The sequence below is a fragment of the Rana temporaria genome, chromosome 4 (assembly GCF_905171775.1).
Source record: "Rana temporaria chromosome 4, aRanTem1.1, whole genome shotgun sequence".
NCBI classification, from domain to species: Eukaryota; Metazoa; Chordata; class Amphibia; order Anura; family Ranidae; genus Rana; species Rana temporaria.
This window is the reverse complement of record NC_053492.1, coordinates 21,602,124-21,727,080: the sequence shown is the minus strand read 5'-3', so window position 1 is coordinate 21,727,080 and position 124,957 is coordinate 21,602,124. Positions and strand designations below refer to the sequence as shown.

The 124,957-nt window shown below is 46.8% G+C and overlaps 1 protein-coding gene and 1 long non-coding RNA gene across 2 annotated transcripts; both read right to left on the bottom strand.

Moving 5' to 3' along the window:
• Nucleotides 1–6,356: 6,356 nt before the first annotated feature.
• LOC120935272 lies at nucleotides 6,357–9,148 on the bottom strand. Its single transcript, XR_005748390.1, has 2 exons — nucleotides 9,105–9,148; nucleotides 6,357–6,637 (listed from the first exon to the last, which is right to left on the bottom strand). It is a non-coding gene; the product is annotated as an uncharacterized LOC120935272 (long non-coding RNA).
• Nucleotides 9,149–16,015: 6,867 nt separating this feature from the next.
• Nucleotides 16,016–88,985, bottom strand: DNAJC27 (DnaJ heat shock protein family (Hsp40) member C27). The gene is made up of 8 exons (XM_040348112.1): nucleotides 88,860–88,985; nucleotides 83,321–83,480; nucleotides 51,210–51,292; nucleotides 47,405–47,474; nucleotides 31,808–31,972; nucleotides 25,793–25,915; nucleotides 23,187–23,347; nucleotides 16,016–16,427 (listed from the first exon to the last, which is right to left on the bottom strand). The coding sequence occupies exons 2-8, from the start codon at nucleotides 83,405–83,407 to the stop codon at nucleotides 16,295–16,297; spliced, it is 822 nt and encodes a 273-aa protein (XP_040204046.1). The 5' UTR covers nucleotides 83,408–83,480; nucleotides 88,860–88,985; the 3' UTR covers nucleotides 16,016–16,294.
• Between the last annotated feature and the right edge of the window lie 35,972 nt (nucleotides 88,986–124,957).

The window sequence follows — 124,957 nt, the reverse complement described above, 5'->3', positions numbered from 1 at the left end:
CTTCAAATGTCATATTCCTCTTGTCAAGCCTCCTGAACAACAAACAACGTCAGAAGCGTCTTACCTGGGCTAAAGAAAAACACACCTGGTCTGCTGCTCAGTGGCCCAAAGTCCTCTTTTCTGATGAGAGCAAATTTTGCATCTCATTTGGAAACCAAGGAGCCGGAGTATGGAGGAAGAATGGAGAGGCACACACTGCAAGATGCTTGAAGTCCAGTGTGAAGATTCCACAGTCTGTGATGATTTGGGGAGCCGTGTCATCTGCTGGTGATGGTCCACTGTGCTTCATTAACCACTTGCCGACCTCCTCATGTAGATATACGTCAGCAGAATGGCACGGACAGGCACATGTACGTACCCGTACGTCCTCTGCTTGACGTGGGTCGGGGGTCCGATCGGGACCCCCCTACCCGGTACCATGCGGAGGTCGGTAAGCCTCGGGGAGCGATCCGGGACTACGGCGTGGCTATTCATTTATAGTCGCTCCGTTGCGATCGCTCCCCGGAGCTGAAGAACGGGGAGAGCCGTATGTAAACACGGCTTCCCCGTGCTTCACTGTGGCGGCGCATCGATCGAGTGATCCCTTTTATAGGGAGACTCGATCGATGATGTCAGTCCTACAGCCACACCCCACTACAGTTGTAAACACACACCAAGTGAACACTAAATGTTACAGCGCCCCCTGTGGTTAACTCCCAAACTGCAACTGTCATTTTCACAATAAAGAATGCAATTTAAATGCATTTTTTGCTGTGAAAATGCCAATGGTCCCAAAAATGTGTCAAAATTGTCCGAAGTGTCCGCCATAATGTCGCAGTCACGAAAAAAATCGATGATCGCCGCCATTAGTAGTAAAAAAAATAAAAATGCAATAAAACTATCCCCTATTTTGTAAACGCTATAAATTTTGCGCAAACCAACCGATAAACGATTATTGCGATTTTTTTTACCAAAAATAGGTAGAAGAATACGTATCGGCCTAAACTGAGGAAAAAAAAAATGTATATATGTTTTTGGGGGATATTTATTATAGCAAAAAGTAAAAAATATTGCATTTTTTTTCAAAATTGTCGCTCTATTTTTGTTTATAGCGCAAAAAATAAAAACCGCAGATGTGATCAAATACCACCAAAAGAAAGCTCTATTTGTGGGGAAAAAAGGACGCCAATTTTGTTTGGGAGCTACGTCGCACGACCGCGCAATTGTCTGTTAAAGCGACGCAGTCCCGAACTGTAAAAATACCTTGGGTCTTTAGGCAGCATATTGGTCCAGGGCTTAAGTGGTTAAAGCGGAGGTTCACCCTAAATATACACCTTAGCTCATCCAGATCAGTGCAGTATATACATAAATATGTGGCTATTAATTTTTTTTATTGTGTTTAATTACCGTGAATCTGGAGTATTTGGAGACACTTCCTGGTATCCCTCCCGCGGGAGTGGGCGTGTCTTTTCTCTTCCCCAGCGCCCCAATGTCTCCAGGGAGCACAGTGTCATGCATCCCAGAAGACAATTCACAACGCCGACCATCGTAATCTCGCGGGATTTCACACGTCACGTGACTCGCCAAGCAGGTCACGTGACGAGCATTCACCGCTTCCCGGAAGTATTTGCTTGTGGACTTCACAATGCCCACAAGCAAAATGGCAAATTCCGGCAGCGATTTTTATACGTTTACGTTTTAATGGCCAATTCAGACTGCGGATGCTTAGAAACCTCAAACAGGTGAGTACCAAATTGCTAAACAATAAAACAATCAATGCACTATTAAAAAAAAAAAAAAAAACACGATATACCGTGGAACCTCCGGGGTGACCGCAGCCGTCTAGGAGATTTTGGAGCACTTCATGCTTCCTTCTGCAGACGATTTCTATAGGGATGCTGACCTTCCAGCAGGACTTGGCACCTGCCCACACTGCCAAAAGCACCAAAACCTGGTTCAATGACCGTGGGATTACTGCGCTTGATTGGCCTGAAAACTTGCCTGACCTGAACCCAACTGAATCTGTGGGGCAGGGGTTGACAAATTTGCTTGGAATCTAGGAGCCAGCTAAAAAAGTTAGGAGCCCAAAAACGCACCCCGTCCCAACAAGCTTGCGCGCAGAAGCGAACACATATACGTGAGCAGCGCCCGCATATGTAAACGGTGTTCAAACGCAATTTTGAAGCGTGACATGTTGGGTATGAATTTACTCTGCGTAACATTATCTTTCATAACATTAAAAAAAAATGGGGATAACTTTACTGTTGACTTATTTTTTAATTAAAAAAAGTGTAATTTTTTCCCAAAAAAGTGCGCTTGTAAGACCGCTGCGCAAATACGGCGTGACAGAAAGTATTGCAACGATCGCCATTTTATTCTCTAGGGCAGGGATAAGCAATTAGCGGACCTCCAGCTGTTGCAAAACTACAAGTCCCATCATGCCTCTGCCTCTGGGTGTCATGCTTGTGGCTGTCGGAGACTTGCTATGCCTCATGGGACTTGTAGTTCTGCAACAGCTGGAGGTCCGCTAATTGCATATCCCTGCTCTAGGGTGTTAGGATAAAAAATATATATAATGTTTGGGGGTTCTAAGTAGAGGGAAGAAGATGGCAGTGAAAATACTGAAAAATTACATTAGAATTGCTGTTTAACTTGTAATGCTCAACTTGTAATACCAACGGCCACCACCAGATGGCGCCAGCTCACGTCTGGTGGTAATAACTTGTAATACCAACGGCTCACCACCAGATGGCACCAGCTCACCAAAAAAAAAAAAATTTTGCCCACCTTCCAAGCCTAGTCGCCGTGGCGACCTGGCGCCCGGGATTTGTCCATCCCTGCTGTGGGGCATTGCCAAGAGAAAGATGAGACCGAACAATGCAGAAGAGCTGAAGCATCCTGGTCTTCCATAACACCTCAGCAGTGCTACAGGCTGATAGCTTCCATGCCACGCCGCACTGAGGCAGTAATTTCTGCAAAAGGGGCCCAAACCAAGTACTGAGTACATATGCATGCTTCTACATTTCATAGGTCCGATATTGTTCTATGTACAATCCTTGTTTTATTGATTGCATGTAATATTCTAATTTTCTGAGATTGTGGATTTGGGTTTTCATGAGCTGTAAGCCATAATTATCACAATTATGACAAATCACGGCTTGAACTATCTTGCTTTGCATGTAATGAGTCTATCTCATATATTAGTTTCACCTTTTAAGTTGCATTAGTGAAATAAATGAACTTTTGCACGATATTCAATTTTTTTGAGTTTCACCTGTATGTTTCATATATATTTATTCATTTTTTTGATCTGGTACTATATATTTCCCTGTAGATTCTCCATCCGGGAAGCACAAACTGTGGGTCCATTTTGGCCTCTATTCCTCTATAACTAGGGTTGTTTCTTCAAACTATTTGTCCCCATCAAATCTCCTAGGGGGGTGAATACTTATTCACCTCTTTGGGAGGCACTTCAGAATATGCAATTGATTCAACATTGCCAATGCATTGGCCCAGATTCAGGTACATTTGCGCTTTATTTGCGGAGGCACAGGGCAACGATTTTGCCCTGCGCCCCCGCAAATATTTTGCGCTGCCCTCGATTCACGGAGCAGTAGCTCCGTAAATTGCGAGGGCACGCCGGCAAAATTGCCCGGCGTAAGCGCGCGCAATGTAAATGATTCCGCCGGGGGCGGGAATCATTTAAATTAGGCGCGCTCCCGCGCCGAGCGCATGCTCCGTCTGGAAACTTTCCCGACGTGCATTGCGGCAAATGACGTCGCAAGGACGTCATTTGCTTCAAAGTGAACGTGAATGGCGTCCAGCGCCATTCACGATTCACTTACGCAAACGACGTACATTTTAAATATCGCAACGAGGGAACGTGGGTATCCTATAGCATTGGCTGCGCCTGCTATTAGGATGTGTAACCTTACGCGAAACCCGACGTACGCAAACTACGTAATTTGCGTACGCAGGGCTCGCGCAACGTTGTGAATCGGTGTTAGTATGCAATTTGCATACTATACACAGATCACAATGGGAGCGCCCCCTAGCGGCCAACGCAAGAATGCAGCCTAAAATCTGCGTGGTATAAGAGCCTTATTTTAGGCTGCAGTCGGCGTAGCGATGTTCCTGAATCAGGAGCATTTGCTACGCCGGAGCAAGTAAGCAATTGCGCTGTGTAACCTATGGTTACACAGGCGCAATTGTTTCTTGAATCTGGCCCATTGATGGTAACTTTTGATCCCTCTCTATATCCACCCACTTTATTCCTTATCTTGGTTGTACTTTTATAGTTTTTCCTACAAATATGTATGTTGTGTTGTTTTTCTTTCAAATAGGAAGACAACTTGTATACATTTTCTGCAAACCCTGGGAGGGTCAATATTAAGGAGGCGGAATGTTTCTGTTTACATATGAAACTTGTATTTCTTTATCTCAATCTCATGTGCCACGTACATATTGAGCAGCCTTGGTAAGGTTCATTGTCTCTGTTCCCATATACTTAAAAATTATGTTTTTATGCCCTAGATTTTGATTGTTCTATATCATTTGAAGGTATTTGCATAACTATTTTATATTGAATATTTATGCCAACCTGCTTGCTATGTTTATAAACGTTATTGCCTTGCCAACATGAGTATTCATTTCATTTTTTTTGTTACCCATAGCATAACAGACGCCACAACAAAATCTCCTGAGGAAGCTTTGCCGAGCGAAACATGTTAAGGGAGTGGTATTGTGTGCTTTAATGGAACAATTGATTTGTGATATGAATATAAAAGCTGTCTCATGTTTTCTAACCATTTTTGTAATAAACTATTTCTATATTTTACAGAGTGTACTAGTGATTCTATGACACCTCTAAAGCCCCGAGGCTTGTGACTTCAAGTCTCCCCCCCCCCCCCAACTTTGTTTTTAACGTGGTGTTCTATTTTTGATTCCTTGTTCTTACTCTGCCTCAACCCTCATAATGGGCACAGCAGGTGTACAGACACAGGAACTCAACACAGGGATGGTGGGAACCCCTTATAATGGGCACAGCAGATGTACAGACCCAGGGACTCAGCACAGGGATAATAGGAACCCCTCATAATGGGCACAGCAGGTGTATGGACGCAGAAATGCAGCACAGGAATGACGGGAACCCCTGATGGGCATGGCAGGTCTATGGACCCAGGAATTCAGCACAGGGATGGTGGAAACCCCTTACAATGGGCACAGCAGGTGTACAAACTTGGGAACTCAGCACAGGGATGGTGGGAACCCCTCATAATGGGCACAGCAGGTGTACAGACCTTCAGTGTAAGAATGGTGGAAACCACTCGAATGGACAAAGCAGATATACAGACCTGGAAAGTCAGTTCAGGGATGGTGGGAAACCCTCATAAAAGGGGCACAGCATGTGTACAAACTCAGGAACTCCGCAAAAAGGATGGTGGAAACCCCTCATAATGGGTACAGCAATTTTACAGACCTGAAAACTCACCAGAGGGATGATGGGAGCCCCTCATATTGGGCACAGCAGGTTTACAAATCTTTAGTGTAAGGATGGTGGGAAAGAGCAAAGCAGATATACAGACCTGGAAAGTCAGCTCAGGGATGGTGGGAACCCTCTCACAAGGGGCACAAGAGGTGTACAGACCCAGAAACTCAGCACAGGGCTGGTGGAAACTCCTCATTATAAGGAGAGCAAATGTACAAACCTGGGAATTCAGCAGAGATCTCAAGAGAGTATCAGGCGTTGGGGCAACATTCAGACTTTTGCGCTCCTTACTGTAGCAATCATGTGTATTTGTTTGCAAAATAAAAAACATTACAAAATATTAAAATAAAAAGTAGTGTAGTATGGCCAACACAAAGTTATTCTGAGGATAACTGGTGAATAAATAACAAGGTTAGAATTGTGGGCAGATCAATGGAACGCCAATCCCATTCATTACACAGTACTTCTTACGTCATTACTCTTCACTTCCCATGCTCACCTCCAGAACTTCTCCGGGACCTCTCCCATCCTCTGAAACCCCTTACCTCAAACTGACCGACCATCTCCTACTCTATTCCCCTTTATGTGATCCCTAAAAAAAAAAATATTTTCAGAGAGGCCTATCCTGCCTCTAACTAATAAACTTCACTTTTAATTTCTCCATCAACATCCCCTAAAGTTATTACCTTTTGCATCGCATGACATTTCCTTTTAGATTGTAAGCTCTAACGGAGCAGGGACCTCTGATTCCTCTCACATTGAATTGTACTGTAACTGTACTGTCTGCCTCCTTTTTAAAAAGCGCTCTGTTGGCCCCATACAAATCCTGTATAATAATAATAATAATTGTAAATATTAAAAACAAAAAAAAAAAAAAAAAGACGGAGTCTTCACTGAAACATAAATATTTTATGCCTATTAAAAACACAAACACAAAATATACAAAGTAACAGTACAAAATAAACAATATTGAAAAGATAAAACCATATTTGAACGATCAAGAAAAAATAAAAACGGCTTCATCGCTCTCTCCTTGATGGGTTTCCTATTCAGGCTCCATTCGCACTTGTGACTCCAAAGCCACGAGATTTCCGTTGAAACTTTAGATGGGTGCGACTTTGGCTGTTGACTTTGACTGCTGCGCAACTGTCGCATCGATAACATTAACCACTTAAGGACCGAGCCTCTTTCTAAGATTTGGTGTTTACAAGTTAAAAACTTTTTTTCTAGAAAATTACACAAACATTATATAATTGATTTTTTTTCTAACACCCTAAAGAATAAAATGGCGGTCTCTGCAATACTTTCTGTCACACCGTATTTGCGCAGCGGTCTTAAAAGCACATTTTGGGGAAAAAAAAAATCAGTTTTGAATTAAAAAATAAGACAACAGTAAAGTTAGTAAATTTTTTTTTATATTGTGAAAGATAATGTTACGTCGAGTAAATTGATACCCAACATGTCACGCTTCAAAAGTTGCGCCTGCTCGTGGAATGGCGACAAACTTTTACCCTTAAAAATCTCCATAGGCGCATTTCGAGTTACAGAGGAGGTCTAGGGCTAGAATTATTGCTCTCGCTCCAACGATACCTCACGTGTGGTTTGACCACCATTTAAGTACTCGTTCGCTTTTGCATGCGAGCATGGAGGGACGGGGCACTTTACATTTTTTATTATTTATTTTACTTTTAATTTTTACACAGTCCTTTTAAAACAATTTTTTTTGGATCAGTTTTATTCCTAATACAAGGAATGTAAACATCCCTTTTAAGAGAAAAAAAAGCGTGACAGGACCTCTTTAATGTGAGATCTGGGGTCAAAAAGACCTCACATCTCATATTTACATTTAAAGCGGTGCCCCCCCCCCAAAAAAAAAAAATATTAACACACTCCTTTAAATAAAATAAAAAAACATTTGGGGGAAAAAAATGTTTACTTACCAAAAAAGCCTGTTGCTATGCAGTTGTCCTAATCTGCCACTTCCTTCCCCGCGGAGCTCCTCGTTCTCATCCTCCCTCGCGTGTTATCCTGGGAAATGGGGCGCGCTGTCTTTTGGGACCTGTGAGTGTCCCAGAAGACAGCCGGCCATTCACAAAGCGCCGCGCAACTCGTGCATGCGCAGTAGGAAACGGGCAGTGAAGCCGAAAGGCTCCAATGTCCGTTTCCCTTGGTTCGGATCGGCCTCAGGCGGTCGACGTCGCGGGCTCCCTGGACAGGAAAGTGTCCTTATTAAAAGTCAGCTGCTACAGTGTTTGTAGCTGCAGACTTTCGGCGGAAATACCGCTTTAAATGCAATAAAAAAGGGACTAGAATTTTTGCTCTCGCTCTAACAATCGCGGCAATACCTCACATGTGTGGTTTGAACACTGTTTCATATGCGGACGCTGCTCATGTATGCGCTCGCTTCTGCTCGCAAGATCGTCGGGACGGGCCACTTTAAAAAAACTTTTTTTTTTCGTATTTATTTTACTTGATTTTGACGCTTAAAAAATAAATAAATTCAGGTCACTTTTATTCCTATTACAAGGGATGTAAACATCCCTTGTAATAGAAAAAAGCATAACCGGTCCTCTTAAATATGATATATGGGGTCAAAAAGACCTCACATCTAATATTTGGAATAAAAAAAAAAAAAGGTCAATCTAATATATATATATATATATATATATATATATATATATATATATATATATATATACACACACACACACACACACACACACACACACACACACACACACACACACACACACACACACACACACACACACACACACACACACACACACACACACACACACACACACACATATATATATATATATATATAGCGATGGGTGGAAGTGACGTTTTCACGTCGCTTCCGCCCTGCAGCGATATGGAGACAGGTAGGGGCCATCTTCCCCTCACTCGTCTCCATACACAGGCAGGGACAGGACTGGATCGGCTCTGCTGCTGCCGAGGGCTCCCGGTAAGCGGCGGAGGGCACCGGAGAGCGACAGGACGGGGGCCATCTCCTGCCGCCGATAAAAAGTGATCTTGCGGTGAATCTGCCGCAGAGAGCACCATTATCCGAAACCGGACCACCGCCTGAAGAGATGAATACCTGGGTTATGGCAGCGACCTGCTGGCATAACAGAGACATCCATCTTCAAAGTGTCGACGTATATAGTCATGCGGCGGTCCGGAAGTGGTTAAGATGCAACTTTTATGCAACTTTTGAGAGTTTACATGGCAGTCTATGGCACTGAAGTTGCATGAAGGGTTGCAAAGTAGTGCAGGAACCTACTTTTACATCACATAGATTTGAACGGCTTCCATTGACGGGCACATGGGCTGCAACTTGAGCCCCATGACAAGTCTTACAAGTGTGAATGGAGCCTCACAGCTGTGTAAATTAAACAGGATTAGTTACTGAAATTGCTGATTTTGGAGCACATGGCACTAAAATAAATGGTTCAAAAGTAGTGCTTACTTATTAACAGGCCGAAACTGAAGTTCATTTCTGCTTGACACAAATGCATATGGTATAAGCATTCCACCATTTACAAAAAAGGTCCTACAGTTTCCTTACAGAGTCCGTGCCTTATAATTGCTGGTTACTCAGTCCTAAAAGATGAAAAACAATCCTTAATACCTTAAAGCGGTGGTTCCCCCTTAAAAACAACTTTTTTTTATTCCACTGGCCCCCCACATTCCATCACGATTAAGGCTATTATTTTTTTTTTCCTGCTGTACATACCTTATTACAGCATCTTCACCCGTGCATCCGGGTTGCGAGTCCCGCGGGAGTGGGCGTTCCTCACATGTGTTTGATTGACATTTTGCCCAAAAACGAGCTCCCCCTCCGTCGCGTAAGCCGCGTCATGATTGGCGAAAGGAGCCGAACGGCGATGCGCATGCGCAGTATAGCGCCGACTCGCCGCTCGGCTCCTTTCGCCAACCGTGACGCGGCTTACGCGACGGGGGGAGAGCTCGTTTTTGGGAAAAATGTCAATCAACAGCCTGTGAGGAACGCCCACTCCCGCGGGACTCGCAACCCGGATGCACGGGTGAAGATGCTGTAATAAGGTATGTACAGCAGGAAAAAAAAAATAATAGCCTTAATCGTGATGGAATGTGGGGGGGCAGTGGAATAAAAAAAAGTTGTTTTTAAGGGGGAACCACCGCTTTAAATATTATTATTAAAAATGGTTAGTTTCACTAATTTACAGTACATTCCCCTTGTGGTTGGGGAGAAGAGGTCTAACCTCTATCTTGACCAGCGGTCATCGATGCCTAGATGGCCTGGCAAATTCAGCAGCATCATGTGTCAGTTAACTTGACAATAAATATTTCTGCCTTCCTAAATAATTTTTATATAGAATATATAGATTAAGCTTTTTGGTACACATTTAATAAAAACTCTTCTCTTCTATTTATTATATTTTAATACTTTGATTGTATCTGACAATTACAGTATTAAACAGAGGCAACACTGCAGTGCCATCTGTAGGTTGAAGGTTTATTGCATCAATGAATCCTCCAGCCTGATCACTATGTCACAAATGATAGACAACTCTAATTGCCAGTGACAGCAGAGTTTGAGAGGTAGCACCGGGCACAGTGTCCGCTGCTGGCTCTCAAAGGGAGCACCTTTATTAATGTACAGTGTTCCTGGCCCTTTGGTATTGTGCTGAGGAACAATAATATAGGGACTGCAGGTGGAAAGGGGGTAAAAGAGCAAACTTTATTTAGATACAGCAGGGAAGTGATGAATCCTTATTAGCTTGCAATAGTCCCCCACTGGAGGGGTTCCCCACACTTCCTGTCCGGTGAACAAGAACACCCACAGGACTATAATCCTGACACAGCATCAAACTTGTACCCACTTTGCGCAAAACTATAAAAAGAAACAGTTTTCCTGGAGTAATGCTTTCTGGTAGACATCTAAGACAGGAAAGCAAAGACAAATCGTCTACATCAGGGTTCATTAATGGCGGACCACGGTCCAGACCCGGTCCGAGCGACAGTCCTATCCGGATCATGACTGCACCACTTTTCCACCTTGGTGTTCTCCCTTTGGGGCCCCGCTAGCATACTCCTATCAGGCGGGGGTAGGAGGTGCTGCAGATCGGAACAGAGAGCAGGAGTCATTTCATATTAACAAGTTGGTAATCACCCGCTTGTTCACCTAATAAGTTGGACAGCTCCTGCTCTCTGTGCTGATCTGCAGCACCTCCCATCCCCGTCTGATCCGAGTATGACAACAGGAGACCGGAGAGAGAACACACAGATGCTATGTGCCTCTGCCCTGGTAGGACTGTGCAGGGGGAGCCGCAAATGAAAGGGGCACTGTGACGTAAAAGAGGAGAAGGGGGAGATAACTGAAAGCGGCACTGTGATGTGAAGGCACAGTGTGATGTGTAAAAGGGGCACTGCAATGTGTAAAGGAGGTACTATAATGTGAAGGGAAATTGAAAAGACTGTTGGACTGCTTTACAGGTGTGGCTGTTATGTAAAGTGGAGTGGGACTGTCATATAAGGGGGGGGTGAGCTGAGGACAGTGATGTAAAGCGGGCGCAATGATGTGAAGGGTAGGCTGAAGACACTGATGTACAGGGGGGACTGTGATGTAAAGGGGGGGGGTGATGTGAAGTGAAGGGGGAGCTGAGAACAGTGATGTAAAGAGGGCGCTAAGATGTGAAGGGTAGGCTGAAGACACTGATGTACAAGGGGAACCAAGGTCACTGTTGGAATTGCTTTAAAAGGGGGACCCAGATGTAAAGGGGGACAGTGGACACTGATGTAAAAGGGGGTTGTGACGTGAAGGGGGAGCTGAGCACAGTGATGAAAACAGGGTGCCAAGATATGAAGGGCAGGCTGAAGACACTGATGTATAGGGGGGGGGGGGGGGGCTGTGATGTAAAGGTGGGACTGTGATGTGAAGGGGGGCTGAGGACACTAATGTAAAGAGGGAGACTTATGTGAAGGGGGGCTGAGGACACTAATGTAAAGAGGGAGACTTATGTGAAGGGGGGCTGAGGACACTAATGTGAAGAGGGGGGGACTGTGATGTGAAGGGTAGGCTGAAGACACTGATGTACAGGGGGGGGGGGGGTGATGTAAAGGTGGGACTGTGATGTAAAGGGGGGCTGAGGACACTAATGTAAAGAGGGAGACTTATGTGAAGGGGGGCTGAGGACACTAATGTAAAGAGGGAGACTGATGTGAAGGGGGGGGCCAAGGACACTAATGTAAAGAGGGAGACTGATGTGAAGGGGGGCTGAGGACACTAATGTAAAGAGGGAGACTTATGTGAAGGGGGGCTGAGGACACTAATGTAAAGAGGGAGACTTATGTGAAGGGGGGCTGAGGACACTAATGTGAAAAGGGGGGACTGTGATGTGAAGGATAGGCTGAAGACACTGATGTATGGTGGGGGGCTGTGATTTAAAGGTGGGACTGTGATGTAAATGGGGGGCTGAGGACACTAATGTAAAGAGGGAGACGGTGATGTGAAGGGGGGCTGAGGACACTAATGTGAAGAGGGAGACGGTGATGTGAAGGGGGGCTGAGGACACTAATGTAAAGAGGGAGACGGTGATGTGAAGGGGGGCTGAGGACACTAATGTAAAGAGGGAGACGGTGATGTGAAGGGGGGCTGAGGACACTAATGTGAAGAGGGAGACGGTGATGTGAAGGGGGGCTGAGGACACTAATGTGAAGAGGGAGACGGTGATGTGAAGGGGGGCTGAGGACACTAATGTAAAGAGGGAGACGGTGATGTGAAGGGGGGCTGAGGACACTAATGTAAAGAGGGAGACGGTGATGTGAAGGGGGGCTGAGGACACTAATGTGAAGAGGGAGACGGTGATGTGAAGGGGGGCTGAGGACACTAATGTAAAGAGGGAGACGGTGATGTGAAGGGGGGCTGAGGACACTAATGTGAAGAGGGAGACTGTGATGTGAAGGGGGGCTGAGGACACTAATGTGAAGAGGGAGACTGTGATGTGAAGGGGGGCTGAGGACACTAATGTGAAGAGGGAGACTGTGATGTGAAGGGGGGCTGAGGACACTAATGTGAAGAGGGAGACTGTGATGTGAAGGGGGGCCGAGGACACTAATGTGAAGAGGGAGACTGTGATGTGAAGGGGGGCTGAGGACACTAATGTGAAGAGGGAGACTGTGATGTGAAGGGGGGCTGAGGACACTAATGTAAAGAGGAAGACGGTGATGTGAAGGGGGGCTGAGGACACTAATGTGAAGAGGGGGACTGTGATGTGAAGGGTAGGCTGAAGACACTAATGTATAGGGGGGGGGGGGGCTGTGATGTAAAGGTGGGACTGTGATGTAAAGGGGGGCTGAGGACACTAATGTAAAGAGGGAGACTGATGTGAAGGGGGGGGCCAAGGACACTAATGTAAAGAGGGAGACTGATGTGAAGGGGGGCTGAGGACACTAATGTAAAGAGGGAGACTTATGTGAAGGGGGGCTGAGGACACTAATGTAAAGAGGGAGACTTATGTGAAGGGGGGCTGAGGACACTATTGTGAAAAGGGGGGACTGTGATGTGAAGGGTAGGCTGAAGACACTGATGTATGGTGGGGGGCTGTGATTTAAAGGTGGGACTGTGATGTAAATGGGGGGCTGAGGACACTAATGTAAAGAGGGAGACGGTGATGTGAAGGGGGGCTGAGGACACTAATGTGAAGAGGGGGACTGTGATGTGAAGGGTAGGCTGAAGACACTGATGTACAGGGGGGGGACTGTGATGTAAAGGTGGGGCTGTAATGTGAAGAGGGGCTGAAACTACTGATGTACAGGGGGGACTGTGATGTGAAGGGGGGCTGAGGACACTAATGTAAAGAGGGAGACGGTGATGTGAAGGGGGGCTGAGGACACTAATGTGAAGAGGGGGACTGTGATGTGAAGGGGGGCTGAGGACACTAATGTGAAGAGGGGGACTGTGATGTGATGGGTAGGCTGAAGACACTGATGTACAGGGGGGACTGTGATGTAAAGGTGGGACTGTGATGTGAAGGGTAGGCTGAAGACAGCAATGTACAGGGGGGACTGCGATGTAAAATGGGGCTGTGAAGTGTTAAAGGAACAGACCTCTGCTGGAAAATTTTACCAAATGGTCCTCTGTAAAATTTTAATCCAAGACCCTTGGTCTACATCTAAAATGCAATTAAATAAATATCCATATAGTCCCATAAAAAATTATCAAATCTGCTTCAAATTCATTTAGCACGCTCCTAATTTTCATTATGGATATTCTGTTACCATCTCAGAAAATCACTTACCATACAGGTCAAACCTGACTTTCATCAAGGTCTACAAAAAGCATAGATCCACCAATAACAGGCACCGCTCATTCAGGTATTGTTATAGGGGGTTCATCTCTACCCATCTTGGACATTTTCTGCCCCTAGCATTCCAAGTTTTTTTTGTTTTACTGTTAAAGACCAATTCCGGCCCAAACGTTCTCATTTTGGGTAGGGAAGAGTCGTCAGGTTTTTATTGTCTCCATCTCTCCAGGAAGGCCCACACAACAACAAAAAACTGTCCCTACTGTACCAAAAAGTTTCCTTTAAGACCCTTACTCCCTTGTCCAATGATGACCTGACTTTTTAAAAAGTCAAAGCTTCTCCCAAGGATGGGACACTATTCCTCCCAAGGACACCAACAATGGGACACTATTCCTCCCAATGACACCAACGATGGGACACTATTCCTCCCAAGGACACCAACGATGGGACATGGTTTTACTTTCACTGACACCAGGACATCTTCTACAGTCTGGTCCCCCCCCCCCCCCCCCTAAGGTCTGAAGGATGGTAAACTGGCCCAGAAAGTTTGGAGAACCCTACTTTAAACTAAGGGTATAGTGCCTCAGCATTGTCGGCACCCAAAAGTACCTCCACCAAAGGGTGCATTGTTGACGTCTGTGTCTTCCTCTGACAGACATGCATACTAATTTTGGTGGAAGCTTTGCCCCCTACATAGTGGTCATCAACCCAGTCTCCAGGGCCCACTAACAGGCCAGGTTTGCAAGATAACTTAAATACATCACAGGTGATATCATTTGCTGCTCAGTGATTGCTGTATTCTAGTCTATCTCCCCAAGGAAATACATAAAACCTGGCCAATTAGTGGGCCCTGAGGACAGGGTTGATGACCACTGCCCTACAGCATCTCCCTGTCTCACTCAGGCCATCAGCACTCCCATGTCACTTCCAAGCATTGCCATCAGGACGAGAGCTGTTGCTACCCACTGCCTGCTGTGACAAATTACCTGGAAGTGCCATGGGAACATCAATTGTGCATTAGCCTGTTCATGTACACAATGGAGTCCTGACCTCAGACTTAGAACTGGCAAAGACACTTAACCACTTAAGCCCCGGACCAAAATGCTGCCTAAAGACCCAAGGGGTTTTTACAGTTCGGGACTGCGTCGCTTTAACAGACAATTGCGCGGTCGTGCGACGTGGCTCCCAAACAAAATTGGCGTCTTTTTTCCCCCACAAATAGAGCTTTCTTTTGGTGGTATTTGATCACCTCTGCGGTTTTTATTTTTTGCGCTATAAACAAAAATAGAGCGACAATTTTGAAAAAAATGCAATATTTTTTACTTTTTGCTGTAATAAATATCCCCCAAAAACATATAACATTTTTTTTTTCCTCAGTTTAGGCCGATACGTATTCTTCTACCTATTTTTGGTAAAAAAAAATCGCAATAATCGTTTATCGGTTGGTTTGCGCAAAATTTATAGCGTTTACAAAATAGGGGATAGTTTTTTTGCATTTTTATTTATTATTTTTTTTTTTACTACTAATGGCGGCGATCAGCGATTTTTTTTCGTGACTGCGACATTATGGCGGACACTTCGGACAATTTTGACTCATTTTTGGGACAATTGTCATTTTCACAGCAAAAAATGCATTTAAATTGCATTGTTTATTGTGAAAATGACAGTTGCAGTTTGGGAGTTAAACACAGGGGGCGCTGTAACATTTAGTGTTCACTGTGTGTGTGTTTACTAGTGTAGGGGTGTGTGGCTGTAGGAATGACGTCATTGATCGTGTCTCCCCTATAAAGGGGATCACCCGATCGATGCGCCGCCACAGTGAAAGCACGGGGAAGCCGTGTTTACACACGGCTCTCCCCGTTCTTCAGCTCCGGGGAGCGATCGCGACGGAGCGGCTATAAACAAATAGCCGCGCCGTCGTCCCGGATCGCTCCCCGAGCGGACCCGACCTCCGCATGTACCGGGGGGGGTCCCGATCGGACCCCCCCACCCACGTCTAGCAGAGGACGTACAGGTACGTGATTGTGCCTGTCCGTGCCATTCTGCCGACGTATATGTACATGAGGAGGTCGGGAAGTGGTTAAATGAGTAGCGAGAGAAGAAATCCAGCTGAAGTTGATCAACTACTACTCGCTCAAACATGATCCGCTTAACGCAGAACCTTTACGGACATATTTAAACCCAAAATGGCTTTCATTTGGCAAATACACTTCTATGTTACTCACAGCAAAAGACAACAAAACAACAAAAGCAATAAAGAACATAAAAAAAAGAGACCTAATGCTTGTGCTTCAACCACATTAAATGAAATGAAGGGAGGCAGACCCCCACATGTGCATAATCCACACACTTGGCGAGTGTTAATGGAGGGAAGTCTAGATCGTGTCTGCATGCCATAAAAAGTGTAAGAAAACCAGCCAGTGTTTATAGTTCACAAGGTGAGGGTGCCCCCTGGGGTACAATCATCTAGTGGGGGTGATCCTCATGTTCTTTGACATCGGTGCCTCTGGGAGGCAGAAAAGGGAACTTGGCTTTACTTTATGTTCTTCAGAAGAGCCGTGCGAGCGTTCACAAGGGCCTTAAAGGCGTCTTCGCTTCCTGGTGCCACGCACTTGTCCGGGTGAAGGAGCACAGCCAGCTTGCGATACGCTTTATTCACTTCATCCCTGCAAAATATATATATTCATAAAAAGTGTTAACTTTTCACAAGATACAACAAAGCAAGGAATGTGAAGCTGCCAATGGAATGCCCATGCACTCAAGGCGATATACCATGGCCGCTTATATTCTTTGAGGATCCCAGTGATGAGCTCAACCTGCCACAGTTTCTGCCTCTTTTCCTGCCCACCTTGAAATTCTGAGAAATTCTGCTCAGTCTTTTTGCATTCTCCACAATATACATTTACTATATAGCTGAAACCTGACCATCACACCTACCATATGCCCATAGGCGAAGATGCATTTTGCCAACACACACACACTATCTACAGCCATCGCTGGGACCTTCTTCACATTGCGCCCATATTTGTGATGGGGTGCTGCGTGAAGGATGTCTCTTCAAATCCCCTCACCCAAGTCCCCCCAAGTCAGCACAAGTCCTCCCTCCAGTTCCGTGTCAAATACTTCTACCCAAATCCCCCTTCCCAGAACAAAACACAAATCCTTTCCCCTTCTATCACAAACCCATACTTCACAACTGTCCTGGTTTTGGTGGGACATTCCTAAGACACACTATATTTCACCTGCCTTTACACCCACATGAACTTTAATGGCATCCCAAGCTTAGTCCGTAGGGTTCAATACTGGGTTAGCCCACCCTTTGCAGCTATAACAGCTTCAACCCTTCTGGGAAGGCCGTCCACAAGGTTTAGGAGTGTGTCTATAGTAATGTTTGACCATTCTTCCAGAAGTGCATTTGTGAGGTCGGGCACTGATGGTGGACAAGAAGGCCTGGCTCGCCATCTCTTCTCTAAATCATCCCAAAAGTGTTCTATCGGGTTGAGGTCAGGACTCTGTGCAGGCCAATCAAGTTTCTCCACCCCAAACTCGCTCCATGTCTTTATGGACCTTGCTTTGTGCACTGGTGGGCAATCACGTTGGAACAAGAAGGGGCCATTTCCAAACGCTTCCCACAAAGTTGGGAACATAAAATTGTCCAAAATGTCTTGGTATGCTGACTCCTTAAAGCGGAGGTTCACCCGCACACATTAGACTTTTTCCCCTTAGATTCCTGCTCGTTTTGTATAGGGGAATCGGCTAGTTGTTTTAAAATATGATCCGTACTTACCGTTTACGAGATGCATCTTCTCCACCGCTTCCGGGTATGGGCTGCGGGACTGGGCGTTCCTATTTTGATTGACAGTCTTCCAAGAGGCTTCCGACCGTCGCATCCATCGCGTCACGATTTTCCGAAAGAAGCCGAACGTCGGTGCGCAGTATAGAGCCGCACCGACGTTCGGCTTCTTTCGGCTACTAGTGACGCGATGGATGCGAGCGTCGGAAGCCTCTCGGAAGACTGTCAATCAAGAAGGAACGCCCGCTCCCGAAGACCCATACCCGGAAGCGACGGAGAAGATGCATCTCGAAAACGGTAAGTACTGCTCATATTTTAATACAACTAGCCGATTCCCCTAGACAAAACGAGCAGGAATCTAAGGGGAAAAGAGAAAAAAAATTACGTAATTAGGTGAACTCCCGCTTTAAGAATTCCCTTCACTGGAACTAAGGGGGCAAACCCCTGAAAAATGACCCCACACCATAATCCCCCCTCCACAAAATGATTTGGACCAGTGCACAAAGCAAGGTCCAGGGGTGAGGGGAACTTGACTGGCCTGTACAAAGTCCTGACACCTCAACCTGATAGAACACCTTGGATAAATTAGAGTGGAAAATGCGAGCCGGGCCTTCTCGTCCAACATTAGTCCCTGACCTCACAAATGCACATCTGGAAGAATGGACAAATATTCCCATAGACACACTCCTAAACCTTGTGAACAGCCTTCCCAGAAGAGTTGAAGCTGCAAAGGGTGGGTCAACTCAATATTGAACTCAACGGACTAAGATTGGGATACCATTCATGTGCGTGTAAAGGCAGGTGTCCCAATACTTATGGTAATATAGTGTATTAACGAAATCCCACGGATCCAGATTAAGGGCCTGTTCACACCAGAACACCATGAAAGAAACTTGCGTTTTGTGTGCGTTTCCAACACAGAATTCAAAATGCACTGCAGCGGGCGTCAATTTAACGACTCCCTAAACAAAGGATGCAAATATAGTGAGTTACCCTGTACCAGATTTCAAACGCACCATGCAATCCGCTTGCTGTGTGTTTTGTAAAGTAGTGCATGCACAAACTCTTGATGTGGACCGGCACAATTTCAGCCCAACAAATGAATAGGCTGAAATCGCACAGCACCCAGAAGGCATGCGATTCGCACTCATTCCTGTGGGATTTTTGGTGCCCCGTGTCCTAGAGCCCAGTGCCAAAAAAGGTTCTGGCACTCAGCTCCACTTACTTGCCTGGCAGGGAGGCACTAGTGTGGGCACCTGGGGCAATTGTGCCACATCTCTTGTGGGATGCCGGTGATCTGCCGTGCTGGTTCCAGGTATCATGGAAGTTCCAGCGCATGCGCGAACTGATGCACTGAGATGGTTCCAGCTATCGGGAAAGTTCCTTCAAGCACTGCGCAGGTGCAAACTTGCTGACAGAAATCCACGAACGGCGGCCGGCATCCAGGGCGACGTGGATTTTGAGGTAAGTGGCCAGTCGCTTCGCTCACTCGGCCTCCTGGCTCTTTTTTTAACATCCTCCAATCCACGGGGATGTTAAAGAATGAGCCTGGATGCCGGGCGAGGTTAAGTTAAGTTTGCGCCTGCGCAGTCAGTGAAGGAACTTCCCCCATAGGGGAACATTGAGGACAAGTCACCGGGGTCCCAGATGCCACGATTGTCCCCTCTGTAGCAGCCAGCATCTCTTTAATTAGGGGGGTGTAAAAGGATACTATATGTACTAGGGGGCACTTTGGGAGGGGAGAGGCCAATCACCATGTCCAAACTATTATTACTACCCTGTGATCCTGCCAGTAAAACACTACCTGTCTTAGACCGACAATGCTCAGTCACTGTACTCTTATCAGGACAAGAGAAGCCTCCCTTTCTCCATTGCTTCATAAACACAAAGGGGAGATGTCCTGTGTAGTCCTCAAATAAAACTGGGAACCAGGGCTGTCTTAATGAATGGGCACTCCTGGGTAGTGCCCAGTGGCCCCAGGTGCATGGGGTTCCCATAATAATCTTGAATTATATCATACTTGCCAACTGTCGGTCACGGTCACGCTTTTTACTAAACTGTTCCGGGATGGCCGGAAGCATCCCAGAACCTGTATTGGGCCCTCCTGATCCCAGTATTTTGCCCTCCTGACTCCCCCTGTACTGTGCCCTTCTACACCCCCCTTTCTTCGCCCTTTTTGTTAAATAAAGTCTTTGATTTATGGCATGTTTTCTTACAGTTTAAAACCAATTCCAAAGGACTAATAAATATATATTTAATTCTATCAACTATTTATACCGTATTTTCCGGCGTATAAGACGACTTTCTGGATGCAAAAACATGCATCCAAAGTCGGGGGTCGTCTTATACGCCGGGTACGGTCTCAGTACTCTTTTTTTTCCCCAGCGGTGACAGTCTCCATACGGCGAGCGCGAGCGTGAATGATTTTAAAGCCGCGCCTTCTCTTCAGAGTGTTCTGTGATAGGAGGAACAAAAATCTTCCCAGCAGCGCCTCTGTTCTGTGTTCCTCCTATCACAGATGCCTTCTCATCCTCGGACGAGATGAGAAGACGTCCGTGATAGGCGGAAACAGAACAGAGGCGCTGCTGGGAAGATTTGTGTGCCGCCTATCACAGAACACTCTGAAGTGAAGGCGCGGCTTTGAAATCATTCACGCTCGCAGCATGGGGGACTGTCACCGCTGGAAGAAAAAAAAAAGTGAGTGTTATTGCACTGGGGGGGCAACAAGTTCAGGCATGTAATGGCACAGTGGCAATGTAGGGGCATGTAATGTAATGGCACAGTCGGGGCATGTAATGTAATGGCACAGTCGGGGCATGTAATGTAATGGCACAGTCTGGGCATGTAATGTAATGGCACAGTCTGGGCATGTAATGTAATGGCACAGTCTGGGCATGTAATGTAATGGCACAGTCTGGGCATGTAATGGCACAGTCTGGGCATGTAATGTAATGGCACAGTCTGGGCATGTAATGTAATGGCACAGTCTGGGCATGTAATGTAATGGCACAGTCTGGGCATGTAATGGCACAGTCTGGGCATGTAATGGCACAGTCTGGGCATGTAATGTAATGGCACAGTCTGGGCATGTAATGTAATGGCACAGTCTGGGCATGTAATGTAATGGCACAGTCTGGGCATGTAATGTAATGGCACAGTGAGATTTGAAAAAGCCTGTTTCTGTCAGCGGTTCTGGCTCCCCCTCAGCTTCCAGAAAGACTAGAAGGAAGGGGGTAGTCTTATACGGCGAGTATATCCCAAAATCAAAATTTTTCCTGGAAAATTAGGGGGTCGTCTTATACGCCGGAAAATACGGTACTTGAATTCTTGGGAACAGGTGCATACATTGGGGCAGCCTGGTATGGGCCCCAGTGCATTACATTGAAGTGGGCTGGTAGGGGCCCAGTGCATTACATTGACCAGGGGCCCATGATGCTAATAAGAGGGCCCTGCTGGAAACGATGTAAAGGACAAGAGTGAAGCACAAACATGGGAAGTTCTCATCAGACAAGATGTCTGGCAGGATCAATGGGTATTTTTGTGTGCACTTATCCAACAGATGTCCATTATGCTTTCAACGGTACATATAACAGAATAAAGAGGGCCAAATGAGAGGCTTCTTGTTAAGGTTTGCATACACTTTAACCGCTTAACGACCGCCCGACGCCGATATACGTTGGCAGAATGGCATGGCTGGGCACAAGCATGTACAGGTACGTAGCCCGTTAACCACTTACCCCCCGGACCATATTGCTGGTCAAAGACCAGAGCACTTTTTGCGATTCGGGACTGCGTCGCTTTAACTGACAATTGCGCGGTCGTGCGACGTGGCTCCCAAACAAAATTGGCGTCCTTTTTTTCCCACAAATAGAGCTTTCTTTTGGTGGTATTTGATCACATCTGCGGTTTTTATTTTTTGCGCTATAAACAAAAATAGAGCGACAATTTTGAAAAAAAAATAATATTTTTTACTTTTTGCTGTAATAAATATCCCCCAAAAATATATAAAAAAAAATTTTTTTCCTCAGTTTAGGCCGAGACGTATTCTTCTACCTATTTTTCGTAAAAAAAAAAAATCGCAATAAGCGTTTATTGATTGGTTTGCGCAAAAGTTATAGCGTTTACAAAATAGGGGGTATTTTTATTAATATATTTTTTTTTTACTAGTAATGGCAGCGATCTTTTTTCGGTACTGCGACATTATGGCGGACACTTTTGAGACCAGTGGCATTTTTATAGCGATCAGTGCTATAAAAATGCATTGGATTACTATAAAAATGCCACTTGCAGGGAAGGGGTTAACACTAGGGGGCGGGGAAGGGGTCAAGTATGTTCCCTGGGTGTGTTCTTACTGTGGGGGGAGTGGCCTCACTAGGGGAAACACTGATCCTCGGTTCATACATTGTATGAACAGAAGATCAGCATTTCCCCCGCTGACAGGACCGAGAGCTGTGTGTTTACACACACAGCTCCCGGTCCCCGCTCTGTAACGAGCGATCGCGTGTGCCCGGCGGCGATCGCGCCCGCCGGGCACACGCACGGGAGTCGGGGGCGCGCACACGCCCCTAGTGGCCGCTCTAAAGGGTGATGTTATACTACGTGCTCTCGCCCAGGAGAGCCGACCTGCCGCCGTAGAATGACGGCGGCTGGTTGGCAAGTAGTTAAGAGCCCAGCCGTGGCTCGCGCGCACCAGCGGGCTTGCTCACGACCCGGTCCTGAGCTCTGTGACCGCGCCCACGGGACACGATCGTCGCCGGTGTCTCGCGATTGGGTCACAGAGCTGAAGAACAGGGAAAGGTGTGTAAACACACCTCTTCCTGTGCTTCCTAGTGAGCATGTCACTGACCGTCTGTTCCCTGTCATAGGGAACGACGATCAGTGACGTCACATGCCAAGCTACGCCCCCCTACAGTAAGAAAAACACATTAGGTCACACTTAACCCCTTCACTGCTATTTTCACAGTAATCAGTGCATTTTTATAGCACCGATTGCTGTAAAAAGGACAATGGTCCAAAAATGGTTTCAAAAGTGTACGATGTGTCCGCCATAATGTCGCAGTCACGATAAAAATCGCTGATCACCGCCATTACTAGTAAAAAAATAATAATAAACATGCCATAAAACTATCCCCTATTTTGTAGACGCTATAACTTTTGTGCAAACCAATCAATAAACGATTATTGCAATTTTTTTTTACCAAAAATAAGTAGAAGAATCGGCCTAAACTGAGGAAACAACATTTATTTTTTATATATTTTTTGGGGATATTTATTATAGCAAAAAATATCGCTTTTTTTCAAAATAGTCGCTTTATTTTTGTTTATAGCGCAAAAAATAAAAACCGCAGAGGTGATCAAATACCACCAAAATAAAGCTCTATTTGTGGGGGGAAAAAAAAGGACCTCAATTTTGTTTGGGAGCCACGTCGCACGACCGCGCCATTGTCAGTTAAAGCGACGCAGTGCCGAATCGCAAAAAGCGGCCTGGTCCTTTATCTGCAAAAAGGTCCGGGGCTTAAGTGGCTACACGTCTGAATATTGAATGGGCTGAAAACAGATTCATTGCACCCCCGGATCTCAATCTAAACCCAGGATAGTTGATGGACAGAGAAAGCATCTCGGGATATGTTACCTTGTGGCACCCGGCTTCACCCCCAGCATGTCCCAGCTGTCTTTGCTGTTTCGGATACGGCGTATAGAATCCGCCTGCTCTTTAGTAAATCCAATGTTAATGGACGACATGGGTCTCTTTCCTCCATTGTCACATAAATCCACGATGGCAGAGTAGAAGGCCTTAGAGAAGAGGGAGACAAGGGGTTATTAGCTCGCCCAATGCAGGCAGGAGCATTTGGAAACACTTTCCAAAACACATACAGTACAATGCAAAAGTTTTAGGCAGGTGTGCAGAAATGTTGTACATTAAGAATGCTTTCAATAGCTATCCATCTATACAGAGACAGATAAGCGAAAGTTCCATTTTTGGGTGGAGCTCCACTTTAAGAACGATCTTCTGTGTAAAGAAGAACAAGGGCCCAGACTCCAGAAGCAATTGCGCCTGTAGGTTACGCAGCGCAATTGCTTACTCGCTCCAGCGTTACGAATGCTCCTGATTCGGGAACATCGTAACGCCGACTGCAGCCTAAAATCTGCGTGGCATAAGGCTCTTATGCCTGCATATCTTAGGCTGCATTCTTGCGATGACCGCTAGGGGGCGCTCCCATTGTGATCAGCGTATAGTATGCAAATTGCATACTAACACCGATTCACAATTGTTGCGCGGGCCCTGCGTACGCAAGTTACGTCGTTTCCGTACGGCGTGCTTAGCGTAAGGCTGCGCCTGCTAATAGCAGGCGCAGCCAATGCTAAGGATACCCGTCGTTCCCATGTCGCGAAATTTGAAATCTACGTCCTTGGCGTAAGTGATTCGTGAATGGCGCTGGACGCCATTCACATTCACTTTGAAGCAAATGACGTCCTTGCGACGTCATTTGCCGCAATGCACGTCGGGAAAGTTTCCCGACGGAGCATGCGCTCTACGCTCGGCGCGGGAGCGCGCCTAATTTAAATGATTCCCGCCCCCGGCAGGATCATTTACATTGCGCGTGCTTACGCCGGGCAATTTTGCCGGCGCGCCCTCGCAATTTACGGAGCTACTGCTCCGTGAAACGAGGGCAGCGCAAAATGTTTGACAGAAGGATTTCAGTTCATCTTCAAAAAAAAAAAAAAAAGTGTGTGTAAGTCAACCTAGAAGAACTGATGCTGGTTTGAAGGAAAAGGGGCCGTCACACCAAATATTGATTGGATTTCGATTTCTCCTCTCTTCATTTACTTTCCATTTTGTTAATTGAAAAAAAAAAAATAAAAAAAAATAAACACTTCTATTTCTGAAACCGTTCTTCATTTATAGCATTTTTTCACACCTGCCCAAAACTTTTGCACAGTAGTGTATATGGTTAAAAAGTTATAAATCAATAAACCCATGCCCCAATGTAGCTGCGCAAGGTAAAAATCGCTCACTTTTTTTCAAAGTCACTTAAAAAAAAAAAAAAATGGTTACTCAACATAAATCGCAAATAAAGAAACACCCACGACAATACAGTATACTATAAACATATAGTACATAAAGCTAATCATAAAATGCCCATCATTAAAAGGTTACTAAACCCTAGTGTTTTTTTTAAATAAGAAACATGTCATACTTACCTCCACTGTGCAGTTCGTTTTGCACAGAGGCCCCGATCCTCCTCTTCTGGGGTCCCTCAGCGGTGCTAGTAGCTCCTCCCCACATGGAGTGTCCCGTCAGAGAAGCACTTTATGGGACACCCGAGCGGGCACTCTCCAAAATCCTGCTTCTGTGTCTATTGACACAGAAAGCAGGACTCAGCCCCGCACCCCCGGCACCTGTCTCATTGTATTCGATTGACAGCAGCGGGAGCCAATGGCTGCACTGCTATCAATCTATCCAATCAGCTTCCTTTACCTTAGTGCAGTCCTCCTTCATTTACCTCATCCTTCCATTTTGCTTTTAAATGTCCTTATTTCTTCTGAGAAATCCTCACTTCCTGTTCTTCTGTCTGTAACTACACACAGTAATGCGAGGCTTTCTCCCTGGTGTGGAGTGTCGTGCTCGCCCCCTCCCTTGGACTACTGAGAACTTGTAGTCAATCCTCAAGAGGCGGGTGAAAAAACAAAATTCTGACAAACTCCAAGCATTGATTATGCAAGAATGGGCGGCCATCAGTCAGGATGTGGCCCATAAATTGAGTGACAGCGTGCCAGGGTGAACTGCAGAGGTCTTGAAAAAGAAGGGTCACCACTGCAAATATAAACTTAATGCAATGGTCAATAAAAGCCTTTGACACTTATGAAATGCTTGTAATTATACCTTACTATACCATAGTAACATCTGACAAAAAGATCTAAAAACAGCAAACTGTGAAAACGAATATTTGTGTCATTCTCAAAACTTTTGGGCATGGCTGTAGTGCGCATGGCAGTTGGGAAGGTGGGCGATATGGGACTTAATTCTCCTTGCTACCCAGCATGGGTCGCTGGATTACCCGGGAAACATCGCTGTCATAACGTAGCATGTCAGTCTAAACAGCGTGATACAGCGTACAGTAAATAACGATGTCACTAGTACAAAGCTCTGGGGCTCAGTCTCCACTACCACTGGGGGCTTTGCAGGTAGGTAAAAGCAAAGCAGAAGAACCCACAATCCAGCTGCAGACACAGTACCTGGAACATCTCATTAATCCCCTCGCCGCTCTGTGCTGAGGTCTCGTAGTACAGGAAGCCGCGGCTCTCCGCCCACAGCCGGCCCTCACTTTCGTCCACGCAGCGATGCTTTGCGCAGTCAATCTGGAAGAAGCAGACAGATAACTTACTGTAAGAGCCAGGTATCCAATTTAGACATCAAATTACACCACGTACCAAACTTCTAGCCATTCAGATTGTCCTTTATAAGATTGCATTTGTTCCCTAGCTACTTACCACGTCGGCTCTCATACCTGTACACCAGTGTTAATTTTGTCTTTTTTTTTTTTATTGTTTAACCACTTAAGCCCCGGACCATATTGCTGCCTAAAGACCCAAGGGGTTTTTACAGTTCGGGACTGCGTCGCTTTAACAGACAATTGCGCGGTCGTGCGACGTGGCTCCCAAAACAAAATTGGCGTCCTTTTTTTCCCCACAAATAGAGCTTTCTTTTGGTGGTATTTGATCACCTCTGCGGTTTTTATTTTTTTGCGCTATAAACAAAAATAGAGCGACAATTTTGAAAAAAAATGCAATATTTTTTACTTTTTGCTGTAATAAATATCCCCCAAAAATATATATAACATTTTTTTTTTCCTCGGTTTAGGCCGATACGTATTCTTCTACCTATTTTTGGTAAAAAAAATCGCAATAATCGTTTATCGGTTGGTTTGCGCAAAATTTATAGCGTTTACAAAATAGGGGATAGTTTTTTTGCATTTTTTTTTTTTTACTACTAATGGCGGCGATCAGCGATTTTTTTCGTGACTGCGACATTATGGCGGACACTTCGGACAATTTTGACACATTTTTGGGACCATTGTCATTTTCACAGCAAAAAATGCATTTAAATTGCATTCTTTATTGTGAAAATGACAGTTGCAGTTTGGGAGTTAAACACAGGGGGCGCTGTAACATTTAGGGATCACTGTGTGAGTGTTTACTAGTGTAGGGGGGTGTGGCTGTAGGAATGACATCATCGATCGGATCTCCCCTATAAAGGGGATCACCCGATCGATGCGCCGCCACAGTGAAGCACGGGGAAGCCGTGTTTACACACGGCTCTCCCCTTTCTTCAGCTCCGGGGAGCGATCGCGACGGAGCGGCTAAAAACAAATAGCCGCACCCTCGTCCCGGATCGCTCCCCGAGCGGACCCGACCTCCGCATGTACCGGGGGGGGGTCCCGATCGGACCCCCCACCCACGTCTAACAGAGGACGTACAGGTACATACATGTGCCTGTCCGTGCCATTCTGCTGACGTATATGTACATGAGGAGGTCGGGAAGTGGTTAAAAACAACATCTTATACTTCCCTGCTCTGTGTAGCAGTTTTGAACAAACCAGCCCAGATCCTCCTCTTCTCAGATCCCTAGCCGGCACTCCTGACCCCTCCCTCCTGCCAAGTGCCCCCACCGCAAGCAGCTCGCTATAGGGGCACCCATGCCGAACCGCTGCTCTGTGTGTTAATTTGATGTCTAAATTAGATACCTGGCTCTTTGCTGCAGCAAAGTCATCCAGAAGTTCAACCCCCTGCCTCCCTTTTTGCGCATGCGCAGTAGGGAACCGGCTGTGACGCCACAAGGCGTCACTGCTGGTTGTTTTTACCTGATATGGCTGTGTCAGCACCCGATTGAAAAATCATCTCGATTTCAGTTCTTCTACCCATCTTGACTAACCCCTTTTTTTTTTTACTTAACAGTATATTTTTTCAATAGATAACCAGAGTTATGGGTTTAGTCTGGGTAAGTTAGTTATATGTTTCAATAGTTAGACCCAGGATTACCCTGGTTTACAACAGAACCAAACTCTCCATTCGTAAATAGTTTAGACTTTTTATTATATTTCACAATTACATAGAGAGCTATACGTTTATTTCTCTCTTATTTTCAAATTGAATATCGGTTCCATTATACATTCAGTTCCTGCATATGAATGGTGAATATGATGTAAAGATTTATTTCGTATATATCCATACTTTGATATTTTATTTATTTGACTGCTACCGTCTGATATACTGCAATTGTTGCTTTAACCACTTCCCGACCTCCTCATGTACATTTACGTCGGCAGAATGGCACGGACAGGCACAATCACGTACCTGTACGTCCTCTGCAAGACGTGGGTGGGGGGTCCGATCGGGCCCCCCCCCCCCGTTACATGCGGAGGTCGGGTCCGCTCGGGGAGCGATCCGGGACGACGGCGCGGCTATTTGTTTATAGCCGCTCCGTCGCGATCGCTCCCCGAAGCTGAAGAATGGGGAGAGCCGTGTGTAAACACGGCTTCCCCGTGCTTCACTGTGGCGGCGCATCGATCGGGTGATCCCCTTTATAGGGGAGACTCGATCGATGACGTCATTCCTACAGCCACACCCCCCTACACTAGTAAACACATACACAGTGATCTCTAAATGTTACAGCGCCCACTGTGTTTAACTCCCAAACTGCAACTGTCATTTTCACAATAAACAAACAATGGCCCAGATTCAAGAAGCTATTGCGCCCGCGCAACCATAGGTTGCGCGGCGCAATAGCTGTTTTGCTCCCGCGTAGCGAATGCCCCTGATTCAGGAACATCGCTACGCGGACTGCAGCCTAGGATATGACAGACATAAGCCTCCTTATGCCTTCATATCTCAGGCTGCATTCTTGCGTTGTCCGCTAGGGGGCGCGGCCATTGTGATCGGCGTATAGTATGCAAATTGCATACTACCACCGATTCACAAAAGTTGCGCAGGCCCTGCGCACGCAAGGTACGGAGTTTCCGTACGGCGACTTTAGCGTAAGGCTGCTCCTACTCATAGTAGGCGCAGCCAATGCTAAAGTATAGCCGCCCTTCCCGCTCGTGAAATTTAAATTTCACGTCGTTTACGTAAGTGATTCGTGAATGGCGCTGGACGCCATTCACGTTTACTTAGAAGCAAATGACGTCCTTGCGACGTCATTTGCCGCAATGCACGTCGGGAAAGTTTCCCGACGGAGCATGCGCTGTTCGCTCGGCGCGGGAGCGCGCCTAATTTAAATGATTCCCGCCCCCGGCGGGATCATTTACATTAGGCGCCCTTACGCAGGGCAAATTAGCATAGTGCCCGCGCAATTTACGGAGCTACTGCTCCGTGAATCACGGGCAAATCGAAATATTTGCGTGGGCGCAGAGCAAAAATCGTTGCCCTTTGCCCACGCAAATATTGCACGGATCTACCTGAATCTGGGCCAATGCAATTTAAATGCATTTTTTGCTGTGAAAATGACAATGGTCCCAAAAATGTGTCAAAATTGTCCGAAGTGTCCGCCATAATGTCGCAGTCACGAAAAAAAAAATCGCTGATCGCCGCCATTACTAGTAAAAAAAATAAAAATGCAAAAAAAACTATCCCCTATTTTGTAAACGCTATAAATTTTGCGCAAACCAACCGATAAACGATTATTGCGATTTTTTTTACCAAAAATAGGTAGAAGAATACGTATCGGCCTAAACTGAGGAAAAAAACATTTTTTATATATGTTTTTGGGGGATATTTATTACAGCAAAAAGTAAAAAATATTGCATTTTTTTCAAAATTGTCGCTCTATTTTTGTTTATAGCGCAAAAAATAAAAACCGCAGAGGTGATCAAATACCACCAAAAGAAAGCTCTATTTGTGGGGAAAAAAGGACGTCAATTTTGTTTGGGAGCCACGTCGCACGACCGCGCAATTGTCTGTTAAAGCGACGCAGTCCCGAACTGTAAAAACCCCTTGGGTCTTTAGCCAGCATATTGGTCCGGGGCTTAAGTGGTTAAAAAGGGTGAAGACACCACTGAATTGGTGGACAGGGAACTATCCTAATATTAAAAAAAGTCAGCAGCTACAGTATTTGTAGCTGCGGACTTGTTTTTTTTTCTGAAGGAGCCTGGAGCTCCGCTTTAATTAGAACGATCTGGATGTTGCAATTATACACTCAACACAACGCCCCTGTGTGGTAAAATCTTTGGAAAACTCCCTACGAAAATCTTTGGGCGTAGTTGCCTTGCTGCTATAAAAAATGAAATTTAGAACGCAATCAGGCTGAGATCAAACTCAAAAGCCTTCTACTCCCAAAAGGATGCAGGAGGCCTACCCAACGCCAAGCTTTTTAGCATCTCTTCTACAACAAAATGGCAGGGTGGGACAACTCGGATATTGAGGAGCCAATCCAAAGGATGGTGGTGGCTTCCCTTCAACAGGAACCCTTATATTCCTTTTGGAACTAGGACGCTTCCAGAGGAGCTTACATATCCCCTTGTACATAAAGTAGGGACAGCCACAAAAACTAAAACCAAACCTACAGACCACACACACATTTTTCACTGATCTGGAAAAACTTGCATCTTACACAGTGATCTTAAAACTAAGAGGCTTTGAGAAGTGGAAGAAAGCACATCTTTACTTCTTAAATGGATTTACCAAGGGCATACCCTGTAAACCTTTCATCGTCAGCAGGATATACAGTGTCCCTCAAAAATTACACCACTTGGGCTGTAGAATGACACCTGTCTTCCTCCTCTCTCTGCTGGAGAGGAAGCTGTACCTGAGGACCTGCAGTGCAAGGATCTCCCTGCTTCTGTTTCTCCATTCTGTGGGTCTGCTAGTCTCACCGGATTTGAAGTGAGATTTGGTGAAATTACTACTGTGCTGATCACTGTTCTCCTTGCTGGAGAGGAAGTTGTACCTGAGGGACCTGCAGTGCCCGGATCTCCCTGCTTCTGTTTCTCTAATTTGTGGGTCTGCTATTCTCAAATTTGGAGCGAGATTTGGCGATATCACTACTGTGCTGCCCACCAGTGGCAGCTGGTGCTCAAATTTTTGGGCGGGCGCAAACAAACCGAAAAAAAAAAAACCTTGAATTGCAGCCACTGTGCCCAAACGCAGCCACTGTGCCCAACTGTCGCCACTGCGCCCATTAAATGCTGCCAGTGTGCATCCCCTGTCTGCCCAGCACTTACCTTGTCTTGGTGGGGCAGTGGGTCACGGCGATGTCCTCCCCGCTCCTTGATGTCTTCTCCCTTCCCGTCCTCTGCTATGATTAGCCGCCCGATAGGCGGCGTTTAATTACAGCGCCTGACGTTTCAGCCAATCAGGTGACAGGTAACAGACCCAAGCGCCTGATTGGCTGAGATGCCGTTCAGTGTTAGGAAAGCGAATATTCATTTTCTTTCCTAACACAATGCTGAGTGAACAGTGAGCCCCCAGGATGGTGCCTGCTGTTCACCTTTTTGGACGCCTATTAGAGCATATGACTCTAATCAGGTGCTTCCAAAAAAATACCCCGAAAAGGGGTCAGGCAACCGAATAGGGGGTGGCAGCGGCGACCACAGAAATTCATGCATCGCATGAATCTATCTATAGTAATAGAGGTGGCAGGGGAGAGGGGGCAGCGCCCATTATGGACGCACCGCCACTGCTGCCCACTGTTCTCCTAGCTGGAGAGGAAGCTGTACCCGAGGAATTGCAGTGCAAGGATCTCCCTGCTTCATCTATTCTGTAGATATGTGCTTCCTCCACCTCTATTATAACCCCACCAGTAATTAGAAAGGTAGATCTGAAAAAAGGAACCAAAGCCATGCCTCTACCAAGATGGCCATTTCCACACAGAGACAAGTTCTGGAATGGGACGGAGAGGTGGATCTGTGTTTCTCCCACCTCTACTGCTACTTCATCCTTACCCCACCAGTCATTAGAAGGGCAGATCTGACACGAGGAAGCAAAGCCCTGCCAACTACTAAGATGGCTATCTCCACAAGCGCTGGAAGGGGAAGAAAAGGTGGATCTGTGCTTCATCATTACCCCACCAGTCATTAGGACTGATCTGACATGAGGAAGCAAAGCCCTGCCTCTACCAAGATGGCTTCCTCCAGACAGGTGCTCGAAAGGGGAGGAGGGAAGAAATCTCAAACAACCACCAGAAGGGTCAGGTGTCCAAAAACCATTGAACACAAAGTGTAGCTATGACATCAATTATGGTCTGCATCCCTCGCTCACCTTGTTTGCACAGACGGCAAAGACGACATTCTCAATGTTCCCCTGAGGGCCCAGCTCCTGCTTCATCTCTGCTAGCCAGGCGTCAAGGCTATCGAAGGACTCTTTCAGGCCCACGTCATACACCAGTATCACCCCCTGCGTGTCCTTATAGAATTCATTCCGTACCTGGGGGGGGAGAGTTTCCAGAGAGAAAAGTATAAGAACATCTAACACCTCCTCTGAAGGACAATCAGCTGCAGAATACATAGATTTGTTAATAAAAGAAAAGTCCACCCAATGAATTTTTCATGACTTAGCTCAGCAACAATTCTGTTGATATCGTGGAAACAAATCAATAGTGTATGGTTCATTCACAAAATGCGATGTAAACAGTGTGAGGAGTAAAAAAAGTCACTATGCACAGAAAGGGGTCTACATACAAAACATTTGCAAGCAGAGGTCTTAAAGCAGTGGCCATCAACCCTGTCCTCAGGGCCCACTAACAGGCCAGGTTTGCACGATAACTGAAATACAGCACAGGTGATATCATTTGCTCCTCAGTGATTGCAGTATTCTAGACTGCATCTCCCCAAAGTAATACATAAAACCTGGCCTGTTAGTGGGCCCTGAAGACAGGGTTGATGACCACTGCCTTAAAGGAACACTAAAGGTTAGTTTTTTATTAAATCGATTGATTGCTGTAAGCTAGAGCATTTAAATATCACTTACCTCGTTTTTCCTTTTGACCTCCAAAATACAGTAATCCAGGTTTGAAAATGCCATTTCCTGTCTCTCCTCTTCTTGCTTTCCACCAGCACCTGAGCTGTTTTGCATGGTGGAAAGCAGAATGTGCTCACCCCCTTCCTATGACTACAGCCCTGCGTGAAGATGCTCTCTTATCCCTCACAGGCATGGAGGCTAAGCCTAATGGGAACTGTAGTTCATATTAGGCCGTAATGTAGCAAGAATGAATGCGCACCGCAAACCAGGAAGTCAGTGAGAATAACGATTCAGGAGTGACGGAGGTGAATAAAACAGCTCCATTTCAACAGGTATCAAACTAGTTATAATGCAAAACATTACTTTTTACTTTATCAGCTGCTGTCAGACTTTAATTTAAGAGGAAAATATTTTTGTCTTTACAACCCCTTTAAAGCCTAACTTGGGGCAAAAAAAATAAAAAATTCCCAACTTCTTGTCTGGTCAAGGGGCAACCAAAAAGCTTACACCCACCCGATCCGCCTTTCCAGTAGCAAACAGCGCTCCTCCACAATCCATCAATGAACTGTTCCTGACGTCCTCGCGTCCAGAGCAGGTCTATAGACTTGATGACGTCAGGAACAATCCACTGCACAAGGCTGGAGGGGGCAGGAGCCGAAGGGACCGGCTTTGTGCGAGGAGGATCGGGGGACTAGGCGTAGTTCATCTCCTTTCTCCTCTCCCCTAGAATAAAACAAGCAGTTAACCCTTGCAGTGGGGCTGTGCAAGTTTTTTTTGCTCGGAGTTGGGCTTCAGCTCCGGACCATTTGGCAGTCAAATGACCAGGCCACTTTTTGCGATTTGGCACAGCGTATCTTTAACCACTTGACCACTGGGCCTATTCTGGCACTTCTCTCCTTCATGTGAAAATCACAATTTTTTTGCTAGAAAATTAATCAGAACTCCCAAACATTATATATTTTTTTTTAGCAGACATCCTAGGGAATAAAATGGCAGTCATTGCAATACTTTTTGTCACATCGCATTTGCGCAGCGGTCTTACAAGCGCACTTTTTTTGGGAAAAAAAATCACTTTTTTGAATTAAAAAATAAGACACCAATAATTTTTGCCCAATTTTTTTATATATTGTGAAAGATAATGTTACGCCAAGTAAAATGATACCCAACATGACACGCTTAAAAATTGCGCCCGCTCGTGGCATGGCGTCAAACTTTTACCCTTAAAAATCTCGATAGGCGATGTTTAAAAAATTCTACAGGTTGCATTTTTTGAGCTACAGAGTAGGTCTAGGGCTAGAATTATTGTTCTCGCTCTAACGATCGCGGCGATACCTCACTTGTGTGGTTTGAACACCGTTTTCATATGCGGGCGCTACTCGCGTATGCGTTCGCTTCTGCGCGCGAGCTCGTCGGGACGGGGCGTTTTAAAAAAAAAAAATGTTTTCTTATTTATTTTTATAATTTTTTACACTGAAATAAAAAAAAAAATATATCACTTTTATTCCTATTACAAGGAATGTAAACATCCCTTGTAATAGAAAAAAGCATGACAGGTCCTCTTAAATATGAGATCTGGGGTCAAAAAGACCTCACATCTCATATTTAGGCTTAAATGCAAAAAAAAGAAAAAAAAAATTAAACTGTCATTTTTTTAAATGACAGAAAAAAAAATTGTCTCTTTAAGAGGCTGGGCGGGACTGACGTTTTGACGTGACTTCCGCCCAGCAGAGATATGGGGACGGGCGAAGGAGATTTTTCCTTCAGTCTCGTCCCCGCTCAGCTCCCGAACGCACCCGATCTCCTCCGCCGCTACGGTAAGCGGCGGAAGGCGCGGGAGAGCGGCGGGAGGGGGGGCCCTCTCCCGCCACCGATAACGGCGATCTCGCGGCGAATCCGCCACGGAGACCGCCGTTATCGTTTACAGGACCGTCGGCACTAAAGATGCATACCTCGGTTGTGGCAGCAGCTGCTGCCGTTACCGAGATATACATCTTTAAAAACAGGACGTCTTTTTGACATGAGGCGGTGGGCAAGTGGTTAACGGACAATTGCGCAGTCGTGCGATGTTGTACCCAAACAAAATTTACGTCCTTTTTTTCCCCACAAATAGAGCTTTTTTTTGGTGTTTTATCATTCTCTGCGGTTTTTATTTTTTGCACTATAAACAAAAAATGAGCGACAATTTTGAAAAAAAAAAGCAACAATATTTTGTACTTTTTGCAATAATAAATGTCCCCAATTTTTTTCCTCAGTTTAGGCCGATACATATCCTACATTTTTTTAATTACATTTTTTACCAAAAATCACAATAAGCGTATATTGATTGGTTTGCGCAAAAGTTATAGCGTCTACAGTAATGGCGGTGATCTGCAAATTTTATCGGGACTGCTACTTTATGGCGGTCACTTGACACATTTTTGGGACCATTGTCATTTATACAGCGATCAGTGCTATAAAAATGCACTGTGTATATGACACTGGCAGGGAAGGTGAGTGAGAGAGAAACTTGTATAGTGCTAAAAATGCGAACTAAAATCGCCTCAAGGCGCTGTAGCCAATATGATCGTCCAACCAAGCTTCGGAAAAGATGGGTCTTAAGTTTTTTTCTGAAGGCCCGATGATTTTCCTCCAACCGAATGTCTGCGGGTAGAACGCTCCATAACCGAGGTCCTTCGACAGCGAATCGTCGTTCTCCTTTCATTTTGAAGCAAGATTTGGGGATGTGGAGGAAGTTCTGATTTGTTGATCGGAGGACCCGACTTGGGGTGTAGTGTTTTATTTTCTCACATAGGTATTGTGGTGCGTTTCCTTGCGTGCATTTGTGGGTGAGGCAGATGGTCTTGAATGTCACCCGATCCTTTACAGCTAGCCAGTGGAGGGTCCTCATGGCCGTGGAGATCGGTTCCCATGGTTTTTTACCCACTACCAGTCTGGCTGCCGTGTTCTGGACCACTTGTAGACGAGACATCTGGTATTTTGGTAGTCCTAAGTAGAGGGAGTTTGCGTAGTCGAGTCTGGAATTGATGATTGTACCAACCACTACTACTGCTGTGTCTTCTTTTGGGGTGAAGGGGATGAGTCTGCGCAGCAAGCGGAGAAGATAGTGAGATCCGCTGACCACCGATCCCATTTGTGCGTCCATAGACATGTCGGAATCAAAGATAACTTAGAGGCTTTTTACTTTATTGCTAGGGGTGATGGTTTGTCCAAAGATGGTGGGAGGAACCCAAGTCATCCTAGAATTAGTCTTCGGTTTGCGTGTAGAAAGAGCAGTTCTGTTTTGGATCCATTGAGATTGAGGGAGCTCTCTGTCATCCAGTTATCTATCAATGTCAGACATTTTTCCAATCCATGATATTGGTCTTTTTTGTTGGCGATGGGGAGATAAAGTTGAGTGTCGTCCGCGTAAGAATAATAGGAGCAGGTCCTGTTTGCTGATTGCGAGGAGTGGGCGAAGGTAGATGTTGAAGAGCACTGGCGACAGGGGTGATCCTTGTGGGACTCCACAAGTAATGGTGCAGGCTTCTGACGTGAAGGCTCCTACCGCGTTTCCCCGAAAATAAGACATACTCCGAAAATAAGCCGTAGCGGGATTTCGACGCAAGATCGAAATATAAGACATCCCCCCGAAAATAAGACGTAGCGATGGCGTGTCGAATCCCCGAAAATAAGACGTAGCGATGGCGTGTCGTATGCGTAGCTGCGCGGGCGGGAAAACAAGACGTGATAGGCGTACTGTACTGGTGCGGAGCTCAGGAGCTGTAAAGAAGTCGTGCAGCCCTTCTTCTCTGCTCCACGGTATCTCTAAGTGACCGGAGAGGTGTCGGCAGCCCCATAAATACGGTAAGGTCGGCTCCATACTGTTGTACCATACAGGCCGGTAAAAAAAATAAGACATCCCCTGAAAATAAGCCATAGTGTGATTTCTGGAGGAAAAATAAATATAAGACGGTGTCTTATTTTCGGGGAAACGCGGTAGTTTGACTGTCTGAGATCGATTTTCCAGGAATGATGCGAACCACGGTAGATCCGAAACTGCGACGCCGGCTACTTCTGCGAGACGCGCGAGAAGCGTTTTGTGATCTACGGTTTTCGAAAGCTGCACTTAGTTCCAGCAGGACCAGGAGCACCGATTCTTCTTCGTCCGCTGCTTCGAGAGCGTCATCCCATATTTTGAGAAGGTGTTAACCACTAGGGCAGGGGTGCCCAACCAGTGGCCCGCGGAGCCCTCTGATGTGGCCCGCGACCTCCTGCTTTGGGATAGAATAAAATAGAATAGAATGCTGTTATTATCTGTTCTGCAGTGGTTACTGGGCTGCTTTCAAACCGATCCACAGAGAAGTGCAACTGTGGGTTACCTGCACGGAGCCATAGACTTCTATTACCTGCGAGTTTGGTGTGCTGAGAGAAGTGTGGACTTTATAGAGCCGAGTGGACTGCCATCCATCCGCTCTGCTCATTGTGGCCCGCGACCAGTTACCAATTAGCTTAAGTGGCCCTTGCTCTTCAAAAGGTTGGGCACCCCTGCACTAGGGGGTGTTGAAGGGTTAAGTGTGTTCTAGGGAGTGATTCTAACAGTAAGGGGGAGGAGCTACCAGTGACACCTCAGTGATCACTGTTCCCCGATCACAAGGAATAGTAGATCCCTGACGTGTCACTAGGCAGAACAAAGAAATGCCTTGCTTACATTGGCATCCCCCTCACCTGCCTTTGCCGACCGCAATCGCTGGCCGCCCAGGAACATTGCCCGCTGGGCGGCAAATTTAACCACTTCCTTACCGCGTCATTGTGAAATGACGGCGGCAGGAACCCCTCCTCGATCCAGGAGGACGTCATACGACGTCCTGGGCTTTGCGGGTGGATATCTGAATGATGCCTGCAGCTAGAGGCATCATTCAGATATCCTTCTCTCCTGCTGGCGATTCTGCACAACATAAGAACGATCATAGCGGCGATTCCGCCGCTAGATCGTTCTTACAGGTGGCGGGAGGGGACATCCCCCCCCTCCCGCCGCCATCCGGTGCTTCTCCGGGCTCTCCCGTGCCATCGGGGGCCCGGAGAACGAATCGTCCGGCGCTCGCAGGAAGCATAGAGATGACTGGTGACCAGATGGTCACCAGTCATCTCTATGACCGTCGGAGGACCCGGGCGCGATGTGATGACGTCACGCCCGGGTCCCCGTAAGTAAACAAAGCCGCAATTGCGGCTGCTAAGCAACCGTAAGCATGAGATCGGTGAATTTTTTTTCACCGATTTCATGCTTTCCAGCCTGGAGGAGAGATGTGGGGTCTTATTGACCCCGCATCTCTCCATAAAGAGTACCTGTCACACACATTCCTATTACAAGGGATGTTTACATTCCTTGTAATAGGAATAAAAGTGATAATAAAAACAAAAAAAAAAAAAAGTGTAAAAAAATAAATATGTAAAAAAAAAAAAAAAAAAAATTTTTTAACGCCCCTGTCCCCAGTAGCTCGTGCGCAGAAGCGAACGCACACGCAAGTCCCGCCGACATATGTAAACGCCGTTTAAACCACATATGTGAGGTATCGCCGCGTGCGTTAGAGTGCCAGCAACAATTCTAGCACTAGATCTCCTCTGTAAATCTAAACTGGTAACCTGTAAAAAATTTCAAAGCGTTGCCTATGGAGATTTTTAAGTACCGAAGTTTGGCGCCATTCCATGAGTGTGCGCAATTTTAAAGCGTGACATGTTAGGTATCTATTTACTCGGTGTAACATCATCTTTCATATTTTACAAAAAAATTGGGCTAACTGTTTTGTTATTTTTTTAATTCACAAAACAACTTTTTTCAAAAAAAAAGGCGTTTGAAAAATTATTGCGCAAATACCGTGCAAGATAAAACGTTTCAATGACCGTCGTTTTATTCCCTAGGGTTTCTGCTAAAAAAACATATATAATGTTTGGGGGTTCTGTGTAATTTTCTAGCAAAAAAAATATGATTTGTACATGTAGGAGAGAAGTGCCAGAATAGGCCTGGTATGGATGTGTGTATAACTGCCCTGTATGGAAGCGGTTAAAAGGACGTACAGGTATCCCCATTTGCCTGCCCGTGCCATTCTGCCGACCTATATGGGCGTGCGGCAAGTGTTAAGCAATCGTGCAGGCACCACAAATTATCACTATATTATTTGTACTATGACTATCTTCAGTGATCGTCCGCTCCCTCTAGTGGCCAAAAATTAAATTTTTGGTTGTTATTCAAATCTCTCGATTGAGGCAACTCATGCCAGTAGATGGAGCCGATGATCATAGGAGATAACCATATTACAAACAATGTGGTGAGAACTCTTTGTGTCTGTGTCAATGCTGAAGACATACTGTATTTATCGGCGTATACCACGCACTTTTTTGCCCTGAAAATCAGGGCAAAATCGTGGGTGCGCGATATACGCCGATACCCGCGCCGAGCTTGAACACTGCGCCGGTGTCATGGTCTTACCTCCTTGCAGGCTTCTCATCACTGACATGTGCTGGCAGCCATCTTGCTTCCTGGGGTTTTTATAAACTTACCACGCCCTGCGGCTCCTCCTTCCCACTGGGAGGAGCTGGATGCTCAGTATATATATATATATATATATATATATATATATATATATATGTATGTATATGTATATACATATATATATACATATATATATATATATATATATATATATATATATATATATATATATATATATATATATATATATATATATATATATATATATATATATATATATATATATTATATATATATATATATATAGGCTGTTGCAGCATGTCTTTGCTTGGGCCTCTCGTTTACACGTTCCTGTGATTGTGCTGCTTGCTCTTTGTTACCGACCCGGCTTCCACGGCGATCCTTCTGGCTCCTGATCCCCGGCTTCGTTTCACCACCTCTCTCCGACTACGGACTCTGGCTGGCTGACTCCGGTGGAGGACTCTGCTTACTGTTTGATCATCCGTTTGGACTTTAACCTTGCTGTTTGGTTTTTAATAAAGCCTTCCCATTTCATTTATCTGTTGTACGTCTGATTCATGCTTCCGTGACAGCTGGCATATACCGAGCGCAGTACACTCGTGTATAGTCGGGCAGGCTCGGCTCCTCTTGCACTCACGTCCTGGACATACAGGACGTGAGCGCGAGAGTAGCCGAGCCTGCCCGACGATACACGAGTGTACTGCGCTCGGTATATGCCGGCGCAGTGTTAAAACTCGGCACGGGAAAGCGGGGATCGAGCGGGGAGGACACCGCAGAAGGACGCCGGACCCGACGAAGAGGACACCTGAAGCCGCAGACGGACCCGATGAGGCCGCCGATGGACGCCGCGCAAGACACCAAAACTGTAAGTACTAAAATGCTTTTTTTACAGGAATGTCAGGTCCACTTTAGGGGTGCGCGCTATACGCTGGAGCGCGCAATACCCCGATAAATACGGTACATATTTTTTTTTTTTTTTTATGCATAGAGAACAGGATGGCACAAATAGATTGTTCATATTTAACAACGGAATAAATCTCTGGCATTGTTACAGCCTCCAAACTTTATCCCTTTCATGCCTAAGCCTATGTATGACATTTGGTGTTTACAAGTTAAAATCCATATTTTTGGCTAGAAAATTACTTAGAACCCCCAAATATTATATATATTTTTTTTTAGCAGAGAATCTAGAGAATAAAATGGCGATTTTTGCAATATTTTATGTCATACGGTATTTGTGCGGCGGTGTTTTAAACTCAACTTTTTGGGAAAAATTTACTTTCATGAATTTAAAAAAAATGAAAAAGTAAAATTATCCCATTTTTTTGCATAATGTGAAAGATGATGTTACGCCGAGTAAATAGATACCAAGCATGTCACGCTTTATAATTGCACGCACTCGTGGAATTGCGACAAACTACGGTACCTAAAAATCTCCATAGGCGACACTTTAAACTTTTTTTACGGTTACCAGGTTAGAGTTACAGAGTAGGTCTAGTGCTAGAATTATTGCTCTCGCTCTGACGATCGCGGCGATACCTCACATGTGTGATTTGAACACCGTTTTCATATGCGGGCGCGACTTCCGTATGCGTTTTCTTTGCTGCGCAAGCTCGCGGGGAGGGGGGCGCTTTAAAAAAAAAAAAATTTTTGTTTTCTTATTTTTTTTTTTTTTTATAATATTAAATTGTGTTTTTTTTTTTTTTTACATTTTGATCACTTTTATTGCTGTCACAAGGAATGTAAACATCCCTTGTGACAGTAATAGGTGGTGACAGGTCCTCTTTATGGAGGGATCGGGGGTCTAAAAGACACCCGAGCCCTCCTTTACACTTTCAATCCGAAAACGGCGATTCTGAATACTGTGTACTTTTTTAAATCCGGCGCCATTGACAGCCGAGAAACCCGGAAGTGACGTCATGACGCCGCTTCCGTGGTTTCAATGCGGAGACTGAATCAAAGCCGTTTACGGCTTAGTTTCAGTCTGCGCCTGGACACAGAAGGCGCCGGATGGAGGATCGGGTCTCCCGGTGGGACGGGAGGCCCGGTCAGAGCGGCGGGAGGGGGGGGGGGATGTCCCCTCCCGCTCCTCCGGCATAACAACCGAGCGGCTTTTAGCCGCATCGGTTGTTATGTTTGGATAGCCGATCGCCGGCTCTAAACAACGGTACCGGGATGATGCCTGCGGCTGCAGGCATCATCCCGGTATAACCCCCGAAAGCCGAGGACGCATATATGCGTTGCGTGGACGTGAAAGGGTTATTCATAGCCTGCAGCATTCTAGCTGAACAGATGTGACATTTAACCAGCTGTATGTCACCATAGAAATCGAATGTAGGATACTGTTTGTTTTGAAGTGGACCTCCGGCCTTCCCTCCAGTCTTACACAGTCATAGCGGCTCCTCTCCTAGACTTACTCCCATCTCACCGCACACTGGGAGCTTCTCGCAATGTGCATTAGAAGCTGCAGCAAGTCAGATAGAGCCCCCTTAATGTTTTTGGCTAAATGACGTCCAGTATCATCTAGCGCTTTCCTCCCCCAGGGCCGCCGCCCCCCCCGGATTTCAGTTCATTCCAGGGCTCGACAAATCCCGGTCGCCATGGCGACTACAAATAGCCTCCTGGCGACTTGGCTTGGAAGGTTGGCAAGGTGTGAAGTCCCCAGCTCTTCCTTGTGTGAGATGGCGCCATCTGGTGGTGGCCGTTGGTATTACAAGATAAGCATTACAAGTTAAACAGCAATTCTTATGTCATTTTTCACTGCCTTCTTCTTCCCTCTAATTAGAACCCCCAAACATTATATATATTTTTTATCCTAACACCCTAGAGAATAAAATGGCGATTGTTGCAATACTTTGACAACACCGTATTTTCGCAGCAGTCTTACAAGCGCACTTTTTTTGGAAAAAATTACACTTTTTTTTATTAAAAAAATAAGACAACAGTAAAGTCATCCCCATTTTTTAAAATAATATGAAAGATAATGTTACGCCGAGTAAATTCATACCCAACATGTCACGCTTCAAAATTGCGTCCGCTCGTGGAATGCCGACAAACTTTTACCCTTTAAAATCTCCATAGGCGACGTTTAAAAAAAATCTACAGGTTGCATGTTTTGAGTTACAGAGGAGGTCTAGGGCTAGAATTATTGCTCTCGCTCTAGCGATCGGGGCGATACCTCACATGTGTGGTTTGAACACCGTTTACATATGCGGGCGCTGCTCGCGTATGTGTTCGCTCCTGCGCGCGAGCTTGGCGGTACGGGGTGCGTTTTCTGGCTCCTAACTTTTTTAGCTGGCTCCTAGATTCCAAGCAAATTTGTCAAACCCTGCATTAGACTATGGAGGCTCAGCATCATTTGCATGCAAATACAGCCTGCCTAAGAATGGTCACTCGTCCAGACTGATTTATACCCAGCAAACCATGCTGGCCCCTCCCACCAACTACGATCTGCCTGCATTGCACAGAAACCCAGTGATGATGTCACTAGGACTCAAGGGAGGAAATGTAATGTAAACAGAGGTTTTGTTTAATAATTTTATTAGCACGCTGACGCATGATTGTTCTGGGTCTGCAATTCAAAAAAAAAAAAAGCAAAAACACATATTTTTCTATTTTTTGCAGGAAAAAAAAATTAACATTTATTATTTTTTTTTTCACAGGAGCTGGCTGATTGTGGGTCCAATGCCAAGTTCGAAGATGGCTTAACCGGGTTCCCGACCGCCTCACGTAGATATACTGCTTCAGAATGGCTCTCCTGGGCGAAATCCCGTACATATACACCAGAGAGCGCGAGCCTGCTGCACGGCTGGGAATCCGATGTGCGTGGCGGTCAGGCGCGATCGCGTGCACGAGCGTCAGCATGGGGGTTTGTGCGTAAACACACAAATCCCATGCGATCAGAAGAGAGAACACAGATCGTGTGTTAGTACAAAGTAGAAACCACGTTCTGTCATTTCCTATAGTGAATCCCCTTACCCCACAGTTAGAACACACAATAGGGAACACAGTTAAAACCTTGAGCGCCCCCTAGTGTTAACCCCTTCCCTGTCAGTGACATTTACATAGTAATCAGTGCATATTTATAGTCTTTGGTCCTAAAAATGTGTCTGACTGTCCGCTGCAACACCGAAAAATAAATAAATAAAATCGCAGATCGCCGCCATTACTAGAAAAAAAACAATAAAAAAAAAAACGCTATGTAAATGCCATAAATCGTTCCCATAGCTTGTAGACGCTATAAATGTTGCGCAAACCAATCAATATACGCTTATTGCAATTTGTTTTTACCAAAAATATGTAGAAGAATACATATCGGCCTAAAGTGAAAAAAAAATGTGTTTTAGAATAAAAAAAACTGGGATATTTATTATTGCAAAAAGTAAAAGATATTGGGGTAGATTCACAGACCAGATACGCCGTCGTATCTCTGAGTCCGGCCGGTCGTATCTATGCGCCTGATTCATAGAATCAGTTACGCATAGATTTCTATTAGATCCGACCGGCCTAAGTCTTACGCCGTCGGATCGTAACTGCATTTTTCCTCTGACCGCGAGGGGCGTTATGCTGATTTACGCGTCGAAATATGTAAATCAGCAAGATACGCAAATTCACGAATGTACGCCCGGCCGACGCAGTACATTTACACCTTTTACGTTAGGCTTTTCCCGGCGTGTAGTTACCCCTGCTATATGGTGGCGTAAGTGCGGCGTACCAATGTTAAGTATGGCCGTCGTTCCCGCGTCAAATTTTGAATTTTTTACGTTGTTTGCGCAAGTCGTCCGTGAATGGGGCTGGACGTCATTTACGTTCACGTCGAAACCAATGACGTCCTTGCGGCGTACTTTAGAGCAATGCACACTGGGAAATTCCACGGACGGCGCATGCGCCGTTCGGGAAAAACGTCAATCACGTCGGGTCAAGCCTAATTTACATAACACACGCCCACCTCTTCACTATTTGAATTAGGCGGGCATACGCCGGCCTATTTACGCTACGCCGCCGCAACTTTCTTTTAAGAATACGGCACTTGCCTGTAAAAGTTGCGGAGGCGTAACATAAATAGGATACGTTACGCCCGCACAAAGAAACGCCGATCTACGTGAATCTACCCCATTGTGTTTTTTTTTTAAATTGGCGCTCTTTTTTTGTTTTAAAAACGCAAAGGTGATCAAATACCATCAAAAGAAAGCTCTATTTGTGGGAGGGGGGGGGGTTACAACAATTTTGTTTGGGTACAACGTCGCACGACCGCGCAATTGTCAGTTAAAGCGACGCAGTGCCGTATCGCAAAAAATGGCCGGTCATTGAGCAGCCAAATCTTCCAGGGCTGAAGTGGTTCTAAAGCCTTAAAAGTATTTTTTTCCTTAAAGGGACACTAAAGGATCCTTGTTTTGCACAGAGTGGCCCCCTGGTCTTCTGGGGTCCCTCAGCGGCTGTCTCAGCTCCTCCCCGCATCAGCTAACCGCTAACCCCCTTCATGGGAAGCACTCTCCCAAGAGGGTTAGTTTGCGGGCGCGCTCCCACGATACAGCCATAGCCGCCGACTGTATCACACAGCCCCACCCCCAGAAGCGCTGCGTCATTGCATGTAATTGACAGCAGCGCGAGCCAACGCTGCTATCTAGCCAATCGACGGCCAGACTCTGAGGAAAAGGACGCTGGGAGACGCGCACAGCAGATTCGGGGCTCAGGTAATTAAAACGGGGGGGGGGGGGGGCGTCATTGCCAGTTTTTTTTCACCTTAATGCATAGGATGCATTAAGGTGAAAAAACATGAACCTTCAAAGGTATGCATGAGAGCAGCAGTCTACAGACTGATAGCAGCGGGAGCCAACGTTTTGTCAATTATATCGTATGACAAGGGAGCAGGGGGCCGTCTGTGTCTATGGACGCAGGCAGTGGTGCTCAGGAGCGAGCCTACATGAGTACACCTTTTAGCAAGCAGCCCGCTTGGATGGCAGGAGGGGCCAGGACCACCAATAGGGGACCCCAGAACAGGAGGATTGGAGCTGCTCTGTGCAAAACCATTGCACAAAGCAGGAAAGTATGACAGGTTTATTATTTAAAACAAATAAAAGGTTTAGAATCACTTTAAACCCCCCCCCCCCCCCCAAAAAAAAAAACAGACAATTGCGCGGTCGTGCGACGTGGCTCACAAACAAAATTGGCGTCTTTTTTCCCCCACAAATAGAGCTTTCTTTTGGTGGTATTTGATCACCTCTGCGGTTTTTATTTTTTGCGCTATAAACAAAAATAGAGCGACAATTTTGAAAAAAAATCAATATTTTTTACTTTTTGCTATAATAAATATCCCCCAAAAACATATATACATTTTTTTTTCTCAGTTTAGGCCGATACGTATTCTTCTACCTATTTTTTGTTAAAAAAAAAAATCGCAATAAGCGTTTATCGATTGGTTTGCGCAAAATGTATAGCATTTACAAAATAGGGGATAGTTTTATTGCATTTTTATTAATTTTTTTTTTTACTACTAATGGCGGCGATCAGCGATTTTTTTCGTGACTGCGACATTATGGCGGACACTTCGGACAATTTTGACACATTTTTGGGACCATTGTTATTTTCACAACAAAAAATGCATTTAAATTGCATTCTTTATTGTGAAAATGACAATTGCAGTTTGGGAGTTAACCACAGGGGGCGCTGTAGTAGTTAGGGTTCACCTAGTGTGTGTTTACAACAGTAGGGGGGTGTGGCTGTAGGACTGACGTCATCGATCGAGTCTCCCTATAAAAGGGATCACTTGATCGATGCAGCACCATAGTGAAGCACAGGGAAGCCGTGTTTACACACGGCTCTCCCCGTTCTTCAGCTCCGGGGAACGATCGCGACGGATCGGCTATAAACGAATAGCCGCGCCGTCGTCCCGGATCGCTCCCCGAGGGAATCCGCCCGCCGCATGTAGCGGGGGGGGGGTCTCGATCGGACCCCCGACCCACGTCTAGGCAGGGACGTACAGGTACGCCAATGTGCCTGTACGTGCCATTCTGCCGACGTATATCTACATGCGGCGGTCGGGAAGGGGTTAAAGAAGTACAGATAAAGCTTGTTTGGCTGCGCTTCTCCTGTGGATCACAGAAGTGCAGTTCGTTCTGCACTCCTGTGACCCAGCTGACGTCACGGTGTCAGTCCAGGCTTGGGAAAGATAACAACCATATGGTTCAGGATCCATCCACATGCCTGGACCAGCACCGGGATCAGCCTCTCAGTGTGCTGCTGGGAGGTTTTTCCGGCTGCTCCCGCCCCCAATGCCCAGCGCCACAGCCCAGCGCTACAGTGAGCGCACAGGTGGGAAGAGCAGAGAGTGATGGTTGACAGTCAACAGCTCTCTGCTCATGGAGTTTTGAGAACTGAGGGCCAGATTCTCAAAGGCGTTACGACGGCGCAACACCATTTGCGCCGTCGTAACTCCTCACCTGGCCCCGGGTATCTATGCGGGTATCTATTCTATTCTTAGCATCAGTTGCGCATAGATACCCATTAGATCTGACAGGAGTAAGGCTCTTACGCTGTCAGATCTTAAAAGCTATTTTTTTTCCCGCCGCTAGGTGTCGCATCGTCGTTTTCCCCGTCGTCTGTGCAAATGAGGTAAGTACGCGAGATTCCCGAACATACGCGCGGTCGACGCTGAGAATTTACGTCCGTTGCGTATGCGACGCGTAAGGTTGCCTACTGCTATTATGAGGGGCAACCAATGTTAAGTATGGCCGTCGTTCCCGCGTCGAATTTTAAAAAAATGACGTTGTTTGCGTAAGACGTCCGTGAATGGCGCTGGACGCCATTTACGTAAACGTCTAAGCAAATGACGTCGGGGCGACGTCATTTAGCGCAATGCACGTCGGTTAATTTACCCGACGGAGCATGCGCAGTACGCTCGGCGCGGGAGCACGCCTAATTTAAATGGTGCCCGCCCCATTTGAATTGGGCGGGCTTGCGCCGAGCGATTTAACGATACACCGCCGCAAGTTTACAGGTAAGTGTTCTGAGAATCAGGATGTAAACCTGTAAAAGTGCGGCGGTGTAACGTAAATCACATACGTTACGCTGCCCAGGAGCAACGTTAATGTATGAGAATCTGGCCCTGAGTGACTGGCAGTGTTTGATTGTTCAGTTCTCAGCCGTAGAGCTGGCGGGGAACCGATGCTGCATCTATCTAGGTAAGTACAATAAAAAATAAAAACATTATGTATGAATTAATATAGAGATGTGATATTGTCTGATATCTGCCTGAGGTTCAGCTGTAGTTTATATGACTGTACTGGGATATAAAGCTGGTACCGACAATACAAAGTTAGTGAGGCTCAGAATTAAAACGCAACAAACCCAAAACTTGGGGCAGAAAGTCGAAGAAGCTCCAATTTATACCAGAGAACCATATCCAGTCCTACCTCATAGAAGAAGGGGTGTCCTGCCATATCGAATATATTGACCTTAATTTCTCGATCTCGGATTTGTACTCTGGGGGGGAGAAAATACAAATAAATCATCAGATCAGAGTCTATTCAGTCTGCTGCAGAAGCGATTGCATATTATATCGTCATACACAAGAGTGACCTCCTCCAATATGGCCAGAGCTATGCCAAGAACCAATTTCTGCTACAGGAGATGGTCAGAGACTGCAGACGTGGTACAGGAGACGGTCAGGAGACTACAGACATGGTACAGGAGATGGTCAGGAGACTGCAGACATGGTACAGGAGATGGTCAGGAGACTGCAGACATGGTACAGGAGATGGTCAGGAGACTGCAGACATGGTACAGGAGACGGTCAGAGACTGCAGACATAGTACAGGAGATGGTCAGAGACTGCAGACATAGTACAGGAGACGGACAGGAGACTGCAGACATGGTGCAGGAGACGGACAGGAGACTGCAGACATGGTACAGGAGGCGGTCAGAAGACTGCAGACATGGTGCAGGAGACGGACAGGAGACTGCAGACATGATGCAGGAGACGGTCAGAGACTGCAGACATGATACAGGAGATGGTCAGGAGACTGCAGACATGGTGCAGGAGACGGTCAGGAGACTGCAGACATGATACAGGAGATGGTCAGGAGACTGCAGACATGATGCAGGAGACGGTCAGAGACTGCAGACATGATACAGGAGATGGTCAGGAGACTGCAGACATGGTGCAGGAGACGGTCAGGAGACTGCAGACGTGATACAGGAGATGGTCAGGAGACTGCAGACATGATACAGGAGACGGTCAGGAGACTGCAGACATGGTACAGGAGACGGTCAGGAGACTGCAGACATGGTACAGGAGACTGCAGACATGGTGCAGGAGACTGCAGACATGGTGCAGGAGACTGCAGACATGGTGCAGGAGACTGCAGACATGGTGCAGGAGACTGCAGACATGGTGCAGGAGACTGCAGACATGGTGCAGGAGATGGTCAGGAGACTGCAGACATGATGCAGGAGACGGTCAGGAGACTGCAGACATGGTACAGGAGACGGTCAGGAGACTGCAGACATGGTACAGGAGACGGTCAGGAGACTGCAGACATGGTACAGGAGACGGTCAGGAGACTGCAGACATAGTACAGGAGATGGTCAGAGACTGCAGACATGGTACAGGAGACGGTCAGTGACTGCAGACATGATGCAGGAGACGGTCAGGAGACTGCAGACATGGTACAGGAGATGGTCAGGAGACTGCAGACATGGTACAGGAGACGGTCAGGAGACTGCAGACATGGTACAGGAGACGGTCAGAGACTGCAGACATGGTACAGGAGACGGTCAGGAGACTGCAGACATGGCACAGGAGACGGTCAGGAGACTGCAGACATGGCACAGGAGACGGTCAGGAGACTGCAGACATGGCACAGGAGATGGTCAGGAGACTGCAGACATGGTACAGGAGACGGTCAGGAGACTGCAGACATGGCACAGGAGACGGTCAGGAGACTGCAGACATGGCACAGGAGACGGTCAGGAGACTGCAGACATGGCACAGGAGATGGTCAGGAGACTGCAGACATGGCACAGGAGACGGTCAGGAGACTGCAGACATGATACAGGAGATGGTAAGATTATGTTGACACATTACATAAGCCTGCTAAAAAATAAATAAAATAAAAAAAACACTATTTCAGGGCAATGGGAATGCAGACCATTGTCTGCAAGGACCCCACAACAAGTGAAAAAGGGGGCCACAGGTCCCTCGTTCATGTCCTGTAGTTATGTTTTTATTTTACCGCACCACTTGCATTACTCCCCATACCATCCACACCAGGCTTGTAAAAGTCTTGGAGCAGCAGCTGCTGGAAACCAATTACCTACTGGCACACCCCCAGAACTACATCTCTCAAAAGCCCATTCCCTACACACAGTGGGCCAGATTCAGATAGGTCAGCGGATCTTTAGATCCGCGTAACCTATCTGATTTACGTTACGCCGCCGCAAGTTTTTCAGGCAAGTGCTTTATTCAGAAAGCACTTGCCTGTAAAGCTGCGGCGGCGTATCGCAAATCCCCCGGTGGAATTAAAATTTGCCGGGTAGAGGGCGTTTAAAATTTAAATCAGGCGCGTCCCCGCGCCAAACGAACTGCGCATGCGCCGTCCGTAAACTTTCCCAGCGTGCATTGCTCCAAATGACGTCATTGGTTTCGACGTGAGCGTAACTTACGTCCAGCTATTTTCTGAATCGACTTACGCAAACGACGTAAAAATTTTAAAACTCGGCGTGGGAACGACGGCCATACTTAACATAGGATACCCCTCACATAGCAGGGGTAACTATATGCCGGAAAAAGCCGAACGCAAACGACGTAAAAAAAAAAATGCGCCGGGCGGTCGTTCGTTTCTGAATCGGCGTAAATCCTTATTTGCATATTCGTTGCGTACAAAAACTTTAACGCTACCTAGCGGCCGGCCTGGAATTGCAGCCTAAGATCCGACGGTGTAAGTCACTTACACCTGTCGGATCTTAGGGATATCTATGCGGAACCTGATTCTATGAATCGGGCGCATAGATCCGACCGACGGAACTCAGAGATACGACGGCGTATCTCTTTCTTAATCTGCCCCAGTGTGTAAGAAGCTGCACTGTTTTGCAGGGAAATAAATCAATGTACGTATATGGAGAGAGACAGAGAGGGGTGGGCGGAGTTCAGTAGTCCAGCAGGCGGGGCCGACGATGCTGGTTGGAATTTGTGTGCTGAAAAGGCGCTGCATCATCAGCCCAAACAGGAAGTCAGGTGCTCAATGGATTTATGCCAGATTAACAGGTATTCCTCTGAACCTTTTAAAGGCATAAATCACTAGGGAATGTATCACTGGGCTGGATTCAGGTAGAATTGCGCTTTTTTTACGGAGGCGCAGGGCAACGATTTTGCCCTGCGCCCCGCAAAATTACTGCGCTGCCCTTGATTCACGGAGCAGTAGCTCCGTAAAAATTGCTTGGGCGCGCCGGCAAAATGCCCGGCGTAAGCGCGCGCAATTTAAATGATCCCGTAGGGGGCGGGAATCATTTAAATTAGGCGCGTTCCCGCGCCGTTTGTAGAGCGCATGCTCCGTCGGGAAACTTTCCCGACGTGCATTGCGGCAAATGACGTCGCAAGGACGTCATTTGCTTCAAAGTGAACGTGAAAGGCGTCCAGCGCCATTCACGAATCACTTACGCAAAGTACGTAAATTTGAAATTTCGCGACGCGGGAACGACGGGTATACGCAACATTGGCTGCCCCTGCCAATAGCAGGGGCAGCCTTACGCGAAAGACGCCGTACGGAAACGACGTAAACTGCGTACGCAGGGCTCGCGCAACGTGGTGAATCGGCGTTAGTATGCAATTTGCATACTATACGCTGAGCACAACGGGAACGCCACCTAGCGGCCATCGCAAGAATGCAGCCTAAGATATGCGGGCATAAGAGCCTTATGCCGCGCATATCTTAGGCTGCAGTCGGCGTAACGAGGTTCCTGAATCAGGAGCATTCGTTACGCCGGGGCAAGTAAGCAATTGCGCCTGTGTAACTATGGTTACACAGGCGCAATTGCTTCTTGAATCCAGCCCAGTCTTTTTTTTTTTTTTGCCCTGACCAAAATGAAAACTATTGATGGGTAAATCCCCCAAAAAAAGAGCCAACAGCCTGCTGTTAACATTCAATGCAGGTGTAACTTTATTGTTCCAGACACAAGGAGCGGAAGACGTGGCTTTCACCCAAATTATTAACCACTTACTTTGTGACACCGTAATCGATTCCGATGGTGGCCTGGTACTTGGGGACAAATCTTTTTTCACAATAACGCTTTATGATGCAGCTCTGCGGAGAAGAGAGGAAAACACAAGTCAGGGTTATCAAGAATTCCGTCATTTAAATCTGACCTCCGTCCTCTAATAGTATCGCGCTCCTCTCCTAGACTGAAATGGCCGCCTGTGATTTCACTGCGCACTGCGAGCTTCTCACAACAATGCCGATTGCCTGGAGTCCCACTTTTAACCAATATACTGCATCAAAATGATTTAACTACTTGCGTACTGGGGTCAATTCTGACACTTCTCTTCATGAAAAAATAAAATAAAACATTTTTTGCTATAAAATTATTTAGAACCCTCAAACATGATATATTTTTTTTATTTAGCAGAGCGCGGACCAGTTATAAATGGCCCGCAGGCAGGGCGGAAGTGGGGGGAGCTGGCGCCATCTGGTGGTGAGCCGTTGGTATTACAAGTTATTACCACCAGATGTGTGAGCTGGCGCCATCTGGTGGTGGCCGTTGGTATTACAAGTTAAGCATTACAAGTTTAACAGCAATTCTAATGTCATTTTTCACTATTTTCACTGCCATCTTCTTCCCTCTAATTAGAACCCCCAAACATTTTATATATATTTTTATTCTAACACCCTAGAGAATAAAATGGCGATCGTTGCAATACTTTGTTACGCCGTATTTGCGCAGCGGTCTTACAAGCGCACTTTTTTGGGAAAAAAATTACACTTTTTTTTATTAAAAAAATAAGACAACAGTAAAGTTATCCCCATTTTTTTTTAATATTATGAAAGATAATGTTGCGCCGAGTAAATTGATACCCAACATGTCACGCTTCAAAATTGCGTCCGCTTGTGGAATGCCGACAAACTTTTTTACCCTTTAAAATCTTCATAGGCGACGTTTAAAAAAATCTACAGGTTGCATGTTTTGAGTTACAGAGGAGGTCTAGGGCTAGAATTATTACTCTCGCTCTACCAATCGCGGTGATACCTCACTTGTGGTTTGAACACCGTTTACATATGCGGGCGCTGCTCGTGTATGTGTTCGCTTCTGCGCGCAAGCTCGTCGGGACGGGGCGCGTTTTCTGGCTCCTAACTTTTTTAGCTGGCTCCTAGATTCCAAGCAAATTTGTCAACCCCTGGCTTAAGTACATGGGGTTTTTTTAAATGATTTTTGATGTTTAATAAATTTGCAAAGATTTCAAACAAACTTCTTTCACTTGTGATTATTGGGTTTCGTTTGTAGAATATTGAGGAACATAATGAATTTAATCCATTTTGGGATAAGGCTGTAACATAACAAAATGTGGAAAAAGTGAAGCGCCGTGAATACTTTACTGTAACAGCCAGTGCAAATGTGACAGCCACATTAATAGTGATCTGTAAGTAACTTTAACTCTCTCTTGGAAAAGATTTACTAGCCGAAAACATGAGGGTTTCCCTTTCCTAGGAAATGTATAGCCTTAGGATAAAAGCAGCATGAAAGGCTACAATTTAATAATTCAGATAAAACATCCCTCTCTGTAAATAATGGAGATGATGAACAAAAGTTTCGGTAAATGGGAAGAGATTATTCTTGGCAGAGTGGATGCCATTCCTGCTAAAAAGCAATGATATGAATAATACATAGAGAAAGCAGAGGGATCTTTCACTAATCATTACAGATCCAATACAGATGATACAGGGGTCTGAACACTAGAGGGCGCTCAAGGCTTAGACTCTAGGCCAGGGTTTCTACAAAAGGTTCTATGGGGTTCCTTGAGTAACAAGCAATTTCTGCCTCTCGGATAAATTCCCACTGACACCAATGACCATTTTAGCTATCTGTAAGGGGGGGGGGGATCCCTCCCAATGAACACAAGTTTAAGGAACATTCTTCCCACTGATCACCACGCGAATGTATCATGAGTTGTAGATATAGGGAATTTTAGTAGAGGTTCCCCCGAGACCGTAAAGTTATTTAAAGGGTTCCTCTGTTAAAAAAAAAAGGTTAAGAGAGACTTGCCTAGGCAAAGATGCCAGGGGGCACTCAGACTGTAGACGCTAAAGGGCGCTTAGGACGCAAATACTGGGTATAGAGATGCCAAAGGGCTCTCAGGATGTAGACACTGGGTATAGAGACGAGAGGGCTTTCATATTGTAGAAGCTAAGGGATGCCTAGGACGTAGACATTAAGAACCTAGATACCAGAGGGCAGTCAGACTGTAGAAGGTAAGGGGCACCTAGGATGTAGACACTCAGTACCTAGATACCAGAGGGTTCCTAGGATGTAGACACTCAGGACCTAGATACCAGAGGGTGGTCAGACCGTAGAAGCAAAGGGGTGCCTAGGATGTAGACACTCAGGACCTAGATACCAGAGGGCGGTCAGACTGTAGAAGCAAAGGGGAGCCTAGGACGTAGACACTCAGGACCTAGATACCAGAGGGTGGTCAGACTGTAGAAGCAAAGGGGTGCCTAGGACGTAGACACTCCGGACCTAGATACCAGAGGGCAGTCAGACTGTAGAAGGTAAGGGACGCCTAGGACGTAGACACTCAGGACCTAGATACCAGAGGGCGGTCAGACTGTAGAAGGTAAGGTGCGCCTAAACATAGACACTCAGGACCTAGATACCAGAGGGTGCCTAGGATGTAGACACTAAGTACCTAGATACCAGAGGGCGGTCAGACTGTAGAAGGTAAGGGGCACCTAGGATGTAGACACTCAGTACCTAGATACCAGAGGGTTCCTAGGATGTAGACACTCAGGACCTAGATACCAGAGGGCGGTCAGACTGTAGAAGCAAAGGGGAGCCTAGGACGTAGACACTCAGGACCTAGATCCCAGAGGGTGCCTAGGATGTAGACACTCAGGACCTAGATACCAGAGGGCAGTCAGACTGTAGAAGGTAAGGGGCACCTAGGATGTAGACACTCAGTACCTAGATACCAGAGGGTTCCTAGGATGTAGACACTCAGGACCTAGATACCAGAGGGCGGTCAGACTGTAGAAGCGAAGGGGTGCCTAGGACGTAGACACTCCGGACCTAGATACCAGAGGGCAGTCAGACTGTAGAAGCAAAGGGGTGCCTAGGACGTAGACACTCAGGACCTAGATACCAGAGGGCGGTCAGACCGTAGAAGCGAAGTGGTGCCTAGGACGTAGACACTTAGGACCTAGATACCAGAGGGCGGTCAGACCGTAGAAGCAAAGTGGTGCCTAGGACATAGACACTCAGGATCTAGATACCAGAGGGCGGTCAGACCGTAGAAGCGAAGTGGTGCCTAGGACGTAGACACTCAGGACCTAGATACCAAATAATATCACATAGTTTGTAAACATGATAACTTTTGCGCAAACCAATCAATATATGCTTATTGGGTTTATTGTAGTAGAATACATATTGGCCTAAATTGATGAAGAAATTTGATTTTGTACATTTTTTATTGAATATGTATTATAGCAGAAAGTAAAATAAATACTGTTTTTTTTTTTTTCAAAATTGACGGTATTTTTTTGTTTACAGCGCAAAAAAATAAAAGCGCAGAAGTTATCAAATACCAGCAAAAGAAAGCTCTATTTGTGGGAATAAAAGGACATAAATTGTATGTGGGTACAGTGTCACATGACCGCGCAATTGTCAGTTAAAGCGACGCAGTGCTGTATCGCAAAAAATGTCCTGATCGGGAAGGGGTGTACTCTTTTTTTTTATGCCATTTTGCTTTTTGTACCACCATTTTGTACCAAATAAAAAAGTTTGTAAACAAAAAAATTTAACAAAAAGAATTTAAAAAGAATAAAATATTATTACTACAACAACTAAGAAAATGATTATTACCACCCTCTATAACACAAGCACTTTCTTTATCTAGGACTTGAAAGGAATATTTCAGTAACAGAAGAATAGGATTGTGTTTTAGTGAATGGTGGTGAATGTGTCAGGACAAGTCGGTGTACGCAGAAGACGAAAACGTTTCAATAACCGAGTATACCAGGCGGCAGGGGGATACCCGACACCCCACCACCACCACATTCCAGGTTGTAAAAACTACGACATACCAGGATACCATCACCAAGCCTGCTCTGTCTGTCTGATTATCTGATGCACAAAAAAAACAATGTACAACTTTTCCAACACATTTTTAAATGAAAATATCAACAATTCCACCCATTTATCACACTAGTCTAAGGAATGTGTACACTGGTTATCTTATGACAAAGGGACAGCTCCCTATGAATCCAGATCCTACTGATCCCTGTTGGGACTGCACTGATAATTAGTGTCTGCAGAGAGCACCATTCTGGACTGTACACAGGGCCGGAGTGGGACTCATTTTCAGCCCTGGAGTTTCATGCCTTAGACCAGCCCACTTTAGTTCACGATTATTAAAATAATGTAATTAAAACCTCAAAATATAAGGTTGCAATGGCGCACTGTTCTCTACAGCCTGTAATTCATAGTATTTTTCAAAAAATATTTCCAATTCAGTGCAAATACAGTAACCTAAGTTTTGCTTCACAGTGAAGATTTATTAGAACAATAAATAACAGGACAGTATCAGAATCTATTTTCTTTAAGAATTAGTATTCATAAATATCCAAACATTGAAATGAAGAACAAAATATAACAAAAACAAATATATTAAACAAAATAAATAAAAGATTAAAATAAAATGTATTGCACTTTCTAATGATAGTATCATCTTTTTCAAGGAAGCAGCTGCTTTACAACTTCAAATATTTTTCACAAATGAGAACATTAGCTAAAGAATAAAACAAGTATTGCACTGTTATTTGACTTTTTTTCACAGTATAACTTTCTGTTTCTAATGATTGTTTCATCTTTTTCCTCTGCATAAGTTTAGGAAACATGGACAACCCTAAAACATTAATAAACGCCTGAGCAGAGCACTGGTCTCTGCAACTTTATCTATCACAGTGTCATTGTCCAAAGACATGAGAATTTCTTTCTCAGTGCACATGAGCATGAATGCCTCAAGGTTCTTTTGGGTTAAAGTGCTCCTGAGCCTGTTTTTTATGAATTTCACTGTTGAGAAGCTTCTCTCACAGGCTACTTGTGTGATAGACAGTGTTAATAGCAACTTGTATGCGAGTCCAATCACATGGTAGGCATCAGTTAGAAGATTGTACTGAGAGAGAATGAGATGAACACAAATGACACAGTTTTTACAGGAGGAACAAGTTTTGCTCTCTAATTCGACATCTTGCTGCTGTTCCATTGAAGGATCCTCATCACCTCCTTGTGGGATATCACTAGCTGTCCTGACAATGTAACCCTCCAGACGGGACATTTTTAGTCTGTCCCACTGAGATGCAAGGCTGTACAGTTCACCACATAATGTGCCAACTGTAGCCCTGTCATCAAATTTAAGCAGACATTTGCTTATTTCTTCCAGAGCTGAGCTGGGAAGTCCATGTTCCCTCACATGAGCAAAGTTTCTAGGGTCTAAACAGGCAAAATCTGAACAAAGCTTTGCATTAGCAGAAAATCTCCTTTGGATACTGGCTGTTACTGTGTCTACAATGACATTGTGTACTTTTACTTCAAAGTCAGTATCAGCTGATGCTAACTGCTCATCTTCTGCAAGCTCTCCTGGCATTCTTTTCTTTTTTCTGATCCTTCTCTCAGAAAAGGCAGCCTGCACTACAAGCTCACACTCTTCCTCCCCTTGCAACTTTCCATTTGCCCATGTCACAAACTTATCAGCTGCAAACTTAACTCCTTCAAAGTCCCTGGCACACTTCCTGAGACCCTCCTCTGTCCCCTCAACCAGACGTTGAGCTGTGATGATATCCATTCCCTTTGTCTGTAAGTATTTTGAAAGGGGAGATGTAAGCTCAAAAATGCGAAGGAAGAGTTGAGCAGTGACCACTGTCTCATACTTCAAAAAGCCTTCTATAAATCCCTTTGCCTTGGCCCTCACAGTTGGCTTTTGTGTACTGTCATCTAAAATGGTGTCTAAAGTCATAAGCACTTCAAAAAACAAGCCTTCCTGAGGATTCCCGAAGCACCCAAACACTTTACTTAGTGCCTGATCCTTAGCCCACCACCTAGTTGGCCCTATTGGGCACAGTCGTCTGTGATGCTTGTCCTGACTCTTCTCCTCCCACTTCTGCATGCGCATGTGTGACTCTCTTAAAAAAACTGCTACATCGTTAAGCAGTGAAAACAGAGAAGCACTTTCCACAACACTGCCTGTTGTCTCTGCCAGTACAAGATTCAAAAGATGTGCATAACACCAAATATGAACCTGATTGGGGGAATGCTCAGAGAGGAGTGTAGAAAACCCCCTAAACTGACCCTGCATATTAGCTGCACCATCTGTTGAGTTGCCCACACATGTGCCAATGTCAATATTAAGGTTCAGTAGCACTTTTTTCAGAAGCGCTACAAAATTCTGGCCAGTAGATGACTCACAGTCCACCATAGCAATCAGTCTTTCGTGAACGACATCTGTCACATATCGAAGTATGATTGAACACTGGTCTTTGGAGGTGATATCTTGGGTAGTGTCAATTTGAACTGAAAACATGCCAGCTTGTCTCACTTCATCTGCTATAGTCACCTTTATCAGTTGGCTAATGACATCCACAATTTTATTTATTGTCTCTTTTGACAGCAGAGTAACTAGACCTCCTCTGCCTTTTGCACCAGTTTCATGCTGCTTTTTGCTGTTTTCAATGCAAGTGTTAACATGCTGTTGGAGGCAAATGTCATATCTACTTAAGAGTAGAATCAACTCCAGGACATTACCATGATTAACAGAAATGTTTTCTAAGCTATAACCTGCCTCTTCTTTATCTCCCCTGTAGCTAAGGCCACATTTGCCTATGACTTTAACAACATCCACTATACCAGGGGTCTTGAATTAAAATTCAAGGAGGTCCGGTCACTAAAATTTTCTTTGGGCCGAGGTCCGAATCTCAAGTCCCCATTTTTTCCCATCACAGCGCCCCTTTATATCAGGTGCCCCCATCACAGCGCCCCTTTATATCAGGTGTCCCCATCACAGCATCCCTTTAAATCAGGTGTCCCCATCACAGTGCCCCTTTACATCAGGTGTCCCTATCACAGCACTCCTTTACATCAGGTGTCCCCATCACAGCACCCCTTTACATCAGGTGTCCCCATCACAGCACCCCTTTACATCAGGTGTCCCCATCACAGCACCCCTTTACATCAGGTGTCCCCATCACAGCACCCTTTACATCAGGTGTCCCCATCACAGCACCCCTTTACATCAGGTGTCCCCATCACAGCACCCCTTTACATCAGGTGTCCCCATCACAGCACCCCTTTACATCAGGTGTCCCCATCACAGCACCCTTTACATCAGGTGTCCCCATCACAGCACCCCTTTACATCAGGTGTCCCCATCACAGTGCCCCTTTACATCAGGTGTCCCTATCACAGCACCCCTTTACATCAGGTGTCCAATCACAGTGCCCCTTTACATTAGGTGCCCCCATCACAGTGCCCCTTTACATCAGGTGTCTCCATCACAGCACTCCTTTAAATCAGGGATCCCCATCACAGCGCCCCTTTACATCAGGTGTCCCCATCACAGTGCCCCTTTACACCAGGTGTCCATATCACAGCACCCCTTTACATCAGGTGTCCCCATCACAGCACCCTTTACATCAGGTGTCCCCATCACAGCACCCCTTTACATCAGGTGTCCCCATCACAGCACCCCTTTACATCAGGTGTCCCCATCACAGTGCCCCTTTACATCAGGTGTCCCTATCACAGCACCCTTTACATCAGGTGTCCAATCACAGTGCCCCTTTACATTAGGTGCCCCCATCACAGTGCCCCTTTACATCAGGTGTCCCCATCACAGCACCCCTTTACATCAGGTGTCCCCATCACAGCACCCTTTACATCAGGTGTCCCCATCACAGTGCCCCTTTACATTAGGTGTCCCCATCACAGTGCCCCTTTACATCAGGGGTCCCCATCACAGCGCCCCTTTACATCAGGTGTCCATATCACAGTGCCCCTTTACACCAGGTGTCCCCATCACAGTGCCCCTTTACATTAGGTGTCCCTATCACAGCACTCCTTTAAATCAGGGGTCCCCATCACAGCACCCCTTTACATCAGGGGTCCCCATCACAGTGCCCCTTTACATCAGAGGTCCCCATCACAGTGCCCCTTTACATCAGAGGTCCCCATCACAGCACCCCTTTACATTAGGGGTCCCCATCACAGCGCTCATTTACATCAGGCATTCCCATCAGAGTGCCTCCTTACATCAGATGTCCCCATCAGAGTCCCTCTTAACATAAAATGTGCCCATCAGCGTGCCCCTTAACATAAAATAAGGGTCATACTGATGGGCACATTTTATGTTAAGGGACACTCTAATGGACAAGTTTTATGTTAAGGGACATCCTGATGGGCACATTTTATATGAAGGGGCACTCTGATGGGCACAAGAAAATGTGCCCCTTAACATAAAATCTGCCCATCAGAGTGCTCCTTAATACAAAAAGGGCCCATCAGTGTTGCTCTTAAAATAAAATATGCCCATCAGAGTGCTCCTTAACAATAAATGTTCCCATCAGCATGCCCCTTAACATAAAATAAGGGTCACGCTGATGGGCACCTTTTATGACATAAAAGGTGCCCATCAGCGTGACCCTTATTTTATGTTAAGGGGCATGCTGATGGGAACATTTATTGTTAAGGAGCACTCTGATGGGCACATTTTATATGAAGGGGCACTCTGATGGGCACAAGAAAATGTGCCCCTTAACATAAAATCTGCCCATCAGAGTGCTCCTTAATACAAAAAGGGCCCATCAGTGTTGCTCTTAAAATAAAATATGCCCATCAGAGTGCTCCTTAACAATAAATGTTCCCATCAGCATGCCCCTTAACAAAAAATAAGGGTCACGCTGATGGGCACCTTTTATGTTAAGGGGTACTCTGAGGGGCACATTTTATTTTAAGGGGCATGCTGATGGGTATATTTTTAATGTGCACACTGATGAGCATATTTTGTTAAGGGGCACACTGATGGACACATTTTGTTGTGCCCATCAGAGTGCCCCTTAACATAAAATATACCCATCAGCATACCCCTTAAAATAAAATGTGCCCATCAGAGTGTCCCTTAACATAAAAGGTGCCCATCAGCGTGACCCTTATTTTATGTTAAGGGGCATGCTGATGGGAACATTTTTTGTTAATGGGCACTCTGATGGGCACATTTTATTTTAAGGGGTACGCTGATGGGTATATTTTATGTTAAGGGGCACTCTGATGGGCACAACAAAATGTGTCCATCAGTGTGCCCCTTAACAAAATATGCTCATCAGTGTGCACATTAAAAATATACCCATCAGCATGCCCCTTAACATAAAAAAAAGGTGCCCATCAGCGTGACAGCACAATAACAAACAAATCTGCCCATTAGTGACAACTAATTGACTTGTCACATACCTTGCATGCTGCGCGATAAGGAGAGCCCGGGAAATGCGAGCAGCAGGGGGGGCGGGGCGCGCACGTGACGTCACGCCCCAATCTCGCAAGGAGAGCCAGGAGTGGACCCGCATGCAGCAGGGGGCGGGGCACGCACGTGACGTCACGCCCCTACTCGCGGCCCGTGACTGCTTGTCTTCTCCGCTCTCAGCGTCACTGGTTGCTGGGGAAACCCGCGGCCCCAGCAATCCTACGCTGAAATTTAAAATGATAATGGCGGTCCGGGCAGAAGCGCCACCCGGGCCGGACTCGGACCGCGGGCCGCCATTTAGTGACGGCTGCACTATACGCTCCATCACCTGGCGTTTCTTTTTCACTTGCTCAGCACGTAATGACATTTGGTTGCCAGTCAACAGGCTTTTCACATCTGCATTTTGTATTTTCAGAAAGTAAGCATCTGCACTATCTCTGTGTGTCTTACTTTTTTCATGTTCCACTATCCTTTGGTGAATGTGTTTCCAGTCTTTCATGCCTCCCTTTATGAAAGGACCATCACTTACCAAAGGTGCAAATGCCAAACAAACTGAACAGTATAGAGCTTGGTTTTTTTCACAATAAGTTAGCCACTTGCGGTTTGTTCCATCTTTGCTATTATAAACCTTTGGTATAGGAACATTTAGGATTTGTTGAGGATAAGAAAAAAATGTATGTATATCCTGATACTGAGGTCGAGTAAAGTAATCAAAACTATCAACAAAATCCTCTTTATCTGCCTTGTTCCTAGTTTGTGGTTCTGGGTTCTGCTGCTGCGTTGCTGCCTCTGCTATCAGTTCCTGAGCCGACTCTACTCTCCCTTTCACACTTCCTTCTGTATCTCTAGACTCGAGTGCACCTGTATATTTAATCATAATAAAAGTATATTGTAATTTTTAACCACTTAAGGACAGAAGGTGTTTTTCAGATTCGGCGTTTACAAGACTAAAACTGTTTTTTTTTGCTAGAAAATTACTTAAAACCCCCAAACATTATATATTTTTTTTCTAACACCCTAGAGAATAAAATGGCGGTCATTGCAATACTTTTTGTCACACCGTATTTGCGCAGCGGTCTTAAAAGCGCACTTTTTTTGAAAAAAAAACACTTTTTTGAATAAAAAAATAAGACAACAATAAATTTGGCCCAATTTTTTTATATATTGTGAAAGATAATGTTACGCCGAGTAAAATGATACCCAACATGTCACGCTTAAAAATTGTGCCCGTTCGTGGCATGGCGTGAAACTTTTACCCTTAAAAATCTCGATAGGCGACGTTTAAAAAATTCTATACGTTGCATTTTTTGAGCTACAGAGTAGGTCTAGGGCTAGAATTATTGCTCTCGCTCTAACGATCGCAGCGATACCTCACATATGCGGGCGCTACTCGCGTATGCGTTCGCTTCTGTGCGCAAGCTCGTTGGGACGGGGCGCTTTAAATAAAAAAAATTGGGGTTTTCTTATTTTTATTGATTTTATCATTTTTTACACTGAAATAAAAAAAAAATGTATCACTTTTATTCCTATTACAAGGAATGTAAACATCCCTTGTAATAGAAAAAAGCATGACAGGTCCTCTAAAATATAAGATCTGGGGTCAAAAAGACCTCACATCTCATATTTAGACTTAAATGCAAAAAAAAAAAAAAATGGAAATTGTGTCATTTAAAAAAACGACAACAAAAAAATTGTCTCTTTAAGACGCTGGGCGGGACTGACGTTTTGACGTCACTTCCGCCCAGCAAAGCTATGAGGACGGGTGGGGGCCATCTTGCCCTCACTCAAGTCCTCACTGATCAGGCAGCAGCACCCAATCGCCTCCGCCGCTACCGACAGCTCCGGTAAGCGGCGGAGGGCGCAGGAGAGCGGCGGGAGGGAGGGGCCCCTCTCCCGCCACCGATAAACACCGATCTCGCGGCGGAGACCGCCGTTATCGTTTACACACCCGCCCACAGAAGAGATGGATATCTCGGTTGTGGCAGCATCTGCTGCCTTTACCGAGATATTCATCTTTAAAAACAGGACGTATATATACAGTGGGCGGGCGTTAAGTGGTTAACATATTTGCTCTTAATTACTAAATTACTATTCGTTCTTCTGAATGACAATCCTACCTGCCCATTCTGGTGTGTTGGGCTCATGACTGGAGCTTGGTAACATTACTGGGCCTTGCTCTTCACTGTTAGCAGCAAACTGGACTAGAGGCGGCTCCTGCTGAAGAGCTACAAGAAAAAGTTTGATAGACAACGTTGTTTTGCAGTTGCACGGTCACTAGCATCTTGCACTGCTTCTAACTAACGTTAGCTTACCGGCCATCTCGTCACCGTCTTCATTTGTTTTCTTTTGGAAAAATGTGCTCAGCTTGGAACATTTGGCCGCGTCAGTTTCCAAAGCTTTCTTCTTTTTTATTCGGACCTTTTCAGCACCGCCTTTACGCTTTCTGTTATCCATACTCCTCGTGTACTGGCAGAGTACCCTTACCTATGTAAAGAGTACTCCTTATCAAAGAACATATTGTCATTGTACTCCTATATACCTACATACCTGCAGGATACTCCTATCTACCTACATACCTGTAGCATACTTTACTACCTACATACCCATGTGATACGCCTTATATACCTATGTACTGGCAGCCCACCTCTATATACTGACAGAATACTCCTTATCTACCTACATACCGGCTGTCTGATCCTACCTACATTCCTGCAGGATAACTCCTATTTACCTTCATACCTGTAGGATACTCCTATCTACCTACAATACTATAATATTTTTTTTAGCAGAGAATCTAGAGAATAAAATGGCGATTGTTGCAATATTTTATGTCATACGGTATTTGTGCGGCGGTGTTTTAAACACAACTGTTTGGGAAACATTTATTTTCATGAATTTTAAAAAAATTAAAAAGTAAAATTAGCCCAATTTTTTTTGCATAATGTGAAAGATGATGTTACGCCGAGTAAATAGATACCAAGCATGTCACGCTTTATAATTGCACGCACTCGTGGAATTGCGACAAACTACGGTACCTAAAAATCTCCATAGGCAACGCGTTAAACTTTTTTTACGGTTGCCAGGTTAGAGTTACAGAGGAGGCCTGGGGCTAAAATTATTGCTCTCGCTCTGACGATCGCGGCGATACCTCAAATGTGTGATTTGAACACCGTTTTCATATGCGGGCGCGACTTCCGTATGCGTTCTCTTTGCTGCGCAAGCTCGCGTGGAGGGAGGCGCTTTAAAAAAAAAATCTTTTTTTTTTTTTATAATATTAAATTGTGTTTTTTTTTTTTACATTTTGATCACTTTTATTGCTGTCACAAGGAATCCCTTGTGACAGTAATAGGTGGTGACAGGTACTCTTTATGGAGGGTGGTGACAGGTACTCTTTATGGAGGGATCGAGCCCTCCTTTGCACTTCAAAGTATAGGCGACAATTGATGGCACAGTGCTGCGTGTGTTGGCACAGTGGCTGCGTTTGATGGGCACAGTGGCTGCATGTGATGGCACAGTGGCTGCGTTTGGTGGCGTTTGGTGGCACAGTGGCTGTGTGTGATGAGCACAGTGGCGACAATTGATGGCACAGTGCTGCGTGTGTTGGCACAGTGGCTGCATGTGATGGCACAGTGGCGACAATTGATGGCACAGTGGCTGCGTGTGATGAGCACAGTGGCGACAATTGATGGCACAGTGGCTGCGTGTGTTGGCACAGTGGCTGCATGTGATGGCACAGTGGCGACAATTGATGGCACAGTGTTGCGTTTGATGGGCACAGTGGCTGCATGTGATGGTACAGAGGTTGTGTGTGATGGCACAGTGACTGCGTTTGGTGGCACAGTGAGGCTGCAATTAATGGGGGGTTCTTTTTTAGTCAGAGAAGGCAAGCTCAAAATAACACAAACATTTTTTTTAAACTGCTATTTTTTTTATTAAAGAAATTATGGTCACCTCAGTCCAACCCCCCCCCCCCCCCAACCCCTAATACAATGATTTCATTTATTTCTTACTTTTCACACAGCACACTGTCACTCTGACTTGAAGCTTCAGCCTTCACTAGTTTTCTAGGCAGGCCAGGCGCAGCAGGCTCCTCGTGAGTCGTGACTTCTGCTCTGCAGTCTGCAAGCGCCGACACTCACAGGCACAGCTCCCTGCGCGAGTCCTCCCTCTCTCACCTCGCCTCCAGCCGCCGGCGTGACGTCACGCCACGCACGCCAGTGGAATAACCCAAGTCAATCCTCCAGGGGGGGGGGGGGGGGGGGGGCGAGGAAACGCACAGGAGGAAAGGAGCGCACTCAGCAGCCAGTGAGTCGGAATCGGCGGGCAGACAGTTTTTAAAGTGTGTCACTGGCAGTGCCGATCCTGACCTCTCTGGGGCCCTAAGCACAATTCTGCTAAGGGGCCCTCTACCTTTTTAATGCCCATTTTTCACATCAAGAAAAATGCTCTGGAGCCTACACATGACCGTTTTTAATGACCAATTAAAAAAATTGCATTTTTCTTGTCATGAAAAACGGTCGTGTGTACGCGGCATGACAGTGTTTACCAGTACACAGTGGCGGTGCGTCCATAGTGGGCGCAAGAGTGCCGCCCCCTCTCACTCCTGCACCGCAACAGAAAGCAATACATAGATTCATGCATTGCGTGAATCTATGTATTGTCGCCGGCGACGCTGCCGCCCACTATTCAGGGGGTCGGACCCCTGGCGAGCGCCGGCATCTGAATAACGGCAGCTGGTTGGCTGTGTGGAAGTGTCTATCAGAGCCACCGGCTCTGATAGGCTTTCTGATTACAGCCTATGGGCTGTAATTGGCTTCCAAATAGTTAACCAGGGGAAGCACGGTGCGTGCATTTCCTGGTTAACACTGACACGCATCTCCGCCAATCAGGTTCACCGGATTTGGTTACCAGTAACCTGATTGGCTGAAGCAACATCGAGGGCGGGAGAAGACATCGAGGGATCGTGAAGGAGGGTGACTGACGAGAAAGGTAAGTGGCGGGCGGGGGGGCAATCTGGCGTCATTTTAAGGGGCAATCTGCGGGTAATTGATGGGCACAATGGCAACAATGGCATGGCACAGTGGCTGCGTTTGGCATGGCACAGTGGCGACAATGGCATGGCACAGTGGCGACAATTGATGGGCACAGTGGCAAAAATTTATGGGCACAGTGGCAAAAATTTATGGGCACAGTGGCAAAAATTTATGGGCACAGTGGCAAAAATTTATGGGCACAGTGGCAAAAATTTATGGGCACAGTGGCAAAAATTGATGGGCACAGTGGCTGCGTTTGACGACATGGCACAGTGGCGACAATTGATGGGCACAGTGGCATGGCACAGTGGCTGCGTTTGGCATGGCACCATGGCAACAATGGCATGGCACAGTGGCAACAATTGATGGCATGGCACAGTGGCGACAATTGATGGCATGGCACAGTGGCGACAATTGATGGCATGGCACAGTGACGACAATTGATGGCATGGCACAGTGACGACAATTGATGGCATAGTGGCTGCGTTTGATGGCATGGCACAGTGGCGACAATTAATGGGCACAGTGGCTGTGTTTGGCATGGCACATTGGCAACAATTGATGGGCACAGTGGTGACAATGACATGGCACCGTGGCGACAATTGATGGCATGGCACAGTGCCAGTGGTGACAAGTGATGGGTACAGTGGCATGGCACAGTGGCTGCATTTGGCATGGCACAGTGGCAACAATGGCATGGCACAGTGGTCGACAACTGATGGCATGGCACAGTGGCGACAATTGATGGGCACAGTGGCATGGCACCGTGGCGACAATGGCATGGCACAGTGGCGACAATTGATGGGCACAGTGGCGACAATTGCTGGCACAGTAGCTGCGTTTGATGTCATGGCACAGTGGCGACAATTGATGGGCACAGTGGCATGGCACCGTGGCGACAATGGCATGGCACAGTGGCGACAATTGATGGGCACAGTGGCGACAATTGCTGGCACAGTAGCTGCGTTTGATGTCATGGCACAGTGGCGACAATTGATGGGCACAGTGGCATGGCACCGTGGCGACAATGGCATGGCACAGTGGTGACAATTGACAATTGATGACATTCAGAGTTTTTTTTCCACATAACATTCAGGAGGGTTTTTTTCCCTCACATTACATTCAGGGTTTTTTTTTTCCACATAACATTCAGGAGGGTTTTTTTTCCCTCACATAACATTCAGGGTTTTTTTTTTTTCCACATAACATTCAGGGTTTTTTTTTCCCCACATAACATTCAGGGTTTTTTTTTCCCACATAACATTCAGGAGGGTTTTTTTTCCACATTACATTCAGGAGGGTTTTTTTTTTCCACATAACATTCAGGAGGTTTTTTTTCCCTCACATTACATTCAGGGTTTTTTTTTTCCACATAACATTCAGGAGGGTTTTTTTTTTCCACATAACATTCAGGAGGGTTTTTTTTTTTCCACATAACATTCAGGAGGGGTTTTTTTCCACATAACATTCAGGAGGGGTTTTTTTCCCTCACATAACATTCAGGGTTTTTTTTTTCCCTCACATTACATTCAGGGTTTTTTTTTTCCACATAACATTCAGGAGGGTTTTTTTTCCCTCACATTACATTCAGGAGGGTTTTTTTTCCCACATAACATTCAGGAGGGTTTTTTTCCCCTCACATTACATTCAGGGTTTTTTTTTTTCCACATAACATTCAGGAGGGTTTTTTTTTCCACATAACATTCAGGAGGGTTTTTTTTCCCTCACATAACATTCAGGAGGGTTTTTTTTTCCCTCACATAACATTCAGGAGGGTTTTTTTTTTCACATAACATTCAGGAGGGTTTTTTTCCCTCACATAACATTCAGGGTTTTTTTTTCCACATAACATTCAGGAGGGTTTTTTTTTCCACATAACATTCAGGAGGGTTTTTTTCCCTCACATTACATTCAGGGTTTTTTTTTTTTCCCACATAACATTCAGGGTTTTTTTTTTTCCACATAACATTCAGGGTTTTTTTTTCCCTCACATTACATTCAGGGTTTTTTTTTTTCCACGTAACATTCAGGAGGGTTTTTTTTTTCCACATAACATTCAGGGTTTTTTTTTTTCCCTCACATTACATTCAGGGTTTTTTTTTTCCACATAACATTCAGGAGGGTTTTTTTCCCTCACATTACATTTAGAGCCGGTTCACACAGGGGCGGCACGACTTCGGGGGCGACTCGGCCAGGCGACCTGAAAACGATTTCCAAGGCGATTTGCAAAATGACTTCTGTATAGAAGTCAATGCAAATCGCCCCGAGTCGCCCCCGAAGTAGTACAAGAACCTTTTTCTAAGTCGCGTCGCTCCTATTAGAACGGTTCTATTCACTACAATGGGACGCGACTTTTTTTTCCACATAACATTCAGGAGGGTTTTTTTTTCCACATAACATTCAGGAGGGGTTTTTTTCCCTCACATAACATTCAGGAGGGTTTTTTTTCCCTCACATAACATTCAGGAGGGTTTTTTTTTCCACATAACATTCAGGAGGGTTTTTTTTTTCCACATAACATTCAGGAGGGTTTTTTTCCCTCACATTACATTCAGGGTTTTTTTTTTTTTTCCACATAACATTCAGGGTTTTTTTTTTTCCACATAACATTCAGGGTTTTTTTTTTCCCTCACATTACATTCAGGGTTTTTTTTTTCCACATAACATTCAGGAGGGTTTTTTTCCCTCACATTACATTTAGAGCCGGTTCACACAGGGGCGGCACGACTTCGGGGGCGACTCGGCCAGGCGACCTGAAAACGATTTCCAAGGCGATTTGCAAAATGACTTCTGTATAGAAGTCAATGCAAATCGCCCCGAGTCGCCCCCGAAGTAGTACAAGAACCTTTTTCTAAGTCGCGTCGCTCCTATTAGAACGGTTCTATTCACTACAATGGGACGCGACTTTTTTTTCCACATAACATTCAGGAGGGTTTTTTTTTTCCACATAACATTCAGGAGGGGTTTTTTTCCCTCACATAACATTCAGGAGGGTTTTTTTTCCCTCACATAACATTCAGGAGGGTTTTTTTTTCCACATAACATTCAGGAGGGTTTTTTTTTCCACATAACATTCAGGAGGGTTTTTTTCCCTCACATTACATTCAGGGTTTTTTTTTTTTCCCACATAACATTCAGGGTTTTTTTTTTTCCACATAACATTCAGGGTTTTTTTTTCCCTCACATTACATTCAGGGTTTTTTTTTTTCCACGTAACATTCAGGAGGGTTTTTTTTTTCCACATAACATTCAGGGTTTTTTTTTTCCCCTCACATTACATTCAGGGTTTTTTTTTCCACATAACATTCAGGAGGGGTTTTTTTTCCACATAACATTCAGGAGGGTTTTTTTTCCACATAACATTCAGGAGGGTTTTTTTTTCCACATAACATTCAGGAGTTTTTTTTTTTTCCACATAACATTCAGGAGGGTTTTTTTTTCCACATAACATTCAGGAGGGTTTTTTTTCCCTCACATTACATTCAGGGTTTTTTTTTTTTCCACATAACATTCAGGAGGGTTTTTTTTTCCACATAACATTCAGGAGGGTTTTTTTTTCCACATAACATTCAGGAGGGTTTTTTTTCCCTCACATTACATTCAGGGTTTTTTTTTTTCCACATAACATTCAGGAGGGTTTTTTTTTCCACATAACATTCAGGAGGGTTTTTTTTCCCTCACATAACATTCAGGAGGGTTTTTTTTCCACATAACATTCAGGAGGGTTTTTTTTTCCCTCACATAACATTCAGGAGGGTTTTTTTTTCCCTCACATAACATTCAGGAGGGTTTTTTTTTCCCTCACATAACATTCAGGAGGGTTTTTTTTCCCTCACATAACATTCAGGAGGGTTTTTTTTCCCTCACATAACATTCAGGAGGGTTTTTTTCCCTCACATAACATTGAGGCTAGGTTCACACCTATGCGAATTGAGTGCGGTTTAAACCGCATCTAATTCGCAGGACATTTCAAAATACATTGTTTTCAATGAGGCTGGTTCACATATGTGCGATGCATTCGCACTGCGTATTGCCTCCAAACCGCATGCGGTTTTTATGTCTTGCGGTGCGGCTCAGGTGCGAATTCAGTCCCATTATCTTCTATGGGTACGCATCTAATTCGCACATGTGTTCAGTTCTCTGCAGGAGTTTCTCTCATTCAGCTCAATACAATTCTCCCCCACTCTCCTCTCACCCGGAAGTTCTCCCAGGTCTCCAAATTCGCACCTGATCTGCAACTAAACCGCAGTTGATCTGCAGAACACCCTCTAGAGCAGACCTGGGCAAACTACGGCCCGCGGGCCGTATACGGCCCGGCGGACCTTTTAATCCGGCCCACCCCCGCCGCCGAAACCGCCGCCGCCGCGTTAATCACCGCGGCGGGGAACATTAGACAGCGTTCGTTTGAACAGCTGTTTTCCCCGCCGCGCATAGACACTCCCCCTTGGACGGATCTGTCCAATCGCGAGCAAGGGGGAGTCACATAGACACTCCCCCTTGCTCGCGATTGGACAGATCCGTCCAAGGGGGAGTGTCTATGCGCAGCGGGGAAAACAGCTGTTCAAACGAACGCTGTCTAATGTTCCCCGCCGTGGTGATAACAGTAGGCAGGGCCGGGAGGGGTCACACGCAGCCACTTGTGCCAACACACGCAGCCACTTGTGCCAACACATGCAGCCACTTGTGCCAACACACGCAGCCACTGTGCCACCATAAATTGTCGCCACTGTGCCAATCACACGCAGCCACTGTTCCCAAACACAGCCACTGTGCCAATCACACGCAGCCACTGTGCCAATCACACGCAGCCACTGTTCCCAAACACAGCCACTGTGCCAATCACACGCAGCCACTGTGCCAATCACACGCAGCCACTGTGCCAATCACACGCAGCCACTGTGCCAATCACATGCAGCCACTGTGCCCATCAAACGCAGCCACTGTGCCAATAACACGCAGCCACTCTGCCCATCAAACGCAGCCACTCTGCCCATCAAACGCAGCCACTCTGCCCATCACACGCAGCCACTGTGCCAATCACACGCAGCCACTGTGCCAATCACACGCAGCCACTGTGCCAATCACACGCAGCCACTGTGCCAATCACACGCAGCCACTGTGCCAATCACACGCAGCCACTGTTCCCATCAAACGCAGCCACTGTTCCCATCAAACGCAGCCACTGTGCAATCAATTGTTGCCACTGTTCCCAAACACAGCCACTGTGCCAATCACACGCAGCCACTGTGCCAATCACACGCAGCCACTGTGCCAATCACACGCAGCCACTGTGCCAATCACACGCAGCCACTGTGCAATCAATTGTTGCCACTGTTCCCAAACACAGCCACTGTGCCAATCACATGCAGCCACTGTGCCAATCACAGGCAGCCACTGTGCCAATCACAGGCAGCCACTGTGCCAATCACACGCAGCCACTGTGCCAATCACACGCAGCCACTGTGCCAATCACACGCAGCCACTGTGCCAATCACACGCAGCCACTGTGCCAATAACACGCAGCCACTGTGCCAATAACACGCAGCCACTCTGCCCATCAAACGCAGCCACTGTGCCAATCACACGCAGCCACTGTGCCCATCAAACGCAGCCACTTTGCCATCACATGCAGCCACTGTGCCAACACACGCAGCCACTGTGCCAACACACGCAGTCACTGTGCCATCAATTGTCGCCACTGTGCCCATCAAAGGCAACCACTGTGCCATCACACGCAGCCACTGTGCCATCACATGCAGCCACTGTTTAATCAATTGTTATTGATTAAACAGTGGCTGCCTGTCCCAAGCCTCTGTCCCCCTCCTGTGTCATGTCCCCAGCGTCTGTCCCCCTCCTGTGTCATGTCCCCAGCGTCTGTCCCCCTCCTGTGTCATGTCCCCAGCGTCTGTCCCCCTCCTGTGTCATGTCCCCAGCGTCTGTCCCCCTCCTGTGTCATGTCCCCAGCGTCTGTCCCCCTCCTGTGTCATGTCCCCAGCGTCTGTCCCCCTCCTGTGTCATGTCCCCAGCGTCTGTCCCCCTCCTGTGTCATGTCCCCAGCGTCTGTCCCCCTCCTGTGTCATGTCCCCAGCCTCTGTCCCCCTCCTGTGTCATGTCCCCAGCCTCTGTCCCCCTCCTGTGTCATGTCCCCCTCCTGTGTCATGTCCCCAGGCTCTGTCCCCCTCCTGTGTCATGTCCCCAGCCTCTGTCCCCCTCCTGTGTCATGTCCCCAGCTTCTGTCCCCCTCCTGTGTCATGTCCCCAGCTTCTGTCCCCCTCCTGTGTCATGTCCCCAGCCTCTGTCCCCCTCCTGTGTCATGTCCCCAGCCTCTGTCCCCCTCCTGTGCCATGTCCCCAGCGTATGTCCCCAGCGTCTGTCCCCCTCCTGTGTCATGTCCCCAGCCTCTGTCCCCCTCCTGTGCCATGTCCCCAGCCTCTGTCCCCCTCCTGTGTCATGTCCCCAGCCTCTGTCCCCCTCCTGTGCCATGTCCCCAGCCTCTGTCCCCCTCCTGTGTCATGTCCCCAGCGTCTGTCCCCCTCCTGTGTCATGTCCCCAGCCTCTGTCCCCCTCCTGTGTCATGTCCCCAGCCTCTGTCCCCCTCCTGTGTCATGTCCCCAGCCTCTGTCCCCCTCTTGTGTCATGTCCCCAGCATCTGTCCCCCTCCTGTGTCATGTCCCCAGCCTCTGTCCCCCTCCTGTGCCATGTCCCCAGCCTCTGTCCCCCTCCTGTGTCATGTCCCCAGCCTCTGTCCCCAGCCTCTGTCCCCCTCCTGTGTCATGTCCCCAGCCTCTGTCCCCCTCTTGTGTCATGTCCCCAGCCTCTGTCCCCCCCTGTGTCATGTCCCCAGCCTCTGTCCCCCTCCTGTGCCATGTCCCCAGCCTCTGTCCCCCTCCTGTGCCATGTCCCCAGCCTCTGTCCCCCTCCTGTGTCATGTCCCCAGCCTCTGTCCCCCTCCTGTGTCATGTCCCCAGCCTCTGTCCCCCTCCTGTGTCGTCCCCAGCCTCTGTCCCCCTCCTGTGCCATGTCCCCAGCGTCTGTCCCCCTCCTGTGTCATGTCCCCAGCCTCTGTCCCCCTCCTGTGTCATGTCCCCAGCCTCTGTCCCCCTCCTGTGTCATGTCCCCCTCCTGTGTCATGTCCCCAGGCTCTGTCCCCCTCCTGTGTCATGTCCCCAGCCTCTGTCCCCCTCCTGTGTCATGTCCCCAGCTTCTGTCCCCCTCCTGTGTCATGTCCCCAGCCTCTGTCCCCCTCCTGTGTCATGTCCCCAGCCTCTGTCCCCCTCCTGTGCCATGTCCCCAGCGTATGTCCCCAGCGTCTGTCCCCCTCCTGTGTCATGTCCCCAGCCTCTGTCCCCCTCTTGTGTCATGTCCCCAGCATCTGTCCCCCTCCTGTGTCATGTCCCCAGCCTCTGTCCCCCTCCTGTGCCATGTCCCCAGCCTCTGTCCCCCTCCTGTGTCATGTCCCCAGCGTCTGTCCCCCTCCTGTGTCATGTCCCCAGCCTCTGTCCCCCTCCTGTGTCATGTCCCCAGCCTCTGTCCCCCTCCTGTGTCATGTCCCCAGCCTCTGTCCCCCTCTTGTGTCATGTCCCCAGCATCTGTCCCCCTCCTGTGTCATGTCCCCAGCCTCTGTCCCCCTCCTGTGCCATGTCCCCAGCCTCTGTCCCCCTCCTGTGTCATGTCCCCAGCCTCTGTCCCCCTCCTGTGCCATGTCCCCAGCCTCTGTCCCCCTCCTGTGTCATGTCCCCAGCCTCTGTCCCCCTCTTGTGTCATGTCCCCAGCCTCTGTCCCCCCCTGTGTCATGTCCCCAGCCTCTGTCCCCCTCCTGTGCCATGTCCCCAGCCTCTGTCCCCCTCCTGTGCCATGTCCCCAGCCTCTGTCCCCCTCCTGTGTCATGTCCCCAGCCTCTGTCCCCCTCCTGTGTCGTCCCCAGCCTCTGTCCCCCTCCTGTGCCATGTCCCCAGCCTCTGTCCCCCTCCTGTGCCATGTCCCCAGCCTCTGTCCCCCTCCTGTGCCATGTCCCCAGCCTCTGTCCCCCTCCTGTGCCATGTCTATAACAAGTACTCGTACCAGTTTTCCAACAATGATATTTACTGCTTTTTATAAAGAAATACAATTGATTTTATGCAGTATTGAGTTTAGCCTTTTGGCCCGGCCCTCCAAAATATTTTTAGTTTCTCATGTGGCCCCATCGAAAAAATAATTGCCCACCCCTGCTCTAGAGAAATCTGCAACGACAACGCAGCTCAAAAAAGCAACGCACTAGTGTGATTCCGGCCTCAGGGTTTTTTTTTTTTCACATAACATTCAGGAGGGTTTTTTTTCCCACATAACATTCAGGAGGGTTTTTTTTCCACATAACATTCAGGAGGGTTTTTTTTCCACATAACATTCAGGAGGGTTTTTTTTTCCACATAACATTCAGGAGGGTTTTTTTTCCCCTCACATTACATTCAGGGTTTTTTTTTTTCCACATAACATTCAGGAGTTTTTTTTTTTTTCCACATAACATTCAGGAGGGTTTTTTTTCCCTCACATTACATTCAGGAGGGTTTTTTTTTTCCACATAACATTCAGGAGGGTTTTTTTTCCCTCACATAACATTCAGGGTTTTTTTTTTTTCCACATAACATTCAGGAGGGTTTTTTTTTCCACATAACATTCAGGAGGGTTTTTTTCCCTCACATTACATTCAGGGTTTTTTTTTTCCACATAACATTCAGGAGGGTTTTTTTTTCCACATAACATTCAGGAGGGTTTTTTTTCCACATAACATTCAGGAGGGTTTTTTTCCACATAACATTCAGGAGGGTTTTTTTTCCCTCACATAACATTCAGGGTTTTTTTTTTTTCCACATAACATTCAGGGTTTTTTTTTCCCCACATAACATTCAGGGGTTTTTTTTCCCCACATAACATTCAGGGGTTTTTTTTCCTACATAACATTCAGGAGGGTTTTTTTTCCACATAACATTCAGGAGGGGGTTTTTTTCCACATAACATTCAGGAGGTTTTTTTTCCCTCACATTACATTCAGGGTTTTTTTTTTCCACATAACATTCAGGAGGGTTTTTTTTTCCACATAACATTCAGGAGGGTTTTTTTTTTCCACATAACATTCAGGAGGGGTTTTTTTCCACATAACATTCAGGAGGGTTTTTTTTCCCTCACATAACATTCAGGGTTTTTTTTTTCCCTCACATTACATTCAGGGTTTTTTTTTTCCACATAACATTCAGGAGGGTTTTTTTTCCACATAACATTCAGGAGGGTTTTTTTTTCCACATAACATTCAGGAGGGTTTTTTTTCCCCTCACATTACATTCAGGGTTTTTTTTTTTCCACATAACATTCAGGAGTTTTTTTTTTTTTTCCACATAACATTCAGGAGGGTTTTTTTTCCCTCACATTACATTCAGGAGGGTTTTTTTTTTCCACATAACATTCAGGAGGGTTTTTTTTCCCTCACATAACATTCAGGAGGGTTTTTTTTCCCTCACATAACATTCAGGAGGGTTTTTTTCCCTCACATAACATTCAGGAGGGTTTTTTTTTTCCACATAACATTCAGGGTTTTTTTTTTTCCACATAACATTCAGGAGGGTTTTTTTTTCCACATAACATTCAGGAGGGGTTTTTTTCCACATAACATTCAGGAGGGTTTTTTTTTCCACATAACATTCAGGAGGGGTTTTTTTTCCACATAACATTCAGGGTTTTTTTTTTCCTCACATTACATTCAGGGTTTTTTTTTTTCCTCACATAACATTCAGGTTTTTTTTTTCCCACGTAACATTCAGGGTCTTTTTTTTCCACATAACATTCAGGGTTTTTTTTTCCACATAACATTCAGGGTTTTTTTTTCCCTCACATTACATTCAGGGGGTTTTTTTTCCCACGTAACATTCAGGGTCTTTTTTTTCCACATAACATTCAGGGTTTTTTTTTCCACATAACATTCAGGGTTTTTTTTTCCCTCACATTACATTCAGGGGTTTTTTTTTCCCACGTAACATTCAGGGTCTTTTTTCCCTCACATTACATTCAGGGTTTTTTTTTTTTCCACGTAACATTCAGGAGGGTTTTTTTTTTCCACATAACATTCAGGAGGGTTTTTTTTTTCCACATAACATTCAGGAGGGTTTTTTTTTTCCACATAACATTCAGGAGGGTTTTTTTTCCACATAACATTCAGGAGGGTTTTTTTTTTCCACATAACATTCAGGAGGGTTTTTTTTTTTCCACGTAACATTCAGGGTTTTTTTTTTCCACGTAACATTCAGGAGGGTTTTTTTTCCCACATAACATTCAGGGTTTTTTTTCCCCTCACATTACATTCAGGGGTTTTTTTTTTCACATAACATTCAAGGGGGGGGTTTCCACATAACATTCAATTTTTTTTTTTTTTTTTATCACATTCACCTCACTGGCAAAATGCGATCTCACCGCTGCTGTGCCGCTTTCCTCAGTCTCCTCAGAGTGACTGACGAATCCACCCCCTCTCTCTCCCCTCCCTCTCCCTCCGAAGCTGGAAGCTTCAGCAAGTAGCCGCTCGCGGACTACAGCTCCCATGAGCATTTGCGGCGGCCGTCTCAATGACGTCACCTGACGTCTGACGCTGATAGAATCCGATGCCGATACACAGAGCTTCCCAGCGGGGCCCCGAGTCAATCCGAGTCTGCATATAGGGCGGATCGGCCCTGGTCACTGCGCTGTCTGACACTGATTTAAATGGTTTAGCGGCCGCGGCTGATTGCGCCCCCCTCCTGATAAAAATGGTAGCGGCCCGCAACCCGACCAGCCCACCGGGAGGTGTCCCGGTTCTCCCGATTGGCCAATCCGGGCCTGACTGTACAGTAATGGAGGGAAAGGACATTGGGCCATATTCTCGTATATTTCCCGCGGGCGGCGCGTAAGCCATTTACACTCCGCCGCCCCAACCTACAGGAGCAAGTGCTGTATTCCCCAAACACTTGCTCCGTAGTTTGGGGCGGCGGAGTGTAAATGGCCCGGCGTAGCCACGCGTATCTCCAAGGGGGCGGCTTCTATTTAAATTAAGCGCGCCCCTGATTCTAACGAACAGCGCTTGCGCTGGGCTTAAAATAGCCCAGTGCGCATGCTCCAGTTCTCGGCGTAAAACGTCAATGACGCCGACGTGTGCGTCATTGACGTAAAGTCGTATTCAAGAACGACTTAGGGAAACGACGTAGCCGACGGAAAAACACGACGCGGACCCGACGCCATACTTAACATGGCCTACGTGGGACTTGCGGAAACTTACCCCTCATATAGCAGGGGTAAGTTTATGCTTACGCAAACGACGTTAGCGACGGTTACGCAACGCGAATTCGTTCGGGAATCGGCGTATCAGGCTCATTTGCATAAACAAATGAGACCTGAACGTAAACGCCATCTAGCGGCGGGCGGAGTAATTACATTTAAGATCCGACAGTGTAAGTGACTTACGCATGTCGGATCTTCAGTGTATCTATGCGAAAATGATTCTAAGAATCAGTCGCATAGATACGCGGGCCAAAAAAGAGAGATACGGTGGAGTATCCTGAGATACTCCATCGTATCCTTACTCAGAATATGGCCCATTGAGACCACTGAAGATCCCTTGAAATGTATGTATTGTACATTTCCTTCAATTTTATTTTCCAACTCTCAAAACCAACAGACCAATTATAGGCTTCCCTACCCCTGCAGGACTCTACTGGATATGCAATGTAAACCCCATCTGTGGGTAACAACAAAACTTCCTGGTCCCATCCGCCCAAACGCATTATTTTACTTACCCGTACCCACCACCATGTGACCCTCCGTGACACCCCTTCTGGTAGTGGAGACGGGGGTTCCAGGCCTACCAACTAGTCTTCGTCGTTGTTTAACCACTTCCCGCCCGGCCTATGGCCGATTTACATCCGGGAAGTGGTTGTGAAATCCTGACAGGACGTCCATGGATTTCATACCGCGCGCGCCCGTGGGGGCGCGCAGCGTGGCGATCGGTGATGCGGGGTGTCAGTCTGACACCCTGCATCACCGATCTCGGTAAAGAGCCTCCGGCGGAGACTCTTTACCACGTTATCAGCCGTGTCGAATCACGGCTGATCACGATGTAAACAGGAAGAGCCGTTGATGGCTCTTCCTCACTCGCGTCTGACAGACGCAAGTATAGGAGAGCCGATCGGCGGCTCTCCTGACAGGGGGGGTTCGCGCTGATTGTTTATTGTTTAAAAAAAGAAGCTTTAAAAAAAAAAAAAAAAAAAAAAGCCAATCAGTGCCCACAAATGGGCACTGACTGGCAACATTGGTAGATCAGTGCTGCCCCAAGTGTCCATCAGTGCCACCACAGTGTCCATCAGTGCCACCCCACAGTGCCCATCCATGCCCAGTGCCCACCTATCAGTGCCCATCAGTGCCACCCATAAGTATCCATCAGTGCCACCCATGAGTGCCCATCAGTGCCGCCCATGAGTGCCCATCAGTGCCGCCCATGAGTGCCCATCAGTGCCGCCCATGAGTGCCCATCAGTGCCGCCCATGAGTGCCCATCAGTGCCGCCCATGAGTGCCCATCAGTGCCGCCCATGAGTGCCCATCAGTGCCGCCCATGAGTGCCCATCAGTGCCGCATACCAGCGCCGCCAATCAGTGCCACCTCATCTGTGCCCGTCAGTACTACCTCATCGATGTCCATCAGTGCCATCTCATCGTGCCCATCAGCGCCGCCATATCAGTGCCCGTAATTGAAAGAGAAAACTTACTTATTTACAAAAAAATTAACAGAAAAAAATAAAAACGTAATTTTTTTTCAAAATTTTCAGTTTTTTTAGTTGTTGCGCAAAAAAAAAAAAAAAAAATTTGTGGGGAAAAAAGGACGCCAATTTTGTTTGGGAGCCACGTCGCAGGACCGCGCAATTGTCATTCAAAGTGTGACAGTGCTGAAAGCTGAAAATTGGCTTGGGCGGGAAGGTGCGCAAGTGCCTGGTATGGAAGTGGTTAAAATTGAGACTCTGCGAGGGCCCCCTAACCTTCAGGACCTTGTGTGGCCCCACCCAAGCGACCTGTAAGAAACTTCAGAGCCGAGGTGGAGCTGCCTAGCAAAAGCTTCCCCTCCCCAGCTCTAGTGCAGGCAGGGGGGGGGGGGGGTGCAGAGAATCCGAACGGACAGGAGCGCTGTGTCACTTCTAAATACAGAAGTCTGGATTCTATGGGCCAGATCCACAAAGAAGTTAGGTCGGTGTATCTATCGATACGCCGCGTAACTTCTAAGACGCGCCGGCGTATCTTTGTCTTTGTTTTGTATCCACAAAACAAGATACGCCTGAATGTGGGCTAGATCCAACTGGCGTACGTCTTAGTACGCCGTCGGATCTTAGGTGCATATTTACGCTGGCCGCTAGGTGGCGCTTCTGTTGATTTCCGCGTATGCAAATTAGCTAGATACGCGGATTCTCAGAACGTACGTCCGCCCGGCGCATTTGTTTACGTAAGGCTTTTTTTCAGCGTAACGTTACCCCTGCCTCATGAGGCGTACGCAATGTTAAGTATGGACGTCGGGACAGCGTAGAATTTTCCATCGTTTGCGTAAAACGTTCGCAAATAGGGCTTGGCGTAAATTATGTTCACGTCGAAAGCATTGACTATTTGCGACGTGATTTTGAGCATGCGCACTGGGATACCCCCACGGACGGCGCGTGCGCCGTTAAAAAAAAAAAAAACGTAATTTACGTGGGGTCAAGATGAATTAACATAAAACACGCCCACATCTTAGTCATTTGAATTTCGCGCCCTTACGCGGACACATTTACACTACGCCCCCGTAACTTATGGCGCAAATTCTTTCTGGATACGGAAACTACGCTCTAAGTTACGGCGGCGTAGTGTATCTGAGATACGCTACGCCTGCCTAAAGATAGGCAGATCTTTGTGGATCTGGCCCTATGTTTAGAAGTAGGGTTGTCCCGATACCACTTTTTTTAGGACTGAGAACAAGTACCGCTACTTTTTTTTTATGTACTCGCCGATACCGAATACCGATACTTTTTTTTAAATGTGTCCCCAAATGCAGCCATGTCCCCCCACAGATGCAGCCATGTCCCCCCACAGATGCAGCCATGTCCCCAAACATATACGCAGCCATGTCCCCAAACATATACGCAGCCATGTCCCCAAACATATACGCAGCCATGTCCCCAAACATATACGCAGCCATGTCCCCAAACATATACGCAGCCATGTGCCCAAACATATACGCAGCCATGTCCCCAAACATATACGCAGCCATGTCCCCAAACATATACGCAGCCATGTCCCCAAACATATACGCAGCCATGTCCCCAAACATATACGCAGCCATGTCCCCAAACATATACGCAGCCATGTCCCCAAACATATACGCAGCCATGTCCCCAAACATATACGCAGCCATGTCCCCAAACATATACGCAGCCATGTCCCCAAACATATACGCAGCCATGTCCCCAAACATATACCCAGCCATGTCCCCAAACATATACCCAGCCATGTCCCCAAACATATCCAGCCATGTCCCCAAACATATCCAGCCATGTCCCCAAACATATCCAGCCATGTCCCCAAACATATCCAGCCATGTCCCCAAACATATCCAGCCATGTCCCCAAACATATCCAGCCATGTCCCCCATATACGCAGCCATGTCCCCAAACATATTGCAGCCATGTCCCCAAACATATTGCAGCCATGTCCCCAAACATATCCAGCCATGTCCCCAAACATATCCAGCCATGTCCCCAAACATATCCAGCCATGTCCCCAAACATATCCAGCCATGTCCCCAAACATATCCAGCCATGTCCCCAAACATATCCAGCCATGTCCCCAAACATATCCAGCCATGTCCCCAAACATATTGCAGCCATGTCCCCCCACATGCAGCCATGTCCCCCCACATGCAGCCATGTCCCCCCACATGCAGCCATGTCCCCCCACATGCAGCCATGTCCCCCGTACCTAAATGATGCCGCTACCGCGTTAATCACCGCGCGGGGAACATTACAGTCAGCTTTCGTTTGAATAGCTGTTTTCCCTGCGGCGCTGTGTATAGAGACACTCCCCCTTGCTCGCGATTGGACAGATCCGTCCAAGGGGGGAGTGTCTATGCGCGGCGGGGAAAACAGCTATTCAAACGAAAGCTGACTGTAATGTTCCCCGCGCAGCGGTGATTAACGCGGCAGCTTTGCGACACACGACGGTGGGGGGGGGGGGTTGGAGTATTCTATTTTGGCATCGGGGGTATTTGCGGGAGTACGAGTACTCCCGCTAATACTCGGTATCGTTCCCGATATCGGTACCGGGACAACCCTATTTAGAAGTGACAGTACTGTGCGGAAAGCACAGGAGATGGCGGAACTCTTCCACCATGTTACAGCTGAAAAAAGCCCTGGTGTCACCCCTCTGGCTAGTGTCACCCAGGTGTGGACCGCACCCCCCATAGTGACACCACTGCCTACATGCAAGTTGTGTTGGACCCCTACATAAGAAAACGGTTATTGTTGTACATCACTGCTCACACCGGAAAGAGATCAATAACTTTTGCACTAGAACTCCTGCATAATTCTAAACTGAAGACCTGTGGGGGCTTTTGAAGTGTTGCCTATAAAAAAAAAAAAAATATAGGTGTACTGAAGTTTTTCACCGTTTCATGGTAAAACTATTTTTTTTTAAAGTGAAGCTCCATCCAAAAGGGGAGGTTCCGCTAGCTTACATTCCTGGTTTTGGACAGATAACCGCGCACACTTCCAGCTGAGTTCTCCGTGGCAAAGTTAGCCAGAAGTTCGGAACCCCTCCACCTTCCCCCGCCATTTGCATTCACAGTAGGGAACTGGCTGTGAAGCCGCAAGGCTTCATTCCTGGTTTCCCTTAGCAGAGATGGCAGGGGCAGCACCTGAGAGCCAATTGGAAAAATTGGTTTGGGTGAAGACATTGACAGGACAGGTAAAGTGTCTTTATATTAAAAGTCAACAGCTGCAGTAATTGTAGCTTTTTTTTCTAAAGCCTAGAGCTACGCTTTAAGGTTTGACATGTTGGGTATCCATCTACTCACCACAACATCGTCTTTTATATATTTTACCTAAAAATTGGCTAATAAATTACAGTTAGATGTCCAAAAATGTTACTTTAGTGTACCGTATTTTCCGGCGTATAAGACGACTCGGCGTATAAGACGACCCCCTAATTTTCCAGGAAAAATTTTGATTTTGGGATATACTCACTGTATAAGACTACCCCCTTCCTTCTAGTCTTCCTGGAAGCTGAGGGGGAGCCAGAACCGCTGACAGAAACAGGCTTTTTCAAATCTCACTGTGCCATTACATTACATGCCCAGACTGTGCCATTACATTACATGCCCAGACTGTGCCACTACATGCCCAGACTGTGCCACTACATGCCCCCACATTGCCACTGTGCCATTACATGCCCCCACATTGCCACTGTGCCATTACATGCCCCCACATTGCCACTGTGCCATTACATTCCCCCACATTGCCACTGTGCCATTACATGCCCCCACATTGCCACTGTGCCATTACATGCCCCCACATTGCCACTGTGTCATTACATGCCCCCACATTGCCATTGTGCCATTACATGCCCCCACATTGCCATCACTTGCCCCTCACTGTGTTATCACTTGCCCCCACTGTGCCTGAACTTGTTGCCCCCCCAGTGCAATAACACTCACTTTTTTTTTCCAGCGGTGACAGTCCCCCATGCTGCGAGCGCGAGCGTAAATGATTTCAAAGCCGCGCCTTCACTTCAGAGTGTTCTGTGATAGGCGGCACACAAATTTTCCCAGCAGCGCCTCTGTTCTGTTTTCCGCCTATCACGGACGTCTTCTCATCTCGTCCGAGGATGAGAAGGCATCTGTGATAGGAGGAACACAGAACAGAGGCGCTGCTGGGAAGATTTTTGTTCCTCCTGTCACAGAACACTCTGAAGAGAAGGCGCGGCTTTGAAATCATTCACGCTCGCGCTCGCAGCATGGGGGACTGTCACCGCTGGAAAAAAAAAGTGAGTATTGAGACCGTACCCGGCGTATAAGACGACCCCCGACTTTGGATGCATGTTTTTGCATCCAGAAAGTCGTCTTATACGCCGGAAAATACGGTATTTTTATTTTACTAGGAAACATTTGAAAAAGAGCCAAGAGCTCCACCTACTGACTGCTTCTAAAATACAACATAGTGACACACACTTATAAACCCTAAGTGTGTGACAATGGGTTTGCTAAAGCACTGTGCATCATAAACAACTGTCAAAATTGTTCATAAAAAAAAAAAAATCAATAATCAATTTAACTTTTTTTTTTTTTTTTTTATGGATCTCACTGCTGTTGATCTCCTCCGATCTCCTTCAGCCACTTTCTATCTACTTGCACTTAGCTCCTCTAGCCATCTGCACATCACTGCTCTGCACCAACTTCCCAATCATGACCACAGCGGCACACGCCTGTGCAATGTGTGTATTTGTGTTAGTCTTCGGTGAAAGCAAATGTAACAGGGTGACAATACATTGATGGGAGTTCAGAGTCTCAACCCCGCTCCTACCTTGCCTACTTCAGCATTGCCCATGCTGATGACTTTAATCCGCAGCGCCTTGCGGCTCTCCTTCCTCTTCTGCAGGTTGGCCTCCATGTTGTGATCAGGATCGCAGCGACGGCAGTGTGTGGGCGACAGGAGACACAGACGGCATAGGGACTCCACACACCTGCATAGAGCACACACGAGGAGGAACATATAAATAAGATATATGGTAGGGGCATTTAGAGGGGAACCAGTAGGTGTATAGGGAGGTCAATAGATATATTGGGGGGAATCAGTAAGCGTATAGGGAGGTCAGCAGACGTATAGGGAGGTCAATGGACAGGAGATGTATGGAGAGGTCAGCAGGTCATTAATTATTTGAGATCAGTAGGTGAATGGGGGGTTGGGTTGGGGGGGGGGGCAGTAGATTTAGAGGGGAACCAGTAGGTGTATAGGGAGGTCAATAGATATATTGGGGGCCAGTAAATGTAGGGGGGAATCAGTAAGCGTATAGAGAGGTCAGCAGACGTATAGGGAGGTCAATGGATATATTGGGGGGGGGGGGGGGTTAGTAGGTGCATAGGGAGGTCAGGAGATTTAATAGGGTTCAGAAGATGTATGGGAGGTCAGTAGATTTAATGGGGTTCATGAGATGTATAGGGGAGGTCAATAGATGTATTGGGGCTCAAGTAAATGTAGAGGGGAACCTGTAGGTATACAGGGAGGTCAGGAGATGTACAGGAGGGGTCAGCAGGTGATCAGGAGATGTATGGAGAGGTCAGGGAGGTATATAGGGAGATTGATATAATGGAGATCAGTAGGTGAATGGGGTGGGGGACTAGGAGGGTTATAGAAGGGGTAAGAAGATGTACTGGGGGTCAGTGAGTGTGTAGGGAGGTCAAAAGATATATTGGGGGTCAGTAACTGTAGAGGGGACCCAGCATGGGTATTTGGGAGGTCAGAGATGTACAGGGAGGCTAATATGTGTATAGGGAGGTTGGCAGAGGTTCAGGAGGGGTCAGCAGGCGTATGGGGGGGAGATGTACAGGGTCAGAAGATGTACAGGAGGGGTCAGCGAGTGTATAGGGAGGTCAGTAGCTATAAAGGAATTCAGGAGATGTATAGGGAAGTCATTAAATTTAGAGGAGAACCAGTAGGTATATAGGGAGGTCAGAAGATGCATAAGGGGGTTGGGAGAGGTACAGGAGGGGTCAGCAAGCATGTGGGGGGGGGGTGCAGGAGATGTATGGAGAGGTCAGCAGATCATTATTTGAGATCAGTAGGTGAATGAGGGGGGGGGGGGGGGGTTGGGCGAGGTATAGAAGGGATTAGAAGATGTATAGGGTGGTCAACAGATATATTGGGGGCCAGAAAATGTAGAGGGGAACCAGTAGATCTATAGGGAGACTAATATTGGTGGTCAGTAGGTGCATAGGGAGGTCAGAAGATGTATAGGGGGTTGGGAATGGCACAGGAGGGGTCAGTGGGCGTATTGGTGAGGGGGGGGGGTGGTTTTTGATCAGGAGATGTATGAAGAGGTCAGTAGGTATATAGGGAGATCAATAGATATATTGGTGATCAGTAGGTGACTGGAAGGGGGGGGTTGGGAGAGGTATAGAAGGGGTCAGAAGATGTACTGGCAGGTACAACAGATATATTGGAGGTCGATAAATGTAGAGGGGGGTTAGCAGATGTATAGGTAGATCAATAGACATATTGAGGGTCAGTAGGTGCATGGGGAGGTCAGGAGATGTATAGGAAGGTAAGTAGGTGTGTAGGGGGTTGGGAGAGGTACAGGAGGAGTCAGACAATGATTTAATAGGGTTCGGAAAATGTTTAGGGAGGTCAATAGATGTATTGGGGGTCAAGTAAATATAGAGGGGAACCAGTAAGTATACAGGAAGGTCAGGAGATGTATAGGGGGTTAAGAGATGTAGATGTATTGGAAGGGGGGGTGAACAGGAGGCGTATAGGGAGATCAGTAGTTATATTGGGGGAACAGTAAGTGAATTGGGGGGGGTATTGAAGGGGTCAGCAAATATAAAGGAGATGTACAGGGAGGTCAGAGAGGTAGAGGGGGAACCAGTGGGTATATAGCGAGGTCAGGAGACGTCAGAAATTGTACTGGGGTTCAGCGGGGTGTATAGGGAGGTCAGTAGATATAATGGGGTTTAAAAAAAAATGTATAGGGAGGTCAGTAGGTATACAAGGAGGACAACAGATATACTGAGGGTCAGTAAATATAGAGGGGAGAACTAGCAATATATATATATGGGTCGGGAGAGGCACAGAAGGGGTGATCAGAAGATGCATGTAGAGGTCAGTAGGTGTATAGGGAGGTCTATAACTATATTGGGGGTCAAGTAAAAGGAGAGGGGAACCAGGAGGTGTTCAGGGAGGTCAGGAGATGTATAGGGGGTTGGGAGATGGAGGGTCAACAGGTGTATGGGGGTAATGAGGAGATGTATAGGGAGGTCAGCAGATATATTGGGGGGTCAATAAATGTAGAGGAGAACCTGGGGATGTATAGATATATTGGGGGTCAGTAGATGCACAGGGAGGTCAGGAGATGTATAGAAAGGTAAGTAGTTGTATATGGGGTTGGGAGAGGAACAGGAGGAATCGGAAGATGCACAGGGGGTCAGCAGGTGTATAGGGAGGTCAGTAGATTTAATGGGGTTCAGATGTAGTATAGGGAAGTCATAAGATATATTGGGGGGCAGTAAATGGGAGAGGGAGGGTCAGCAGGTGTATGGGGGGTGATTAGGAGATGTATAGGGAGGTCAGTAGATGTACAGGGAGATCAGATAAATTGGGGTTCAATAAATGTAGAGGGGAACCAGTATGTGCATAGGGAGGTCAGGAGATGTATAGGAAGGTAAGAAGGTGTATAGGGGGGTTGGTAGGGGTACAGGGGGAGTCAGGAGATGTATAGGGAGGTCAGGAGATGTATAGGGGATTGGGGGGGGATGTACAAGAGGGGTGATCAGGAGATGTATAGGAAGGTAAGAAGGTGTATAGGGGGGTTGGTAGGTGTATAGGGGGGTTGGTAGGGGTACAGGAGGAGTCAGAAGATGTATAGGGAGGTCAGGAGATGTATAGGGGATTGGGGGGGGGTGTACAAGAGGGGTGATCAGGAGATGTATAGGGAGGTCAGGAGATGTATAGGGGATTGGGGGGGGGTGTACAAGAGGGGTGATCAGGAGATGTATAGGAAGGTAAGAAGGTGTATAGGGGGGTTGGTAGGTGTATAGGGGGGTTGGTAGGGGTACAGGAGGAGTCAGAAGATGTATAGGGAGGTCAGGAGATGTATAGGGGATTGGGGGGGGGGTGTACAAGAGGGGTGATCAGGAGATGTATAGGGAGGTCAGGAGATGTATAGGGGATTGGGGGGGGATGTACAAGAGGGGTGATCAGGAGATGTATAGGAAGGTAAGAAGGTGTATAGGGGGGTTGGTAGGTGTATAGGGGGGTTGGTAGGGGTACAGGAGGAGTCAGAAGATGTATAGGGAGGTCAGGAGATGTATAGGGGATTGGGGGGGGGGTGTACAAGAGGGGTGATCAGGAGATGTATAGGGAGGTCAGGAGATGTATAGGAAGGTAAGAAGGTGTATAGGGGGGTTGGTAGAGGTACAGGGGGAGTCAGGAGATGTATAGGGAGGTCAGGAGATGTATAGGAAGGTAAGAAGGTGTATAGGGGGGTTGGTAGGGGTACAGGAGGAGTCAGAAGATGTATAGGGAGGTCAGGAGATGTATAGGGGATTGGGGGGGGGTGTACAAGAGGGGTGATCAGGAGATGTATAGGGGATTGGGGGGGATGTACAAGAAGGGTGATCAGGAGATGTATAGGGGATTGGGGGGGATGTACAAGAGGGGTGATCAGGAGATGTATAGGGGATTGGGGGGCGATGTACAAGAGGGGTGAGATGTATGGAGAGGTCAGTACTGGTGCATAGATCAGGAGTTATATTGGAGATATAGAGGTAAATACGGAGGGAGGGGGTTGGGATAGGTATAGAAAAGGTCAGAAGATGTACTGGAGGTCAGCGAGTGGTTGGGGAATATATAGGGGGGCAGGAGATTTATGGGGAGGCTGACAGAGGAGTATAGGGGGTGGTGAGGTGTGTGAAGGGGGGTATAGGGTGGAGATGTATATAAGGTTTGGAGGATGTATAGTAGGGTCAGGAGATGAATGGGGAGTGATGAGATGTATTGGGGGGTCAGTAGGGTGTATAGGGGGAAGTATATGAGGGTCGGAAGAAGTATAGGGGGGGGGTTGGTATGTGTATGGGGGGGTAGGTATATATGTGGGGTAGGTATATAAGGGGGGTGTGGAGTAGTATAGGGGGGTAGGTCGGTGTATGGGGGGTCGGTAGGTGTATAGAGGGGGTTGGTAGGAGTTTAGGTAGGTGTAAATGGGGGGTAGATAGGTAGGTGTATAAGGGGGTCAGGAGGAGTATATGGGGGTAGATAGTAGTATGGGGGGGTCGGTAGGTGTATATGGGGGGCCAGTAAGTGTATAGGGGGTAGGTAGGTGTATATGGGGGGTCAGTAGGTATAGGGGGGTAGGTACGAGTATAGGGCAGTAGGTAGGAGTATATGGGGGGGTCAGGAGTAAATGGGGGGTAGGTGTATATGGGGGGTCAGGAGTATATGGGGGGTCAGGGGGTGTATATGGGGGGTCAGTAGGTATAGGGGGGTAGGTACGAGTATAGGGCAGTAGGTAGGAGTATAGGGCAGTAGGTAGGAGTATATGGGGGGGGTCAGGAGGAGTAAATGGGGGGTAGGTGTATATGGGGGGTCAGGAGTATATGGGGGGTCAGGGGGTGTATATGGGGGTAGGTAGGAGTATAGGGGGGGGTCAGTAGGTATAGGGGGGGTAGGTACGAGTATAGGGGGGTAGGTACGAGTATAGGGCAGTAGGTAGGAGTATATGGGGGGCCAGTAAGTGTATAGGGGGGGGTCAGGAGTATAGGGGGTAGGTAGGTGTATATGGGGGGGTCAGTAGGTATAGGAGGGTAGGTACGAGTATAGGGGGGTAGGTACGAGTATAGGGCAGTAGGTAGGAGTATATGGGGGGTCAGGAGGAGTAAATGGGGGGTAGGTGTATATGGGGGTTCAGGGGGTGTATATGGGGGTAGGTGTATAGGGGGGTAGGTAGGAGTATAGGGCAATAGGTAGGAGTATATGGGGGGTCAGGAGGAGTAAATGGGTGGTCAGGGGGTGTATATGGGTGTAGGTAGGTGTATATAGGGGTAGGTAGGTGTATAAGGGGGTAGGTAGCAGTATAGGGGGGTAGGTAGCAGTATAGGGGGGTAGCTAGGTGTATAGGGGGGTAGGTAGGTGTATAAGGGGGTAGGTAGCAGTATAGGGGGTAGGTAGGTGTATAAGGAGGTAGGTAGGTGTATAAGGGGGTAGGTAGCAGTATAGGGGGTAGGAAGGTGAATAAGGGGGGTCGGAAGGTGTATTCGGTATGAGTATATGAAGGGGGGGGGGCACTGGGTGACTGTACATGTACGGTAGGGTGCGGTGATATAACGCTCGGTATCGGTGGGGTTCTCACCGCTCTCACGGTTCCCCTCGGCCGGTCCTCTCTCCCCCGCGGCTCTCCTCCATGTCACCCCAGCCGGAGCTCCCCGTAGAAGGGGGCGTGGAGACATGACATCATGCCTAGCAGCAAACAAGCCACTATCGAGCCGGTAGGAGGAGCCCCTTCATCTCCCCGCCTTGCTGATGGCACATGATTTCCATAGCCACGCCTGCCCTGTCGATCGCCTGCTCGGTCATAGGGAGGGAGGGGCTGGTTTGGCGCCGTATCCTAGCAACAGTGTGCAATCAGGTTGCTATGGTGATGGGTGACCTCTCATGAGAGGATCCCGAGGGGACTCTGATGACCCCTCACTGTTCCCTACAGTATGTGTACCTCATATATAAACCCTATAAATATGTCTATTATATTATCCACATGAAATAAAGTGATAAACACCCATAAAGTAAATGCAGAGGACCAGCGTTGGTGTTGCCCATGGTGGAGATCCAGAGACTCTGACACAATGGCGGCCCGTCCATTAGGGATGCACGGGTGGGGCGTGTTTTGAAGCACGTGACTAGAGCCAGAGGCTCTAATAGGCTTCAAAACAGAGTGGGCTCAATTGTGTGACAATAGCAAATTAATATTCCTTATTTTCACAACTAAATCTTCAGAAAGCAGGTCGTCTGACCCGTTTCCCGATTGGCCAAAGGTCAGGCGAGAGGACACTCGAGCCGCTGCCCACCCCCCGCCACCTTGATGGGGTCTGCCATACTCAAGGAAACCGGAGCCGCTGCCCACAGCCCACCCCTCGCAGCCTAGATGGGGTCCGCCATGCTAGAGGACACCGGAGCCCCTGCCACCTAGATGGGGCCCGCCGTGCTCGAGTACAATAGAGCCCCTGCCCATAGCCTGCCACCTAGATGGGTCCACCGTGCTCGAGTACAATGGAGCCCCTGCCCATAACCTGTCCCCTGCCACCTAGATGGGGTCCGCCGTGCTCGAGTACAATAGAGCCCCTGCCCATAGCCTGCCACCTAGATGGGGCCCGCCGTGCTCGAGTACAATGGAGCCCCTGCCCATAACCTGTCCCCTGCCACCTAGATGGGGTCCGCCGTGCTCGAGTACAATGGAGCCCCTGCCCATAGCCTGCCACCTAGATGGGGCCCGCCGTGCTCGAGTACAATGGAGCCCCTGCCCATAGCCTGTCCCCTGCCACCTAGATGGGGAACTATAACTCCAAGCATGTCCTGCCAGTCTCTGGAAGGGAAAACTATAACTCCCAGTATGCCCTGCCAGTCTCTGGAAGGGGGAACAATAACTCCCAGCATGTCCTGCCAGTCTGTGGGAGGGAGAACCATAACTCCCAGCATGTTCTGCAGACTCTGGGGGGAGAACTATAACTCCCAGCATGTCCTGCCAGTCTGTGGGAGGGAGAACCATAACTCCCAGCATGTTCTGCAGACTCTGGGGGGAGAACTATAACTCCCAGCATTTCCTGCCAGGCTCTGGGGGGAGAACTATAACTCCCAGCATTTCCTGCCAGGCTCTGGGGGGAGAACTATAACTCCCAGCATTTCCTGCCAGTCTGTGGGAGGGAGAAGCATAACCAACAGCATTTCCTGCAATGGTCTGGGGGAGAACCATAACTCCCAGCATGTCCTACCACTCTCTGGAAGGAAGAACTATAACTCCTAGCATGTACTGCCCGTCTTTGGGAAAGAGAACAATAACGCCCAGCATGTCCTGGCAGTCTCTGATGAAGACTTTAACTCCCAGCATTTCCTGCCAGTCTGTGAAATAGAGAACCATAACACTCGGCATGTCCTGCCAGGCTCTGGGTGGAGAACTATAACTCCCAGCATGTCCTGCCAGTCTGTGGGAGAGAGAACAATAACTCCCAGAATTTCCTTCCATGCCCTGGGGGGAGAACTATAACTCCCAGCATGGCCTGCCAGTCTCTGGGGGGAGAACTATAACTCCCAGAATGTCCTGCCAGTTTCTGGAAGGGAGAACTATACATTCCAGCATGTCCAGCCAGGCTCTGGAAGGGAGAACTATAACTCCCAGCATGTCCTGCCAATCTCTGAAAGGGAGAGCTATAATTCCTAGTATGTCCTGCCAGTCTGTGGGGGAGAACTATAACTCCCAGCAAATCCTGACAGTCTATTGGTGAAAACTATAACTCCCAGCATATCGTGCCAGTCTGTGGAAGGGAAAACTATAACTCCCAGCATGTCCTGCAAGGCTCTGGGGGAGAACTATAACTCCCAGCATGTCCTGCCAGTTTCTGGAAGGGAGAACTATAACTCCCAGCATGTCCTGCCAGCCTGTGGGAGAACTATAACTCCCAGCATAGTGTGCAGTCTGTGAAAGGGAGAACCATAACTCCCAGCATTTCCTGCCATGCTCTGGGGGGAGAACCATAACTCCCAGCATACCATGCCAGTCTGTGGAAGGGAGAACAATAACTCCCAGCATATCCTACCAGGCTCTGGGGAAGGAGAACTATAACTCCCAGCATGTCCTGCCAGGCTCTAGGGGGAGAACTATAATGCCGCATACACACAATAATTTTTCGCAATGAAGAAAACGTTGTTTTTCCAAAACGTCATTTAAAATAATTGTGTGTGGGCTACACATCATTTTTCAGGTTCTGAAAAACGAAAAAAAAAAAAAAATTCGAACATGCTGCATTTTTAAACGTCGTTTTAAATTATGTCGTTTTTCGGGTTGTAAAAAATGATCGTGTGTGGGCAAAAACGACGTAAAATACCCGCGCATGCTCAGAAGCAAGTTATGAGACGGGAGCACTCGTTCGGGTAAAACTACCGTTCATAATGGAGTAAGCACATTAATCACGCTGTAACAGACAGAAAAGCGCGAATCGTCTTTTACTAACACGGAATCAGCTGGGGGAGAACAATAAATTCCAACATGTGCTACCAGTCTGTGGAAAAGAGAACTATAACTCCCAGCATATCCTACCAGTCTGTGGGACAGAGAACCATAACTCCCAGCATATCCTACCAGTCTGTGGGACAGAGAACCATAACTCCCAGCATATCCTACCAGTCTGTGGGACAGAGAACCATAACTCCCAGCATATCCTACCAGTCTCTGGAAGGGAGAACAATAACTCCCAGCATGTCCTGCCATGCTCTGGGGGGAGAACTATACATGCCAGCATAGCCTGCCAATCTGTGGGAGAGAGAACCATAACTCCCAGCATGTCCTGCCAGTGTCAGCAGATGGTCAGAGACTGCAGACATACAGTACTACAGGACATAGTCAGAGACTACAGACATGGTACAGGAGATGGTCAGAGACTGCAAACATAATAAAGTAGATGGTCAGAGACTGTAGACATGATACAAGAGATGGTCAGAGACTGCAGACATGACACAGGAGATGGTCAGAGACTGCAGACATGACACAGGAGTTGGTCAGAGACTGCAGACATGACACAGGAGATGGTCAGAGACTGCAGACTTGGTATATGAAATGGTGAGAGACTGCAGGCAAGGTACCATATACAGACCTGATCATACACACATATGGCCAAAACAGACAGCTCTAGAGGTTTTTCAGCAGATAGTCTCTACTGGGGAGAGGGCAATAAAAATATTTGTACTCAGTATAAGATAAATGAGGCCTGTGTCATGTCAGAGACTGCAGACATGACACAGGAGATGGCTGGAGACTGCAGACATGGTATATGAAATGGAGAGAGACTGCAGGCAAGGTACATGAGATGGTCAGAGACTGCAGACATGACACAGGAGATGGTCAGAGACTGCAGACATGACACAGGAGATGGTCAGAGACTGCAGACATGACACAGGAGATGGCTGGAGACTGCAGACATGACACAGGAGATGGTCAGAGACTGCAGACATGACACAGGAGATGGCTGGAGACTGCAGACATGGTATATGAAATGGAGAGAGACTGCAGGCAAGGTACATGAGATGGTCAGAGACTGCAGACATGACACAGGACATGGTCAGAGACTGCAGACATGACACAGGAGATGGTCAGAGACTGCAGACATGACACAGGAGATGGTCAGAGACTGCAGACATGACACAGGAGATGGCCGGAGACTGCAGACATGACACAGGAGATGGTCAGAGACTGCAGACATGACGCAGGAGATGGTCAGAGACTGCAGACATGACACAGGAGATGGTCAGAGACTGCAGACATGACACAGGAGATGGTCAGAGACTGCAGACATGACACAGGAGATGGTCAGAGACTGCAGACATGACACAGGAGATGGCCGGAGACTGCAGACATGACACAGGAGATGGCTGGAGACTGCAGACATGGTATATGAAATGGTGAGAGACATACGGACAAGGTACAGGAGATATTCAGGGACTGCAGACATGACGCAGGAGATGGTCAGAGACTGCAGACATGGTACAGGAGATATTCAGGGACTGCAGACATGACGCAGGAGATGGTCAGAGACTGCAGACATGACACAGGAGATGGTCAGAGACTGCAGACATGACGCAGGAGATGGTCAGAGACTGCAGACATGACACAGGAGATGGTCAGAGACTGCAGACATGACACAGGAGATGGTCAGAGACTGCAGACATGATACAGGAGATGGTCAGAGACTGCAGACATGAAACAGGAGATGGTCAGAGACTGCAGACATGATACAGGAGATGGTCAGAGACTGCAGACATGATACAGGAGATGGTCAGAGACTGCAGACATGACACAGGAGATGGTCAGAGACTGCAGACATGATACAGGAGATGGCTGGAGACTGCAGACATGGTATATGAAATGGTGAGAGACATGCGGACAAGGTACAGGAGATATTCAGGGACTGCAGACATGGTACACATGAATAAACACATGTAAACATAACAGGAAAAAAAGGTAAATTAAATTAAGTTTAAAAAAAGTAATAAAAGTTATTCCAAAAACACTGCAAACCTGCATGCAGAAATGCACAGTGCATGCAAAAATGGTGATGTAAATGAGCCTTTAACCACTTGGTGACCACAATATGTATTATATACGTTGCCGTCTGCAAAGGGGTTACCAGGATTGTGGCTGAAGATGGCCATAACCCGGAAACAGGTTTTTTTCGCCCGCTTTCTCAGGAAATCAGTCTGAGCGGGTCATGAGACGCTGGAACAGTTTCCCAAGTGGTGGGAGGGGACGGTCCCCTCCCTCCCGCCGCTCGCCAATGTTTCTTGGGCTTTCCACCGGTTCACCCGAGAAACGATCCGACAGTGTGGCCGGCTGCACCCATAGGCAATCAAAGAGTTAAACACTCTTTGATTGACTCTATGGCTTTGGAGGACTGTGGAGTGATTTTTTTTTTTTTTTTTAAAGTGGAGGTTCACCCGAAAAGTTAATTTTTAACATTAGATTGAGGCTCATTTTGTCAAGGGGAATCGGGTGTTTTTTTTTTTTAAACGAAGCAGTACTTACCGTTTTAGAGAGCGATCTTCTCCGCCGCTTCCGGGTATGGGCTGCGGGACTGGGCATTGTTATTTGATTGACAGGCTTCCGACAGGCTTCCGCCGGTCGCATCCATCGCTTTACGATTCTCCCAAAGTAGCTGAACGTCGGTGCGCAGGCGCCGTATAGAGCCGCACCGACGTTCGGCTGCTTTCGGCTACTCGTGACGCGATGTATGCGACCGTTGGAAGCCTGTCAATCAAATAGGAACGCCCAGTCCCGAAGACCATACCCGGAAGCGGCGGAGAAGATCGCTCTCTAAAACGGTAAGTACTGCTTCGATTTAAAAAAAAACACCCGATTCCCCTTGACAAAATGAGCATCAATCTAATGTTAAAAAAAAAACCCCCGCTTTAAGTGAAAGATAAAATGTATTTTCTTCTTTTTTTTTTTTTATCTTTTGCTTTTAAAAGGGTAAGGACGAGATTTTGAGTCTTTTTGACCTTAGATCTTTCCATAAAGAGGACCTGTCACCCTCAATTTTAAGAATTAAAAGTGCTAAAAAATTAAAAAAGAGAGTGTAAAAAATAATAATTTAAAAAGAAAATAAATACGTACAAATAAAGCACCATCATTCCTCCATGCTCGCACGCAGAAGCAAACGCATATGTAAATCATCCACGCATATGTAAACACCATTGAACCACACTTGTGTGGTATCGCCGCAAATGTTAGAGTGAGAGCAATAATTCCAATGCTAGACTACCCGTGCAACTCTGAAAAGCTGTTTAAAGTGTCACCTACCGTATATATCGGCATATATCGCGCACTTTTTTGCCCTGAAAGGGCAAAATCGTGGGTGCGCGATATACGCCGATACCCGCGCCGAGTTTTGAATACTGCGCCGACATATACCGAGCGCAGTACACTCGGGTATATTCGGCCAGTCTCGGCTTCTTCCGCGGTCACGTCCTGGATGTACAGGACGTGAGCGCGACAGTTGCCGAGCCTGCCCGAGTGTACTGCGCTCGGTATATGCTGGCGCAGTATTCAAAACTCGGCGCGGGAAACGAGCGGGGAGGACGCGAGGATGCCGCAGAAGGACGCCGGACCCGCCGAAGAAGACACCGGACTCGCCAAAGATGACACCGGACCCGCCGAAGAGGACACCGGACCCGCCGAAGAGGACACCAGACCCGCCGCAGAAGGACACCGAAGCCGCAGAAGGACACCCGAAGCCGCAGAAGGACGCCGGACCCGACGAGGCCGCCGATGGACGCCACGCAAGACACCAAAACTGTAAGTACAAAAATAACTTTTTTTCCACAGGATTGGGGGTCACTTTAGGGGTGCGCGGTATACGCGGGAGTGCGTTATACCGCGATAAATATGGTATGTACATTCTTAAATACTGTAGTTTGGCACCATTCCACGAGCGCTCTCAATTATAACCACTTTCCGCAAACTGACGTATCTGTTCATCGGTTAGAGTAGGTGGATGTGCCCCGGTACCATTTTTTAAAGCAGGCGGTCGGGCTATCAGGTGATAGCGGCCGATGCGGCTCAGCAGTCGCTCGCCCATTATCTCAGGCAGTGGGAAGGGACGTCCCTCCTTCCGCCGCTCTGCCGGGGTCTCCCGACCCACCAGGAGGCCCGAGTGACCAGCCGGAACTTCCTCGATGTAGTAATCCGGAAGCAACGTCACTTCCAGTTTACTCAGCTGCCAATGGTGCCAATTTAAAAAAAAACTGCAGTATTCACAAATGTCAATTTTGGTGTTTTGAATACTTTTAAGTGCAAAGGAGAGATTTGGGGTCTTGTAGACCCCCGATCTCTCCCTAAAGAGTACCTGTCACTAGGGTTGTCCCGATACCGATACTAGTATCGGTATCGGGACCGATTCCGAGTATTTGCGGGAGTACTTGTACTCCCACAAATACCCCCGATACCGAAATAGAATACTTCCCCCCGCCGCCGGCGTCGCCGTTACGCCGCATCCCGCCGCAGTTACGCCGCATCCCCGCATCCCGCCGCCGTTACGCCGCATCCCCGCTACCGCCGACTGGGTAATACGGGCGGGGAACATTACAGCTTTGAATAGCTGTAATGATTCGCGCCGCGCCGCGTATAGACACTCCCCCTTGCTCGGTGAACTGTCTAATCCCGAGCGAGGGGGAGTGTCTATACGCAGCGCGGCGCGAATCATTACAGCTCAAAGCTGTAATGTTCCCCGCGCGTATTAACCAGTCGGCGGCAGTGGGGATGCAGGTAAGGGGGACATGGCTGGATATGGGGGGTAGACATGGCTGGATGGGGGGGGGAGACATGGCTGCATGGGGGGGAGACATGGCTGCATGGGGGGAGACATGGCTGCATGGGGGGGAGACATGGCTGCATGGGGGGGAGACATGGCTGCATGGGGGGGAGACATTCCTGATTGGGGGTGGACATGGCTGCATGGGGGGGGACATGGCTGCATGGGGGGGACATGGCTGCATGGGGGGAGACATGGCTGCATGGGGGGAGACATGGCTGGATGGGGGGGAGACATGGCTGGATGGGGGGGAGACATGGCTGGATGGGGGGAGACATGGTTGCATGGGGGGAGACATGGCTGGATGGGGGGAGACATGGCTGCATGGGGGGAGACATGGCTGGATGGGAGACATGGCTGCATATGGGGGACATGGCTGGATATGGGGGGGACATGGCTGCATGGGGGGAGACATAGCTGCATATGGGGGACATGGCTGGATATGGGGCACATGGCTGCATGGGGGGGGACATGGCTGGATATGGGGGGGACATGGCTGGATATGGGGGGGACATGGCTGGATATGGGGGGGGGGACATGGCTGCATATGGGGGGGGCATGGCTGCATATGGGGGGGACATGGCTGCATATGGTGGGGACATGGCTGGATATGGGGGGACATGGCTGGATATGGGGGGGACATGGCTGCATATGGGGGGGACATGGCTGGATATGGGGGGACATGGCTGCATATGGGGGGGACATGGCTGCATCTGGGGGGGACATGGCTGCATCTGTGGGGGACATGGCTGCATATGGGGGGGACATGGCTGCATATGGGGGGGGCATGGCTGCATCTGGGGGGGACATGGCTGCATCTGGGGGGGACATGGCTGCATCTGGGGGGGGACATGGCTGCATCTGGGGGGGGACATGGCTGCATTTGTGGGGGGACATGGCTACATTTGGGGACACATTTAAAAAAAAGTATCGGTATTCGGTATCGGCGAATACTTGAAAAAAGGTATCGGTACTTGTACTCAGTCCTAAAAAAGTGGTATCGGGACAACTCTACCTGTCACCTTCTATTACTGTCACAAGGGATGTTTACATTACCTGTGACAGCAATGAAAGTGATCAGTTTTTTTTTTTAAAGTGACAGTGTAAGAAAAAAAAAACATTTAAAAATAACTTTTTTTTTCAAAGTGCCCCTGTCCCTGTGTGCTCGCACGCAGAAGCAAACGCATACATATGAAAACGGTGTTCAAACACCGTTGAGGTGTTGCTGCGAATGTTAGAGCGATAGAAGTAATTCTAGCCCTAGACCTCCTCTGTAACTCAAAAGATACAACCTATAAAAAAATGTAAACATCGCTTATAGAGATTTTAAGGGTAAAAGTTTGATGCCATTCCACGAGCAGGCGCAATTTTGAAGCGTGACATGTTGGTTATCAATTTACTCGGCGTAACATTATCTTTCACAATATAAAAAAAATAATGCTAACTTTACTGTTGTCAATTTTTTTTATTAAAAAAAAGGGACCTTTGTCCAAAAAAAGTGCGCTTGTAAGACCGCTGTGCAAATACGGTGTGACAAAAAGTATTGCAATGACCGCCATTGTATTCTCTAGGGTGTTAGAAAAAAAACAATATATAATGTTTGGGGGTTCCAAGTAATTTTCTAGCAAAAAAAAACGGTTTTAGCCCTGGTTCACACTGGGTACGATTTGGAACGATTTGAGATGCGATTTGACATGTCAAATCGCATCTCAAATCGGCGGCAATTGTCGGCAATGGCACTGTCCTAATCAGTGCGACGCCGCATCTGCGATTTCAAAAAGTAGTTCCTGTACTACTTTTTGCGATTTTGGGCCGCGATTTACATTAAATTGCGGCCGAAATCGCGGCAAAATCGCGGCAAAATCGCAGCCGTAAAATCGCGCATTTTACCGCGATTTTGAATTTGCAGCAGTGTGAACCTAGGCTTAAACTTGTAAACACCAAGTCTGAAAAACAGGCTTGGTCCTTAACCACTTAAGCCCCGAGCCTGTTTTTCAGATTCGGTGTTTACAAGACTAAAAAAAACAGTTTTTTTTTGCTAGAAAATTGCTTAAAATCCCCAAACATTATATATTTTTTTTTTCTAACACCCTAGAGAATAAAATGACGGTCATCGCAATACTTTTTGTCACACTGTATTTGCGCAGCGGTCTTACAAGCACACTTTTTTTGGAAAAAAATCACTTTTTTGAATTAAAAAATAAGACAACAATAAATTTGGCCCAATTTTTTTACATATTGTGAAAGATAATGTTACGCCGAGTAAAATGATACCCAACATGTCAAGCTTTAAAATTGCGCCCGCTCGTGGCATGGCGTCAAACTTTTACCCTTAAAAATCGCGATAGGCAACGTTTAAAAAATTCTATAGGTTGCATTTTTTGAGCTACAGAGTAGGTCTAGGGCTAGAATTATTGCTCTCGCTCTAACGATCGCGGCGAAACCTCACTTGTGTGGTTTGAACACCGTTTTCATATGCGGGCGCTACTCGCGTATGCGTTCGCTTCTGCGACGGGGCGCTTTAAAAAAATGTTTTTGTTTTCTTATTTATTTTTATTGATTTTATACTTTTTTACACTGAAATAAAAAAAAAAATGTATCACTTTTATTCCTATTACAAGGAATCTAAACATCCCTTGTAATAGAAAAAAGCATGGCAGGTCCTCTAAAATATGAGATCTGGGGTCAAAAAGACCTCACATCTCATATTTAGACTTAAATGCAAAAAAAAAATGGAAAATTTGTCATTTAAAAAAATGACAACAAAAAAATTGTCTCTTTAAGACGCTGGGCGGGACTGACGTTTTGACGTCACTTCCGCCCAGCAAAGCTATGAGGACGGGTGGGGGCCATCTTGCCCTCACTCGAGTCCTCACACACTAGCCAGCAGCATCCGATCTCCTCCGATCTCCTCCCGCCCTCTCCCCACCGATAACGGCGATCTCGCGGCAAATCCGCTGCGGAGACCGCCGTTATCGTTTACACGCCCGCCCACAGAAGAGATGGATACCTCGGTTGTGGCAGCAGCTGCTGCCGTTACCGAGATATCCATCTTTAAAAAGAGGACGTATATATACAGTGGGCGGGCGTTAAGTGGTTAAGTGGTTAAAATTACTTTAAAAATAGATCCCATGTGCAGACACTCACAGATCTGTTATACAAATATAGAGATTTGAATTTCCAGCCATTTGTTCTTTTCAAATTGAATTCTCAGCTCAAAATAACTGACATTGTTCTTTTTTTTTTTTTTTTATAAAGTTTTGCTTGTTTTGAATCTTTTTTTTTAGACTTGTTTACTCACTCAAGGCACCTGCATTGTGATGTCATATCAGAGTCTTTATAAGGAAGGGGCATCAGTTGGCCAGTCACTCAGTGTCAGCTGATCAGAGAGGAAGCGATCGTTGTGTGTCGTGTTTTCTATTATCTGATATTGTTTAGAATTTGGAGAAATGAGCGTTTTTGTTCGCAAAATGAGTAGAGAAGCAAAGATTTCTCTCACCCCCAAAGAGGAATCTGCAAAAAGTATGAATTTTTGTTTCCAAGGTCACCAGCCCGCTGAAATGCCCGACACTACGACCCCTCCAAAAAAGGGGAAGTGGCGGGCGTTTAAACGCGGAGCAAGGAGAGTTTTTAAATGTGTTTTCCCGTGTTTTGGGAAAAAAGAGAAGGAGAAAATTGCAACAGGTAAGTATGGTGAGAGTGACATGTAATAATGGAATGTGATGTAAATCACCCCGATATTCACTGACTGAGCCCCACCCCCCCCATTACATGATCTGTACACAACATTCATATTACATCCTTTATACAGAATGTCACCAAACATGTGTCCCAACAGAAAACACACACATTATACAAACATATTCCTATATCACACAACAGTCACAAAGATATGGGTGGGAGGAGCCTAATATTCAAATCTCTCTGGACTCAACTGAAAATAACAGTCACAAAGATATGGGTGGGAGGAGCCTAATATTCAAATCTCTCTGGACTCAACTGAAAATAACAGTCACAAAGATATGGGTGGGAGGAGCCTAATATTCAAATCTCTCTGGACTCAACTGAAAATAACTGACATGTTTCTAAAAATAGCATCTCCATCCTGCTGTGTTATCTTTGTAATGTGAGACTCTGCAATGTACTGGGGTCACTCCCCTCCCTGTATACAGATCCCTGACATTACTGTATACTGTATATACATATACTGGGGTCACTCCCCTCCCTGTATACAGATCCCTGACATTACTGTATACTGTATATACATATATTGGGGTCACTCTCCTGTATACAGATCCCTGACATTGCTGTATATACATATACTGGGGTCACTCCTGTATACAGATCCCTGATATTACTGTATATACATATACTGGGGTCACTCTCCTGTATACAGATCTGACATTACTATATACTGTATATATATATACTGGGGTCACTCCTCTCCCTGTATACAGATCCCTGACATTACTATATACTGTATATACATATACTGGGGTCACTCCTGTATACAGATCCCTGACATTACTATATACTGTATATACATATACTGGGGTCACTCCCCTCCCTGTATACAGATCCCTGACATTACAATATACTGTATATACATATACTGGGGTCACTCCTGTATACAGATCTCTGACATTACTATATACTGTATATACATATACTGGGGTCACTCCTGTATACAGATCCCTGAAATTACTGCATATACATATACTGGGGTCACTCCCCTCCCTGTATACAGATCCCTGACATTACTATATACTGTATATACATATACTGGGGTCACTCTTCTGTATACAGATCCCTGACATTACTATATACTGTATATACATATACTGGGGTCACTCCCCTCCCTGTATACAGATCCCTGACATTACTATATACTGTATATACATATACTGGGGTCACTCCCCTCCCTGTATACAGATCCCTGACATTACTATATACTGTATATACATATACTGGGGTCACTCTCCTCCCTGTATACAGATCCCTGACATTGCTGTATACTGTATATACATATACTGGGGTCACTCTCCTGTATACAGATCCCTGACATTACTATATACTGTATATACATATACTGGGGTCACTCTCCTCCCTGTATACAGATCCCTGACATTGCTGTATACTATATATACATATACTGGGGTCACTCCTGTATACAGATCTCTGACATTACTATATACTGTATATACATATACTGGGGTCACTCCTGTATACAGATCCCTGAAATTACTGCATATACATATACTGGGGTCACTGCTATATACACATACTGGGATCCCTGCTATATACACATACTGGGATCACTGCTATATACACATACTGGGATCACTGCTATATACACATACTGGGATCACTGCTATATACACATACTGGGATCTCTGCTATATACACATACTGGGATCACTGCTATATACACATACTGGGATCTCTGCTATATACACATACTGGGATCACTGCTATATACACATACTGGGATCCCTGCTATATACACATACTGGGATCACTGCTATATACACATACTGGGATCACTCCTGTATACAGATCCCTGACATTGCTATATACTGTATATACATTTACTGGGATCACTGCTATATACACATACTGGGATCACTGTTATATAGGTACACATACTGGGGTCACTCTTGTATACATATCCCTGACATTGCTATATACTGTATATACATATACCGGGATCACTGCTATATACACATACTGGGATCACTGCTATATAAACATACTGGGATCACTGCTATATACACATACTGGGATCACTGCTATATACATATACTGGGATCACTGCTATATACATATACTGGGATCACTGCTATATACACATACTGGGATCACTGCTATATACACATACTGGGATCACTGCTATATACACATACTGCGATCACTGCTATATACACATACTGGGATCACTGTTATATAGGTACACATACTGGGGTCACTCTTGTATACATATCCCTGACATTGCTATATACTGTATATACATATACCGGGATCACTGCTATATACACATACTGGGATCACTGCTATATAAACATACTGGGATCACTGCTATATACACATACTGGGATCACTGCTATATACATATACTGGGATCACTGCTATATACACATACTGGGATCACTGCTATATACACATACTGCGATCACTGCTATATACACATACTGCGATCACGGCTATATACACATACTGGGATCACGGCTATATACACATACCAGGAACCCTGCTATATACACATACCGGATATACCGGTGTATATAGCAGTAATCCGGTATGTGTATATAGCAGAGATCCCGGTATGTGTATATAGCAGAGATCCCGGTATGTGTATATAGCAGAGATCCCGGTATGTGTATATAGCAGAGATCCCGGTATGTGTATATAGCAGTGATCCGATGATCACTGCTATATACACATTTAGGAATCACTGCTATATACACATACTGGGATCACTGCTATATACACATACTGGGATCACTGCTATATACACATACTGGGATCACTGCTATATACACATACTGGGATCACTGCTATATACACATACTGGGATCACTGCTATATAAACATACCGGGATCTCTGCTATATACACATACCGGATTACTGCTATATACACATACCGGATTACTGCTATATACACATACCGGATTACTGCTATATACACATACTGGATCCCCCATACTGGGATCACTCCTATATACACATACCAAGATGGAAAGGGAGCATTGTAGTTTAAGCTGACGGAGGAATTAGCTTGGGGTTAAGCCTAATGCCTAGTACACACAACCTTGTGTATGCTCCTTAGCAGTTTTCCCGACAGGAAAACTGCGGGTTAAAAAATGAGAACATGTTCCTTCTTTTCTCGTCATGAATTGCAGCGTTTTTTCCCTGCAGTTTTCCTATGGGAAACACTGCAAGGGAGCATACACACGGCTGGTTTTCCCAAACAAAGTTCTCCTGGCAGTTTTCCTGTCGGGAAAACCAGCTGTGTGTACAGGGGAAAAGGGGACCGAGCCGGTTCCCGGTTTTCCCCTCGGTTTTTCCAGTGGTCTTTTGACCGTCGGGAAAATAGGATTTTTGTACTCACCGTGAAATACATTTCTCTGAGTTCATGGACGGACACAGCAGCCTTTGAACTTAGGGTTATATCCGCTTCCTTCCAGGAGAACTCTCCTGGAAGGAAGCGGACATAACCCTAAGGTCAAAGGCTGCTGTGTCCGTCCATGAACGGAAGAGAAAACCGATCGTGTGTACTAGGCATAATGGTCAGGTTCACTGTTAGGACTAGTGTGAAGGTTCAGCATTTGATTGGCTTATGGGTCAAAGCAAATGTTAAAATACTTTAACCATAGCTTAAAATCCAAACCCTGAGAACTGGTTCCCAAGTCCAAAAGCCACCATGTTACCCATGTACATGAAGAATTTCTAACCAGAAACATGTTTTATATAGTAACACAAATTAGGTCGACAATTTACATTACGCAGATTTAATTTTCTAACAGAAGTTTAAAATATTAATTTTCTGTCTTTCCCTAGGAGTAAATGATGACAAAACTGAAGAGGAACTATCCCTACCAGCCGCATTCACCAGCACAGGGTCAGGCCCTTTATCCATGGCCAGCTTTACATTCCATTGTAAACTGGGAGAGGGAGGTTTCGGAAAGGTAAGTGATTAGGCCGATTTTCCTAAAGTTTGGCCATGCAGTAGTCCACCATGTGGATTTTCTTGTAAAATGTACCCATTCCTGTATGTACCTTGTTATGTACCGTATATGTCCCATTACTTGATCAAGAGCAATCCACAGCCTATTATTGTACCTTATTAATAATGTTTCTCTTTTTTTCTTCAGGTGCTATTAGCGTCTCATGCGGCCTATGACCATCCGCTCGCTGTCAAGTTGGTGAAAAAGAGCCGTCTGGTTGGAAAAAAAGGACTCAAGGTCGTGGTAGAGCGTAAGGTGCTAATGGAGACCAGGCACAATGTCTTTTTCACCCATCTGTTTGGTGCCTTTCAGACAAATGTAAGTAATATTCCCCATTCTCACCAAATGCAAAGAATGTTATATGGGGCTTGACCACCCATGGGTCTACCCCACCCAACCCTGGATGTCTATCGTTTAACCCTTATCTTTATCCCTTGTTTTCACACAGAACTATCTGGTCTTCGTGATGGAGTATCTGAGCGGAGGAGACCTAGAACAGCTCATAGGAATTTCAGGCAAAATTTCTACAGATGCCATCCGGATCCTTGCAGCAGAAATAATATGTGGACTGCGATGCCTCCACGGCAAGGGCATCATACACAGGTAAGTATTATAATAGTTGGACTAACAATGCAATAAAACGAAGGGTGACGTCACTGAAATTGCTACCGTATTTTCCGGCGTATAAGACGGCCCCCTAATTTTCCAGCCAAAATGTTGGTTTTGGGATATACTCACCGTATAAGACTACCCCCTTCCTACTAGTCATGCCTCGCCTCACGGTGCCACCATTACATGCCAAACTATGCCACTACATGCCAGACTGTGCCCCATTACATGCCAGACTGTGCCCCATTACATGCCAGACTGTGCCCCATTACATGACCAGATTGTGCCCCATTACATGACCAGACTGTGCCCCATTACATGACCAGACTGTGCCCCATTACATGCCAGTCTGTGCCCCATTACATGCCCAGATTGTGCCCCATTACATGCCCAGACTGTGCCCCATTACATGACCAGACCTTGCCCCATTACATGACCAGACCTGCCTCATTACATGACCAGACCTGCCCCATTACATGACCAGACTGTGCCCCATTACTTGCCAGACCTGCCCCATTACATGACCAGACTGTGCCCCATTACATGCCAGACCTGCCCCATTACATGACCAGACTGTGCCCCATTACATGCCAGACCTGCCCCATTACATAACCAGACTATGCCCCATTACATGACCAGACTGTGCCCCATTACATGACCAGAGCGTGCCCTTACCTTATCCGTTGCGAATCACGGGCGTGTAACCTAACATCTTACCTTACCAGAATCGCGGCCGTACGATTTTTCAAAAGCCGCGCCTCCGACGTCTTCTGTTCCGTGATAGGCGGAACATTCAGCTTCCCAGGAGGCACTGTGTTCAGTGTTCGCCTATCACGGAGGCCCTCTCATCCGAGGACGAGAGGGCCTCCGTGATAGGTGGACACTAAACACAGGACGAGAGGCCCTCCGTGATAGGTGGACACTAAACACAGGACAAGAGGGCCTCCGTGATAGGCGGACACTAAACACAGGACGAGAGGCCCTCCATGATAGGTGGACACTGAACACAATGCCTCGTGGGAAGCTGATTGTTTCCGCCTATCACGGAACAGAAGACGTCGGAGGCGCGGCTTTTGAAAAATCGTACGGCGGCGATTCTGGTAAGGTAAGATGTTAGGTTACCGGCGTATAAGACGACCCCTGACTTTTAAGAAGATTTTAAGGGGTTAGAAAGTCGTCTTATACGCCAGAAAATACGGTACTTCTAATTATGGGTAAAATGGTCAAATCAACCCCTGGCTTCTGATTTATGAATGACATGATGACAGCATTTTCTATACATGTCTTTTATAAAATCTACAGAAGTCTTAGGCCACTTTCACACTGGGGCGTTTTTCGGGCGTTATTCAAGCGTTTTTCAGGCGCTTTGGCGTTAAAAAAAGCCTGAAAAGCGCCTGAAAGAAGCCTTATCTGCAATCCCAATGTGAAAGCCAGAGTGCTTTCACACTGCCAGCGCCCGAAAAACGCTGGTAAAGCACCGCTAAGACCCTAACGTTTTAGGGTGTTTTTGCAGTGCCTCAGTGTGAAAGGGCAAGGCGTTTTTACAGTGCTTTCAATTCATTTCAATGGAGAGGGGCGTTTTTGGAGGGTTTTTTTCAGCGCCCAAAAGCTGCTCCAAAGTTGCTGCTCCAAAGTTAGTGCTCGTGGGCCAGAGTCATGTAGCTCAGCGGATCTTTAGATCCGCCAGATCTACCTGTTTTACGATCCGCCGGTGCAATTTAGCGAGGCTAGTGCATGATTCATAAAGCACTTACCTTGCAAATTGCACCGTCGGATCCTAACTCCCCCCGGCGCAATGCAAATTCCGTGGCTAGGGGGAGTGTACAATTTAAATCAGGCACGTTCCCGCGCCGATTTAACTGCGCATGCGCCGCCGGCGAAAATGCCCAGTGTGCATGCTCCAAATGACGTCGCTAGGACGTCATTGTTTTCGGCGGATAGGTTACTTACGGCCATCCGTATTCACGACGTACTTACGTAAACGACGTAACAAATTTAAAACTCGGCGCGGGAACGTCGGCCATACTTAACATTAGCTACCCCTCATATTAGCAGGGGTAGCTCTCCGCCGGAAAAAGCCGAACGCAAACGACGTTGAAAAAGAGCGACGGGCGGGCGTACGGACGTGAATCGGCGGTTCTCCTCATTTGCATATGCGACGTTTAAAAAAAAGCGACGACACCTAGCGGCCGGCGGGAGATTACAGCCTAAGATTCGACTGGTGTAAGTCACTTACACCAGTCGGATCTAAGGGAGATCTATGCGGAACTGATTCTTATGAATCAGTCGCATAGCTCCGACCGTGGGATCTCACAGATCCGACCGTCGGCTCTCACAGATACGACGGCGGATCAGAAGATCCGCCGTCGTATCTCTTGATGAATCCGCCCCTTGTCTTGTTTTTACTGCAAGATGAATGAGAATCCAACTGGGCAAGTCAGGCCCCGTACACACGACCGGATCTATCCGCTGGGATTGATCCGCGGATCAGTTACAGCAGATAGATCCGGTCGTGTGTACGGCCTAGCATGCTAAGAAATCTATCCGCTGGAATCCAGTCCAGCGGACTGATCCAGTCGTCTGTACAGACTCACCGGATCAGTCCGTCCGCTCCCATCCCTCGCATGCGTTGTAATGATTTGACGCATGCGTGGAAGTATTTACCTTCCAGGGTCGCGCACGTCGCCGCGGATGTATTCCGCGGGGATTTCGATCTTCTGGTGTGTACAGCCATCAGATCCAAATCCGCCAGAGGATTTATCCGCTGGAAACGGTCCGGCGGACCGTTTCCAGCGGATAACCTCTCGTCTGTACGAGGCCTCAGACTTCCCCATAACCATTGTGGGATAGAAAAAGTTGTGATCCACCCATTACTAAAATTCTGTTTTGTTTTTTTAATCCTTTACCCTCAGGCAGTGGTCTTCAAACTGTGACCCGCTGGGCCAAATGTGGCCCTTTGCTGGCCTTGCTGGCCTTTGGGGAACTGTTTCTTCCACTGATATGAAATGCTTTTCTTCCCAATAACACTATATTAAATTTCTGTAAGGAAGGCGCCAACCCATAAATGCTTTACATATAACTGCAGCCATCCAACCAATGGCATCAATTGGCATAAAATAGACAGATAACAAGGTGATAGTGCAACACTGTTTTAATAAAAATATATTTTTTAAAACCAAGCAACAATTGTTATGCTTACATGAAAGTGTGCCCTCGCCGCCACCAGCTTAATAAGCCTGCACAAATGCCCCTGGCAATTTGGATCTGGCTCACCCGGCAAGCGTGCGTTCCACCAGTACTTATATACAGGGTTTGACAAATTTGCTTGGAATCTAGGAGCCAGCTAAAAAAGTTAGGAGCCAGAAAACACGCCCCGTCCCGACGAGCTTGCGCGTAGAAGCGAACACATACGTGAGCAGCGACCGCATATGTAAACGGTGTTCAAACCACACATGTGAGGCATCGCCGCGATTGGTAGAGCGAGAGCAATAATTCTAGCCCTGGACCTCCTCTGTAACTCAAAACATGCAACCTGTAGAGTTTTTTAAACGTCGCCTATGGAGATTTTAAAGGGTAAAAGTTTGACGCCATTCCACGAGCGGACGTAATTTTGAAGCGTGACATGTTGGGTATCAATTTACTCGGCGTTACATTATCTTTCATAATATTAAAAAAAATGGGGATAACTTTACTGTTTAATTAAAAAAAGTGTAATTTTTTCCCCAAAAAAGTGTGCTTGTAAGACCGCTGGTCAAATACGGCGTGACAGAAAGTATTGCAACGATCGCCATTTTATTCTCTAGGGTGTTAGGATAAAAAATATATATAATGTTTGGGGGTTCTAATTAGAGGGAAGAAGATGGCAGTGAAAATAGTGAAAAATTACATTAGAATTGCTGTATAACTTGTAATGCTTAACTTGTAATACCAACGGTCACCACCAGATGGCGCCAACTTACACATCTGGTGGTAATAACTTGTAATACCAACGGCTCACCACCAGATAGTGCCAGCTGACAAAAAAAAAATGTTTTTTTTTTTTTTCTTTTCTTTCCCCCCCCCCCCCTTCCAAGCCAAGTCGCCAGGACCCTATTTCTAGTCGCCATGGCGACCTGGCACCCGGGATTTGTCGAGCCCTGCCTATATATGACGCCAGTGGTTATCCACAGTATTAGACAGCAAGCTGATCTCTATGCATTTTAGAGGCATCATCAGGAAATCCGGTTGCCGCCATTTTCCCGTTGACCTAAGTACCCGCTGCCCCCATTTCATTGGTGGATAAACTCAAAGGGCCCCTAAAATGTATGGATTTTTATGAATTCATAAAAGGCGTCTTAAATATATAGGTATCCACCAATGAAATAAGGGCAGCGGTTACTTAGGTCAACGGGAAAATGGCGGCAACCGGATTTCCTGATGATGCCTCAAAAAGGTGAAATGCATAGAGATCAGGTTGCTGTCCAATACTGCGGATAACCACTGATGTCATATCCAGCTACTGGTGGATCGCCTGCTCACCGGTACCAATGGCAAAGAAGAAGAGCATGTTAAAAATGATTTCAAGCACGGTGGATGGACACATGTACTGTTGAAACTTCACCACAAAGTGGATTTAACCCCTTAAGGGCCGCCGCACGACTCATTACGTCGGCAGAATGGCACGGCTGGGCATGTGGACGTACAGGTACGTCCCCTTTAAGAAGCCCAGCCGCGCGCTCGCGACCCGGCCTTGTGCTCCGTGACCACGCCCGCAGGACCCATGGATCCGATCTCCGCTGGTGTCCCGCAATCGGGTCACAGAGGGGAAGAATGGGGAGAGGTAAGTGTAAACAAACCTCTTCCTGTGCTTCCTAGTGAGCCTGTCACTGATCGTCTGTTCCCTGTCATAGGGAACAACGGTCAGTGACATCACACTCCCAGCCACGCCCCTCTACAGTAGGAAACACAAATTAGGTCACACTTAACCCTTTAGCGCCCCCTACAGGTTAACCCCTTCGCTGCCAGTGTCATTGTCACAGTAATCAGTGCATTTTTATAGCACTTTTCGCTGTGAAAATGACAATGGTCCCAAAAATGTGTCAAAAGTGTCCGATGTGTTCGCCATAATGTCGCAGTCACAAAAAAAATCACTGATCGGATTACTAGTTAAAAAAAAATATTAATGAAAATGCCATAAAACTATCGGGTATTTTGTAAACGCTATAACTTTTGCGCAAACCAATCAATAAGCGCTTATTGCAATTGTTTTTACCAAAAATAGGTAGAAGAATACGTATCGGCCTAAACTGGGGAAAAAATGTTTTTTTATATATATTTTTGGGGGGTATTTATTATAGTAAAAAATATTGCATTTTTTTTTAAATTGTCGCTCTATTTTTTTTTTTATAGCGCAAAAAATAAAAACCGCATAGGTGATCAAATACCACCAAAAGAAAGCTCTATATGTGGGGAAAAAAGGACATCAATTTGTTTGGAAGCCACGTCGCACGACCGCGCAATTGTCAGTTAAAGCGACGCAATGCCGAATCGCAATAAGGGGCCTGGTCCCTGGTCCTTTACCTACATAATGGTCCGGGTGTTAAGTGGTTAAATTATTTATTTTTTGATAGTTGGTGCTAATCACAAGACTACATTTCCCTTTTTGTGTTTTTCATGGATTTCTGTGGCATTAATACAAATGATGTGAATTGAAAATTTTACGCACCATATTTTGCAAGATTTTTTGTGCACATTTTCTTTAAAAGAACAAAGTATGAATGCACTATTGATATTCACAGAATTCATATTGGTATTTGTTTGTACAATCAATTTCTTTAGAAAGTTTGTAGACCCCCTACCCTAGGATCAAAGGGCCAGATTCTCGTAACCCGTTTACGTTACACCGCCGCAAGTTTTCAGTGTAAGTGCCCGATCCACAAAGCACTTACCTGTAAACTTGCGGCGGTGTATCGTAAACACGTCCGGCGCAAGCCCGCCCAATTCAAATGGGGCGGGTACCATTTAAATTAGGCGCGCTCCCGCGCCGGACGTACTGCGCATGCTTAGTTTCGAAATTCCCGCCGTACTTTGCGCGATGTGATGTCATTTTTTTAGAACGGCGACGTGCGTAGCGTCCATTCGTATTCCCGGACGTCTTACGCCAGAACAAAAAAAATATTTTTAAATTCGACCCGGGAACGACGGCAATACTTTAACATGGCTCGACTAAAGTTAAGCCATGTTAAAGCAGGTGTAAAATTGCGACGGGAAAAAATTACTAGCGACGACGTAACGACGGGAAAAAACTTTGTGGATCGCCGTAAATCCTCATTTGCATACCCGACGCTGGAATACGACGCAAACTCCCCCCAGAGGCGGCCGAAGTATTGCATCCTAAGATCCGACGGTGCAAGTCAATTACACCTGGCGGATCTTAGGGCTATCTATGCGTAACTGATTCTATGAATCAGCCGCATAGATACGACAGGAGATACGACGGCGTATCAGGAGATACGCCGTCGTATCTCCTCTGTGAATCTGGCCCATAGTCTTCTAATACTTGTGTTATTGTGTGATATATACTAACTCTTTCTTCTCCTTGCAGGGACATTAAGCCAGAAAACATACTGCTGAGCAGCACAGGCCATGCAAAGATTTGCGATTTTGGACTGGCAATCACGGACATCTTCGAACCAATGAAGTGTCACGGACTGGATGCAGGCACTAGACGATATTTTGCTCCAGAGGTAAGAATCAGTCTACAGACTTCATTTTAGTATTTACCTAGATACTCAGCTCATCATTCTTCTCTTTTCTTTCTACAGATCTATGACCGTCTACCGTTTGATGCCATGATCGACTATTTTGCACTGGGGATTACACTATACGAAATAGCCACTGGAAATCACCCATACCTTGAATATTGCAAAAGTATAAGAAGGCTGAAGCATGCAATTACTCTGATTGATCCGGTGTGTCCCCGAAATATGGATCTTGACCTTAAGGACCTCATTGGAAGGGTAAGTATAAACAGATCTTTATACTGGGAAAATAGCACACAGAAGGAAAAAGAAATTGGATATTTTTTTGCAGGGCTGGCTAACTTAAACATATATGACACCCCATGCCTGATGGAAGAACTGTTCTGCCCGCAGTGGGGATAGATGTTACATAAGGGACAGTGGTTGGGGTATGGTAAAAACGTGGCTCAGCAGCATATTTCTATAGCCCCCCCAACCACAAATGTAAACAAGGCTTAAAGGGGTTGCAAAGGTTTGTTTTTTATTTTCTAAATACCGTATTTATCGCGGTATAACGCGCTCCCGTGTATACCGCGCACCCCTAAAGTGGCTCGCAATCCTGTGGAAAAAAGTTTTTTTGTACTTACAGTTTTGGTGTCTTGCGCGGCGTCCATCGGCGGCCTCGTCGGGTCCGGCGTCCTTCTGCGGCTTCGGGTGTCCTCTTCGGCGGGTCCGCCGTCCGTCTTCGGCGGGTCGGGTGTCCTCTTCGGCAGGTCGGTGTCCTCCTCGGCGGGTCGGGGGTCCTCTTCGGCGGGTCGGGGGTCCTCTTTGGCGGGTCCGGCATCCTTCTGCGGCGTCCTCGCGGCCTCCCCGCTCGTTTCCCGCCACGAGTTTGAATACTGCGCCGGCATATACCGAGCGCAGTACACTCGTGAATCTTCGGGCAGGCTCGGCAACTGTCGCGCTGACGTCCTGTACGCTCAGGACGTCAGTGCGAGAGGCGCCGAGACGCGCCGAGACTGCCCGAAGATTCACGAGTGTACTGCGCTCGGTATATGCCGGCGCAGTATTCAAACTCGTGGCGGGAAAGCGGGTATCGCCGTATATCGCGCACCCACGATTTTGCCCTGATTTTTAGGGCAAAATAGTGCGCGGTATACGCCGATAAATACGGTAGGTTCCTTTAAGCTAGTGCATTGTTGGTTCACTTACCTTTTCCTTCGATTTCCCTTCTAAATGTTTTCTTTTTTCTTTGTCTGAATTTCTCACTTCCTGTTCCTCCTCAGTAAGCTTGCCCCCATCATCAGAGCTGTTCTGGCTGGGGGTTAGTCAGCGTGCTCGCCCCCCTCTCTTGAGATTACGAATACAGCGTCTCCCCGCCATAGGTGTGCGCAGCCTATTAGATTAGGGTGTGCACCCCAAATCTCAAACACACGCTACCGATCACTCACTGTGTTCACTCGGAATGGGAAGGAGCCAGTAAATCACCTATTTACCCACCCCTTACCCACTCATCCTAAAACATCACCCTGTCTGTGCCCTCAGCAGCAGGTGGGAGAGGAGAGGAAGAAAGCTGGAAGCACTGTGGGGGGAAGGGGGCAGGGCAGTAGGGGAAATCTGTGCTGTACAGGATGATTAGGGTGTGCCTGGGCACACCTGGCACACCCTGTGTGCACGCCTATGCTCCCCGCAGGGATGTTGTCCCAAGGGAGAGACCAAAGCATGCTGACTAACCCCCAGCCAGAACGGCTCGGATGATGGGGACAAGCTTACTGAGGAGGAACAGGAAGTGAGAAATTCAGACAAAAAAAAAACATTTAGAAGGAAAATTGAAGGAAAAGGCAATAACCAACAATGTACTAGCTTAAAGGAACCTATTTAGAAAAAAAAACGAACCTTTACAACCCCTTTAATAGAAGGCTTTACAATACAATACAGTACAATATTACTATAACCACTTAAGGACCGGACCAATATGCTGCCTAAAGACCCAAGGTGTTTTTACAGTTCGGGACTGCGTCGCTGTAACAGACAATTGCGCGGTCGTGCGACGTGGCTCCCAAACAAAATTGGCGTCCTTTTATTCCCCACAAATAGAGCTTTCTTTTGGTGGTATTTGATCACCTCTGTGGTTTTTATTTTTTGCGCTATAAACAAAAATAGAGCGACAATTTTGAAAAAAATGCAATATTTTTTACTTTTTGCTGTAATAAATATCCCCCAAACACATATATAACATTTTTTTTCCCCCTCAGTTTAGGCCGATACGTATTCTTCTACCTATTTTTGGTAAAAAAAATCGCAATAAGCGTTTATCGATTGGTCTGCGCAAAATCTATAGCGTTTACAAAATAGGGGATAGTTTTATTGCATTTTTATTAATTTTTTTTTTTTTACTACTAATGGCGGCGATCAGCGATTTTTTTCGTGACTGCGACATTATGGCGGACACATCGGACAATTTTTTTTTTATAAATTCTTTATTTTTCATTTTTCCTCATTTCACAATTCCACAAGAACAGGGATGTTATCATATCAGAAAACAAAAGCCAACAATCAAACCACTATACGTTATACTTGTTCCTGACCTATCTCTAAGCTTCACTGCTTCTAACACATATACTACCATATAAATCAAAAATAATTCCTCGCTCTTCTTATTTCCTATTCCCCCGGGACATTTAACCTGTCCTCTCTCTGTTTAAGGAATTGAGAAACCCAATCTCCCCCTCACCCACCCCAACGTCCGGACCCCTTGTCCAAAAACCTTCCCGAGCCCGGGCAAAAAAAAAAAAAAAACAACAAAAAAAAAAAAAAAAAACACAATAATTTCAGTTCCTCCCTCTCCCCCCCCCTACTCCCATCGTTCCCTATAACTATCATAGGGAGCCCATATCTCCCTATACTTCCCCTCCTGTTCCCTCAGAGCCATCGTGAGATTTTCCATACATTGGATTTCCCTGATTTTTTCATGCCATTGAGGTCTACTTGGTGAACACGTGCTCTTCCATAAAGCTGGAATGCAAGCTCTAGCTGTTATTAGTAAATGTCTTACCAAAGATTTTTTATACTTAACTACTGATATAGGGATGTCTAACAACAGGTAGACCGCTGGATTCTCTCCAAGAGACATTTCAGTTATCTCTTCTATTTCCTCAGACACCATCCTCCAGAATTCTTTCACTCCTTCACAGTTCCAAAAAATATGTATCAGAGTTCCTTCTTCTTTTAGACATCGCCAACAAAGATTTGACGCTTGTGGAAAAATTTGGTTTAAAACTTCCGGGGTCTTATACCACCTACTCAGGATCTTATATCCTCCCTCCTGATATTTGGATGCTAGAGAGGCTTTATGATTAAACTCAAAAATTTTTCCCTTCTGGTTCTCTGTAAAAGTTACCCCTAGGTCTCTCTCCCAAGCATGTATAAAGCCTATTTCTTGTGGAGCTTTAAGTTCATTTAACAGGGAGTAAAATATTGATAACGAATGTCTCACCGCCTCTCCCTTGAGACACAATTTCTCAAATTCCGACAAACTCGTCCTCACTGTTGTCTGGCTCTGTATTGATCGCAGGAAACCCCTTAGCTGTCTTCGCCTGAATGGTTCTAGAACCTCTGCTAATTCACTTTCAATTTCCTCCCATGTCATTACCCGATTTTCCTTCTGAAAGTGAATCAATCTAGTTTTGCCTTGTCTTTTTAAATTCTCGAACCCTGGGTCGTTTACACCTGGCATAAATGCCGGGTTTCCCAGGACCGGAGTCAGAGGATTTGCTTCTGTTTCATCATTTGATTTTCTAAATACTTTTTTCACCACATTGATTGTCGTCCCTATTGTTGGATGCTTTTTAACTGGTTGTGGTAGAATGGATTTAGAAAGCCAAATTAGTCCTTCCAACGGTATTTCTATCATTGCCTGTTCTAAGAGGATCCATGGTTTGATCTTCGGAGTAACACACCAATCAAGGACTCTTGACAAATGTACAGCCTCATAGTATGCGAGTGGGTCTGGAAAACCTATGCCCCCTTTTTCTTTAGGTAAAGTTAAGATATCTCTTCTGACTCTGGCTGGTTTCCCTGCCCATATAAATCCCGCAAACTTCATTCTAATCTCTTTCAGGAACCCTTGAGGTATACTGGTAGGGAGTGTCTGTAATAGATATAATATCCTAGGCATTGCATTCATCTTTATAATATTGACCCTGCCAAACCAGGTAAAAACCTCCTTATCCCATTTCTGTAAATCACGTTTTATTTGCCTTGTCAACGGTGCTAAATTTAGCTCTAAGATTCTATTTAGTTTCTTCGGGATTTTAGTCCCCAGATATCCAATATGAGAATTTGTCCATTTAAATGGAAAAGAGGCGGCTAATTGTCGTTGTTGTACCACATTCATCTCCACCCCCATTGCCTCCGACTTGTCATAGTTTACTTTAAAATTTGAGAGCGCGCCATATTCAGCAATCTCAGCCAGCAATGGGGGAAGAGATAAAATAGGTTCCGTAAGAGAAAACATCAAATCATCCGCAAAAGCAGCTAACTTGTATACTCCTCCCTTTACACAGATACCTCTGATATCGGTATTCAACCTTATCGTCCTCAAAAAGGGTTCAAGTGTCAAAATAAAAATAATTGGTGACAGGGGACAGCCTTGCCGCGTCCCATTCCGTATCTCAAAGGGTTCCGACATAGTCTCGTTTATCTTTATTCTAGCTTTCGGCTGTGAATATAGGCTCATAACCCATCTTTGCATCCCCTCCCCCAAGCCGATATATTTTATAATTGCTTTTAAGAATTTCCAGTCGACCCTATCAAACGCTTTTTCAGCGTCGGTGGATACCAGAACTAGTGCTTTCTTAGATACCTGGGAGAGATGGATCGCGTTAATCACCCGCATCGTATTTTCCCTGCCTTCCCTTCCTGGGGTAAATCCCACCTGATCTTGGTGTATCAAATCAGGGATATGTGGTAATATTCTATTTGCTAGAATTTTTGTAAAGATCTTCAAGTCAACGTTTAATAACGATATAGGGCGATAATTGGAACATAGTGTTAAATCTTTTCCCTCCTTGGGTATAACCGCTATATGTGCCATAAGGGCTTCATCCGGTATCCCCTGTCCTTCTCTTATCGCGTTGTATGCTTTTAGAAATCTTGGCATCAGTTTTTCTGCATAGGTCCGATAGTAAAAGAGGGTAAACCCGTCGGGGCCGGGGGCTTTACCTGTTTTTAGCAATTTAAGAGTATTTGTGAATTCCTCAGCCGTAATCGGCCCTTCCATATCTCTCCCAATTTCCTCTGCTAATTTCGGCATTCCCGCCTTCTCTATATATTCCTTTATCTTCTCCTCCTGCCTACTCATCTTTCCTGTGTCCCTCTCTTCTTTTAGTTGATATAATTTCGTATAATAATTTTTAAATACTTTTGCAATTTCTTGTGAGGATTTCACTATCCTATCTCCTGTTGTTTTGATGCCATCTATATGATTTTGGTTCCTCGTTTCTCTTAATGCCCTCGCTAGCATTCTACTCGGCTTATTACCATATTCATAGAAGGCACGTTTACATCTTTTTAGTGAGGCTTTTGCATTGTCTGTTAGTAACAGATTTAGTTCATCTCGTGTCTGCCTCAACTTCTCCTCAATCTGAATTGCCAACGTTTTTTTATGTACATTTTCTAATTTACGAATTTCTCCCAGTAATGTTTCTATCTGTCTCCCTATCCTACGTTTCCTTTGTGTTCCCATTGAAATTAAAATCCCTCTCATAAAGCATTTATGCGTTTCCCAAATACAGCTAGGCGACACCTCTCCCACCTCATTATCAGAAAAGAACCCTTCCATTTCCTGAACTATTTTTTCCTCGTATTCTGGGTCTTTCAGAAGGGACTCGTTGATTTTCCAGTGCCACTCGCGAGCTACGGGTTCTCCCCATTCCAGTTTACAATTTGTCGGTGAGTGATCAGAAATTGTAAATGATCCAATGGAGGCCTCCACAATATTCTGTAAAATATTCTGTGATACAAATATATAGTCTATTCGGGAATATGTTTTATGTTTGGCTGAAAAAAAAGTGTAGTCTCTCTCATGGGTATGACTAGTCCTCCAACTATCTACCACCTGTATCTTCTGTAGCAGACTCTTTGCTTTACTTAATTTGCTATATGATAGGTGTGATGCTCCCTTAGATGTATCTAGGATAGGATCTAGGGCCATATTCAAATCCCCTGCCAATATGATTCTTCCTTCTGCATTCAACTGAATCACATTAATGTATTTCTCCAACGCTGCAATCTGTCCTTCATTAGGCATATAGACATTAACCAGAGTTACTTTCTGGTCGTTTAGGTATCCTTTTACTATAAGTAGACGCCCTTCCTCATCCTGAATTACCTTTAGTTCTTTCCATATAATCGTCTTTGATAGCATAATTGCCACCCCCTTCGTCTTTGTTGTCGATGAGGAACTCTGATAGACTATTGGAAATCTATGATTGCCCAGTTTTGGGTTTTTATTTTTCTTAAAATGAGTCTCTTGGAGAAAGACGACCTGTGTCTTTAGTCTCCATAATTATGCTAACAATTTAGATCTTTTCTCAGGGTTGTTTAACCCTTTTACATTATAAGACATCAAATTGATCATCGGACAATTTTGACACATTTTTGGGACCATTGTCATTTTCACAGCAAAAAATGCATTTAAATTGCATTGTTTATTGTGAAAATGACAGTTGCAGTTTGGGAGTTAACCACAGGCGCTGTAGGATTTAGTGTACACTTAGTGTGTGTTTACAACTGTAGGGGGGTGTGGCTGTAGGACTGACGTCATCGATCGAGTCTCCCCTATATAAGGGATCACTCGATCGATGCAGCGCCATAGTGAAGCATGGGGAAGCCGTGTTTACATACGGCTCTCCCCGTTCTTCAGCTCCGGCGAGCGATCGCGACGGAGCGGCTATAAACAAATAGCCGCGCCGTCGTTCCGGATCGCTCCCCGAGGGAACCCGACCGCCGCGTGTAGCGGGGGGGGGGTCCCGATCGGACCCCCGACCCACGTCTAGGCAGGCACGTACAGGTACGTACATGTGCCTGTCCGTGCCATTCTGCCGACGTATATCTACATGCGGCGGTCGGGAAGTGGTTAACGCAACAGTAGGCTGACAGGGGAGGGGGTTCAATAAACTACTATTAGAGAAACATTTTAAAAAGGGATTATATTGTCTACGTATTGCTTGTTCATGTTTAACATTCCGTTTCTCTCTTTATAGCTTGTTCAGAAAAACCAGGAGCGCAGGCGAATGGAGCTGAGAGATATCAAGGAGCATCCATTTTTCAACGAGATAAACTGGGATGAGATGGAGTTGGGACGGCCACCCCCAATAAGTCATTTGATATTTGTACCTGTAAGTATTTTATTAAGAAAGGAGTTTGGCCACATTGGGGGGGGGGGGGGGGGTAGAGGTTTCCAGCACTGGCCCAGATTCAAGTAGAATTGCGCTTTATTTGCACAGGCACAGGGCAACGATTTTGCCCTGCGCCCACGCAAATATTTTGCGCTGCCCTCGATTCACGGAGCAGTAGCTCCGTAAATTGCGAGGGCGCGCCGGCAAAATTGCCCGGCGTAAGCGCGCACAATGTAAATGATCCCGCCGGGGGCGGGAATCATTTAAATTAGGCGCGTTCCCGCGCCGATCGTAAAGCGCATGCGCCGTCGGGAAACTTTCCCGACGTGCATTGCGGCAAATGACGTCGCAAGGACGTCATTTGCTTCAAAGTGAACGTGAATGGCGTCCAGCGCCATTCACGAAGCACTTACGCAAACGAGGTGAAATTCAAATTTCACGTCGCGGGAGCGGCGGCTATACTTTAGCATTGGCTGCCCCTACTATTAGGCCCCGTACACACCATAGAATCCATCCGCTGAAAAATCCCAGCGAATGGGTTTCAGCGGATAGATCCTATGGTGTGTACACTCCAGCGGATCTGTTTCCGCGGATATATCTCCCCTGGGATGGATTCCAGCAGATCGAATATTTGCTGACATGCCAAACAAATCCATCTGCTGGAATCCATCCCAACGGATGGATCCGCTGGTCTGTATAGACTCACCGGATCCATCCGTCCGAAGGGATCCCCCGCATGCGTCGTAATGATTCGACGCATGCGTGGAATTCCTTATATGACAGCGTCGCGCACGTCGACGCGTCATAATCGCGGCGACGGCGCGACACGTCATCACCAGAGGATTTCGGCGCGGATTTCAATGCGATGGTGTGTACACTCCATCGCATGAAAATCCGCCGAAATCCTCGAGAGGATTTATCCGCGGAAACGGTCCGCTGGACCGTATTCGCGGATAAATTCTCTCGTGTGTATGGGGCCTTAGAAGGGGCAGCCTTGCGCTAAAGTTTCCGTACGGAAACTCCGTACCTGGCTTGCGCGGGGCCCGCGCAAGTTTGTGAATCAGTTGGTAGTATGCAATTTGCATACTACACGCTGATCACAATGGGAGCGCCCCCTAGCGGCAAGCACAAGAATGGAGCCTAAAATCTGAGAGGCATAAGTGCCTTATGCCGCGCAGATTTTAGGCTGCAGTCGGTGTAACGAGGTTCTTGAATCAGGAGCACTCGTTACACCGGAGCAAGTAAGCAATTGCGCCGTGTAACTTATGGTTACACGGGCGCAATTGCTTCTTGAATCTGGGCCAGTGCCTAAACCGCATGGTACAGAGGTATTGTGTTGTTTTTTTTTTAAATAGAGCATGTACTACTTTTGTTGCAGTCCAGTGCGATTTCAGCCCATTCAAGTGAATGGGATTAAAATTCACTGGCACAGGAATCGCACAGGAATGTGAGCGGGTAAATGACGTGCGCCTAACGTTTATGATCAATTTCTGTCTAAACTAGTGAGATTAACGTTTCCTATTTTTTTCTTTGCAGCACCCAAGGGCCCCACTACGTGAGAAACTCCATATGGATGCGATTATGTCCGCTGAATTCCGAAGTGTTCCCTTATCACCTAAGGACCAACAGCTCTTCAGCAACTTTTCATTTGTCAGTGAAAGATTGAGGATGAAAACATCACCTCGACCACCCGAGTCACCACCACCAGAACAAAGCTGCACCATGGATGGAGGAATCTCACCAGGAAGAATCTCACCGGCATCACTCACCCCCTCACCAGATTTGCTGTGTGACAGCTGGTTGCCTACGATATTGTTCTTATTATTCATATTATTCTTATTATTCTTATTTTTATTCTACCGTATTTAAAGGGTTAGTAAAGGTTTTTTAAAAAAAACAAAAAACAAACATGTCATACTTACCTCCACTGTGCAGTTCATTTTGCACAGAGTGGCCCTGAGGGAGAGAGAGGACACCGTGGGAACAGGGACATAGGGGACGCCGTGAGAACAGGGACAGAGGAGACGCCGTGGGAACAGGGACAGAGGAGACGCCGTGGGAACAGGGACAGAGGAGACGCCGTGGGAACAGGGACAGAGGGGACGCCGTGGGAACAGGGACAGAGGAGACGCCGTGGGAACAGGGACAGAGGAGACGCCGTGGGAACAGGGACAGAGGGGACGCCGTGGGAACAGGGACAGAGGGGACGCCGTGGGAATAGGGACAGAGGGGACGCCGTGGGAACAGTGACAGAGGGGACGCCGTGGAACAGGGACAGAGGAGACGCCGTGGGAACAGGGACAGAGGAGACGCCGTGGGAACAGGGACAGAGGGGACGCCGTGGGAACAGGGACAGAGGGGACGCCGTGGGAACAGGGACAGAGGGGACGCCGTGGGAACAGTGACAGAGGGGACGCCGTGGAACAGGGACAGAGGAGACGCCGTGGGAACAGGGACAGAGGAGACGCCGTGGGAAAACGGACGCCGTGGGAACAGGGACAGAGGGGACGCCGTGGGAACAGGGACAGAGGAGACGCCGTGGGAACAGGGACAGAGGAGACGCCGTGGGAACAGGGACAGAGGGGACGCCGTGGGAACAGGGACAGAGGGGACGCCGTGGGAACAGGGACAGAGGGGACGCCGTGGGAACAGTGACAGAGGGGACGCCGTGGAACAGGGACAGAGGAGACGCCGTGGGAACAGGGACAGAGGGAACAGGGACAGAGGGGACGCCGTGGGAACAGGAACAGAGGAGACGCCGTGGGAACAGGGACAGAGGAGACGCCGTGGGAACAGGGACAGAGGAGACGCCGTGGGAACAGGGACAGAGGAGACGCCGTGGGAACAGGGACAGAGGGGACGCCGTGGGAACAGGGACAGAGGGGACGCCGTGGGAACAGGGACAGAGGGGACGCCGTGGGAACAGGGACAGAGGGGACGCCGTGGGAACAGGGACAGAGGGGACGCCGTGGGAACAGGGACAGAGGGGACGCCGTGGGAACAGGGACAGAGGAGACGCCGTGGGAACAGGGACAGAGGGGACGCCGTGGGAACAGGGACAGAGGAGACGCCGTGGGAACAGGGACAGAGGAGACGCCGTGGGAACAGGGACAGAGGAGACGCCGTGGGAACAGGGACAGAGGGGACGCCGTGGGAACAGGGACAGAGGAGACGCCGTGGAAACAGGGACAGAGGGGACGCCGTGGGAACAGGGACAGAGGGGACGCCGTGGGAACAGGGACAGAGGGGACGCCGTGGGAACAGGGACAGAGGGCACGCCGTGGAAACAGGGATAGAGGGGACGCCATGGGAACAGGGATAGAGGGGACACCGTGGGAACAGGAACAGAGGTGACGCCATGGTAAAAGGGATGCCATTGGAAGAGGGACAAGGAGATGCTGTGGGAACAGGGACAAGGGGACTGTTCTGTCTGCAGCACCTTTCAGTTCCTGGTCTCACCGGAGACTGTGGGGTAGATTCAGGAACAATTTCCGCCGGTGTAGACTGAGATGCGCGGCGTAAATGCCAATTTGCGCCGGCGTATCTCCGCGCCGTATTCAGCAAACAATATTACGCCGTAACGTAGATTTTTTTTTTTCGTTTGGACCTTTCCACGCCGGTGCGGCGTGGGCGCCCATTTACGCTGGTCTGAACTAGCGCGGCCCTGGTTTTTCTATTTTAAATATGCAAATGAGGGAGTTGGTCCGATTCAGCAAATTACGAATTGCCGGCGCAGGCTACTCCCGGTGCGTGTAACTCTGGTTTGCAGCGGAAAGTTACCCTTTATAAAGCAGGGGTAACTTTACACCAGACTTGCAGAGGTCAGCTGGAGAGCAGCTAAAGCAGCAGCGTTACAAACGAACTGAGCAACAACACTTGCTGGACAACACATAGAGGCGGTCCCCATGTTGGGAGAGGCCCTCAATAATTACAGCCCTCTCCTCTGGGCTGAAATTGGTCATCCGCCCACCTGAGGATTCCTCATCAGCCATAACTGCCCCACCACAATGCAAACCACCTAGCTTGGAAAAAAAAAGCTTCAGTACATTTGCACCTGCAGGGCGGAAGTCTGGGCTGATTCATGGACTGGGCTTTGGTAGTGGGTCGGCGTAGCTCAGGGATCACGCCGGGGCGCAGTTCTGAGCATGTGCAGATTGGGGCATTTACCCCTGGATGTCACTGAGCATGTGCGGTCTAAGATGCGCCCCGGCGTGACCCCTGCGCCACGCTCCCCGCTTCATTAGCATAGGGAGCCACCCATTTTATTCTACCCCGCCTTACGCCGTGTAAAATCCGCCACGCCGGGGCAAGAGACAGGAAAAAAGTTTCCTGAATCACTAGCATGCCTCTCTGCGCTGCTCCGGCGCAGTGTAAAAAAGATGCACTGCGCCGGACCAAAGATCCGCTGATGTTCCTGAATCTGGCCCACTGAGAGCAGCAGGAGCCCTACACCTCAAATACCGCAACACCGAGATTTTTTGACTGAAGTCAAAATGAACTCCGGATCGCAGATGAGTTTGGCTACGTGCCCAGGTAAAAACAGGACTAACATTTATTTACTGACACACACTGGACAACATACTATGACTGGCATGCACTGACCTACACTGACAGAGGACGTCCAGATGTACATAAACTGACCGCTCCATGCTTTAGATAGATGCACACAGACAGACAACCAAATTAGGAGAGAGTAGATCGCACACACAGATTATAGGATGAGGCCGTACTACAAACACACACCCAACATTAGAGAAAGGATGACTAGCATCCAGTAGGGTAGCTTAGTGTAGGTCCTGCCCTAGAAGAGTCTACCTTGCCGTGGTGGGCAGGCTTGGAATCTCTTGGTCAAAAGTGTGTCAGCGAATGGGCAAGAGGATCACTAGATCTTTACTTATGGCCAATTGATTTTACCAAAGGACTCTTGGTTTAATCAGAGTATATATAGTTGGAAAAGGGGAAAATGTGTATAGATCCATAATTATACTTTCATGAACACACAATAAAAATGTGGTATATTTACATTTAAATTGCTTCCTCTTTTATATAATCCTTTCATGACCGGGACTCATTACCACTTGGATGCCCAGGCCACATTTGCAAGGCTGGAACGGGCTCTATGGCTACTTCTTCCACTTCTGGTGTGTGTAGGGATGTGGAATAGGTGTTTATGTATTAACATATGTATTAACATGTGTCCTAACCATGTATATATGTATGTACTGACAAGACCCTTATGTGACAGTAGTGACAACAAGGTCCTCTCAATGGAGACATCCTGGGCTTCCTGTCCCACTCCTCCTTCGCCCCTAGGCGGTACCTCCCTTTTTGCAATCTTCTGGGACACATGACAGGTCCCAGTAGATTGCCTGTTCACTGGGAGAGAGTGTCGCAACTCATGCATGCGCAGTGCGTGCCCAGCTGTGAAGCCGAAAGCTGTCATGGCCGGGTGCCCACAGTGTCTATGACAGCGCCAGCGGAAAGGAGGGGGGAGAGGAGCGACGATCCGGGTGGCCGCATCGCTAGACCGTGGAACAGGTAAGTGTCTGTTTATTAAAAGTCAGCAGCTAAACTTTTTGTAGCTGCTGACTTTAACCACTTAAGCCCCGGACCAATATGCTGGCTAAAGACCCAAGGTGTTTTTACAGTTCGGGACTGCGTCGCTTTAAGAGACAATTGCGCGGTCGTGCGACGTGGCTCCCAAACAAAATTGGCGTCCTTTTTTCCCCACAAATAGAGCTTTCTTTTGGTGGTATTTGATCTCCTCGGCGCTTTTTATTTTTTGCGCTATAAACAAAAATAGAGCGACAATTTTGAAAAAAATGCAATATTTTTTACTTTTTGCTATAATAAATATCCCCCAAAAACATATATAATTTATTTTTTTCCCCTCAGTTTAGGCCGATACGTATTCTTCTACCTATTTTT

Coding starts and splice junctions, on each gene's coding strand:
- DNAJC27 (XM_040348112.1), bottom strand. CDS start 83,407: ATGGAGGCCAACCTGCAGAAGAGGAAGGAGAGCCGCAAGGCGCTGCGG. Junction 47,475..51,209: donor ATCGATTACGGTGTCACAAA/GTAAGTGGTTAA, acceptor TCTCCCCCCCAG/AGTACAAATCCGAGATCGAG. Junction 23,348..25,792: donor GGATTAATGAGATGTTCCAG/GTACTGTGTCTG, acceptor CTCTTCTCTAAG/GCCTTCTACTCTGCCATCGT.